This window comes from Equus caballus, chromosome 24 (genome assembly GCF_041296265.1).
Source record: "Equus caballus isolate H_3958 breed thoroughbred chromosome 24, TB-T2T, whole genome shotgun sequence".
NCBI lineage: Eukaryota > Metazoa > Chordata > Mammalia > Perissodactyla > Equidae > Equus > Equus caballus.
The window spans coordinates 47,221,473-47,343,368 of NC_091707.1; the positions used below are offsets into that span (position 1 = coordinate 47,221,473).

At 48.5% G+C, this 121,896-nt stretch overlaps 2 protein-coding genes across 7 annotated transcripts; one reads left to right on the forward strand and one right to left on the reverse strand.

Annotated features, from left to right (window-relative positions):
• Positions 1-5,663: 5,663 nt before the first annotated feature.
• DGLUCY (D-glutamate cyclase) lies at positions 5,664-92,654 on the forward strand. The gene is given in 17 exon segments (XM_070249776.1): positions 5,664-5,873; positions 38,065-38,182; positions 42,039-42,092; positions 42,095-42,165; positions 43,801-44,025; positions 46,458-46,608; positions 47,757-47,879; positions 49,605-49,652; positions 49,655-49,784; positions 50,321-50,337; positions 54,842-55,102; positions 60,245-60,344; positions 62,882-63,030; positions 66,005-66,124; positions 81,116-81,267; positions 87,588-87,858; positions 90,119-92,654. Coding segments are annotated over 15 exon segments (1,770 nt in total). The 5' UTR covers positions 5,664-5,873; positions 38,065-38,163; the 3' UTR covers positions 87,738-87,858; positions 90,119-92,654.
• A 294-nt stretch (positions 92,655-92,948) lies between these two features.
• On the reverse strand, positions 92,949-121,492 carry GPR68 (G protein-coupled receptor 68). Of its 6 annotated transcripts, none has more exons than XM_023628278.2 (2): positions 121,361-121,492; positions 92,949-96,333 (listed from the first exon to the last, which is right to left on the reverse strand). In XM_023628278.2, the coding sequence occupies exon 2, from the start codon at positions 96,201-96,203 to the stop codon at positions 95,118-95,120; it is 1,086 nt and encodes a 361-aa protein (XP_023484046.1). In that variant the 5' UTR covers positions 96,204-96,333; positions 121,361-121,492; the 3' UTR covers positions 92,949-95,117. The 6 variants fall into 6 exon arrangements, with proteins under 6 accessions (XP_023484046.1, XP_070105876.1, XP_023484045.1 ...); XM_070249775.1 differs by lacking the exon at positions 121,361-121,492 and adding an exon at positions 118,694-118,809; XM_023628277.2 differs by lacking the exon at positions 121,361-121,492 and adding an exon at positions 112,181-112,350.
• Positions 121,493-121,896: the final 404 nt, after the last annotated feature.

A 121,896-nucleotide genomic window follows, 5' to 3' on the forward strand; every position in this document is an offset into this window, starting at 1 on the left:
GGATCTGGGCAGGGGAGGGGTGGGAGACAGGGAAGAGCCAGTGAAGAGAGCATGTAGGGTCTCACCCTGTCTTGATGTGAAATTTTGGTATTTTGCTCATGCTGGATTTTTTTTTTTTTTGCCTTAATTTTGATTTTTTTAAGTCAGTGCTTATCTTACTTACTGAGTTACTGAGTTATTTGGTGCCCTCTTAAATGTTGCCCTGTTCCACCCTAGTTTCCGCCCTGCAAGCAGAGTCTGTGTAAATGTGGTTACAATCACCAGAGGAGGACTTTGGATGCCTGGCCAAGTCTTCAGACTTTACTCTGGTCTGTGGAAAGGCCACTGAAGGGTCTTGAGCAAATAGATGATGTCCCCAAAATTCCATCTGGGGCCTATTGGTCTGGAAGCAGGGTGGAGAATGAGGGCAAGAGACCAGGGCACCAGGACCTGTGGGGAAATTTATCGTGATGATCCATGCCTGGGTGTTAGAACAGAAGGCAGTGGAAAGGAAAGCTGATGGCTCCAAACCTTTCATGTGTCTTCGCCAGCCTCCCATTCATCCCCAGAAGTCAGCATCCTCAACAACTGAGCAGATGCAACGAATGCCAACCTCTTGCCTCTTTCTGTTTTTAATATGGTTGATTTGTGCAAAACAGGAAGTGCTACCGTGACAATGGCATTATTTGTGGCTGAGAAATGTACTTACTCTGAAAACCATGGGCGCCTTGTGCTGAAGCTCAGCTGTGCTTATGGAGTCTCCTGGTGGGTGGGCCCAGTTCCAACAGGGGCCATGATTTCCCTCTGCTTTGCCAGCAGAACGGACTCAAGAGCTGCTCTGTTCCTGAGACAGGGGACAAGGTTGCTCAGCCTCTCAGGAACTCCGAGCTGCATGGGGCCCTGGCACTGCAGAGGAGAGCGGCTGGCCGAGTGCCCGCCAGGCCCCGTGAATGCGGACAGATTTACGGGGAGGTCACAGGAAAGTCTTCCCCGCCCAGGCTTTGGTCCTAGATAAACGGTTCAATCTGAGGTAGTGGCTGCAGGCTGGGGGAACTCAGAGGAAATGTAATTTTCTGAGACAGAGGTGGGTGGGAATGCGCAGTGGGCACCGAGCTGGAGGCGGGTGACCGGCCCGGTCAGCAGAAAATTCTAGTCTTCTGTTCAGCTGAATTCGAATTTCTTATCGTGATTCACCTTGGTGGCCTCACTCACTCGGGCTTCTCTAGTCTTTTTCTAAAGTGATGTTTTCACTGAGCCATGAAGACATTCTTTTGGAGCACAGTCTTTTGGAATCAGAGCCTGGTTTGAAGCCTGACTCCATGGCTTCCTAGCTGTGTAACCTACTGCAGACTGCTTAACCTCTCTGAGCCTCCATTCCCTCATGGAGTTTACATGACGATGAAACTCAGGGATATAGATAAAGGACTGAACAATAGTCAAATCCCTGCTCTGCCACTTAATGTTCATGTGGCCCTGGGCAAGACAGCCAAATCCTCTGGGCTTTAGCTTTCCCCCTGCTCCAGAACATGGTTGTCAGGATCAAATGAGACCAACCTCAAAATCAGATAAACCATGAACACGCATATAGTAAGAACTCAGTAAATGGTTACTATAATTGCTAGTATGGTTGGAAATGGTAGCTCTTGTTAATATAACTTTGGGATAAAGTGAAATAAACACAGGAGCAAGTTTAATTTTCAGGACCCCAATGAAATAGTTCAGAATTCCCTTTCCATCTCCCCTGGCTCCTGTTGATTCATTCAGTCAACAAGCATTCACTGAGCACCTACTCTGTGTTGGTCACTTTGCAGGCACAGGGGACACAGCAGCCAGCGAAAGAGGGCTGTGTCCTGCTCTCATGCTGTTTTAATGTCTAGTGGGAAAGTCAGACAGTCAAATAATTCTGTGAATTAGAATCCCATAAGGTGATGAGTGTTTTGAAGGAAGTTTGGGAGCTCTGAGAATTTGTGACAGGAGGTGCTGGCTTGGTCTGGGGGTCAAGGAGACTTCTGGAGGAAGTAAAGCTTGATTTGAGATCTGAAGATGAGGGAAGTGACTAAGCTGGTCCCTATGCCCCTCCTTGGACCTGTGGGGGCTCTGAGGCCTGGCTGTCTTTACGTGCTGCCTCCCCTACACTCTGGGGGCCTCATCCCCCAGATGTAAGCTTCAGATTGTAATACTCAGCAGTCTCCCTCAGCCTCCTTTCTCTTAGAGAGCAGAGAAGATTGGAGATCAGAGTTGCAAATACACTTTCAGGAAGGGAAAGTGGTATGATGCCTCAAAGGCAGAGACCCAGCCTGAGGAGAGAGCCAGAAACCAGAATCCAAGTCCTTCCTGGCTACCTCTGTGGACCCAGCAGAGGGGAACTTGTATTTTTTTTCTGCCGTAACTTACACTTCCTTGGGCTGATGTAAAAATGAGCAAAAAGATGCTGAGGAGTGCCGGCCAATGGCTGATGGTTTCTGCTCCAGGTTTCGGGCAGAGCCTGGATACCCCAGCACAACGGAGCTGAAACAAGAAATGGATTTTGATCTCTTCAACAGTTTGCAGAAACCTCAATTCCAACCAAAGGCCAAATCAGCTTTGGAGGCCTAATCCCTCGGCCCCACCGTTGTCAGCGGTGGCCATTTCTGGAAGCTCCACATCTCAGTCAGGTTGAGGAACATCTCTGGGAAAAGCATCTTGAATTCCTGTTTCTGTCATTCACTGGATCCCTTCAATTGCCTTCCCTTTTCTTAACTTTTAAATAGCTACAGTTACCTGCATCCAGTAGTTACCTGGGTTTAATTATTTTTTTGGTATGGGCCTCATTTTAGCTAAGCAATTGCAAACAATAGCTTGATTATACTTCTAAATTCTTTTGACACAAGCAATTGCTTCTTTTCCAAAGCACGCTCTGACGCTATCTGAAGATTGTAGCATTTTCTCTCCCTTAGCATTTTTGCCTAGATCTCACCCACTGAAGAAACCAACTGGAAATATTTGGCATTCCTTGTACCTCTGGCCATCCACACAGCTTAGCCTTCTGGGGCTCTGCATTTCAGCTTTGAGCCTCAAGGAGAATGGAAAAGAAAGGCCAAGGCATGTTTCAGTCTCTGAAGTCTGCTCCTGCATGAAGTCATCCCCTGAGGGGTGTGGGTTGGGGTGTTGCCATAATAAAGTATTTTTTTTAATTTTGGTAAAATATACAAAACCTATAATGTATCATTTTAGCCTTTTTTTTTTTTGATGAGGAAGATTCACCCTGAGCTAACATCTGTGCCAATCTTCCTCTATTTTCTAGTATGTGGGCCGCCAGCGCAGCACGGCCACTAACAGTGTAGGTCCACACACTGAAGCAGAGCACACTGAACTTAACCTCTAGGCCACCAGCGCTGGCTCCATTCTAGCCATTTTTAAGTGTGCAGTTCAGTGGCGTTAAGTATGTTCCCAGTGTTCTGCAAACATTGTGAACATACTTTAAAAAAAGTGTTTTTTTGTTGTGCAAAAAAAAATTCACCACTATCCATTTCCAGAACTTTCTCACCATCCCAAACAGAAGCTCTGTACCCGTTAAACACTAACTCCCTGTTCTCCTCTCCCCTAGCCCCTGGTAACCTCTATGCTACTTTCCATCTCTCTGGATTTGCCTATTCTAGGTACCTCATATTAGTAGGGTCAGACAATATTTGTCCTTTTGTGTCTGGCTTATTTCACTTAGCATAACATCTTTAAGGTTCATCCATATTGTAGCCTATGTCAGAATTTCATCCCTTTTTATGGCTGAATAATATTCCATTGTATATATATGTTACATGTTGTTTGTCCATTCATCTATTGGTGGACACTGAGTTGTTTGTTTTTTTGGCAAATTGTCTACTAAAGTTTAACATAATAGATGGGATCTGGCTCCTTTGTGACCTAGGACCAATTTAACAACTACCTTTTACTTCATTTTATTCTCTGGAAATAGGACATTAAACAGAGCATCTTCAACACCAGGGCTCTACCGGCAAGCTGGGGCTGGAGAGGGTGAAAGATGGGTGGCTGTGATCTCTATGGGCTTTTGCAGAGCTACACCTAAGGGTCCAGCTGGTCAGAGATAGCACCCTGGTTGGGTGGGACTGCATGCCATAGGGTTTCTGATTCTGTATATAGAAAACTTCATTCATTTATTCATTCATTCCATTAATTAAACCCATTCATTCTTTTATTCACTCACTCATTCGTTCCAATATTATTAAACATGGTGGTAAGCAAAATAGGTCTTGCCCACCCTGAGCTTCCAGCCCCTAGAGGCAGAGAGAGACAAGTAAATGGACATTGACAATCCCTAAGGGTAAGGGCTTTGGGAGGAGAAGCATGGCGCGCTGTGCAAACACAGAGGGGGCGCCTCCCCTGTAATTGGGAGCCAGGAAAGGCTGCCTGGAGGAAGTTACATCTGTGCCAAGTCATAAGGGAAGGGAGGAAGTTAGCCAGATGGAGGCAGAGGGCAGAAAGAGTGAACCAGGGCTAGGTAGGGACATGCAAGGGCCTGCAGCTGAAAGGCAGGGCCCGCCATCAGTGTGCTTAGCTGTGGGACATGTTTTGAAGCAGTGGTGCAGAGATTCATGAGAGGCAGGGAAGGTGAAGGTACAGGCGTGGGCGAGGACCATTTGGTGAAAGACCTCGTATGGTATTTGGGCTTAATCCTGGGGCAAAAGAAGTCTTGATGGCTTTGAAGCAGGAGATGGCTTTGAGCGGGCTTTGAAGGAGGCGTCCAGCTGAAAATCCTAAGAGCCAGCATCTGCTGAGTACTTTCTGAGTGCCAGGTGCCACTGTGGTGCTGTCTGCTGATCTCAGTCAGTCCTCACAAAGCCAACCAAGATCAGTGACAAGGAAACTGAGGCTTAGAGAGAAACTTACCAAGGCCTCCAAGTGGGTGGCAGGGTGCAGATCCCACCATCACCTCTGCTGTTCTGCGTGGTCCATGGACCAGAAGCAACCACATCTCTCAGGAGCTTGTTAGAAATGCAGAACCTCACCCTAGACCTTTTTTTAAAATTTTATTTTTTTTTTTGAGGAAGATTAGCCCTGAGCTAACATCTGCTGCCAATCCTCCTCTTTTTGCTGAGGAAGATGGGCTAACATCCATACCCATCTTCCTCTGCTTTCTATGTGGGATGCCTGCCACAGCATGGCTTGGCAAGCGGTGCGTAGGTCCGCACACCCAGGATCCGAACTGGCGAACCCCGGGCCGCTGAAGCAGAACATGTAAACTTAACTGCTGCACCACTGGGCTCACCCCTCACCCTAGACTTTTTGGATCAGAATCTGCATTTTAACATGATCCCCAAGTGATTTCTGAGCACATTGAAGTTTGAGAAGCACTGATGGTGATTCCCAAGACTGGCTGCACATTAGAATCTCCTGGGCAGTTTTGAAAATCCTTGGCTGCACTCCTGGATGAATTGCATCAGAATTTCCGGGGCTGTGACCCAGGCATCAGAATTTTTCAAAGTTCTCCAGGTGATGTCAGCTAAGCCCTTACATTGTGCATCCCTGTTCCCAGGGGGGTGGCAGGCAAACCCCTGCAGGAAGGACGAGACACAGGCTTTCAGAGTCCACCCAGCCACCAGGGGCTCTGCGCCTTTAAGAACTGGGGCTGGCTGCCTGCCCTGCGGGGTGGGGGACCACCCGCCAGCCAGCCGTGGTACAGGCCGCGTGAGCACAGGCTGCAGAGCAAGGCTGCGACAGTCAGCACTGGGGCTGGCCTGGGCTTGTAGACCCGAGCCCTGCAGAACCGCCTCAGTGGCTCAGGCGAGCTGAAGAAAAGGGACCTTTGTGCCTTTTTGGGGGAAGCGCACATTCTGCAAGGCGGTGGAAACAAAGAGAGGAACTGTTTGTAGCCCTAGTCCAGACGTCCCAAACAAACAGTAAGTCAGGAGGGCATGGGACGCAGCACAGCCCCCTCCTCTGCACCAGGCGACATCTGCACACCCCACCCCACCTGAGGAGCCAAGGGTCTGCAGCCAGCCTGCCCACGGACTGGCAGGGCGAAGCCAATTAGCAGGGTAGAAAATTCCCTGAAATTCTCCCGAGCATGGGGGAGGGATGTCTGTTTCTCTCAGTGAAAAGTCGTGTCTCAGCTCGTGCGTGACAAACAGCACCTGATGAATGACAACCTCTCAGGTGTGGGTACTGTTTCTCTCTCTGTCCTCCCCACTGTGTGGGCCCTTTGGTCCATGTCATTGCCCTGGGACCCCCCAAGGTCCTGTGAAAGCAAAGAAAGTGAAAGTGAAACCTGTCAGAGGTATCTGTCAGCCTTTGGGCCACAGGCTTGCTGCGGATGAGGCGATGAAGCTAATAGCCAAAATTGGGGGTGGCTGTGGGGGTGACGGGACTCCAGGCTGCGGCAGACACAGGGGCAGCTGGCCAGCTGCAGTTTCCTGAGCACCCACAGGACACAGGCAGGGACCTTTGAGGACGGAAATGTGGAGGTGAGGCAGCAGCCATCTCCTCCACCTTGGTGGGAGGCAGAGCTCTGTAAATCCTCTCCAGGCTATCTCCAGGCCGTGAGTCCACTTGTCTCAGTCTCCACTGGGGGGCCAGGATCAACATGGCACAGACGACTGCAGTGGCGTACTTTTGACCTTTATGCCACCAGACGGTAAAGACAAAGCCTTGTGACTTGGGGGCGTCTCCTCTCTAGCATTGTGGGTGCCTTCCCGTCCCCTTCCTTCATGACAGCCAGTTGATAGCCAACAGCTGATAACCCGCTGTAACCCACCCCCCTGCACGAGAAGGCATGCAAAAATCCTCAAGTGCTGGGGGCAGGCAGCAGGCTGAGATGAAGGTGGCAGAAAGAACATTGGCATTGATTGGCAGGCAGAGGAGGGAAGGCGCTTTGTGTCTTCAGGATAACTGGGTACAAGCTGAAAGGAAGAGAAGGGGAGGTCTGAGAGTAGAAAGCAAAGAGAAAGCTGGCTTCATCCAAGGGGTGGAGTTGAGGTGAGGAAGAAGAAAGAGGAAGGCACGGGGTGAGGCTGGGCAGCGCAGGGTGAGGTTAACTGAGAGAAAGCTGCGCCATGGCTTGCACAGAGTTATGCTGAAGCACCTCAAGAGTCAGTTGTGACTGCTGGCTACAGGGCTAGGTCCCAGGAGACCAACTGGTGCCTCCTGGCATGTGTTATTTATAAATGTGAACATCCTTGGAAAATGAGGAAGTTTCATATGTGGCTCTAAAAGGACTGAACACCAGGCTCACATCAAAGCAAGGCAGCTGAAGCTGGAGCTGCCTGTTCACCAAAGTCCCGCTTGCTCACACTATATGCATTTTGCGTTCTCCGCCCCACATCCCTACTTCTGTACCTGCCTGGTTCCCAGAGGCATTGCAGATTGCTGCTACCCCTGCTCTTGATAATAATGATTTCCTTGTATTGCGAGACTCTGTGTGTGTGTGTGTGCACATGCACATGCACACCAGGCACACAGGTATGCTCTCTTTCAATGAATTTCAATTAATCGCTCCCTTTTTCAGTTGAGGATGACAGATGCACAAAACCAAATGTACCTCTCGTCTAGATTTTACAGCCTTTCCAGGGAGTCTGCCAAATTGCTGGATGGTATTTGCATTAAAAAGATTTGAGTGCATTTTGTTATTTTGGTTTTAAGGATTTCCTAGCCTACCTTAAGGCAATATTCATTTATGTCACACTTTATAGGTTTCAAATCATTTCTTAAACAAACACGAATTCATTTTCTCTTTCCAGCCTTTCTGTGAGGTCAGTAGCTTGGGTCTCCCTCCTGCGCTCTCTTGGAGAAAACCAACTGGGAGAGAAGCTAAACGACTTGCCTTGCTCCTGCAGTAATTTTGAAGAAAAGTTAACATTTGGGCACAGCTCTCTGGAAAACTAACCTATGTCTTTTTGACTGCGTGGAATTATAGGAAGTTTTGCTTTGAATAGCATAGTGCTTAAAGGTGTGATCTCCACCCAGGGTACTTGTTTGGCTGCTGGTTAGGTGACTTAACACCTATGAGTCTTTAGGCGCTGGCCCCGTGGCCAAGTGGTTAAGTTTGCGTGCTCTGCTTCAGTGGCCCAGGGTTTCACCAGTTTGAATCCTGGGTGTGGACATGGCACCACTCATCAAGCCATGCTGAGGCGGCGTCCCACATGACACAACCAGAGGCTCTCACAACTAGAATATGCAACTATGTACTGGGGGGCTTTGGGGAGAAGAAGAAGAAAAAAAAGAGGAAGATTGGCAACAGGTGTTAGCTCAGGGCCAATGGGTTTTTTCCCCCAAGTAATTTCATTGAGATCATAATGGTTTATAATATTGTGTAGTTTCAGATGTACGTGATTACTTATCAATTTCTGAATATACTTCATCATGCTCACCCCCAGTAGTCTAATTTTTGACCATCACCATATATATGTGCCCCTTTACCCCTTTCGCACACCCCCCAACCTCCTTCCCCTTCCCCTCTGGTAACCACTAATCTGTTCTCTTTAAGCATGTATTTGTTGTCTTCCACATATGAGTAAAATCATGCAGTATTTGTGTTTCTCTGTCTGGCTTATTTCGCTTAACATCATACCCTCAAGTTCCCTCCATGTTGTTACAAATGGGATGATTTTGTCTTTTTTTATAGCTGAGTAGTATTCTATTGTATATATAGACAACATCTTCTTATCCATTCATCCGTAGAAGGGCACTTGGGTTGCTTCTGCGTCTTGGCTATTGTGAATAATGCTGTGGTGAACATAGAGGTGCATAAATCTCTTGGATCGTTGATTTCAAGTTCTTTAGATAGATACCCAGTAGTGGAATAGCTGTATCATACAGTATTTCTATTTTTAATTTTTTGAGAAATCTCCATACTGTTTTCCATAGTTGGCACCACCAGTTTGCTTTCCCACCAGCAGTGTATGAGGGTTCCCTTTTCTCCACATCCTCTCCAACAATTGTTATTTGTCTTGGTAATTATAGCATTCTGAGCCATGTAAGGTGATATCTCATTGTAGTTTTGATTTGCATTTCCCTAATAATTAGTTATGTTGAACATCGTTTCATGTGTCTGTTGCCCATCTGTATATCTTCTTCGGAAAAATGTCTGTTCATATCCTCTGCCCACTTTTTGATCCGGTTTTTTGTTGTTGTTGAGTTGTATGAGGTCTTTATATATTTTGGAGATCAACCCCTTGTCAGATAAATAATTTGTAAATATTTTCTCCGAGTTGGTGGGTTGTCTTTTCATTTTGTTCATGATTTCCTTCACTTTGCGGAAGCTTTTTTTATTTTTATTTATTTTTATTTTTTTTTTTTAAAGATTTTATTTTTTCCTTTTTCTCCCCAAAGCCCCCCGGTACATAGTTGTATATTCTTCATTGTGGGTCCTTCTAGTTGTGGCATGTGAGACGCTGCCTCAGTGTGGTCTGATAAGCAGTGCCATGTCCGCGCCCAGGATTCAAACCAACGAAACACTGGGCCCCCTGCAGTGGAACGCGCGAACTTAACCACTCAGCCACGGGGCCAGCCCCTTGCGGAAGCTTTTTAGTCTGATATAATCCCAGTTGTTAACTTTTTCTTTTGCTTCCCTTTCCCGAGTAAACATGGTATTTGCAAAGATATTGCTAAGACCTATGTCAAAGAGTGTACTGCCTATATTTTCTTCTAGGAGTTTTATGGTTTCAGGTCTTACATTCAAGTCTTTAATCCATTTTGAGTTAATTTTTGTGTATGGTGCAAGATACTGGTCTACTTTTATTCTTTTGCGTGTGGCTGTCCAGTTTTCCCAACACCATTTATTGAAGAGAGTTTCCTTTCTCCATTGTATGTTCTTGGCTCCTTTGTTGAAGATTAGCTGTCCATAGTTGTGTGGGTTTATTTCTGGGCTTTCAGTTCTGTTCCATTGATCTGTGTCTCTGTTTTCGTGGCAGTACCATGCTGTTTTGATTACTATAGCTTTATAGTATCATTGAAGTCAGGGATTATGATGCCTCCAGCTTTGTTGTTTTTTCTCAGGATTACTTTGGCTATTTGGGGTCGTTTGTTGTTCCATACAAATTTTAGGATTCTTTGTTCTTTTTCTGTGAAGAATGTCATTGGGATTCTGATTGGGATTGCACTGAATCTTTAGATTGCTTTAGGTTGTATGGACATCTTAACTATGTTTATTCTTCTGACCCATGAGCATGGAATATCTTTCCATTTCTTTATGTCTTCTTTAATTTCTTTCAGTAACATCTTATGGTTTTCAGTGTACAGGTATTTCACTTCTTTGGTTAAGTTTCTTCATAGATGCTTTATTCTTTTTGTTGTGATTGTAAATGGGATTGTGTTTTTGATTTCTCTTTCTGCTAGTTCATTGTTAGCCTATAGAAATGCAACTGATTTCTTAAAACTGATTTTGTACCCTGCAACTTTGCTGTAGTTGTTGATTATTTCTAATAATTTTCTGACTAAAAAAACCAAAATAGCTATGAGTCTTTAGACAAATACTGTATTTCCCTGTGCCTCCTTTTCTGTAAAACGGGGATCACAGCCCTCATCTAGGAAGTATTGTGTGGATTAAATGAAATAATACATGTAAAGTATTTAGAACAATGCCTGGCACACAGTAAGATTTCAACAAATATTACTACCAGTACTGAAATTATTATCTGTAGCTTTGGGAAACACTCTGTATTAGTTAGGGTACAGGCTAAGTTGTTAGAAAAAGACCCCAAAATGCATTTGCTCAAAAAGGATAGAAGTGTATTTCTCTTTCACCTAATAGCTGAGAGGTAGAGGCTCAGTCCAGGACCGTAAACATGAGCCATTCTACTCCACAGGGCCATTCAGGAGCCCAGCATCCTCCCATCATTTGCTCCCCATCCCCTAGGGAGACCCCTTCTGCATAGTTAAAGCTGGCTCAGCATCACCCCCATCTTCTTGCCTGCAGGAAGAGGAGGAAAGGAAGTGGAGGGTAAACAGCCCTCTTCTAAATGACGTAATTCAGAAGTTGTCCATGTCCTTTCACTCATACCTCATTGGCCAGACCTTGGGCACACTTAGCTGCAGGTGAGTTTGGGAAATGTAGTCTCTAGCTGGGCCAACTAAACATGCCCAACTAAAACTTAGGAGTTCTCACTGAAAGGAAGAAAAGGAGAGTGGAAATTGGGACCATTTTGTGGTCTCTGTGCCACATTGCCACAGACATGTGCTTTGGACCTGAATTTGAAGTCATTAATGTTCTCTCAGGCTGCCAGTTTCTCAGCCCAACTGTGCTCTGTTTTTTGCTACTGGATGCCTGCTTTGCCCTTGGATTTCTTCTTTAGCAAAAACCAGGGCTGGCTCTTGGCTCCATGTTTCACAAACACTTCTGGTGGCAGTGTGATTATCTCCTGCAGGCGGGTCAGCCTATCCACTGGGTTGAGAGCCTGTTCCCTTCATGCCCAAACCTCCTAGCAAGAGTGGATTTGGGCTCTGTGTTTTGTTTCTTTTCTTCTGGATCTTCTGATATCTTCCTCCACATGCAATTTAAAGTCCAAACTCCCTTGTCTCTAGAGAGTCACAATCCCTTGGGTCCCTGGGATGATCTTGGGTCTCGAGTAGCTGATTAAGGAAGGGTACCTGTGTTCCTTCCGTTCCCCTTGAGTCTGTCCTTGCTTGTGTTAAGGAGGGAGCCTTGTCCCCAACTCCCTAGGGATTAGGTATGTGCCCACAGGGCTGTGGTAAAGAAGCCAAGCCACTCGTCTGGTGGATGGATGGGCAGCCACATGGTCCTGAATCTGTGGTTTTAGAGTTTCAACCTCCACGATGGATACTTTCCTGAAATCGCTAAGTTAAGTAACATCCTGGTCAGTGAAAGGAAGTGTGGATCAATGTTCCATTCTCATTATTGCGAGTTACTGAGGTTGGACGAGTCAGGGAACGGAACACCATTTGTCTCAGAGGAGCTTGTGCCAGGGCCAGAGAAGGTGCTTTGATAAATATTGCCGCACGCATGAAGAAGGAAATCTGAATTCATTGAGGACCTACTGTGTGTCAGGAACCTAGTAGAGGCAGAAGTAAGAGAACTAAATAACAAGAAAGGCCCCTGATGGAGTTTACAACCTAGCAGCAGGACTTTACATTAATCATCTCATTTAATCCTTGCAAGGTCTGAAAAGCAGGTATTTTTCATATTTTATAGACAACAATGTTGAGCTCAGAGAGGGAAATAGTAAGGACAATTTTGAACCCATGTCTGTCTGTCTGATTCTAAAAATCCTCCTGTTTCCATTATTAACTCATCTGCCTCCAGTCACTTTCTTTGTTGAAGTGGGAATCTAGTCTATGCACAGCAGTGACCTTGACCCCTCTGCTAAACACCTGAACTAGTGGCTATTGTTAACTCAGAGGTTGACTTTGTTTGAGTATGGTGGCCGATTTCTCTCTCTAACCTGAGCCTCTCTCTAACCACTCTTGTCCACTTATCCTTCTGTGTGAACCCACCCAGCTGAACCCGACTTCTGGAACATTTCTGCTCTGCTCCTTCTGGGGTTCTGACTGCTGCTGGAGGAATTGGTCCACCAGGTCTGTCTGGGTCTTTACCATCCTAGGTCCCCAAAGCTGCCTGGAAAGCCTTCCAGATACACCTATCTATATACTTCCCTGTCCCTTTGCCATTGTCATCTCCTCCAGACTGTACCTCTTTTCTCAACCCTTTTTTAAACCTCCATTTCATTGTCATTCACAGAGAATCCATCCTGTCCATTGATAAAATGGAACAAAATTGAAGCCTCAAGAAACACTTTCAAGGTCCTTCCTGGCAACCACTCAGCGTATCTCCTAGTCTTCTTCTCCATCCCTCCCTCCCGTGCCAGGGAAGAGATGTGTTCATGGCTGACCTTCCCCTTGTGCTCTAGATGCCTTCCCATCTCCCCTGGACCCCTCCTCCAGTCATTGTCCTCTCTTGCTTGCATCTTTAGTCTCTTCCCTACCACTATTTCCCATCAGTACCTAAACTTGTTCAGTCTCTCCAGTCTGAAAAGTTCCCTGTTCTTAATCCCATATTTCTGTCTAATTTCTCTCCTAAGTTTCCCTTTCTCTCTCCTTTCACAGCCAGGCTTCTTGAAAGAATCATCTACACTGGCTGTCTACACTGCTTCCCTGCCCGTTCAGTCCTCCATCACCCATGGCAGTCTGCTTTATGTTCCCATGATCAAATGCCTAGACTAAAGTCATCAAAGGCAGCCATCCTCCATATTCAGTTGATGCTTTTCTTCCCTGATCAGACTCCATCTTTCTGGAGCGTTGGTACCATTGCACACCTCTGCACCCTGAGCTTCTCTCTCCAGGTGGATCTGCTCTCTAGGTTTTTACCCAACTTAGCTGGACATTCTTTTCCATCTGTTTTGCAGAGACCTCCTGTTCCACTCACTCCCTGAATGTCCCCTGGGTCTCTGTGTCCCACTCACTGCTCTTCTTGGCCTCTGTCCTCTGCCTTGATGTCCTCAACCACGCATAAGCTGCCAGCTCCCAGATCTCCCTCCTCCATGCAGATCTGCCTCCTGACATCTGGTCCTGAATGTTCAGCTGCTCATGGACCTCTGCTCGTGGCTGTTCCACAGGCTCCTCCTGTTTAGCATTCTAAATCCAAACTGCTCATCAGCCCCTTCCAAGACTTGCCCTTCTTCTTGTATCCCTTCTTCTCAGGAATGTCACCATTATTCCAATTGCTCATGCCAGAAAAAGGAAATACAGTAGTTATCTTGGATTCCTCCTTCTCATTGCATCTTTTGCGTTCAATCAGTTATCATGTCCTGGTGAGTCTACCTCTTTCAATTCCTGAATCCCGCCTTCCTCTCATTCCCCTACCATTAGGGAAAGCCTTCATTGCTTCTTACACAGCTACGACAAAGGGCCCTTGGGGGACCTCCTTCTCCACGTCTGTCCTCCGCTGGAGTCCTGCCAGGATCATCCCTTTAATGCTGTCTGCACAGGGCATCTTCCTGCTCGTCAGTGCTCCCAGAGCTCTCCGGTAAAGTTGTCACTCCTTCAGTTAATCACATGAGCCTTCCTGATCCAGTCCTCGTCTACCTGTCTAGCCCCTCTCCGTCTTTACTCCGGATGTGCCCAGCACTCGGGGTGCTGCGGGTTCAGGCCTCAGGACATGCCTTCACTGCAGTGCCTCCTCCCACCTTCCTTCTAGGGCTCATTTCCAGTTGTCTGTCAAAACTCAGCTCAGGCAACACCTCCCAGGCCATAACTGCCTGGTCCTGTTATCACAATTTCACTCGCCTCTTTCCCCCTTAGCAGCTCCTGTGATTAAGCACGTGGCTGGCATACAGAGGTGCTCTATAAATGGGAAAGGAATGGATGATTTTTTCAGAAACTTTGAACTCTCATTCACAAAGCCCGATGCATTAAGTTAAAGTCCATTGTAACAACTCTTGAGGGTGTATCTGATTTTTTAATAGAACCATCATTTGGCTTTAATAACCAGACGTTTAGAAACTGCACACCCAGCCAACTGAGAGTGAAACAGCTATTCCTTCCTAATTCACTCCCGAGGAGCTAAGCAAAAGGAAGCACCACGTGCCCTTCCTTCCTGCTGCTTCCTCTTCTCTCTGGGCTTTCTGCATTCATCGTACTTTTGCATTTGCCCTGGGATCCTCTTTTCCCTGGGGTTTCTGCATTCATTATATTTATTGCATTTGGCCCTGGAGGTTGACAGTTCAGCAAGACTTAAGGCTTGATGTAGGTAACAGGGCCTCTGTGGGGGCAGCTGCTTGTTGATTCTTGGTAGGTTAGACTTTCTATGAACAGCATGGCTTTCCTCAACCGGGAGCTTGAGGAGGCTTGGAGAAAGTGTTGGTGGAAGGCGATGCTGCACGGGCCAGGGAAAGTGTCATAGGGGTTGGTTGTAACTCACTCTGATTCTATGGTTGAACCGAAGAAAATTTTCATGCTTTACAGAAGCCTTTATTGTTTGTTATGATGCAATTTTACTTGCCATACTTGAAATTTACTTGCTCCCAATCTGCTCTCTGGAATGGCTGAGATTCTGTCTCTGGTCTTGGGTAATCAACTCAGCATGTCAACTAAGGTAACTGGCTGCCTGTCCAGCTGTGTGGACCCAGGCTGGTCCAGTGGCACAGAACATGAGAGCCAGGCCAGACCTGTCAGGAGCCTGTCCCTGTCACCAAGTAGGACCTCTACTTCTGCTGCTCCCCTAAGTCTGGACTCTGCATGGATTGGATACCTGATGGAATGTGCAGATCAGGACCTAAGAGATTTGCAAGTGACAAGCTCAATACATGACTTATGCAAAAACGATGAATTTACTGACTGAAAAGTCCAGAGGGAGCTCTATGTTTAGGTATGGTTGTTAGTGGGGTTGTTGATGGCTTCATCAAAACTCATCTCTCCCTTTATACCACTTGGCTCCACTTACTTCTCTCGGCTTCCTTCTCAGGCCAGCTGTCTCTGTGGGGTAACAGAAATGGCTACTGGTGGCCTATGCTTACATTGTCCTTGCATCTAGCAATTTCAGGGCAAGAAATACTTCTCTCCCAACAGCTATACAAATTCAGAGGATAACTCTGATTGCCTTGTTTGGGTCATGTGACTGTCTTAGTCCATTTGGGCTGCTAAAACAAAGATACCACAGACGGGGTGGCTTAAACAACAAACATTTATTTCTTACAATTCTGGAGGCTGGAAAGTTCAAGATCAAGGCACTGGCAGATTTGGTGTCTAGTGAGGACCTTCTTCCTGGTTCATAACTGGCCATCTTCTCACTATATCCTCATGTGGCAGGAGGGGCAAGGAAGCTCCCTGGGGTCTCTTTTATAAGGGGGCTAATCCCATTCATGAAGGCTCTACTCTCATGATCTAATTACCTCCCAGAGGTCCCATCTCCTAATACCGTCACACTGGGGGTTATGATTTCAATAGATAAATTTTGGGGACACATAAACATTCAGCCCATTGCCATCCCCAGATCAAACAGTGTGATCACGAGGTTCGAGTATTTTGATTGATCGCCGAAGTCTGAGATAGTGATTGACGGCCACACCAGGAGAGGTATAGTCTTAAAAACGTCTAGGCATGCATTAGTTTCTTAAGGTTGCCACAACAAATAACACACTTGGTGGCTAAAAACAACAGACATTTATTCTCTCTGGAGGGCAGAAGTTCTAAATCAAGGTGTCAGCAGGGCCACACTCCCTCTGAAGACTCCAGGGAATAATCCTTCCTTACCTCTTCCGGCTTTTCTGGCCCCAGGCAATCCTTGTGTTCCTTGGCTCATAGCTGTATCAGTCCAATCTCTGTCTCTATCTCCAAACGACCACCCCTTCTCTGTTTTGTCTCTGTCTTTTTCTCTTATAAGGACACTTGTCATTGGATTCAGGGCCCACTTGATTCATCCATAATGATCTCATCTCGAGATCCTTTGCTTAATTCATCTGCAAAGACCCTTTTCCAAGTAAGGTCACATTCACAGGTGCCAGAAGTTAGGACTTGGACATATCTTTTTGGGGGCCCATAATTCAGCCCCTTATAAGACAGAAAGAAAAAAATAGCCACTACATTGCACCCCTTGACTCCTTGGCATCCACCCATGCTCTTTTCCCATACAAACAATTTCAGAAATGCACCACCCCAACACGGAACAAGCTTCTCGTGTATAAGCAAAGCTGGTGGATGTGCATTCTTCTTGGTCAAGACTGGATGTTGCTCTGAATAATTTGTCAACCAACAGCTAAATGGTCAATTTAAACACCACCAGCATTTAATGGTGGAGAAAAGAATAAGATACTTGGAACAAAAACCACTTGCATTTAGTAAAAAGGAGAAGGAGTAAACAGCACCTGCCGTCACTCATCCAACATTCTCCATAAGAGGTTTGGCAAGAAGCCAGCACGTCTCTCCTGGAAGACATGAGTTCCTCCATCAGCCAGCAGTGCCTGAGGTTCCACTCTCTAGAAGACTCTCCCTTGTCTCCCCTCCACGAGTGGCATCAGAGAGAATATCCCTTCTGGAAACTGTATACCCTAGCAGGTCACCATGTGAGGACATAGCACAGAGGTCTGGGGCCAGCCCCAGCAGTTGAGAAATCGCGTGCTGTGGTTTGCTAGCCTGCAGTGTCTCTGGCAGTATGACTCTCTGAAACTTTTAGACAGTTGCTGGGCGGTTAGTTTTCTGATAACTCTGTGAGCTGACAACCAGAGCTGGAACCCAGTCAAGTCATGCTCCGGAATCTGGACCCTATCCTCACCATGTCTGTCTCCCAACAGCTGTCTTTGTGCTCTGGCCTCCTCAGCCTTCATTTGGACTTCGGCCATTTGGCCTCTGCCCTGGACACAGTTGGGGGGAGCGGGTGGCAGGAAAGAGGGAAGGCTAATCTGGCCACTGTCCTCAGGCCCTTTTCAGTGTTTGGCTGTCTCCAGTGGGGATAATGGCCACTTCAGTCAGGCAGGAGCTGCTGGAGAGCAGGGGAAGAAGCCCTGTCCGGGGTCCTTCTCCTGGTTTCCACTGTGTTTTCCTTCTCCAGGCCTGTGCTTGCACCAACATTAGCCTGGGGCAGGGATTTGACTTCTGCAATCCTGAAAGATGATTTTCTGGCTCTCTACTCAGTTGAATTACTGGCCACAGGCAGAAAGAGGATCTCTTGGCTTCGTTTTCCCTTCTCCCTGCTTTCAGAAAGGCTGGCCAGCTGAGACACCAGTGTGTCTTTTCTGGTAGAACCTTACTAAAGGCTGAAGAAGTGGCCAGTGAACCCAGTAAACTGGCTTTTTTTTTTTTTTTTAGCGAGTCTCCTAAATTTCCATCTTCATTGAGCACGTGATTTGACTCTGCAGATTCAACAGGAGAGAATTTAGCGACTTTGCTCCACTTAACAGATATTGCTCACTTCCTGGTCAGGGATGGGGCACTCCACACTGCCCTGCTCCCTGCCCCAACACAGCCAGTTCCACATATTAGGGTCTGTCACTTGCAAAACCCTGCTCCTGGTGCAAAATTCTATGCTCCTTAGGACACTTTTGATTGCAACTGGATCTGCAACTGCCTACATAATAGGAATCAGGAATGCCTGGGTCCAGACACTCAAATTACAGGGCAAGGACTTTGTGTGTCTCTTACCCCCCTCTCTCTGCCGCCCTGTGAGTCCCCAACCCTCGTCTGTGCTGGCTTCATTTTCAGGCTAGTTTTCATGGCGCTCTAGGCTTAACATACATTTACATACATCAATCCCCCCTCTTTCTTGATTCCTCCAACGGAAGGAGAAATGGCTCTGCCTGGAGTGGCTTCAGACCTCTGCTCATCCCTGTGTTAACCACTGAGGCCAGACAAGTAGAAATACCCTGATTAGCTGGCCTGAGTCACATGCCCACCCTTGATGTGACAGGTAGTGCCGTACGTATGAACTACAGCCTCTCTGGCTTGGGGAAAGGCAGTTTCTGAAAGGAAAAAAATGCTGGGGAGACAAAAATAAAGGCTGGGCCTCTGAGCATGTTCTTGATTTGCATTTTCCTGTTGGTCAAGAGAAAGACAGCCTGTCTAGCCTTTGCCTGCACCCTCAGGGGCTTCTCCCCATCTCTGAGAGGCTCTGTATCCTTTCTTTTAATTTTCTTTTAATTTTTCCAAAGTTGTGAAATATATCATGCGTACATACAAGTCACATGTTCAGCTTAAAGAATATTAAAACAAACACCTGCATCCCCACCACCCAAGTTAAGAAATAGAACAGTGTCGGCTTGTTAGAAGCCCGTGTGTACTCCTCCCATCACGTACTCTTCTCTCTATCAGAGGAAAACTGTACAGAATTCTGTGTTCATCATCCTGTGCTTTTCTTTATGGTTTTGCTACACACACACACACACACAAACACACAAACACACTTAAATCTCTAAGCAGTATATTGTTTGATTTTGTAGAGCACAGAAGCCTATTTTTAATGCCGTATTTAAGACTACGATATATGTTCTTCTGTGACTTCTTTTATTCAGTATTATGTTGTTGAGATTCGTTTGTGTTAATACAGGTAGCTATAGTTCATTTTCACTGCTGTGTAATATTCCACGATATGATTACCCCACATTGCATTGATCTATTCTACCCTTTAGAGTATATACCTGTGAGTGGAATTGCTAGGTTTAAAGGTGCTCGTGTCTTCAATTCTACTAGATAATGTTGTTTTGTCCCAAAGTGGATATAACAATCTTTACTTCCACTAGCAGTCAGTGATGGTGTTTTGGTTGATCTCTTTCTTGTCAACTTTAATTTTTGTCCATCCAGTCAGTGTGGACTGTTCTCATTGTGGTTATAATTTGCATATATTTGATTGCTATTGAAGTGGGGAATCTTTTTGTGTTTATGGACCATCTACTTTTTCTCTACTGTGAAATGCCTATTTATGTCTTTTCCCCTATTTTCTAATGGGCTATTGGTATTTTTTTGTTGATTCATAAGAGCTCTTTATATATTCTGGATTATAAGCCTATGTCAGCTTTATATGTTCAGATATCTACTTGCAGTTTGAGATTGCCTTTGCATTTTATTTATGGTGGCTTGAACAGAAGCTCTTAATTTTCATGCCAAATTCTTCTTGTCTAAGAAACCTTTCCCAACTTAAGGTCATAAAGATATTCTTTTTCTATTATCTTCTAAAAATTCCTTATTTTGTCTCTCATATTTAAGTATTTAATCTACCTGGGTTTGATTTTTTGTGACTGCTTTAGATGTTCAGCTTCCAATTTTACTTTTTTCCCCACTTATCTGCAACGTCCTCTCTGAGAAATCAAGTTTCCGTGTATGAGCAGTTGGTTTGTCTTCTCTGAGCGCTCAAGCTTTTTGTGTTGAACTCCAGTTTTTCCCATAATCCACTGCAGCTCGATATTTTTGTAAATGTAATAAAAATTCATTACTAGAAAAATGAAATGAAAAAATATACAAAATAAGGGCCCCAATTTTTTGTTATTTGATTCAACAAACAGAAACTTACTCTGTCGGGTTGCTATCAAAGTTTCTGAATGACTACTGTTCATGTCTGTGCTGATCATGGGCCCGTGACAAACAGTTCAAAGATGGCAACCAGTGTACAGATGACACTTCGAGTAGTGCTAATCTGAACTGCTCCACTGGTATGTTTGTTTATCCCTGTTTTAATATCACTCAAGCTTTTTTTAAAATTGTGGTAGAATTGGGGCTGGCCCCGTGGCCGAGTGGTTAAGTTCGCGCGCTCTGCTGCAGGCAGCCCAGTGTTTCGTCAGTTTGAATCCTGGGCGTGGACGTGGCACTGCTCATCAAACCACGCTGAGGCGGCATCCCACATGCCACAACTAGAAGGACCCACAACTAAGAATATACAACTATGTACCAGGGGGCTTTGGGGAGAAAAAGGAAAAAAAAATAAAATCTTAAAATTGTGGTAGAATAGGGGCTGGCCCCGTGGCCGAGTGGTTAAGTTCGCGCGCTCCGCTGCAGGCGGCCCAGTGTTTTGTCGGTTCGAATCCTGGGCGCGGACATGGCACTGCTCGTCAGACCACGCTGGGGCAGCGTCCCACATGCCACAACTAGAGGAACCCACAACGAAGAATACACAACTGTGTACCGGGGGGCTTTGGGGAGAAAAAGGAAAAAATAAAATCTTTAAAAAAAAAAAAAAAATTGTGGTAGAATATACATTACATAAAACTTACCACCTTAGCCATTTTGAAGTGTGCAGTTCAGTGGCAGTAAGTACATTCGCTTAATGTACAACCACCACCACCATCCATCTCTAGAACTTTTGCGGCCCCCCAAACTGAAACTCTGCCCCCATTAAACAATAACTCTACATTCCCCCATCCTCCTAGCCCCTGGAAACCACCATTCTACCTTTGTCTTTATGAATTTGGCTATTCCAAGAACCTCATAAAAGTGGAGTCATACGATATTTGTCCTTTTGTGTCTGACTTATTTCACTTAGCATACTGTCTTCAAGGATCATCCATGTTGCAGCATGTCAGAATTTCATTCCTTTTTAAAGCTAAATAATATTCCTTTATATGTGTATACCACATTTTGTTTATTCATTCATCTATCAATACACATTTGTATTGCTTCCACCTTTTGGCTATTGTGAATAATGCTGCTATGAACATGGGTGTACAAGTATCTCTTTGAGTCCTTGCTTACCCAGAAGTAGAATTGTGATTCAATGTTTAATGATTTTGAGGAACCATTATACTGTTTCACAAAGTCTACACCATTTTACATTCCCACCAGCAATGCGCAACAATGGCGATTTCTTTGCATCCTTGTCAACACTTGTTATTTTCTATTTTGTTTTTTTTAAATAATAGCCATACTAATGGGTGTGAAGTGGTATCTTATTGTGATTTTGATTTGCATTTCTGTAATGATTAGTGATGTTAAGCATCTTTTCATATGCCTATTGGCCATTTGTACATATTCTTTGGAGAAATGTCTATTTAAGTCCTTCGCCCGTTTTTTAATTGGATTGTCTGGTGTTTTTGCTGTTGAGTTATGGGAGTTCTTTCACTCAATCTTAATTACTGTGGTTTTATAATAAGTCGTGATATCTGATAGAGGAAGTGCTCCCCACCACACATGCTTGTCTATTGTTCTTCTTTAAAAATGACTTGGGTGGGGCTGGCCCAGTGGCACAGCGGTTAAGTTCACATGTTCCACTTTTTGGCAGCCTGGGGTTCGCCGGTTCAGATCCCGGGTGCGGACATGGCACCGCTTGGCAAGCCATGCTGTGGTAGGCGTCCCACATATAAAGTAGAGGAAGATGGGCACGGATGTTAGCTCAGGGCCCGTCTTCCTCAGCAAAAAGAGGAGGATTGGCAGCAGCTAGCTCAGGGCTAATCTTCCTCAAAAAAAAAAAAAAAATGACTTGGCATTTATTGACCCTTTGCTCTTCCAAATAAATTTTGGAATCAGCTTGTTGAGTTCCTTTCAAAAAATCTTGTTAGGATTTTGATTGGAATTGCGTGGAATATATACATCAATTTGACGAGAACTGATATATTCACAATATCGAGCCTTCGTGTCATGAACATGCTGTCTCTTCATTCATTTAGGTCTTCTTGAACGTCTCTCGGTATAGTTTTACCATTTTCTCCATAAAGGGCTTTCACGTGTTTCGTTAGATTTACTCCTGGGTATTTGATATTTGCTCGTGCTATTATAGATGATATCTTTTTAAATAACATTTTCTAACACGTGCTGTGAGTAGAACTGCAGTTGACATTTACGTATTGATTTTGTATCCAGAAAGCTTCCTGAACTCTCTCACCAATTTTAATAATTTATTTGTAGATAACGTTGGGTTTTCCATGCAGATAATCATAAGAATGGCAAGCTTTTTTCCTTCCCTTCCAATCCTTACACATTTCTATTTGCTTTCATTTTCTTGTTCTACTGCACCGGCTGGTATATGTGGTGATTATGGGACTTCTTAGACCTTGTTCCAGATCTTAAAGGGAATGCTTTCAACATTTCACCGTTAAGTATGGTGTAGGTTTTTTCTTCTTTTTTCTTTTCTTGCTAGTTATTCTTTATAAGTTCTAGTTCAAATTAATTAAGAGATTTTGTATTATTAATAGATATTAAATGCTGTTTTTTCTGAACTTATTAAGATGGCAATTTTTTGCCTTTAATCTGATAATATGATGAATTATATTAACCTCTTTTCTAATATTAAACCAACCTTAGATTCTTGGCATAATCCCAACTTGGTTATGATAGATTAACCTTTTTTATACATTGCTGGATTTAGTTTGCTAATATTCTATTTAGGATTTTTGCGTCTGTGTTCATGAGTTAGATTGGCCTGTGACTTTCCCGTCTCGTTTTGTCCTTTTCTTCTTTTGGTCCTGAGAGTTTTCTTTGATCCATGTAAACTTTTTTTCCTGCCTAAAGAATAGTGGGTCTGTGGCTTTTGCTGACTTGGCAATACATCAGTGGCATATGACAATTTGTGTTTTGATGGGGCATGAATTTGAATTATCTTGACTTTAGGGACCACGTGCTGAACAGTCAGCTCCAGAGTAGCCTTGATGAGGACTCAATACACTTTTATGTAAAGGACCAGATAGTAAATATTTTAGGCTTTGTGGGACACACACATCTTTGTTTGTGTTAGTCATGGTTCTCCAAAGAAACGGAACCAATAGGAGATATATACATACATACATATACATATGTGTGTGTGTGTGTGTGTGTGTGTGTGTGTATGGAATTGGCTCATGGGATTATGGAGACTGAGAAGTCCCACAATTTGCTATCTACAAGCTGGAGACCCAGGAAAGCCAGTAGTCTAGTTCCAGTCCAAGAGTGAAGGCCTGAGAACCAGAAGCACCAAGGGTGTAAGTCCTGGTCTGAGGGCAGGGGGAGACCAATGTCCCAGCTCAAACAATCGCGTAGAGAACAGACTCCCTCCCTTTGCCTTTTTGCTCTATTCAGGCCTCTAATGGGTTGGATGCTGCCCACCCACTTTGGGGAGAATGATCTGCTTCACGCAATCTACCCATTCAAATGCTAATCTCATCTGGAAACACCCTCACAGACACACCCAGAAATAACGTTTAACAAAATATCTGGGCACCTTGTGGCCCGGTCAAGCTGACACATAAAATTAACTATCACACTGTTAGTATTTCCCCTCTTCCTCCTTCTGCTCTTTCTCTGTAACAACTCTTTAAAAATATGAAACCCATTCATAGCTCATTGCCTATACAAAAAAATTTACCGACCTCTGGCTTAGACTATCTCCTAATATCTACATCTCAATGAAGTTTTATTGTTTCCTACAATATAATGATGCTCATGTGATTTCCCATAATCTTTGATAGTCGAGAGTCAGAGAGAAAGCCACCACCCACTATGCTGATGTACACCCACCTAGCATGTAATCCATGTTGCCCCACCTCTACCCACCAGATTTAGTGTCTTTTAAAATTAGTACCAGTCTGGACCACACCAAATAATTGTCCCTAACACCTAGGCATTGTGATTCAAATAGCTGTAGAATTAGACTCTGGCTCTCTCTTGCTGCCCTCTCCTGGCTGGCCCGTTGTTGAGAATCAGCTGTGAGTCCTGGTGGAGTTCTTGTAGCTCATGATACCTTCAGGTCTGGTTGCTGGTCTGTAGACTTGTCAAAATCTATGCCAGTGGAAAGTACTAGCAGGGATCTTAACACTGGTTGTGATGGCCAAGTTATTATTTCTTGTTGGGTCCTAAGATGTTCTGAGTACAGGTATTATGTAAAAAGAAGAGTCATCATGTAGTGAATGCTTACCAGATGCTAAGCATTGCCAAACATGTATTATTTCATTTCCTCCTTATAACAAACAGATGAGCTCCATATCCCTTGTCTGTGCAGTATTCCCTTTGTACAGGTGATGAATTTGAGACCCAGAGAAGTTAAATAGCGTGCCCAAGGTCCACAGCTTAGTAGGCAGTAGGGCTGGAGCTTGGAGTAAGTTCATATTGATCTGACTCTAAGACCCATGTTCTGAACTGCTACCCAAAGTTCTCAATCTTTTCTAAAAAGTCTAATTCAGTGGGAATAGTATGGAGCCAGAAATTTGCATTTTTAACAAGCACTCCAGGATTCTGATGCAGGTGTCCTGGAGATCTACACTTTGAGAACACTGCCTCCTGTAAATAGAAACTGAGCTGCTTCCAGCAGAAGGATATAACTATTCAGCACCAGAAGCCCCGTCCTGGGGTGGAACAAAATGCTGGGCCTACTCGCCTTCTTTGGGTGCAAGAAGAGATTAGAAGACATGATAAAATGAAAAGGCATCTTATCTCTTCCTGTCCCTCAGGATTTCTAAACCGAACCCCACCTAAGCCCCAGAGAAGAGCCGCTCAAATTTACCTACAGAGGGATAACATTCCCTGTGGCTGACAAAGAACCCTGGGCAAGTGTACACTGGTTATGGGATAACACTCAAAATCCAAGGGGAGGCTGGCTATTCTGAGGAACAATTTCACATCTTAATTGAAAATGCACACTGAGCCACAGGGCAAATCCCCTGTCCTTTCTTTACTAAGTCAGGCCCAGTGCTCAGGCTGTCAGATCTGGAACTGTTCACGGCTTGCTGGGCAGAGACAAAAGGAAAAAGGCTTAGTTATAATCTAAACACAATGAATTTGCAACAAAAACAAAGCAGCCTGTTCCACAACCATGCCCTGGCCCGCTCTGGGTTTCGGAGGCAAATCTATGTTTGGCAAAGAGTGGAATGGAAACTTCTCTCCACCTGGTAGCCAGTGTTTTCTTGAACTTCTATATCTCTCTTTGGCTCCTGGGTGGAGTTGGCCATCATCCACGGAGCAGGGGCGGGGGCAGGGAGGGAACACATGTCTGGGAGGGCCAGCCACTGGTTAGTGCCCAGCAAAGGAGAAGAATAGTGGGGACACAGCTGAACTATGCCAGGCATTGTGCTGGGTGTTTAACTGATAGGATTTAATCTTCCAACAACCCAGAGACGTGTTGGGATTACATCTTCATTTGACAAATAAGAAAACTGAGCCATAAATATGCAAAGTAACCACCCAGATAATAAGTACAGCCAGGCATCAACCCTAGAGTCCTTGCCATTTCCACGCAGCCCTGTGCCACTGGGAGGAACCATTGCCCTCTGAGTTCGTTTCTTGGAATAGATCTTCTACTTCCAGTCCAAACAGGTTCCACTCACAGACCTTGGCGAAAGGCCACTTGCCCTTTGGTCCAAGAATAATGTAAATACAATGAACCATTTTTAAAAAATGAGATTACATATGTCAACCACTTAACCTGGTGCCTGACTGTTTTAAAGTACCCAGCAGACCTCCGGGCATTGTCAGGCCCCTGAGCTGCGGGTTCCTGGCTGCAGGGGGTTCCGTTGACCATATGGTAACAAACACGTCTCCAGTAACTACAGTGGATGGTCAAAACAGGAAGAAAAAATAGCTTTGGACTCAAGAAATTTATAATCCATCTGGGGAATTGAAATAGTCTAATATTTAGAAAAAGATTAAAACATTAATAACCTACATATCACACAGGGTCTTCATTTCTATCCTGAGCTAATCAACCATGAAGTGTGTAGTGTTGGAGAAAATGATTTCACATCTTTTTGGGCCTCAGTGTTGTGATCAGAAAAATGGAGACACTACAGATCTCAAAGGATTTTATTGTTAGGATTGCATATGTGGGCAGTTCTTAATCAACAGTGCAAAGGGGCTGAGGGTAAAGGAGTAAACAGAATTCGGTGGACTTCCTTCAAAACCCAACTTTGGAATTGAGTTCTGAATGTGATGAAGTCTCTGAAAGTATAGAGAGGAATTAATGCTCCAGGGGCATTTATCCTCGTGTTACAGAAAATCCAACTCAAATTGGTTTAAGCATAAATAGAATTTATTGACCCATAGACCCAAGAAAGTCAGAAGCTGAGCAAGTCTGAGAGCAGCTGGAGCTAGATGTTCATAATGCCGTCATGGCTCCAGCTACAGTTCTTGATGGGGCTTTATCTGGTGCCCTTCATGTGACAGCTTTGCCCGCTGGCTTTGCTTATGATGGTCGAACGGCTGGAGCAGTCCAGGCCTCCCCTCTATAGCCCCTGCGATCTTCTGTCCCCCATTCTCAGGAAGATTCATGAGAGTCATTCTGATTGACAAACCTAGGCCACATGAACCAATCCCTGTACACAGGGGATGGGATTATGTGATTGGCTTAGCTTAGGTCACATGTTCGGTCCCCAGTGCCTTGGAGTAGAGTCCAGTTCTGTGGAAGCACATGAATCCCCAAATGGAAACTGGGCGCTCGTGGTAGGGTAGGATTTGGCAGGGCGACAGCCACAACGCTCGCAGCAGGGAAATTGTTTTTTTAAATGAAAAGAACTAGTAAGCTGTGTATGAAACTGAGCCCACAGTCTTGTTTGGCAGAGCATTCTCAAAAGGGTGTTGTGAGAAAAGGCATTTGAGAGGGCAGTGGGGGCACTGGGGTCAGGGGGCGCCTGGGGCCCTGTGTGAGCCTGAGAGTTTTACTCTAGCATTTACCAGCACCACCAGAAAGTTCAGGAAACAAGCCTGTTTCCTTGTATTATAAAGGCTAATCCTTTATTCATTAAATATTTACTCCACCTTAAAATGTTCAGTGTGGAGACTAGAGGAGAAGGGAGTCCAGAATTACTGAGAGCCCGCTATGAGCTGACTCTGGGCTAGAGGCCTTTCCTACATTTTCTCCTTTAATGCTCCCAATCTCCCTCTGAATCAGGGAGGCATCCCCCCATTTCAGAGATGCAGAAGGAAGGGGAAGTTAAGTGGCTTGTCTAGACTTACTCAGCTAAGAGATGGGCAGAGGGGAGAGTTGAGTCGTGGGGCTGCTTGACTCCAAAGCCCACAAGTAGGGAACCACATTGGGATTTTCTCCAGTTCCTAAGAATTCCATTGTCCTGTGTGTCAAAGCAAGTACCAGGGCTGATGACCCTTCTGCATGGTGGCATCTGCTTCAGAGCATTAGTTTGTCCTCAGCTACATTTGTTGTGCCTTGTGCCCAAGAACACTGATGAATGTGGGAGTCTGGAGGCAGGGGGCTACTCATGAATGGGGACCCTGTTTGTAGCTGCCCCACTGGAACCGAGGGCAGGACGTCAGGCCCGGGAGAACCTGGGCAGGCTGAGCATCCTTGCCCTGGCCATCATGGCTGCCCTCTCCTCCTCACACCCTCCTCTCCAGCAGCTATGAGAGCCCTGCACCGAGCTTCGCATATATTATCTCCTCAACTGTCACAAAGCTCCTTTGAAGCAGGTGCGATTATTCTCCCAATTTTATAGACGGGCAAATCAAGGAACGCTGAGGTCACAGCAAGTGGGTTGTCCCTGTGGGGTGTGTCTTCTCATCCCCATTTTACAGATGAGTACATTAACTTTGGAGAGGTTGCCCACTGATCTCACATGGCTGGCCAGTGACTGAGTCGGAATTCGAACTCAAGTTCTGTCTGACTCCAGAGACTGGATTAAGTGCTCTGCTGTGAGGGGTGACCTTTAACTTGGGGAAAACCTTCAGGGAAGCTATTTGGCCTCTGGATCTGTCCCTGAAGAGAATGTCCCATGTGTCTCCAGGACAGTTTGTGGTCCACTTTATTGGAATAAACATAGGTCCTCTCTTGGGTCATCTGCATGCACTGATGTCACCATCCCTCTCCTGTACTCCCCACTTCTTCCCCTTCCCCAAACACCTTGTAGGGGACCCTGAACAGGGACTTCCTGTGTGGACTCCCTCTGCCCTGGGGATTTTATATCTAAAGCAAGTAGACTGCAGACTTCCTGGAGCCCCAGGCCGCATCACCGGCAAGATAATGCTGATGCTGATAGTAAGCCTTTTATTTTTTAAGGCCACCTACAACAAAAATGTGGAAACTGGGAATGGAAAAGGTGCACGTGAGCAGTCATAGGTATAACCACAGCTGCCGGAGAAGGTGACTGCGGGGAAGTGCTTTGCCCCTTTTCTCTTCATGTTCTGTTTTTAGCCTGTGTTTTTCAGAGCAAGTAGGTGCCATGGTGATAGGTGCCATAGAAATAGATGGAGCACACCGCCCAGTGCAGCTGCCGAGCTGTTCCCATGGAAATGCACCGGGCACTAGGGAGAGCCCGGGCTTCTGCTGTGTTCTGGCTGCTGCACGTGGCAGGACCCCCGAAGGGCCTGGCCCCCAGACATGTCAACTGCATGGCCAGGGGACAAGGCGCCACTGTAGGGTGGCCCCTTGAGGCTCCTAACTTTCTCACTGTGATTGTCCAAGGTCCTTGAGGGTCTCCCTCCCAGGGCACCCGTGGCAGCCTTCTTTCTGAGTCCTCCCAGGGAACTCACTTAAGGACCTTTTCCCAGCACAGCGATCATCTCGGCCAACTAAACTAACACCTTAGTGGCCTCTAAACTAATGCTGCCAGTGTTCCTGTCCCCACGGTTGGGAGCACGCTGACCCTATTCTGCCTAGATGTGGAATAGTCGCTGATTTTATGCAATGGGTAATGAAGAGCTTGTGGGGCATAGACTGCGTCCTGTACATTTGGCGGTCAGGAGTATCATAAAATGAAATCTCGGAGGATCTCAACCAGAGAGCAGAGTAGGAAGGCCAGAATCCCCTCTGAGATTGAGGTTTTCAGTCTGTGAAACCTCGGGCAGTACAGACTCAGGCCCAGCCTCAACTTTAATGGAGTGAAAGACCCTTTGAAAGAGCTGCTCAAGCCATCCCATGGCATTGACATCACCATCCCTGCATAGCTGTTGATTGACGTGTGTAAGTGATCCTGCTCCAAGCTTAGCTCATTTTTATTTGGATTTAGATGAATTGTATGTTTTCTGAAACAACACATACACCCTTTAATCCTGTCTTATATTAGGCCTGGCATAAGAGGATTAAAGGGCACGTGTTGTTATATCTGTCCCATAGTATCTGCTTCTGAATAGGGCTCTGTTATATATGTTTCCGTACATTTATGCTGTCGGATGGCGTGCTTCCTTCGTGGCAGGGCAAGCATAGTTCTGGACTAATGTCTGGTTCTGAGACCACTCATTCTAAGCACTGACCATCTGAAGTTAATTTTACTCTCAACTAAAAAAACACACAAATACAACAAAGGAATTTTTTTTAACTTTAATCACTGATACTACCAACAACTCATAAATTATTGCCTAATTAGTTACGGATTATGAAAATCGTAGAACGGGAAAAGGCGCTAAAGAAACGTCTGTCCTGGCATGTCTGGCATTTGATACAAAGAGACCGAGGCCCAAAGAGTCCAGGCCCTTTGCTGTTTAGTTCAGCGTATCTTCTATGTATGCAGGCGGAGCGGCGGGTCATTACCACCAGGCAAGCCCTTTCTAGCGGTGGAAGGGCATGGAGCTCCAGCTCGTGCAACCAGGGAGTGGTGAGCACAGTGACCTTGCGGTAGGCTTGTAGGTCATGCTGGTGGTTGAGCTGTGCAGTGAAAGGGTAGCTAGACATTAAAGCAGCTGCCTGGTTTATCCCAGGACTCACCCATGGAACCAGGTGACTCGGCATTTGCTGTTAGGAGCATCACACCCTTAACCTACATCAGGATTCTGTGTGTCGTGTTTGGTGGTTACAGGCACTTGGTCTGACACAGCATTGCAGACACTCTGTACTAAAGAAGCTAACATGCAGGCGCCAGTTCTCCAGGCCATGCAAACTATGAAACACGAGGATTTGCCTTTCTCACCCATAGCGATGTCATACCCTGGAGTCTTGCCACTTGGTTGGATTGCTTTATTTGGCTAAGTTACTAAAAGCAGATTTGCTTTGAAGAACAAGGCTTTCAAATACTCTGTAATTCTCTAAGAATGGACATCACAGTCAGGTTTGGCAAGAAAGGGTTTTTCCCAAATTTTCAGAGTCATAAAGTTAATGTTTGGCCATGTGCAGCATACGCACAAAAACCCTCCTTTCCCAAGATAAGCTCCTTTCCATGGAGTTGGAACAGGCACCCCGAGTTAGAGAATATTTGATATTTAATTCAAGACACACTCACCCTGGTGTCACTTTTCACACCAACAATTTGAAACTAAACATTTAATGTGAATGTACCTTAACAATCACAGTTTACTTTTTTTTTAATTTTTATTTTAATTTTTTTGTTGTGGTAAAATATATATAACATAAGATTTACCATCTTAAAATTAAAAATTAAAACTCAAAAGCTTGAATTTTAGGCGTACAGTTCAATGGCATTGAGTATACCCACATTGTTGGGCAACCATCCCTACCATCCATCTCTAGAACTTTTTCATCGTCCCAAACTTAAGATCTGTCCACATTAAACACGAACTCCCCATTCCCCTCTGTCCCCAGCCCTTGGCAACCACCATTCTACTTTCCGTCTCTATGAACTTGAGTATTTCAGGTACGTCATGTAAGTGGAATCATATAGTATTTGTCCTTTTGTGTCTGGCTTATTTCACTTTGCTTAATGTCCTCAAGGTTCCTCCATGTTGTAGCATGTGACAGAATTTCCTTCCTTTTAAAGGCTGAATAATATTCCATTGTATGTATATACCACATTTTATCTACAATTTAATTTTTCTATAGTTTATTTCTTATCATTTTTAAATTTTGAAGCAATCACAAAGTGACAGAAAAATTGCAAGGGCAGTACCCAAAAAACGCTCTTTTTTTCTTGAATTCTGAGAATGAGTTGTCCTGATACTCCATCACCTTCGAGTACTCTCCTGCGTTTCTCCTACATCGAAAGAGACTTTCCTAACCCCAACACGACCAGCAAAACCAGGAAACTAATGCAGATTCCTTACTACCATCGAATCCTCAGACTCCATTCCACTTTTGCCAGTTATTGCAATAGTGTTTGTTTTTTATCACAAAAGGACCCAATTCACAACCACTCTTGTGTTTAGTTACGTCCGTCCAGTCTCCTCCAATCTCGAAGAAGAGGTCCTCAGTCTTTCCTTGACTTTCACGACCTTGACGCTTTTGAAGATCACAGACGTAGAATGTCCCTCGATGAAGGTTTGTCTTGTGTGTCTTCGTGATCAGATCCAGGTTATGCATCCTCAGCGGAAAGATCACAGCAGTGACGCTGTATTCTTCTCCTTGCACCCTATCAAAGGGTTTTGATTTTGTCTATGCTAATAATGTTCACTTTGATCACATGATTAACGTGATATCTACCAGGTTTCTCCACTATAAAGTTAGTCTTTTCCTCTTTGTAATTAATAGATATTTTATGGGGAGTGACTTTGAAACTATGTGAATATGCCATTTCTCATCAACTTTAATTTTTTATATCTGTATGGACTTGTGGATCCCTACATTAGCTTAGTGAGTTGTACTCCATTCCCATCATTTGTTTTAAAACTCACATTGTCCCCAATTTGACCAGCGAGAGCCCCTTCAGTCTGCGTCCTTTCTATATGCCCCTTTGAACACATCCTCACATTTCTGGCATGACAAGATGTTCCAGGCTCACCTTCTGTCTTCCTTGCCCCAGTTGTGGAATTAATCACTTTTCCAAGGGGTCTTGATTCATTTTAATGGAAAATGGTATTTAGAATCCAAGATCTGGGCCCTAGATATGTTCATTCCTATTGAAATGTTTTTGCTCCCAGGCAGAGCTAAGGAATGTATGATTCCCTGAGTATGCACGCACACACACACGCACCGTACCACACACACATACACAGATACGCTCCATACTCTCTGATGCCACATGCCAGGCTGCCATTCCCTGACCCTCTGAAGAATCCCTCCTCACCCTGATCAACCTGTGGCACCACAGGCTGGGCCACCCTCCCTGGGAATGTCCTCCTCGTCACTTGTGCTCTGACTCCCTGCTTGGGCCGCCATCGCCTCCCTCCCTCCGTCTGCCATCATGAACTCCTACCTCGCTCTGCTCCAACTCATGGATTTAGGACCAAATTGTTTAGGAAAGAGAAGTAGAAGGGACTGCCATTGGCTTTGGTTGAAAATACTTGCTTTGTTAACAACCCTTTGTGTATCCGGAGCACCTGTATCTGACCTGTTAAATAAACAATACTGATCATGACTGTCAGCATTCCCCTGATCTTTTGTCTCTATTATTGTACTGAAAATGTTTTTATGAAATATTTATACAGTTAGGGTGCCTTCTTCCTTACGGCAACATCTATTTTGCAAATTTGTGGTTGTATTTAGGTTGCCACCAGCAACTCTCTTGGCAAATGTTGAGCAACTCCCACCACAAAAATTAATGAGTGAAGACAAAGTCTGTACACCTACTTATTCTGTTCTTCTATTGTCAAGTTGTAGGAAGTGATCCAGGGGACAGCTATAGAAACCGGAAATGGAGTTTTGTAATGCTGTGAATTGCTTATGCTTGTGAATAATGTGATCTTCCTGGCCAGGCTATAAATGTCAAGGAAATGAACTGTATCTTCTCTTATTTTTTGTACCCCTCAAGGTCAAGTCCTAAATACGATCCTGTGTATGTACAGGGTGCTTCTCGCGCTTGTTGGCTGATAGAGCCATCTTACCAAGATGAAGAGAGAAAGAGCGAGCATGAGTTACAAAATGTGATAGATGCTCTTTAGGCTTTATCCTCCTTGACCTCCATGACCACAAATTCCTCCTGGAAACACTTGCTGCCCTCGGCTTCTGAGCCACATGGCTTCCTTCTCTCCTGGCTCCCTAGCTGCCTCATCTCAGGTACCTTTGTGCATGCCATTTGCTCTGCCCACCCCACCGACAGTAGACATTTATTAGGTGCTTTCTATGAGTCAGGCACTATTGCACGGTTGCACTCCCAGTGCTGGAGATACAGCAAGGAATAAAACAGAGCAAAAGTCCTGCCTTAGCAGAACTGAAGGGAAATAAAACTTTCTCTCTCTTGTGTGTATGTGTGTGCGTGTGTATGTGTGTTATCCCTTGTCTCCACTTCATGGGAGCAACCTTGGCTGCTCCCCCAAAGTATGCTAAGCACTGGCTGGTCCAGCAGGCACATGAAGGGTTAAGGTAGCCTCTCCTGCAAGGTTCTTTTCTCAGAGGAAGACTTTCTGGATGCTCCTTTCTCTGGCCTGGCGTCCCCGCTCATCTGCCAACCTCCCCCTTTGCCTGCCCCCACCTGCAGCCAGAGCCATCTTTATAAAAGGCAAGTCTTACCGCTTGCCTTTTGGTAGAGTGGTACAAGTCTTACCACCATTGTACCACTGAAAACCTTCATGATTTCCCATCGCTCTCTGGATAAACCCAAATTCCTTCATGAGCTAGCCTCTGCTTACCCTCCCAGCTCTGGTCCCACTGCCTCCTCCCTTGCATTCTATATCCTAGCAGCACACGAAGCTGATTTGATCCACGGGCCTCCTTGCCTTTGCTCACACTGTCCCTGGCCCTGAGCACCCCGCTCCCCACCTATCTGCTAATCTGGCCCCTAGGCTTCCTTGTAGACTCAGCCCCTTATCCTCCCCCACCCGCAGTCCATGTGGTCTAGGAACGCTCAGCACGTGGTGTTATCTTTGTTACCTATTTTCTCTCCCGGGTAGATGGACACAATGGTAATTATATGTTTAACGTCTGTCTCTGGGGATGGTAAAGCCCCTGTGAGCGTGGGCGGCGGCTGTCTGATTCCCCACAGTATATGCAGCACGCTGGGCTAGGCGAAGAGTAGTAACCACAGGCAACGCTTCCATCGCGCTAACTGTGGACTCGGCCAGGAACTGTGCTAAGAACCTCACGTGTGTTAGCTACTCTAATCCTTACTACAACTTGGGAAGCACAGACGGTTATAGTCCTGTTTACAGATGAGAAAATGGGCAACAAGAGGTTAATGATCCCCTCCTAAGGGTAGAGGCAGGGTGAGAATCCAGACGGTCCTCCCCTGAATCTGTGCTTTGTACCACGATGCCTGTTGAATGAATGGATGGATGATGGATTGTGCCTGGACACCAGGCACCTAGCAGGCAGTCCCTAAGCGAGCTGTGATTGCTATCACCATGGTGTTCACACTCCCAGGTGCACACGCTTTTTAAATGGGGATAAGTTCTGTTTTACTCCCCTCTGTATACTCAGGGTGTCCCACGTGGTTGGTATTGAATAAACATTTCACAAATGAATGAAAAAACTTGTGAATGACCCAAATCCTCAGAAGTATAAAGAATGACTTATTTTATTTGTAATGTCTTATATCTTTAAAAAGGACCTGATTCTACCTTCCTTATACATATTTAAATTAAATTCCATTTTTTAAATTTGACACTAGTTGCATGTTGTACTATTCAAAGTTGCAGAAAGGATAAACAGCAGAAAGTCCCTCTTCCATCAGGGCCACCCTGTGGTACAACTCCACAGGGTGCCTTTCATATAAAATATAGTGTGGCTGCCGCTGCTCCTGCTCAGATCCCCATCTACCCAATTTCCTTCTCTGCAGGCACCACTGATACCAAACTCTTCTCCATCCTTCCAGAGATGGTCTACATGAGTTTAAACCGATCTATTCTGTGCGTGTGTTATTCACCATAGAATTCTCCACCTTGCCTTGTTATTTTGGGAGATTTTTTCATATGAGGCGTATAGAGTAGCCTCATTCTTTTTAATGGTTACTTGGTATCTCATTGTGTGGTATGGATGTACCATCGTTTAGTTACTCCTTTGTTTTACCAGTCCTCCATGTATTTAATCAACCTCTATTAGGTTGTTTCTATTAAAACAGTGCTGCCATGTGCCTGCATTATTCTGCCCACTGTTTGAGCACATCTGGAAGATACATTCCTACCACTGGAAAAGCAGAGGAATGACTTTCTAATGGTGGAATCTCAGTCATCTGTGCCAGGCATAGATGAGATATTTTTACACTGGAGTTTTGGGTGTGTCTGATCCTGCTAAGGAATTGATTATCTATGGGTGTCTCTGGTATATTCGATACTAAGGAATGATATTTGTGAGTTTGATAGTTTGTGATTCTCTAAAAAGAAAAGAGGCCTCGCAGCAAAAAGGTGGCTTCTTGGAGTCCGACCAAGGCTCTCTGATTGGATCCCATCTTGCCTCACTTCTAGAGTAAGACCTTGCTGGGCAACTGGACACCTGGACCACTCAGCAGTGAGTTCACCAGAGGCCCTGAGAAGCCTGAGAAGTTCAGTGTTCACTCCCCAAAGAAACATGTACTCAAGAGACTCTGGCCCCAGAAGCACTTTGTGGGAGAAAGGGAGAAGGTCCCTGCTGTTCCTAAGGCATACTGAGGATGTGAATCCTATTAACACTACAAGATGAATGATGGATGGATGGATGGATGGTTGGATAGATACATAGATATAGATAGGTAGATATTGATCAAGCAAGTATGAACTTAGACTTGCTTTGGATTTGGGCTCTGCCACATACTAGGTATGGGACTTTAGGTAACTTCTTTGACCTCCCTGAGCCCCAGTTTCCTTGTCTCTAATGGGATTAACAACATCTTCTTTGTGGGGCAGTGGTGAGGCCAATGGTTGCAAATCAATGAGGGTAAAGGGCTTAACACAGTGCCTGGCACATGTGCCATGTGGTTGTAGTTACTAACATTTGTCATATGACTGGACCTTCTCTGGTTGGTGTATTGAGGGCATTTCTTTGCAGGAGCCAATGAGCATGTACTTCCTGCTCTGTTTGGCCCCTGTCTTCAAGGGGATGACTCTAAGGTAGGGGATCTCAGCTTTCTTTCCCTCCCAGCAGACATGGCGGGTGATAGTCAGGTGCCTGGCATACTCCCAGCATGCATTTCCCAGGATTTTTGCTACACTTATTTGTCTCCAGGCTAGGAAAACAACATAGGAATGACCTAGATCCACTTACATTTATACTAAAACAATAAATAAATAAAGGAAAGGAAGAGTAATCACCCTCAGATTTTGGTCTTCTGGCTGCAGCTTATTTGCAAAACAGCACCCAGCTTGCATCTGCTGCCTTATGGAGTCATAACAGGGGGCGAGGACTAGCAGGTGCCTGTGGGGTCTCTCTTTTTAGTGGGTTTGGGGTAAACTCCTCTCTCTCCTCCAGATATGAAATTAAGATGATTATGAGAGGGGTCTAGCTACTGAACCCACATGGTTATGGAATAGTTCTCTCAGATTCAACCTCTGCTGACTGCCTGCCTGAGGTGCTAAGCCCTCCTCAGTGACTCTGGGGAACCACAGACATCCAGGAGCTTAGCTGGTGCCTTGGCAGCTCGGCTAAGAGGTCAGACCTGCCAGTCCCAGGTGGGCTTTCTCAGTCCAGCAGGCAAGCACAGGCTTGACCTGCCAAAGCAGCTGCGCTAAGCCTCAGCATCTTCAAATGGGGTACAGAATCCAACCTTCCCTGACCCTCCCAGCACCCTGGCCCAGCCCAGTGGGATATACTGTGCTCTCCTCTGTGTCCCTGGGGCACTCTGTTCCTGCAGCTACTAAAGAACTCACTGTCGGTTTAAAATACATCTCTAACCCTTCCAGGGCAATATATTTTACATTTTGGTTTTTAGAAATTTTATACAATCTCAAATGCTTCGTTAAAATGGCCTTGAGGTTTACATGGGTTTCTATCTAGATTAGAGTTGAAAACATACATTGGTGGCTTGGAATCCCATTGGGTTCTTCTCCTTAGACAGAAAGAGTTGTGGAAAATCAGGCTTGTCTGGAACTTTCATTATGGACACTGCCCTTGAATCCTGCTTTCATCCATTCTGCAGTCAGCCAGTCATTCAACAAACACTTACTGAACTCCCACTTTTGTGCCAGGCATTAGGCAAGGCACGTGGTATATTTAGATGAAGGAGAGGGGGGCTGCTCCTTGGAGGCCAACACAACGTGGCCATCTAGCCCTAGATTTTGCTGCCACATTGAAACCTCTTTTTCTAGAGTAAAGAAGTCCACTTATAGGATTCCTTTCTGAGCATAATTTCCTGGAGCTTTGAGACCATCTCTCTATTTTAAAATCTACAGTATTTGTTCATTCACCAAAAATCTGTATGAGGCACGGTGCCTAGAGTCATGGCAGTGGGAGGGGGGATATGGAGAAGAAAACATAAAACCTCCACCTTGCAGGGACCTGCACATAAATAACAGAGGTCACATGTGGCCAGGAAGTCTGGCCTGTTATTTCACTGGTGGTTGCACATGGCGTTCATTCATTTGCTCATTCGGTGTTGGTATTTTTGGTGTGTCCTCTGTGCTTAGGCCGTGGTAAGCGCTCTGGGGCCTGTGGAAGAGCCCTAAGATGTGGCCTTGCCCTCTAGGCACCTGGGGGTCTCCTTGGATGCAGGGGAGACAGCAAGGTTCAGAGTCAAGTAGAACGTCAGGCCAACTGTGACTCCAGCCAAAATCAGCGGCTCAAAGAGTGCCCTGGGGGCAGGGAGGCCCTGTTGACGGCTCCACAGAGGCGGGAGATTCTGAACCAGTACTGAGGACATTCCAGGTCAGGGGAAGGGCATAAGCAGAGATCTGCAAGTGTTAGTAATTTCTCATTAGGAACTGAGACCTGAAGAGGGTGGGGGTAGGGGGAGAACTTGCTCCAAACAACGTCCACCCCAGGGCAGGGCCGGGAGCAGCCCTGAAGATGGGAGCTGGTATCTGATGCTGAATCTGCGCCTGCAGGGGACCTGTGCGTTCTCATTCGTTCTGCTTCATCCCCTCACTCAGATTCTCTGTGGCATTCAAGGATAGCATGAGGACCTTCCGCCTGAAGTCCTGCCTGCCCTCCACTGTGAGGAGTCTGATGCTACAAGAGAAACCACAAGCATGTCCAGTATGGCTGGAGGTGAGTGGCGCTAGATGCTAAAAAAAAAAAAACCCTGGAAATACCAGCTATGTAGGACCCAGGAATCCCTGAGACTTCTAGCTTCTGCATGGGAGACAGAACGTAAGAGCAGAATGATATTAGCTCTGGTCACTGCTTAACTTCCCAGAAGGCACTGGCACTTTGGAGCAGACTCAGGTGTGAGAACTCATCAGACCCATGCCGCACCACCCAGTTTTGCTTGGTCGCTACAGCTCCATAGGGAGAAGCGCCAATGGCCTCAGATGATGGAAAGGTTTTCCCTCAAGTGTCCCCAGATTACGCTGCATGTTAATCCAGTTTTGTTTCAGACCAAGTGTCCCTACCTTGGACTGATCTTCTGCTCTGGGTGGCACCCATCTCCCCACTGTCTCCCAGGAGTGACACCCAAGGCTCTAAAAGGTCCTGAAAGAGAAAACAGATATCAAAGTTGTTCCTGACCCAAATCCCAGCAAAATTTCACAATAAGGAAGCCTTTTTTTGGTTATGGTGGAATCACCAAAGGGACAACGAGCAGCATGGTTTAAAGTGGCGGAGTGGGTCAATTTTCATTGTTTATTGACATGTCTGGCCTTTGTTGCTATTTCTGCCCAAGAGAGTTATCTGCTGTTGCATGACCAAGCACCCCTACACTTAGTGGCTTAAATTGCAATTCTCATAATTCTGCAGTGAGGCTGGGCTTAGCAGGGTGGTTCTTCTGCTGCACATGGTGTCTGCTGGGGCCAGACCATCCAAGGTAACTTCTTCCTCACATCTGGAACATCCACTGGGATGGCTGGAACAGCCGAGATTCCAAGAGAGAGTATTCCGAGAGGACAAGCCCTATTGCCTAAGCACATGCTGAGCCTCTGCTTGCATCACTCCTCCTAATGTCCCATTGGCCAAAGCAAGTCACACGGCCCAGGCCAGAGTCAATGGGGAAGGGGAAGCTCAGGGGCGTGGATACTGGGAGGCATTCTTTATAGAGAGCCCACCAAGGTAATAGTCTTCCAGAACCCTTCGGACACATGATGTACCAGCAAACATCAGCTTAACCCCAGGTTGACCACCGCTTGCTCGAACCTTAGGGAGTCGAGAGAGCAGAGTGGCGTCAGACAGCCTGGGTGTGAGTCCCAGCCTGGCTCCTTACTGGCTGGAGCTGTGGGTAAACTGTGTGACCTCTCTAAGCCTCATGTGTAAACAGAAACTAGGACCAGAATCTTCCCTGCGGAGCTGTCTGTCGGGAGGAGTAACTGAGCTAACGTGGATACCGTGTCAGGCCGTGTTAGCCGCTGTCATGGACCGCTCCCCGAGGAAAGCAGCTTATTCCGCAGAACTCCAGCTTGGACTATGGCTTCCAGGCCTTTAAATCAGATTAAGATCTTTAAATGGCTTTTTTCCCTCTTGTCATTAAGTTAAAAAAAAAAAAAAAAGAAACGTTGCTTTTTGGGTGAAAGTACTCAGAGGACTCCCTTCATTTTTCTGCATGAAGAGAAAGTGTGATGACTTTAGATAGAGCCCAAGAGACCCAGAGCGCACACAGATTGTTCAGACCGTAAAGTGCCCTCCCCCTCGTGCGCCCACCGTCCCCTCCGCAAAGACACCAGGGAGCCCTCTGCTCCCTGTCCTGTCACTAATGGGGACAATGTGGGGGCTTTCTATGACCAGCAGTGGAGATGCACAAAACCAAAACACAGTGCCCTCTGAAGTACATTTAATTAAAAAGGAAACAAAGCAGCTTTGTGCGTATAATACCTCCCTGATTTACAGTATTAAAAATCCAACCTGCTCTCGCAACAGGCCTTGGAGGTAAGAAAGGGGCGGCGAGGGAACACGAGGCCTCTGGGCGAGCTGAGTCCCCTTCCTCTTCGCTCGGGATTATTTTGGGAGTGTGCTGGGCTTGCTTGAGACGCGCAGGCGGCTTCCTCGGGCTTTCGGCAGCTGGACTGTCCAGTTTGTCCTCATTTTGAAAGCCTGTTTGCAGCATTGGCAGGCGCTGTGGGGTTTGAGATAATGAGTTCCAGGCAGTTAGAGCAGGAGCCAGTCCTACCCTTTTCCCTGCAGATGTTTGCACGTGCTTCACTCACCATCCCCGAGGAGGAAGGTGCCCGAGGTGGTGGTAGCCCCAGCCTAGGGAGGCCTGGTGCCTGCAGCCCAGTGGTGACCTGAGAGGGACGCAGGGGCCACCTGTCTCAGGTTTGAATCCTGGCTCTGCCACGCACCAGCTGTGTAACTCTGAGAAAGTCACTTCATCTCTCTGAGCCTTCTTCCCCTCATGGGTGAAATACAGATGATTACATACATGAATTATAATACGCACGCAGAAAATATTAGCTGACAATATTACTGCAGAAGTGTCCACATGTTGATAGAGTAAATCTGGCTTTTAGGAGAATTGTCCCCAAGGTTATTTCTCCAAAAGAGCATCATTATGTGTTTCTTTGGGATGGTCTTTTTAAAGGAAATAACCCTTTTTTTTTTTTTTTTGAAACATAACTTTTCTTGTTGGTTTTTTCTCCAGTTGAAGAATGATAGGTATTTATTGCATAAATTTTAGAATATTGAGAAAAGCACAAAGAAGAAAATTAAAATCACTCACAGTCTTGTCACTGGAGATAACCAAGCTTAACATGTAGATGTATTTCCTTCTAGTTCTTTCTCTCATAGATTTTATAAAAAGGAGAATACGCCAAACATACCATTTTGTTACCTCGTATCATTCCTTTAACCAGATGTCACAAACATCTTTTAATATCATTAACTATTTCTTCTGTACCATAATTTTAAGTGTCTATACAAGATTCCACCGAACGGATGTAACTCCAGCCCCTACTTCTTGAACACCTATGTGCTAGGTAACTTACACCCAGGAATGAACTCACGGAGTTCCATTTGAGGTCAGGGTGGTTGATGCCATCTCATCCATGGGAAAACCACTGCCCAGGGTCACATAGCTGGTCAGGTTTGTTTGCCTCCAAAGCTAAAGGACATTCCATTCCAGAGGAGGGCTGCTTGTCCCCAGAGGAGGTCATGGCATGCAAATGAAGTTCTTCCTCTACAGCTCCGTTAAGACTGTCTCTTTGGAGGGAGAGTCAAGGATTCCGTGAGCCTACTCAGTCAAGAATCTGCCCAGACGAAAGGCAGGAACAGTCTCTTTCCCCAAAAGGATACCCAAATGGCCAATAAAACAAATGAAAAGGCACTTGACCACATTCGTCATCGGGGCAATGCAAACTACAGCCACAGTGCGATGCCACTGCACACCTGCCCAATGGCTAGAATGCAAAAGGCAGGCAATACCAAGTATCGGAGAGGGTATGGAGCAGCGAGACACACATGCACATGCTGTATGATTCCGTCTGGTGAAGTCCAGGAACAGCCAATAGCAATCTGTGGTGTTAGAAGTTGGGGTATGGTACCCCTGGGAGGTAGTGATGACTGGAAGGGGCATAGCAGAGTTTTCTGGGATGCTAATAATGTCCTGTTTCTTGACCTGGATGGCAGTTACATGGGTGTATTCATTTCGTGAAAATTCATCAAACTGCACACTCACATGCATTTTCTGTGTGTATGTTTGGCTGCAATAAAAATTAAATAAATTAAGGGGCTGGCCTGGTGGCATAGTGGTTAAGTTCATACACTCTGCTTCAGTGGCCTGGGGTTTGCCGGTTCGGATTCTGGGTGTGGACCTACACACTGCTCATCAAGCCATGCTGTGGCAGCATCCCACATACGAAAGAGGGGAAGGTTGGCACAGATGTTAGCCCAGGGCCAATTTTCCTCACACACAAAAAAAAGTTAAAAAGTCTCTATCAAGAAGCAACTCACCGTGCTTCTGTCCCCCTCTTGTCAAATCCAGGGCTCCGAGCAGCCAGCGTGGTGGTCCTGCACCAGTCCCTCCCTCCAGCCTTTGAAAATTCTGCCAGGCCAACAGTGGCCCGCTGCACCTGCTGGGCTGAAGTGAGCCAGGCAGATGGACATTGCCTGTCCTGGCTACTGTCCCAGACACCAGGTAAAATGCTCAGATTACTGGCATTAAAGCTTGGGAGTGGCCAGGTGCTGCAGCCAGGTGCATCTGTCACCAGGGACCTCTGTGTGCGGCCTCAGGGATGTGGAATGTCCTGGCACAGAGCCTCATGACTGTTGCTCAGAAACAAGCTGTCCTCCCCACCATTCCTACTCCTGTCCCTGTCCCTTTGTCCCTGTGCCAGATAGAATCATCGGGATCACCAAGAAAATCCAGCCCTGGAGAAATGCCACTGGCACCCAAGCCAGAAACCTGTCTGCACAGGATGAAGAAGAAATAGAAACACTGCATCGAGAGCACTCAGAGACAGACCTCATTAGCACCGTGGCGTGTGTTTTCCCAGACTTTTACAATATAACGTATCACATAAACGGCCCTACTGATTCTGCGTCCCAAATAGCTCCCCAGCGAGCCACATTTCTCCCCGATCCCAGCTCAGGCTCGCAGGCTCTCTCGTCTAGACTCTTAGGACATCTTAACCGCTCTCCTTGCCCCACTCTCTCCCACCGCAATGACTTTTACTAAGGCTACATCTGATCACGTGACTCTCCTGTTTACAATTCTTCCGTACCTTCCCGTGGCTTGCATCTTAGCAACTGTACCTTAAGACTTGTAGTGACCTGGCCCCAGCTCGGAGTCTCCCCTCAAACCCTGACACTCCAGTCATCCACCGCTCCCCAGAGAGAAAGCTCCCCAGGAACGTTCTGCTGTTATGGTGTGTGGACTCCAGGGGTGGGAAGTTCCTTCAGAGACCCTACCTGGGCCCAGGTCAGCTCTTTGATGTTTCTTCCTCGCACCTCCTGCTGCCAACTCAGGGACTCCTAGAGGAGATCACCCAATGGGCCACAGTGCTTGATGCCTCCATGCTGTTCACATACTGCTCCCTCTGCCTAGGATGTACTTTCCTCCTTGTCCAACTGGTGAACTCCTATTCATCCCTCAGAACCCAGCTCCAGCACCTCCCCCTTTGTGGGAAAGAATGGATTTCTCCCTTCCCTTTGTCCCTCCTCTATCTGGACCGTTAACCCTCACTGCTCTATACTGCAACTATCTATTTTCAATGCAGTCTCACCTGCCAAAGTAGGATTTTGAGCTTCATAAGGGCTGGTCTGGTGTCTTCTCCATCACTCTGGCCCCATCACCTGGCCTGTGCTGGCACGGAGGAGTGGCTCAGCAAGACGATTTTGGAGTGAATGAAGAATAGGCTTGTAACCAAAGTTTTTCAGCCCCACAGAAGAGTTTCTCTAAGGAAAGAGAAAGGCCTTGCCCACTGCCAGCACTGAGAGCGTCCTTGAGACACGTGTCCTCTGTCCGCTTGGTCTGCAGGCCCCGCTTTGATGGCAGACAGGGCATCAGTGTTTTATTCTTGCTGGTTGGACTGGTTTTGGGTTCAGGTTACAAGAAATATAATGGGGTTGGGGCGGGGGCCACCTTATGGACATGCTGGTTTAATAGTTTCCAGTCAGGTAAGACTTTAAGGATGCCAGCAAGGCCCCCTGCTCACAACTGTGTCCCCTACCTTGGCACCACAGCCTCCGATTTCAGCCCTAGAGATCCACTTCTCTCTCCCCAGCCCCTTTTAAAAAATGCACAGTCAGGGGCCACATTGAATCTGGGGGCCTGTGGCTGTCCCCAGTTCCGGAAGTACGAGTTTGGTGTCTGCCTGGCCAGCCTGACCTCACTGGAGGAGTCCTCGGAGCAGCTGGAGGACATGGTGGCCTTCCTCCTGGGCTGCAGCTTCTCCCTGGAAGGGGCCTTGGAGAAGGTGGGGGTCTGTGGAAGAGAACGAGCAGGCCACGGCCACGCAGGTGCATCCAAGGTAGGCACAAAATCCACAAGGGCAGAATGACTTGAAAATGTGGATCGCCTCGTGTTTTCCTGTGATGGGGAGAAAAGTGGCATAGGAGGCAGGAGACCTAAGCTCTGGCCCCAGCTCAGCCACTTTCTAGCTGTTCAACCCAGGACAAGTGGATAACCTCTCTGAGCTTGTTTCTTCATCTGGAAAATGGGACTGCCGGCCTCTCTCTTGCCCACCTCTGGGACTGCTGTGAGGACCCAGTGTGGCCTTGAGAGTGGAGTCAAGCCCTTTTAGACAGATCACTGCAGTTGTGTAAACCAAGCCTGTTTGAAATTCGTCTGGCTCCTTTAACTTAGGGCATCTCAGTGAGATTTTTAAAAATCCTCTCTGGCTTGAACTTCCTGGCATCAAGGAGAATATGCCTGGCTGGACAAACGCCCAGGGATTTGTGGCAGAGGCTTGGCCAGGCCATTAGCTGCTGGGTCCTGTCTCTGTCAGGAAAGCTAGGTCGTTTTCTTGGCCGGAGGTGGCCGCTGGTGGTCACGACCTAGCATGGTCACCTCTGCTGGGACATGCCCACTGTCAGGGGCTGCCTCCTGCTGTATCTCTGAGGTTTTATTCCAGCCACTGCTTGTCACGGGGAGAGAACCAGATTCCCTCATCCCACTGACCCCTCCTGGCACATTTGTGTGAAGTCTGAGAAGTTCATCTGCGGGTGGATGGCAGCCAGCACCAACGGCCCCCTCCAGGTTCCTGTATGGAGGACTCAGATTGGAGATTTCATCTTGGGCTCCGGGACATTTATTAATACTTGCCTGGTTTGGGCTCCTGCCAGAGAGGTCTGAGCTGCCTCTGATGAGAAACAAGGCTGCCTACGGTGTGTGCTGCTTTTCATGTGTAGAATATGGCCCTGAGCGGTCTTCCTGCAGGTCGGGAAGGGTGGAGGCAGGACCACAGCCGCTGTCTGGGGCCCAGGGCAGGGTCTGGCCCCAGAACACACCACCATCTGGAGCAGGAGGGCCTCACAGCTCAACATGTGCAGCCTTCATTTTTAGATGAGGAAACAGGCCTAGAGAGAGAAACGGACTCGCGCAAATCCCAAAGCCAGACGGGAACCCAGGACTCCTGGCTCCCTGCTACAAAATGTCAATAGTAGAGGCATGACAATTAAAGGATGCGTTGCACAGAGGCGCTCATCACTGCCCTGCTCAGCAGAGCTATGGTTTTCCCACCACACCTTGCTGCCCTCAGTGGTTCCCAGAGAGCTTTCAGTTCAATATTGACGCCTCCACCCGTTGGCTCCTGGGACAAAGGGCCAGACAGCCATCTTGGATTCAGTTGGTGGTCTTGAGAGGATGAAGTGCCCCCAGAAGGAGGCATCTCAGCATCAGGGAGCGCTGCCTGCCTCCTGTGAGCATCCCTGGCAGGTGCCACCTCCCAACACGGAACTGGCAGGCACACCCAGGTTTCATCCTGCTGCTGTCAGGGTGCTAACAGCAAGCCCTTCAGGCGCCCGCCAAGACTATCCCAGTGGATTATGGTCCTGGCCATGGCCTAAATCTTTCATAAGCCCCACTGCAGAGACCCAGAAACCACTCAGGGGACAAAAACAACATCACCAGTGAAAGTCACGCAGGTCATCCTGGCAACTTCTATTGAGGTGGGAGGGCAGAGGCTGGCTCAGTGGGGTCCAGGCACAGGCCTCCAGCCCCTGTGTGGACTCCTGAGGCAGAGGAGGCCCCAGGGCCTCCTGCAAGGTTCCCACTCTCTTGGATTCCTCTGCCTCTGGTTCTCTCAGAGATTCTTTACCTGTGGTCCGGGGGTCCCTTGAGGTCCATGGAGAAAATTCAGAAGGTCCATAAAATTGGGTGGGGAAAAATTACATTTTCATTTTCACAGCCTCAAACTAAAATTGAGCGTTTCCTTCAATTATGAGTGTAGGCAACGAACTATAATCATATCTGCAGATCCTGTGACTTTGTGGCTGCCCAAAGAAATCACAGACGCTTTTGCGTCACATTGCACTTCTTCCTTAAATCTCAAAAATGTCTCATTTGTTGATCAGTGCTTCAAAATGACCACGGTAGATGTGCCATATTGTTCCTTAAGCTGTTAATGAAGCACACATATGGCTGTGTCATATATTTTCATAATTTGATCACTGCATGGGCAATATAATTGGTTTCTTTTGTAATCCTATGCATTTGCTTTTATGCAATTAAAAACGTTACTTTGACAGGGCGGGGGTCCAGGGCACATATAAAGTTAAGTTTTAGATCAATAATTACAAGCAAACTTCCTCATCTCTGTGTTGCATAAAAGTAGAGGCTATATTTCTCTAATAGCTCCTTGGACCTCCTGCCTGCTTCGTTCACTGCCTTGAACTCCTGGTACTCAGGGCTTCTATTTTGTTTTTTTTTTCTTTTAGCATTTTTTACTTGATTTCTTGGCAGACAACAGTCGCTTGTGCTGCCATTGCTGGCTTTTGCTGCCCTCTGGTGGTCACGATGAGGCCCATTCCCAAGGACAAGCTGGAAAGGCTGGTGCAGGCCAGTTGCTCCATCGGGAGCAAGCAGGGACAACCCATTCATATCGGCGACCTGGGTCAGCGTCCACTCTCATTCATGATTCTGACAGCTGTGCTTGGACTTCTGCTCGAGGAGACAGGAAGTGGCCATGTTCCTGAGCTCCCACAGCTTGTCCTCATCTTACCTGGAGGTCCCGGGGGTCCTGCACAAGGCTCAGACTCCCGCAGTAGGATTAGGGCTGGGTTTACAGATGCCCCTCAGGTTTAAAGGTGCTGTCTTGGCAGAATAGCCAGCCTCACGCATTTGCTCCTGCAAACTTCAGGTGAACCTAGGATGGGGGAAGCGGGCGGTAGAAGATGGCAACAGAGCTATTTGTCCCAAGATCTGAGCTCAGAGCAACTTCTAATCTAGGCTACTGTTCAGTGGCGTATTTGGGCAGGGGATGGCTTCTTTCCAAATGTTAATTTGAACTGAAATCCATTGATCCCCAGGGCATTAACTCAGTCTGAGAGTGAGTGTGCAGATCCAAGGGTGGAAGCTGCCCAGGCCTCTTAGAGGCTGTCAGAGGGCTGATGAGAGCTTGAGATCGGGCCTTGGGTGAGAGTCAGAGTTCAGTGTAACTGAACTTGCTCAGCTGTGTAACAAACAAAATCAGACAAAGCCTAGCATTCTGTAAAAATGCAACCAGCTCTTACCACCTTCCTCATAGAAAGATGATCCCAAGACCAGTGAAAGCAAAGTGTCTGCTGGATTGTTCTATCGTTAGTGGACATGGGTTGGACCCACCACATTCATCTTTGCTACCCTTGTGGACACTTTGATGGCTGCCCAAGAGTAGGGACACTGTTGGTGGTCAAGCAACAGAGTTTAAGGTTTATGCGTGTGTGTTATGTGACTCAGTCTCTACCAAGATACTCTCACAAATTCTCGCTTTGTTAGCAATGAAGGTGATGGGCTAAATGCAGACAAAACTGCTCCAGCGATCACACCGGGGGGTTGAGATTCTGTGTTCTGAAACTGTACCGCTCAAAATGGACTGGAAATTATCGCATCCTGAGCTGTTACAGTCCCGATTCCTTTTCTCCTTCTCCAGTACCACTTACAGCAATCCTATGACTGCACGTCCTCTTGGAGAAAGAATGATAATCTATTCCACATGTTCTATTTTGATGGTAACTGCCAGAGCAGGATTCGACGGAATTCATTTTCTTTTTCCATTTGCAGAACTGTTGGGCATCAAAGATCTTTTCAAACCTGACTATGGGGATCCTGTGGTGTGTCGGCCAAGCGATGTCCCAGTGTTCTGGCCTTCTCAGCTGTCCAGTCTCGAAGCTGTCGGCAGCTACAGTATGTGGGGACTTAAGGGGGCAATTAATCTGACTAGGACGGACCCTGATGGGGCTCTAGCTCTTGAAAGCATAGGCTTACAAGGCAGTGATTTAAGGAATAAAGTCATAGAACGTAGGCCTACGGCCCACAGCGAAGATCTCTCTGCCTTCCTTCTTTTCATCCCTGGGCTAGGTCGCCCTACCGAGACAGCTTGTCTCTCAACTCAAATACATTTTGATTAAATATATTTCTGCCTTCAGAAGCCTCACAGCCCATTCTAACAGAAAGACTAATATTTAGCTTGACCCTTTGAGACATTTTGGAGGTTAGCAGGCTTTGAAAGCAAAGATGAAAACAAGCAACACAATTAAACCGTTTCACACGGTTTTTGCAAGCAATACGGTCAGTTCATTTTTTGAGAGGCCCAGGGTGATATTACAATGAAGAGACACACGAGGGCATCTTAGTTAGCTCACAGGAAAGAAGGGATGTGACAGAAACATTAAAAATAATTATTGCGGCCCATTGCGGTAGACACTGGAAAATTCTAGCCAGGTCAGCTACCCTTGTACTACAAATCATAGAACTTAGTGTTACTTTTAATTTGCTTTTAAAGCATTTATGGAAGTTTAGCTATCAGAATGGCCTGATGATACAGAGATTATCTCAAGGCATCAACACCAAGATCCATGGGATTCTGTTCATTCATTTATTTAACATAAATGTATTGGGCACCTACTATGTGCCAGGCATGGGCCCAGATCTTGGGAATAAAATGCTGCATGAGACAAGATGCAGTTCTCAGGGAGCTTGTCATTTCTGAATGTGTGTGCACACATGTGTATACACACATCCACACACGTGTGGTGAATACTCTTCCGCACGGTGGTCTCAACCCTTTCCTGCCACCGGCCACAGGGAATGCCCTGCTGAAGAGGTGTCCCTGCCATAAGCGTCCCAGCAGACTCCAGTGCCTTAGTTCTGGCTTGTGATGGCAATTTTGATTGTAAATGAGAACTAATGACATCATTGGTCAGAGATGACCTCGAATCTTTCTAATTTGCAGAAATTGTGCTCAAACTTCAACACTTAAACTTCTATTAGCAATAGATTAATTGCTGCACACCTCACAACTGATGGTGCAATACGCTGCGTCACATTCTGAGCCGACTGTTCTGATGTGTACCCGGCTTTAGAGTGACCGATTTTAGGTTCTGTCCAAAACCCAGAAAAACAATGATTGCATTCCTCAAAATCCTTACGTCTTGCCCTTACACATCACATTTAAAAGTTAGTTTAGAATGCTTTATGCCTCTATCAGTAGGCTTTCCTTCTGAAGTATTGGCTGGCTTTGGCTTTCCATTAGATCTGAGAAATATTACTGTTTTCTGTGAATTCCAAGACGTTGTTATTTACTCAATTCACGTCTACATTTATCGAGCGTCTTTTATGTGCAAGGCGCTCTGTGGGATTCTGAGATGAAGAGGCATTGGTCCCTCTTTGCTGGGAGCATACAGCTGAGTGGGATTAGAGTACAGTCACGTTCCATGGCCCCTGTTTAAATGGAACTTGACTTAGCCATAAGCCAGCTTGTTCTGACCCGGTGCCAACAAGTGGTGTACAGAGTGCTATTAGCAGAGTTGACGCACGGCGCCATCTTGCCCATTGACAGTTGACTAGATGAGAGTGGACTGGGTTTGATGAAGAGGCTGGGCTCAGCCCCTCCTGGTGTGTGTTTTAGAGACCCCCCTGCTTTCACCAGTGCACCAGGTTGCACAGTTATGACTGACATGAAGATACGGAGACTCCAGCCAGTTGTCCTACCCCCGAGGGAATTCCAGACGTCCATCATATTTCCCAAGATCCTCTGCACTACAGCATTGCATCAGCTTCAGCCGTTCAGAAGATCAAAGAAACTAGAGAGTAAAATTGCCACAGACTCAGGTAAGAAACAAAGCATTCACACCTTAATGACCTGGAGAAATTCATCACTGAGATAATGTTTAGTAAAAAAGCAGCATACAAATGGTATCTACAGTATGATTTTTAAAATAGTTTATGCTGTATATGAGTCCCAAAAAGACGAGAAGTAAATGCACCAAAATACCGATGGTGATGGTCTCTGGGTGGCGGCATTATGGATGACTTTTTTTTTCTTATGTTTTTATTTTTTCCTCAAAATTTTCAACACTAAACATTTTAGAGAGTTTGAGAGGTGAGCTTACTAGCTGAGCACATTGACACCAGAACTGAATTGGGGATGGGTCGGTAAGAAAAAAAAGGAGAGTGTTTCCTAGGGAGTCAACTGCCACCATTAAGACAAAATCATCCGTGTATTTAATAGTGCCCCTAATCTTCCTCTGTCGTGCCATTGCCCTGGGGTTGGGTGTAGAATAGATTTTTTTGTACCAGGCAGCAGGGGTAGGGATGAGGGGGCTATTTTGCTACTCCTTGGGGAGGTCCTTGGGGGATCCTGGTGGGGCAGGACCCTGCAGTGACAGCCTCACAACAGTTTGCAGCCAGCATGTATATTGCACCTCAGAGGACAGCCCTCCTGTGGTTCGCACGCTGCTAGCTTCCTAGATGTGGCGCAGGGCTGGTGGGACCCACTAGGGGTCTGCTGGTTCCCACTGGGAGGAGGTTTGCTGAAAGCTGCTCGAGGGGCTTGGAACTGCCAGCTGCATCTTCATTGAAGAGCCGAATTTCTAACCCCTGGTGGCCAGCAGAGGGCCCCATTGTGCACGGAAAATTCAAATCTATTTGCTGACAAACGCTCAGGAGAGAATTAAGGGGTAAACTTCACAGCCACTCCCTGCCTCAGTTTCTTTATCAGTGTGACAGGGAGTAATGACAATTGTACCTCCCTCTCAGAGCTGTGATAAGTAATGAGAAGAATAGCTGTCATCTACTGATTTTTACTCTAGGCCAGGCATGTGCTAAAACCGTTTACATGTTTCATCTTATTAAATTCTCCCAATGACCCTACGAAGCAACTATTATTAACAATATTAATAGTAATATTAATTATTACTTTAACAGATGAGGAAACTGAGGCATGTAAGGTTAAGAAACTTGCCCAAGTCCACATCCCTAGGAGGTGGTCAGGGCAGAACTTGGTCCCACACCCACTGACCCCAAGGCCCACAATGAGTAAGTGTTGGCTAAGTTGGAATCTGTCTGAAGGGTACGTCACGGTCTCCCCCGGGCAGAGTGCTTCAGCCTCTCCACGCTCACTGTACCCCATCCCCTCTCCTGCACGTTCTCATGGGCTGTGATTCTAGACCTGCATGTTCTTTGCACGTTGAATGTCTGGAGAAGGCGTGTATGGCCTTCCTGCTGGCCCACCTGACACCTATTTGGCCAAGCAGGTACCTGGATCGATGGTGGTGGGGCTCCTGTGGAGAGCAGAGGGGTGAGGCCAGCCTGGGGAGGTTGAGCCCCTGAGCCAGACTCCCAGGACCCAGACAGAGCCGATCATGGCGACGCTGGTGTAGAAAACAGCACCTGGAGGGCCATCGAGCAGACAACCTGGGGGCCCTTCTGTGTTGGCTAACCCAGTGGCCCAGAATGTGACAGCACAGACCAGCCTTAAAAATATCTGGTCCCTTCCCTGGGCCTGGGAGCCAAGGTTGCCCCCTAGTTACAGGGGGGTCTGCAGTAACAAAATTTCCTGGAAGTCACAGGGCATAGCTTTTTGCTTGTTTGTCTGTGAGGTTTTTCATTCATTCGGCAGCTAATATGGTTTCCTTTACATACAGACACACAGTAAATTTGGGATATTTGCCCACCACACGTATACCCTTTAGCACATGCGTATAGAAAGGCGAAGGCTCATGGCTGCGTATACACGGAGTCTCTTATATAGCCGATCTCCTTGGTGGATATTTTTTAAAATTTCTGCAATACTTTCTCTCTCACAAACATTCTTGCCCAGGCCGACGGCTCTCCCAGTCAGCACAAGGGTCATGAGGGAAGGTGAATTATTAACTCTGCCTTTAGCTCAGACAAAAAAGTAACTGGGACATAAATTTACTGCAGACATGGTGCACCCATTGCTTAATTAAAATGACCTGGGAGGTCGTCCACAGCACCCTTCTTCAGTGCTGTGCAAACCACGTGTCAAGGCTTGAAGCAAGAGGCTCAGGCGAAAGGGAGATTTATGACTGTCTAGATATGCCAGTATGGTCTATTAAGGAACATCTTAATCCGCAAGAACAACAAAGGCTTTTGATTCCTATATTAAATAAGCAGATATAAGATTAATGGCAATGTGCTGAGCATTGCTCACTGGGCTTAATAGAGCCACTCAGTCTTTTTTTTTTTTTTTTTTTGCTGAGGAAGATTTGCTCTGAGCTAACATCCACTGCCAATCCTCCTCTTTTTTTTTTGCTTGAAGAAGATTAGCATTGAGCTAACATCTGTGCCAATCTTCCTCTATTTTTTTTGTATGTATGATACCTCCACAGCATGGCTGGTGAGTGGAGTAGGTCTGTGCCCAGTATCCAAACCCATGAATCTGGGCTGCTAAAGCAGCACTTTAACCACTTTGCCGCAGGGCCAGGCCCATATTCAGTCATTTTTAACAGAACGTTGGCCTGCATTTGAGGTGCCTGGAGAATATGAAGGAATACAAGGTTTATAATAATGATGTTTGCACTAATAATAAAATCATCATAAATGTATAGACTGCTTTAAAGTTGACAAAGTTCTCTCTCCCCTCCTCTCTCTTTTAGTGCCGACCACATCCTGTGACATAGGTTACATTACAAATTTTTTTTCTTTGAAAATGTTATTTTTCTCCCCCTTTTTTTTTTGAGGAAGATTAGCCCTGAGCTAACATCTGCCGCCAATCCTCCACTTTTTGCTGAGGAAGACTGGCACTGAGCTAACATCTGTGCCCATCTTCCTCTGCTTTATACATGGGACGTCTGCCACAGCATGGCTTGCCAAGCGGTGCCATGTCTGCACCTGGGATCTGAACCGGTGAACCCCAGGCAGCCGAAGCGGAACGTGCGAACTTAACCGCTGTGCCACCGGGCCAGCCCGCTATTTTTCTCCCCTTTTATCAACAGTAACTCATGTTCATTGTAGAAGCATCAGAAAATATATGAAAGTAAAGAGGCAATAAAAATCACCAGAATGCTATCACAATTAACCAGTATTAACAATTAATGTTTGCCCTTAATGTCTTTTTCTTCAGTCTTGACCCCATAAGACCTGTATACCTATAGGAATGTATGTATATATATATATGGGAATCATGCTGTGAGACTATTTTAGGACTTTCTTCTTTCACTTTTTAATACATTGTGAACATCTTTTTATGTCATTAAAGTCTTCTGCAACATCCTTTTTAATGTTTGCATGGAATTCCATTTTACAAATGATCCACTATTTTATTAACATGTTATTATTTGATGCTATAAACAATGCTGCAATGAACATCCTTGTGACTCCATTTGTGTACATACCCAGGATGACTTTATTACGATAAATTCCTAGAAGTGAAATATTGGTTCCAGTGGAATGTTCAACTCTAAGGGACAAATCACCCTCCAGATAAATATTCCAGTTTCCACGCCCACTGGCAGTTATGTAAGGGGCCATTTCCCCACAGTCTGCCTCCACCTGGACCACCCCTACTCTCCATCACTCTCCATGTGGGAAAACTGAGGTTCAGAGCAATCAAGGGATGAGGCCAAGGTCACACAGCTACAGCGTGCCAGCACCTGGGCTTGGATGTAAGTTTCCAGATTCCAAATGTGGAACTGTTCCCCCATAACAGGGATCCAAACCCTTTGTTCATTCACATTCCCCAGGCACCTCAAATGGAAGCCGACATCCCCTCATGTCCCTTAGGCCCACCTTCCATTTCAGCCACAGCTGGGGTGGAACTTCTGAGTCACTTCCTGCCTTCATGTGGCACAGATATGGTCTGAGGCGACCTGAATATGGACGAAGACACAATGTGACGAGCACAATAGCTTCCCACTGAGGCTCGGGTCTCTCTGCTTCTCACCAGAGCAGGCGCAGCCCAGGAGTGCCGAGGAGTCAGCTCCCTGATGGGCAATGGTCCCCCAGGAGGTGGTGGGAGCCGGTGCATAAATGCCCAGGCTCCCTGTCCTGTGGCAGGACAGTCCTGAGGTGTGCACCACACCTCTTCTTAGAGGATCTCCAGCCCGCTCGAGCCCCAGTGCCTTAGGAATTAACTGGCTCACTCACATACCCATCAGTGGCTTCCTTCCCTTTGCTATCCCACTCCTTCCGTCTTCTGACTTGTTTCCTGGGCTCACCTTCCACTGAAATACCTGCACACAAGCCCTTGTCTTAGAGTCTTCTTTGGCAGAAGCCCCAACCAACACAGTAGTGTTTCCCTCCCTCCTTCTGTGTCCCTTGTATTTGGGTTTGCTAAACTGCTATAACAAATAAGCCCCAAGACACTTTGCTCAAATACAATAGAATGTATGCCTCCCTCACCCAATGGTCCAGGGTGGGTCTTCCAGGGTAAATGTTCTAGTTCAGCAGGACTGGGAATCTGCTCCATCCAGTCACTCAGGGACCCAGCAGCTCTGCCATCAATCATGAGACCTCCAGGGGGCGCTAGCTGTCAGCATCCCAGCCCACAGGAAGGCAAGAGCTTGGAGGAGTGAGCAGGAGGTGTGCAGCCAGTGCCAGGGTGGCACACATCACTTCCACTCCCATTCCCTTTCACCCGCTCTACGAATGCTGCCTAGAGAGAGCTGAGTCTTGTGGCCACAGATAACTGAAAGAGAGGCTGCTCAGCCATAACTCAGCTACCCTTCATTCCTGGGCATGGGGAAAGAGGATATTCTGGTGAACAGTTAGCAGTCTCTGGCATATCCTTCAAATCTACTTCTGAAGCAAACAAACAAAAAAACCAAGCTACTGTTTGCCTAAGTTTCTACCAGAAACACAATTCCATTATTTGGTGATTTGATTTTATTTTTATGTAATTTCAGGCAACTGGGGGATCGGGCACCTGCTTTGCAAAGATGAGCTGCTGAGGGCCTCTCTGTCACTGTCCCATGCCTGCTTGGTGCTCATCACCACTGGGTTCCCCACGCATTTCAACCATGAGCCTCCGGAAGAGACAGACGGCCTGCCCGGAGCCATCGCTCTGGCCGCCTTCCTGCAAGCCTTGGAGAAGGTGGTCTCCACGATAGCTGACCAGAGAGCCTTGAGTTTGTACGGGGAGCTTGTGGAAGAGGCTGTTGAGCAAGGTGAGCAGTGACATGAGGGCGGCCCACTTCCCCAAATGGGCCTTTGTGGGCAGAGGATGGAGGGAATCAGCGTTTGTGGAACTTACGCTGGGCACCCAGGCATTGACATGCGGCTTTTTCCTCAGAGCTCAGAACAACTCTGGTGTAAGCAGCATTATCCCCATTTTATAGATGAAGAGACTGAGGCTCCGAGGGGTCCAGGTATTTACCCAGGTGGGGATGGTGAGCTGGAATTTGAACCCAGGTTCACTAGGCTCCAGAGCCCATGATCCCACATGAGCACCTGCTGCCCTCCCTATGAGAGGCAAGAGTGACCTGAGGAGGACTCCCCACAACCCAAGGCAGCCCTGGACCCCTAGAGTTGGGGGTGGGATAGTTGAGTATAGAGTGGTCGAAAGGCTCAGACAGCAGTGTCCCACCTGGCCAGGCAGGCAGGGATGCCCCAGGCTACCTGGGTTCCTGGAGTGTAAACAACTGCTCCTTACCTCTCCTCCTTTCTGCAGGTGTTGTTCAGGCATGAGCTGGAACCCTGGTCAATCTAACCTGCTTCCCACGACCTATCTCTGTGTCCCTCAGAGCAGTATCTTTTCCTTTCAGCATCTGAAAAGTACTTGAACCCAGTAAGGCATATCCTAAAGCACCCCTTACGTTGAAAGTTTCAAAAAGGCTGTGCTGTGCAGACTGAATCAATTCCATGCAACAAATGTGTGTTGAGCACCTAGTGTGTGCTGGGCACTGTTTTAGGCTCTTGAAATCCATCAGTGAACAACAGCAGAACTGTCCACTGTCCTGCCCTCATGGAACGAGTGTCCTAATGGAGTGTAACAGACAATAGACAATATAGGAAAAGAGTAAGGTATATAGGATGTTAGGAGGCGTAATGCTATGGGAAAAAATGGACAAGGGTAAGGGATTGGGGAGTGATGGGCTAGGTGGCAGGCTGCTGTTTTAAACAAGATGGTCAGGGAAGGCCTCCTGGAGAAGGTGACATTTGAGCCAAGACTTAAAGTTGATGAAGGATTGAGGTCAGAGCTGGCTGAAGGAACTGAGTCCCAGGCTGGGTCAATGGCCAGGGCAGAGGCCACTGGGTGGAGTGGGGGCCCTGCAGGTTTAAGAAAGGGCAACCGGCCAGCTGACTGGCCTGGAGAAGACAAGGAGAAGAGAAGCTGGACAGGAGGACAGAGAGGTCACAGGGGCCAGACCAGGAAGGGCCTTGAGGGACACTGTGAGCAGCTGGGCTTTTGTACTTGGTGAGATGGGAGCCCTGGGAGGGCCGTGCTCTGGCTTAGGTTCTGGAGGATCACCCAGATAGCTACAGGGACAAGGGGGGAAACAGGAAACTGGCCAACTTATTGCAGGCAGAAGATGAGGGTGGCGGGGAGTGGGTGGTGCCCTGTGACATGTCCCTTTGGCCCCCTTGTGATTTCAGCTGAAGTGGGGGTGGAAGTTCTGAGTCACTCTGACCTGACTGGGCTCCACCACAAGCCGATGGTCTGTGGGGTTTCTCCAAAGCTGTATAAAACCACTCAGCCCAGAAGTCTGGGGGCTCATGCCTCTGGGACCCTCTCAACCAGTCGGGGAGGGGAGCTAATGCCCTGCCTCTTGTCTTTTGGAGACTTACAGGTCCTGGTGGAACTGAGACCCTGTTGCCTAGAGCAGAGACCTTAAAAAGCACATACCCTCCTATTGGCTTTTCCTCCTTTTCCTCCTCACTTTCCCTGTTCCCTCCCACCTGACTCCTGGGATCATCTCCAAATAAACCGCCTGCACCCAAGGCTTTGTCTCAGACTGTGGTTTCAGGGGACCCCAAATGGTTGAATGGTACAGGTGGAGGTTGTGAGAAGTAGCCAGATCTATATACATTTTGAAGGTAAAGGCATGATTTCCAGGTGGACTGGATGCAGGTGTGAGGCAGAAGAATCCGGCATCGCTCTAAGGTTTTGGCGGGGTAACTGAAAGGATGGAGTTGCTGGAATGGGGAAGACCATGGGTGGAGCGGGTTTGAGACTTGAGCCCTGTCGGTGGGAATGTAAAATGGCGCAGCTGCAGTGGAGAGCAGTATGGCAGTTCCTCGGGAAATGAAAACTAGAAAATACCGTATGACTCAGCAATTCTACTTCGGGGTGTACACCCAAAAGGACTGAAAGCAGTGACGCAAACAGATATGTGCACACCTGTGTTCATAGCAGCCATATGCACAATAGGCAGAAGGTGGAAGGAATCCAAGTGTCCATGAACAAATGAACAGATGAATAAAATGTGGTCTATACATACACGGAATATTACTCAGCCTTAAAAAGGAAGGAGATTCTGACACATGCTACAACATGGATGAACTTTGAGGACATTATGCTAAGTAAGATAAGCCAGCCTCAAAGGAACAAATACTGTATGACTCCACTTATATGAGATACCTAAAGTAAGTAAAGTCATAGGGACGAAAAGTAGAATCGTGGTTGCCAGGGACTGGGGTGGGAGGGTGGAATTGGGGAGTTAGTGTTTAATGGGTATGGAGTTTCCATTTGGGAAGAAGGAAAAGTTCTGGAGGTAGATGGCAGTGACAGTCAAACAAGAATATGAAAGTACTTAATGCCAGAGAACTGGACACTTAAACGTGGTTAAGTGGCAAATTTTATGTTATGTGTATTTACTGCAATTACAATTTAAAAAATGTTTAACGAGTGCAGGTTTGAACCTATTAAGTGTGAGATACTTCTTGGACACAAGCAGAGAAGTCATGCATGCACTTAGATCTATGAGTCAAGTTCAGGAGAGCAGTCTGGGCTAGAAAGATAAATGGGAGAGCTGCTGGCATATTGAAGGTCAAGACACTGGATGAGATCACCGAGGAAATAAAGGGAGAGAGAAAAGGACCCTGGGTGTGCCCTGGGATGCTCCATACTGAGAGGTCGAGGAGAAGGAGGAGGCAGCAAGGGAGGAGGAGAACCAAGGGACTGTTTTGTCATCAAGGAGAAGGGACAGCCAACTGTGCCAACAGGCTGGCAGTCATTTCCATCTGACAACCGGTGTGGTGGATATTGTTAGGCACCCACTTTCCCAGGAGAAGTTCTGCCCTCCTGCTCACCCGATGGCCTGGCTCAGAGGCTTCTGCTGGACTTGAACACAGAACTCAGGCTGGCCCACACGGTGGCTGAGGTGGGGGGTGTTGCTACACTGGATTTTGCAGAGCTTTCATTACATTTGGACGAAGAAAGGAAAAGCCATTTGGCCTTTTAGTGAAAATTATTTCAGTTATTTTTATAATGGAAGCCTAGGAAATGTTTAAAGAAGAAAAAACTCAGTCATCTCTTCTTTGTCTTGAGCATAAATTGACCAAATTGATAAACTGGTTTTTGGTAGCTCAGGTTCGGGTCCCATTTTCCCCCGCCCCTCCTTTCTGGAGGCTCTTTCTCTCTGTGTGCCCCACTCGAGGACACATTATGGTCTCTGTCCTGTTTGGTTCCCTGGTGCCCCTTCTTACTAGTAACCTATATCCTTGATGCAATTTGAGGAAGATGAGAAAGCACCAGCCCTCGTTTAGCACTTGCTGTGTGCAGGCCGCAGCTTGGTGCTTGACACGCATCGCATCCCTGAGCCACCGCTATCTTGGGGCGGGAGGGCACGATTAACCCCATTTTCAGAAGAGGAAACTGAAGCTCAGATCGTCCCCGTGGCTTTCCCAAGGTCACGCAGTTAGAACTGTCGATTCCCACTCAGGGTTGTTTGGCTCCATCCAGTCCTCTTGCTGGGTCACCAGGCTGCCCCTCAGAGCAGCGAGAGGGACTGGGTCTTTCAGCTTATCATGACCACCCTCCATTCCCCAGCTTGTCACGTCACATGTAGAATGTGCCCGGTGAGTATCCCTTGATGGGCCGACTGCCCTCTACTGTTGTTCCCTCTTAGACAGGGGGTGGGGCTGGGGAGGGAGGTCAGGGGAGCCACAGTGGGGCACCTTAACATCTCTGAGAATGATTCTGGCTCCTCACTCTCAGCTTGCTGCAACAGCTCCTGAAGGGCTGGGAACAGTGAAGCAGAGTGGGACGCAGCCGTCTTGAAGCCACGTTTATAATACAAGCACATGGATTTAACATAGATAGGATGCTTCCTTGGGTGACTTTATGCGACGGGTGTGAGGGCTGATGATGGAGATTAGTGGGGTGGCCAAAGCTCCCCCAGGCTTCCCACTGGCACCCCTCCTGGGCCACAGAGAAGTCCGGGAGCTCCTGCAGAACCAACGGGACCATAAGTGTTGGGTCCATGATCTCGCTCCTGGGACCTCTGTCAGCTGTCTCAAGCTCTGCATGGAAAAGACTTCACCCTGGGCCAGTGAATATGCAAGGATTCCACCCTAAACTGCCACGAGGTGGATTCATTAATGGAAAACCAAATCAATTTTATTTTATTTTGGGATTTGTGTGTTTTCCACGTATTCTACAATGATGTGTGCTAATATTGCATTTTTAAGAGTCAGATTCACTTTGGAAATCACTCCGATACCAGTAGCTACTCAGAGCCCAGACTCTGGGACCTTTTCTCCGCTGTTCTTGAATTTCCCTGAAGGCAGGCAGGGAGGTGGGGGTGGGGAGCAGACAAGAACCTGAGGTGGGAACTGGAGACATGACACTGACCTACATACTTGGCTTTGCCCAAGTTATTTAGCGTCTCTGAGCCTCAGTTTTCTTCCTCTGTAAAATGGAACTAATAATGGTTCTTATCACGCAGAATTGTTGTGAAAATTAAATGACAGCATGCATGTCACGTGCTTAACAGAGGGCTGGCTCACTGTCACCGTGGGCATCTAAACGTGTCCCCAGCACTCACAATGGCAGTGGGCCAGAATAGGTCTCTGTTCACATGGTATTGTGTGCATCTGTGTGCAGCATATCTTCCAGCCCACAATATTGGTGACACCAGCCCAATTCCACCGCCACGCCCCCACCAACCCTAGGGTTTACTCAGGACTAAAATAAACTTAAGTATCCTCTGTGTTGAGGTCTTGGCCCACCTAACAAAGTATTCTACAGGCAGATGTCATTCACTGATGGTAATGAGACTTTCCAAAGAAGCTTTTGAAAAGCCAGCGTGAATTCCCAAAATGCAGCACGAGAGCTGATGTGTCCACCCTTTGCCTTTATTTTCAAGGTGTTCTGAAGACACAGATCCCAATATTAACTTAGCAAGGTGGATCAGCAGGAGCTGCTTAGGCGTTTCTATGCAAAGATGGGGACCCCAGGTCACCTAGGTATGTGTGTCCTATCCCAGTTTAATTGGGTGAAGATGGAAAAGTCCACGTGCTATTAGCTTTGACAGCAAAGTTTCCGCACCCCTCAGCCCTCCAGAGAGAACGAAACCATGAGCCCAGGGGTTCTGATGGGCCAGACTAACCAACCAGGCCGGGGGGTTTCAAGGTGTACTGCGGGCTTTGCAGAGGGTCTCTCTAAGTAACAGTTCTCTGAGGGATGGCATGTCTTCCTGCTAGAGGGAGAAAATAGGAAAATGATAAAAAAACAAAAACTAGCAGTTTGTCAAACCCACTAACAAGTGTCCACTTAGAATTTAAAAACACTGCTTTGATAGGCCTGGAGGGCGAAGCTGTCTTGCAGCTCACAGCAGAATCCGGTGTTCCTAAGGAGGACCCTGCGTCACCAAGGGAAAGTTCGACTGTGGATCTGATATGCTATTTAAAGCTGCAAGAATGTGTGTGGCACGTATTAGAAATGTCTGTATTCCCTGAATGGTTGGCATACAAACAAAACCCTGGCCCCTCAGGGAGAAACTGGAACATTCTCTTAGGTGGGACCCCTGATGCCAGATAACACAGTGTTGCTCTGCTGAGTGGAGGGAGGTGAGCCAGATCTGACTGTGGGGAGAGAGGATTCTGCTGTCTTTGGAGAAGATGCATTCACTCTTCCCAGGGAGCAGGCTTCCCGGGAGGGAATTCCTAGCCATAGCTAAATGGACCCTTCTGGCCTACAAAAAAAAGTCAATTCACTTTCACAAAGTATGTAACTGAGTTCTCCCCGGGAAAGGTGCAGAAACAGTGCTCTCCTTCCAGAACACAGAATGTATTGATCTCAACTGGAGCTCTTCTACCAAATTGCCTTTCATCACCATTGATGTAGGATGGAGGAAGTTCAGGGTCAAAGCTCTTGCTTCTGTTGATTCTGCTTCTCAGTGGGTGCCTTTTCCTGTACGGGGCTTGTACCTCAGGATTACATTCCAACTCCTGCTCATCCAAGCAGACGTCACGCCACCACATTCTAGCACAACCAAAGGACACGGACAGGCACGAAGATTTTCTTTTTAAAAAACATGTACAGAGAAAGCACGCAGAGTTAAGATATTTTTTATTGTGGTAAAATATACATAATATAGAATTTACCATTTTAACCATTTTTAAGTGTACTGTTCGGTGTCATTGAGTACATACACGTTGTTGTTCAGCTATCATCACCATCTGTCTCCAGAAGGTTTTCATCTTCCCAAACGGAAACTCTGTACCCATTAAACACTAACTCCCCACTTCCCCAAGGCCCAGCCCCTGGCAACCACCATTCTACTTTCTATCTCTATGAATTCATCAATTCTAGTACCTCATATAAGTGAAATCATACAGTATTTGCCCTTTTGTGACTGGCTTATTTCACTTAGCAAAGTATCCTCAAGCTGCATCCATGTTGTAACACATGTCAGAATGTGCTTGCTTTTTAAGGCTGAATAATATTCCGTTGTACGTATATACCATCTTTTGCTTATTTGTTCATCTGTTGATAGACACTTGAGTGGCTCCACCTCTTGCCCCTGGTGAATAATGCTGCTAGGAATATGGGTGTATAAACATCTCTTCAACACCCCACATTCAATTTCTTTGGGAATACACCCAGAAGCGGAGTTACTGGATCATATGGTAATTCTATTAAATTTTTTGAGTAACCACTACACGGTTTTCCATAGCAGAGTTAAGATTTTAAAGAACTCCATCATGGGGGGATTTAGAGAGATATAAAAGTACAATTTTCCTGTTCTTAAATCGGATTATGAAAATAATATTCCTCCTAATAATAACAGAAACCTCAACCACCAACGCTTACTGAGCACTGAGGAGGTGTGGGGCTCTATGCTAAGCTCCTCTTGTGCATTTTCTCATTTGACCCTTTCGACACTGTATGAAATGGGTACTGTTGTTAGGTCATCTGACAGATGCAGAAAATGAGGGTTAGAGAGGGTAAGCAACTTGCCCAAGGCCAGTGGCATTGGAACCTGCACGATCTGATTGCACAGCCACATTCTTACCGCCAGGCCATCTGTGCCCCTTCTTTCTCTCTTTCTGTCTAAAGAAGTTTATCTTGTGTTAGACTCATTCATCTTCTATTTCAATTCCTTTTTGGTCTGTTTTGTGTCTGTAAACTGAACAAGATCTTGGAAAAGGGCAGCAGTGGGTCAGTAGCAGCCAACACTCAAACCACCGGATGCTGGCTACCCCACTGGCTCTGGGCAGGGCACCAGCAGCATCCACTATGCAACCTTGACCTTCAGTGGTCCTGCTCTCACAGCCTCTGACTCTAATTAACTGCTAAAGATTCTGATACTATTTCTTAAGATGATCTGACGGACTAGCCGCCAGCACAGGCCCTGGCACGTGGCAGATGTTCAGCCAAGTTCTGTAGGAATGAAGGAATCAAAGAAAGAATGAAGGGTCCTTCACACAGACACACAAAGGCGTGACCACCAGTGCAGCCACGCTCTCCATGAGGACCCTCTGCCCTTGCTTCCTGGCAGATTCGACCATCTGGTGGTGATAGAGCGCACAGGGAGGGCCGCCGACGGCAGTCACTACAATGCGAGGAAGATGAACTTCAAGCACTTGGTTAATCCCATTGACGATCTTTTCCTGGCAGCTCGGAAGATTCCTGGAATCTCATCAACTGGTAAGCAAGGGGCATTGAGAGTTCGCCAAGAAGATATCAGCGCTAAATCCCTTTTTATTGACTGTTGAACACAAGGACAGGAAAGAGTTATATGGGGACCATCATTTTCCACTCCAGAGATGGCCATTGTTTATTACAGTTGGCATGGCCGCTAATGACACGGTCACTTAGAAATCTGATGTCCCCACAAGCAAGGAAGGGAATGACATTTAACCGAGCATATTCTATTAGCCCAAGTCTAAAATATTGAAACTAATAATAAAATAGTAACAATCATAAAATCGAGGCATGGCATATTATTTTGGTCATCTAGGACAAATGTGCCATGTGTACTATGTTTCATCTTATGAAGCATATTAACTTTAAAAAATATCTTCAAGGGGCTGGCCCCGTGGCCGAGTGGTTAAGTCCGCGCGCTCCGCTGCAGGCGGCCCAGTGTTTCGTTGGTTCGAATCCTGGGCGCGGACATGGCACTGCTCATCAAACCACGCTGAGGCAGCGTCCCACATGGCACAACTAGAAGGACCCACAATGAAGAATGTACAACTATGTACTGGGGGGCTTTGGGGAGAAAAAGGGGAAAAAAAATAAAATCTTTAAAAAAAAAAAAAAAAAAAAAAATATCTTCAATATAGGATCAGTGCAATCTTTTGATTGCTAATAATATAATAATGTGACTATTTGTGTTTGTACAGAACTTTATAGTTTTCAAAGAGGTTTCACATCCATTGTATTGTTTAAGCCTCAATAAAACCCTGTGAGTAGGTAAGGCAGGTATAGTGTCCACGAATGAGGCCTAGGGAGGTTTCTTGAGGTTGCCCAGCTAATTAGTGTTGCTGGGAGAATTAGGAGTAGAGTCCAGACTCCCAGGACCCCACCTGATATGCTGCTCACGGAATCCTGTTGCCTTTATGAATTTCTGAAAGGCTTGATGTAAGTCCCAAGGAGAACCAACATTCCTCCCTAGGGGTAAGTATCCGACCCTGGAGTATTTAAGGCGTGTGTCCTTCTGTGTTTATTTGTTTTCTCCATTCAAACACTGCCGGAGTGTTTCCCAGACTCATTAGTCTCCTTTGGCTTTTGAGGTTTGGATGAGACAATGAAAGTCTTCCGGCCGAGGAGAAAATTTCTGCAAATCGCCCTGGTCTTTCCCAGAAAGAAGGCTTGGGTGTGGTGCCCACAGCCAGCTGGCTTGTGCTTCCTGTCTCTCTGGGTCTGCGCAGGCGGAGGACTTGAGCCTGAGGGAGGCATTCCCAGGGTGGAAAAGGGAGGAGTTCTGAGTCCAAGGGGCAATCAAGGTCCGAGGGAGCTGGCGGAGCATGCACTCTTCCCTGCCATGTGGACCCTCGATTTGTGCAGATCCCCTCAAATGATGCCCCCAAGATCCCAGAGGAAGTTAGTAGAGCTGGCTATTTGCACCTTCAGACTGCCTCCTTTGTGGACCCCTGGATCATTCTCTTGCCCTCAGGAGCCCAAGCCCCTCCTGTGACTTCCCACAGCCTCCTACCCAACAGGACTACCCCCGAAATGTTCCTTCTCTCCTCTCCTCTCCTCCATCAACACCCCTCTTCCTCAGTTCCACAGGCAGCTGCTTTGTCACGGACACAGCCCTCAATTGAGAATCACACACCCACCTTCCACTCACTACCCGGGGATGGCCCCTCTCAGAGACTCTCTGAGCTCTGAAAGGTGAGGAAAACAAGGCCACGGACAGGACTGACCCGAGGAGTGAACAAGGTGAAATTCCTAAAATGCTAAAGAGCAGAGACCGAAATAGATGAAATACCAGTGCTAGGTGGGGGTATTATTTTCCTTTATTCAATGGGCTGTAACGGACCTAGAAAACTGTTCTGTGAAAAATCCTCAGGGTGTGGTGGACCTAAGGCATTTGGTTATTCACAATTGTCCGCTTCCTTTGGCCGAGTCCAGGTCTCTGGTGCTGGAGGTGAGTCAGCTCTAGTTCCCCTCTCTGCCATCTCACAATGAATGCTCCCTCGGGTGGAATTCTTCCACATCTTCCAAGCCTTTGTAGAAACAGACACAAAAACAGTCCTGGACAACCATTCTCTAGGCTCGGGAGGCCTGGCCGTCTGTCCTCGAGGCACTTGGACAAGCACCTTGGGTGAAGTTATCTTGAGGCAGCTGCAACCGTCTTCTGGAGGCAGATTCAGCTGACCTCTAGTCTACAGGATCCTCCAGAAATACCTGGACTCAGGGCCAATGGGGTTCTAGAGCATCACCTCAAAGTGTACAGGCTCACCAATGAATTAAGTAATTTCCAACATTTATTTATACTAATATATTTATTCTAGCATTTATTATGCTAATTAATAAAGCCTCTAGTGCTGATTATCAGATTGGCCTTTAGACTGTGGTCTCTTTCAGATGCTAACCAACCACCCCTGGGGTGTATATTCCTGATTAGGCTACTTCAGATGTTAACCAAGCACCCCTCTGGTGTAGATTAAAATTAACTGACACTTACACATTTCACATTCTTTAAACAGCAGCCTTTAAAGTCAATTACAGAATTGACTTCAACAATCTGTAACAGTTCCCTTCTGCCAGTAGAATGCTGTCTGGCCACATGAATGGGGCTCAGGGCCTTGTGACTGCTCTCTGAGCAGGAGCCACTCAAGAGGAGAAGAAGTCCTGAGTGTCGCCATACCCATATCTCCTGTGGGCCTGGCACACCAGCATAGAGGGTGCTCCATCTGTGACTGGAGAATGTGACCCAATAGAGGACGTGCCACACACTGTTGAGTTCCGAACTTTGACTCATTTTTAATTAGAAGAGTTTCTAGGACACTGGAAGGAGAAGTACAGTGTGTTCTGGTTGTCTGAAAGTACATGCAGAGCCAACCCCTTTCCCCTCCCTGAGGCAATGAGGCACATGTGAAGGGGCTGCCCAGCCCCACAACTACCCCCCATTTTGCCTGATCTTCTTTACTGACTCTGTCCCCAATCCCTCCAGGGGTTGGTGACGGAGGCAATGAACTTGGGATGGGCAAGGTCAAGGAGGCCGTGAAGAGGCACATACAAAATGGGGACGTCATTGCCTGTGACGTGGAGGCTGATTTTGCTGTCATCACTGGTGAGTGCTTGGATGGCTGGCCAGTGAGGCCTGGCTGTCCAGGGGGAGTGAACTGGCTTGGAGCCTGTCCAGCCAGAAACTCGTCTCCTCTGTAAGTGGAGTCTAGAGGGCACCAGGACAAGAAGGGGACCTAGTTCTCAGCTTTTGGTCTCTCATTCAGTCATTCAACAAACATTTACTGTGTGCCAGGCATTGTTCTGGGTACTGGGGTTAGAATAGCAAGGGCCCTGCTCCACAGAGCTCCCATTCCAGTGTCAGGGGACAGACAATGAGCCCTAACAAATAAGTACACGAGATCCTGCTAAATAGTGACAAGAGCTACAGGTAGACCAGACACAATGACTGGCAGGCCACTTTAGATCAGTGGTCAGGGAAGGCCTCTCTGAAGAGGGATCACCTGTGCTTTCATCTGTGCCTGCTACATGGTGGAAAGGAAGAGAACAATCTATCAAATGTTTGGAGGATGCAGGATGCTTCCCACCTCTCCCTTCACTTACCTCTGCCCCCGGCTACCCCTCCCCCCCCACAGCTTCCCTTCCCCATCAAGACAGACCTTTCAGCATCCAGGCCCTTCCAGGCCCCACCCTTCCTCCCTTGACACTGCTACAACTTTCAGGAATTTTGACAGTTACCTCAGAAAGACTGGCTTCCACTTCACCATCAGAACCAGCCTGATGATGAGCAGAAACCTCTCCAGGAACCTGAACCCAGGCAGGAAAACCTGAACTGTAATTGATGAATTGCTGGACAAGTCTGAGAGAGAAAAACTCCAGGGGACCCAGTCATAGGGCCCCCCACCCCTCCCTGCCCCAGCTTTTCTGAGTTTTGCCTCCAGGAGCTCTACCAGGTCCACATGGTGAATTTCAGAGAAAAATCCCCTCATGCTTTAGGCAGGGGGAGGGGAAGAAGAACCATTCTGTTCTTAACAACACCTGCTCTCAGAGGAAACTGTTAGACCAGAGCCTAACCTACCTGGGAGAAGGGAAATGCCCAAAAGTAGACAACATGCATCTGGAGGGAAGATCCAAGATGGCGGCGTGAGTAGTCTTCTTCATCTCTCACCCTTCGAATCTACAACTAATTGGACATTCATTGCTTAACAAAGGATATCCATATAGCATCTCAGGACACCTGAGAGACCCACGCTGCTATACATCGGAAGGTGGACGGACTTCCCTCCAGGAGGAGGTGGAGATAGGTGAAAACTCTCCGACCCCGACCCCGAACAGCCTAGTACCTGCAAGCGGCTTTCTTCCAGCGGATGCCCCCAGAACATCGACACACACCTAGGGCAGGAGGGAGCGCACACCAGAGGAGCGACGGTGGAAACAGGTGACCAGAGCCCTACCTAAGCCCCCCGCAATTACACCTAAGCCCAGAGGGAAGCTCCAGAGTTACACACCTGAGTCCGCGGGGAAAACCTCTACCTGCCATTAGTGGGGAGGCCCCGCCTGGCATACACAACATCGGGAGGGTCCTGGAGAGAATCCCAAACAGCGCGGCGGCCCGTCAGCTGCTGCTGCCGGCCCCACTGACTGCCGGGCGGGGCTCAGGACTACCGGAGTGGAGCTCCAGCAGCCGGCTCCGCGGCCCGGGGGGGAAGCTCCAGACTTCCACCTGGGCAGCAGACAAAGTCTCTGCCTGCCATTAGCGGAGAGGCCCTTCCCAGCATCTACAATGCCGGGAGGGTCCCAGAGAGAATCCCAAACGGCGCGGTGGCCTGCCAGCTGCCGCCGCCAGACCCACTGACTGCGGCTATTGTAGCTTGGGGCTCAGGGCTAACGGAGATCTCCTGGGAGAGGACTGGGGCTGGGTGGAGCTCCAGTGGCCGGCTCCGTGGCCTGGGGGGGATACTCCAGAGTTCTGGCCCAGCAGCAGGCAAAGTCTCTACCTGCCATTAGCAGAGAGGGCCCTTCCCAGCATCCACAAAACCAGGAGGGTCCTGGAAAGGAGAATACCAGGCAGGGCAGCAGCCGGCCAGCTGCCACTGAACTCAAGGTCTCTGGCTATCCCCCAGACAGGGCAAGGGGCTCCCCGAGATCCTGGGGGAGAGGACTGGGGCTGGGTGGAGCTCCAGCGGCCTGGCTCTGTAGCCCAGGGGGGAACCCTACAATCTCACAGCAGCCTCAGTGAAAGCCTCTGCACAGCACTAGTAGAGAGCATCCATCCGGCAGCCACAAGGCTGGAAGACCCTGGGACAAAAGTAGCATAGCTAGGTGAGCTAACCACAGACTGCAGAAGATGCCAATAGCTCTGCTGTGACCCATAGTGGACAAGTGAGATTTTGTGGGCGCCGACAGTGACAGAGCTGCAAATATAAGTGATCCTGCCCCTGGCCGCTGGAAAAGCCCATAACACCACTGCAGACCCCAAGGAGGGAGCATGTCTAGGTGGTCTGCAACAGTAGGCACCAGCAGCCTGAAGACCCCCTGTGATGGCCCCCACAGCTGAAGAGGGAACCCACAGGACCACTGTGACTATGAGGAGGGGCCCAGGCCCAGTTAGCAACAGCTGATAGGGTTCCTGGTTGAAGAAGTATAAACAGCTGTCCCCCCACCACACCAGTAGAAACAAGTGGAAGCAGTAACTAAACTCTATCTCTATGCGGAGGCACAAATCTACAACATCAAGCAATATGAAAAAATATATTAAATCTCCAGAACAGAAGGAAAATAACAAATACACAGAAAACAATCCCAAAGAAAATGAAATATATAACCTAAATGACAATGACTTCAAAACAGCCATCATTAAAAAACTCAATGAGTTAAAAGAGAATTCAGATAGACAACTCAACGAGTTCAGGAGCTATGTCACAAAAGAGTTTGATACTATAAAGAAGAACCAAACAGAAATACTGGAAATGAAGAACACAATAGAGGAGATTAAGAAAAATCTAGATGCACTGAACAGTAGGGCTGATAATATGGAGGAAAGAATTAGCAATTTGGAAGATAGGAATATAGAAATGCTGCAGGCAGAGGAGGAGAGAGAAGTAAGACTAAAAAGAAATGAAGAAACTCTCCAAGAATTATCAGACGCAATTAGGAGATGCAATGTAAGGATTATAGGTATACCAGAAGGAGAAGAGAGGGAGAAGGGGGCAGAAAGCCTATTCAAAGAAATAATGGCTGAGAACTTCCCAAACCTGGGGAGAGAGATGGAACTTCATGTGACAGAAGCCAATAGATCTCCAAACTTTATCAATGCACGAAGACCAACCCCACGGCATATAGTAGTGAAGCTAGCAAAAGTCAACGACAAAGAGAAAATACTAAGGGCAGCCAGGCAGAAGAAATTAACCTACAAAGGAACCCCCATCAGGCTATCGGCAGATTTCTCAGCAGAAACTTTACAGGCTAGAAGAGAGTGAAATGATATATTCAAAAATCTGAAGGACAAACACCTACAGCTGAGAATTCTCTACCCAGCGAAAATATCCTTCAAATATGATGGAGAAATAAAAACTTTCCCAGATAAACAAAAATTAAGGGAGTTCATTGCCACAAAACCTCCTCTTCAGGAAATGCTCAGGAAAACCCTCATTCCTGAAAAATCAAAAAAAGGAAAGGTGCTACAAAACCAAGAGCAGAGGAGATAAGTAGAAGGACAACAACAGAGAGTAGCAGCTCTACATCAGAACAGATTAAACCATGGGACGAGAAACAAAGGAAATTGAAGAAAACCGGAAAACAAGACACAAAATGGCAGCAGTAGGCCCCCACATTTCAATAATCACTCTAAATGTAAATGGATTGAACTCTCCAATCAAAAGACACAGAGTGGCAGGATGGATCAAAGAACAAGACCCAACAATATGCTGCCTCCAGGAAACACACCTCAGCCCCAAAGACAAACACAGACTCAGAGTGAAGGGATGGAGGACAATACTCCAAGCTAATAATGAACAAAAGAAAGCAGGTGTCACTATACTAATATCAGACAAAGTAGACTTCAAAGCAAAACAGATAAAGAAAGACAAAGAGGGACAGTATATAATGATAAAAGGGACTCTCCACCAAGAAGACATAGCACTTATGAATATATACGCACCCAACACAGGAGCACCAAAATTTGTAAAGCAACTCTTAACAGAACTAAAAGAAGACATCAACAACAATACAATAATAGTAGGGGACCTCAACACACCATTAACACCAATGGACAGAACATCCAGACAGAAAATCAACAAGGAAATTATAGAATTAAATGAAAAATTAGACCAGATGGACTTAATAGATATATATAGAACACTTCATCCAAAAACAGCAGGTTACACATTCTTCTCAAGTGCACAGGGAACATTCTCAAGGATAGACCATATTTTGGGAAACAAAGCAAGCATCAATAAATACAAGAGAGTTGAAATAATATCAAGCATTTTTTCTGATCATAATGCTATGAAACTAGAAATCAACTACAAGAATAAAGCAGAGAAAGGTGCAAAAATGTGGAGACTAAACAACACGCCTCTGAACAAACAATGGATTATTGAAGAAATTAAAGAAGAAATCAAATATTATTTGGAGACAAATGAAAATGAGAACACGACATACCAAATCATTTGGGATGCAGCAAAAGCAGTCCTAAGAGGGAAATTCATTGCAATACAGGGTCACCTCACTAAACAAGAAAAAGCTCACATAAGCAACCTCAAACAACACCTAACAGAATTAGAAATAGAAGAACAAACAAAGCCCAGTGTCAGTAGAAGGAGGGAAATAATAAAAATAAGAGCAGAAATAAACGATATTGAAACAAAAAAAGACAGTAGAAAGGATCAACGAAACAAAGAGTTGGTTCTTCGAAAAAATTAACAAAATCGACAAACCCTTAGCCAGACTCACCAAGAAAAGAAGAGAGAAATATCAAATAAATAAAATTAGGAACGAGAGAGGAGAAATCAACAGAAATCAACAGATACCAATGAAATACAAGGGATCATGAGAGAATACTATGAAAAACTATATGCCAACAAATTGAACAACCTAGAAGAAATGGACAAATTCCTGGACTCCTACAACCTCCCCAAACTGAATCAGGAATAAATGGAGAATCTGAATAGGCCAATCACAAGTAAAGAAATAGAAACAGTAATCAAAAACCACCCCAAAAATAAGAGTCCAGGACCAGATGGCTTCTCTGGAGAATTCTACCAAACATTCAAAGAAGATTTAATACCTATCCTTCTCAAACTATTCCAGAAAATTGAGGAAGATGGAGTACTCCCTAACACATTCTATGCAGCCAACATCACTCTGATCCCCAAACCTGACAAGGACAACACAAAGAAGGAGAACTACAGGCCGATATCACTGATGAACATAGATGCAAAAATCCTCAACAAAATTCTGGCAAACCGAATACAGCAATACATCAAAAAGATTATACTCCATGATCAAGTGGGATTTATACCAGGGACACAGGGATGGTTCAACATCTGCAAGTCAATCAACGTGATACACTACATTAACAAAATGAGAAACAAAAACCACATGATCATCTCAATAGATGCAGAGAAAGCATTCAACAAGATCCAACATCCATTTATGATAAAAAAAAAAACCCTCAATAAAATGGGTATAGAAGGAAAGTACCTCAACATAATAAAGGCCATATATGACAAACCCACAGCCAACATCATACTCAATGGAGAAAAACTGAAAGCCATCCCTCTGAGAACAGGAACAAGACAAGGGTGCCCACTTTCACCACTCCTATTCAACATAGTATTGGAGGTGTTGGCCAGAGCAATTCGGCAGGAAAAAGAAATAAAAGGAATCCAAATAGGTAATGAAGAAGTAAAACTCTCGCTGTTTGCAGACGACATGATCTTATATATAGAAAACCCCAAAGAATCCATAGAAAGACTATTAGAAACAATCAACAACTACAGCAAAGTAGCAGGGTATAAAATCAACATACATAAATCAGTAGCATTTCTATACACTAACAGTGAACTAACAGAAAAAGAACTCAAGAACTCAATCCCATTCACAATCGCAACGAAAAGAATAAAATATCTTGGGATAAATCTAACCAAGGAAGTGAAAGATCTATACAATGAAAACTACAAGACATTCTTGAAAGAAATTGACGATGACATAAAGAGATGGAAAGACATTCCATGCACATGGATTGGAAGAATAAACATAGTTAAAATGTCCATACTACCTAAAGCAATCTACAGATTCAACGCTATCCCAATCAGAATCCCATGATCATTCTTTACAGAAATTGAACAAAGAATCCTAAAATTCATATGATGCAACAAAAGACCACGAATTGCTAAAGCAATCCTGAGTAAGAAAAACAAAGCCGGAGGCATCACAATCCCCGACTTCAAAACATACTACAAAGCTACAGTAATCAAAACAGCATGGTACTGGTACAAAAACAGGTCCACAGATCAATGGAACAGAATTGAAAGCCCAGAAATAAAACCACACATCTATGGACAGCTAATCTTCGACAAAGGAGCGGAGGGCCTATATTGGAGAAAAGAAAGTCTCTTTAACAAATGGTGCTGGGAAAACTGGACAGCCACGTGCAAAAGATTGAAAATTGACCATTCTTTTTCACCACACACCAAAATAAACTCAAAATGGATCAAAGACCTAAAGATTAGGCCTGAAACAATAAGTCTTCTAGAAGAGAACATAGGCAGCACACTCCTTGACATCAGTTTCAAAAGAATCTTTTCTGACACTATAACTCCTCAGTTGAGGGAAACAATAGAAAGAATAAACAAATGGGACTTCATCAGACTAAAGAGCTTCTTCAAGGCAAGGGAAAACAGGATTGAAACAAAAAAACAGCCCAGTAATTGGGAAAAAATATTTACAAGCTACTTATCTGACAAAGGGTTAATCTCCATAATATATAAAGAACTCACACAGCTTAACAACAAAAAAACAAACAACCCGATCAAAAAATGGGCAGAGGACATGAACAGACATTTCTCCAAAGAAGATATAAGTATGGCCAATAGACACATGAAAAGATGTTCATCATCGCTAATCATCAGGGAAACGCAAATCAAAACTACACTAAGATATCACCTTACACCCGTTAGATTGGCAAAAATATCCAAAACCAAGTGTGACAAATATTGGAGAGGTTGTGGAGAAAAAGGAACCCTCATACACTGTTGGTGGGAATGCAAACTAGTGCAGCTACTATGGAAAACAGTATGGAGATTTCTCAAAAAGTTAAAAATAGAAATACCTTATGACCCAGCCATCCCACTACTGGGTATCTATCCTAAGAACCTGAAATCAGCAATCCCAAAAGTCCCCTGCACCCCTATGTTCATTGCAGCATTATTTACAATAGCCAAGACGTGGAACCAACCTAAATGCCCAGCAACTGATGATTGGATAAAGAAGATATGGTATATATACACAATGGAATACTACTCAGCCATAAAAAAGGACAAAATTGTTCCATTCGCATCAACATGTATGGACCTAGAGGGTATTATGTTAAGCGAAATAAGCCAGACAGAGAAAGACGAACTCTATATGACTCCACTCATAGGTGGAAGTTAACATATAGACAAGGAGAACTGATCGGCGGTTACCAGGGAAAAGGGGGGGTGGGGGGTGGGCACAAAGTGGGAAGTGGTGTACCCACAACATGACTAACAATAATGTACAACTGAAATCTCACAAGGTTGTAATCTATCATAATCTTAATAAAAAAAAAGTAGACAACATGCAACAGTAGATGGATAATGTAAGCAGAGAGATGGAAATTCTAGGAGAGAATCAAAAAGAAATGTTAGAGATAAAAAATACATAAGAGAAATAAAGAATGCCTTTGATGGGCTCCTTAGGAGACTGGACACAGCTGAGGAAACCATCTCTGAGCTTGAGGATATGACAATAGAAACTTGCAAAACTGAAAAACAGAGAAAAAAGACTGAAAAGAACAGAATATCCAAGAACTGTGGACAATTACAAAGGTATGACATACATGTAATGGGAATACCAGAAGGAGAAGAAAGAGAGAAAGGAATGCAAGCAATAATTAAGCAATAATCACAGAGAATTTTCCCCCCAGATTACGGTCAGACACCAAACCACAGATCCAGGAAGCTCAGGGAACACCAAGCAGGATAAATACCAAAAAGCTACAGCTCAACATATATTCAAGCTTCAGAAAATCAACAATAAAGAAAAACCCTGAAAGAAGACAGAGGGAAAAAAACACTTACCAATAAAAGAGCAAAGACAAGAATTACATCCAACTTCTCAGAAACCATGCAAGCAAGAAGAGAGTGGAGTGAAATATTTAAAGTATTGGTGGAGAAAAACCACCAGCCTAGAATTCTGTACCCTGTGAAATTATCCTTCAAAAGTAAAAGATAAATAAAGACTTCCTCAGACAAACAAAAATTGAGAGAATTTATTGTCAGTAGCTCTGTCTTGCAAGAAATGTTAAAAGAAATTCTTCAGAGAAAAGGAAAATAATATAGGTCAGAAACTCAGATCTACACAAAGAAAGGAAGAGCATCAGAGAATAAATAAGTAAAAGTAAAATAAAAACTTTTATATATTAATTAATATAACAGTTTATTCAAAATAATAATAGCAACAATGTATTCAATTGTGTATGCTTATGTATATATACATGCTTATATATGATTATAAATGAAATTAATGCCAGCAATAATACAAGGGATAAGCAGGAGGAATTAGGAGGAATATTTTTTTATTATAAGGTGCTTGCACTATCTGTGAAGTGGTAGCGTTATTTGAAAATGGACTTGGAATCAGTGTAAATGTATATTGCAAACTCTAGGGCAACTGCCAAAAAAAAAGTTAAGAGAACAAGTATTACTGATATGCTAAGAAAGGAGAGAAAATAGAACCATAAAAAATGTACAGTTGGGGCTGGCCTGGTGGTGTAATGGTTAAATTCACATGCTCCACTTCAGCTGCCCGGGGTGCATAGGTTCGAATCCCAGGTGCAGACCTACACACTGCTCATCAAGCCAGGCTGTGGTGGTGTCCCACATACAAACTAGAGGAAGATTGGCACAGATGTTAGCTCCATGACAATCTTCCTCAAGCAAAAAGAGGAAGATTGGCAACAGATGTTAGCTCAGGGCCAATCTTCCTCACCCCCGGCCCCCAAAAAAGTACAGTTAAAACCACAAAAGGCAGAAGAAAAGTGGAAGACAAAAATAGTAAAAAGGAACAAGGACAAACAACAAATAGAAAACAGTAACAAATATGGTAGATATTAATCCAACCATATCAATTATCACCTTAAATGTCAATGGTCTAAATACCCCAATTAAAAGACAGAGATTATGAGAGTGGATCAAAAAACAAGACCCAACAATGTGTTGTCTACAAGAAATCTACTTTAAATATAAAGATACATATAGATTAACAGTAAAAGGATGAGAAATATATACCATACTAATACTAATCAAAGGAAAGCAGGAATGGCTATATTAATTTCAGACAGAGCAGACTTCAGAACAAGGAATGTTATCAGGGTTTAAGGGGGCATTACATGATGATAAAGGGGTCCAAGAAAACACAACAATTCTTTTTTTTTCCAGATTGGCACCTGAGCTAACATCTATTGCCAATCTCTCTCTCTTTTTTTTTCTTCTTCTCCCCAAAGCTCCCCAGTACATAGTTGCGTATTCTCATTGTAGGTCCTTCTAGTTCTCCTATGTGGGACGCTGCCCCAGCATGGCTTGATGAGAGGTGCTAGGTCTGTGCCCAGGATCCAAACCAGTGAAACCCTGGGCTGCTGAACCAGAGCATGTAACCTTAACCACTCAGCCATGGGGCTGGCCCCTAGACACAACAATTCTTAATGTATATGTGCCTAACATGAAAAAGTCAAAACCACATGAGGCAAAAATTCAGAGAATGTGAAAATAGATGAATCCACTATCATAGTTGGAGACTTTAACAACCCTCTATCAGAAATGGACAGATCCAGCAGGCAGAAAATCAGTAAGGACATAGTTAACTCAACAACACCATCAATCAACTGGACATAATGGACATCTATGGACTACTTCATCCAACGACAGTAGATTACACCTTCTTCTCAAGGAAACAGTCAACAAAATAGACCACATTCTGGACCATAACAAACACCTTAACAAATTTAAAAGAATAGAAATCATACCATGTCTGCTTGCAGACCACAAGGGAATTAAAGCAGAAATCAACAACAGAAAAATAGGTGGCAAAATTCCCAAATACTTGGAGATTAAACCCCACACCTCTAAATAACACATGGGTCAAAGAAGAAATCTGAAGAGAAATCTAAAAATATTTTAAACTAGACAAAAATAGAACATCAAATTTGTGGGATGTAGCAAAATCAGGGCCTAGAGGGAAATTTATAGCATTGAAGGCACATATTAGAAAAGAGGAAAGATCTAAAATCAATAATCTAAGCTTCTTCCTTAGGAAACTAGGAAAAGAAGAGCAAATTAAATCCAAACTAAGCAGATTAAAGTAAATGATAACAATTAGAGCAGAAATCGATGAAATTGAAAAAGGAAAACAGAGAAAATCAACAAAACCAAAAGCTAGTTTGTTTGAAAAGATCAATAAAATCAATAAGCCTCTAGCTAGGCTAAGAAAAAAGAGAGAAGACACAAATTATTTTATCAGACATGAAAGAGGGCACTTCACTATAGATCCCATGGAAATTAAAAGGATAATAAAAGAATACTATGAACAACTCTATGCCATAAATTTGATAAATGAAATGCTTAAGTTTCAATTAACAAGATATCTACAAGATTTATGCGATGGAAACTACTAAACTCTGATGAAAGATATCAAAGTAAATAAATAAAGAGATATTCCATGTTCATGGATAGGAAGATTCAATATCGTTAAGATGTCAGTTCTTCCCAATGATGTATAGATTCAAGACAATACCAATCAAAATCCCAGCAAGTTATTTTGTAGATATCAACAAACTGGTTCTAAAGTTTATATGGAGAGGCCAAAACACAATATTGAAGGAGAAGAACCAATTTCGAGGATTGACACCACCCGACTTGAAGGCTTATTATAAAGCTCCAGGATTCAAGACAGTGTGGTATTGGCAAAAGAATAGACAAATAGATCAGTTGAACAGAATAGACAGTCCAGAAATAGACCCACATAAATATAATCGAATGATCTTTGACAAAGGAGCAAAGATAGTCTCTTCAATAAATGGTGCTAGAACGACTGGCCATCCACGTGCAAAAAATGAATCTAGACACAGACCTTACACCCTCCACGAAAATTAACTCAAAATGGATCATAGACCTAAATGGAAAATGCAAAACTATAAAACTCCTAGAGGATAACATAGGAGAAAATCTAGACTTTGGGATGGTGATGCCTCTTCAGATACAACACCAAAGGCACAATCCATGAACAAAAGAATTGATAAGCTGGACTTCATTAAAATTAAAAACTTCTGCTCTGCAAAAGACATTGTCAAGAGAATGAGAAGACAAGCCGTAGACTGGAAGAAAACCTCTACAAAAGACATATTTGATAAAGGACTGTTATCCAAAATATACAAAGAATACTCTTAAAATTTAACAATAAGAAAACCAACAGTGCAATTAAAAAACGGGCAAAGGACCTGAACCGACATCTCATCAAAGAAGAAATGCAGATGGCAAATGAGCATATGAAAAGATGTTCAACATCCTATGTCTCTGTTCTCCGCCCTGGATTAGCTTTCCAGCTGGCACACCCAGAAGAGGAAGAACAAACCCTGCTCCTCAGGCCTCCCGTGTTTGCTTGCTGTGGGCGGACCCATTATCTGCAGGTCTCCTTTATCCTGGGATCTTGGATCTGAGTGGGAAGGGAGCCTCTGGGAATCTCTTTGGAAGACCTCAGATTTCCTCAAGTTTATCTGCCACCCAGAATGTAGGTTCTCCGTATAATTAATCAAATCCCAAGGGCTTGGCCAACTGCATCACTGAGGTGGTGGTTTTAGCAGCAGGTTTTAGCAGCCCCCAAGGAGAGGAGGTGAGCCCAGTTGGCAGTGGGGAGTGTGGGTGACTTGTAATGAGAGCTTCAGATGAAAATCTGTGGGTTTGAGGCTGAGAAAGATGAAAAGGGACCCCTCCAGACAGGATTGGGAGCTAACAGGACCTGAACACAGAGAACTTTGTCTGTTCCTTCAGCTCAGTGTAGACAAGAAAGATCTAGGGCTCTGGAATCAGTCAGGCTGATGGCAGCTCCATTTCCAAGCCTCGCTGTCCTCACCCATGAAGTGGGTCTCTGTAAGGATTAGAGAAACCCTTTGTAAAGTAGTCCTGGCTGGCCCTGGGCTGGACGGTCACAGCAGATTGCTACTCTTATTCCAGGCTGGGAGGTCAAGAGGGGGCAATTGACAGGCAGGGGGATGTCCCAGGAGAGTAAATTAGGAGGCACAGCAGCCCGGCCCGTCTCCATCCTTGGCTCTTGACACCAGGGATGGCGGCAGCCCTGGGCTGCTCAGCAACTTGTGGGGCCCAGCTACAATCAGGCAGGTATGACTGGAGTGAGAAGAGCAAAGAGCCCACCACAAGGTCCACAAGCAATGGCGCCCTGGCCCTAACAGTGTGCTGTCCTGTCCTGTTTGGTGCCTGCAACCCAAGTCAGCATAGAGATCAAAGTTTGCAGTGGGACTCACATCTCACAGGGCTTCCCAGAACAGGGCCCCCACATGTGGGCTCAAGTCTCTGGTCTTGGGGCCCCTCCAGGCCTCATCTCCCTGATCCCCACTAGGTACCCCATGATCCAGCCATGCACGGCCACTGTCATTGCTCAAATACAGCATGGGTTTAACGGGTTTTTTTGGTTTTTTTGTTTTTGGTGAGGAAGATTGTCCCTGAGCTAACATCTGTGCCAGTCTCCCTTTATTTTGTATGTGGGATGCCACCACAGCATGGCTTGATGAGCCGTGTGTAGGTCTGCGCCCGGGATCCAAACCCATGAACCCTGGGCTGCTGAAGCAGAGTGTGCGAACTTAACCATTACACCACCAGGCCAGCCCTGGGTTTAATTTTTTTAATTGAAAGGATGATGTGACAACAATACTGTAGACATTCTGAAAAGGTGGGTAGCGAAGGGAGATGGAAGGAGGCAAAAACGCCGTCATCGCTCCATAACACAATTGGCATTTTTAGTTTTGCGTGTCAGCTTTTAATTCTTATACTTAACACATACCCATTTTATCTAATTTCGCCCTGGTCAACCTGCATTTTAAATTCTTCTCTTTCCCTTTAATATTAACTCCCATATGTTTTTATTTTCTATATTTGCATGGAGGCTGAGTATGGGTGCTGGAGTTCCACAACCATGTGGATATACTTAACACTGCTGAACTCCACACTTAAAAATGGTTAAGATGGTAAATTCTATGTTATGTGTTTTTTTTTACCACAATTAAAAAAAAAAAAAGAGTATGGCCTCTGGAGGTAGCCGCCTGAGTTCACATCTTCCTATCCATGAACACTTACCAGCTGTGTGACCTTAGGCAGGTTACTTAACCCCTGTGTGTCTGTTGCCCAGTGCTGCAAATGAAGATAATAATAATACCTATACCTCACAAACTTGTTGTAAGTATTCCAGGAGCTAATCCATGTAAGGCATTAGAACAGTGCCACGCTTTGTACCTATTCACTCAAAGCAAGTTATTCTATTCCATTGATGACAAGCATTGCCATTATTTTATGTACCATTAAGAAAGGAAAAGATTGCCAATTATAACTGTAAGATACTATTGATTGTAAGAGGCATCTCAATTTCAGAAATGTAAATATAAAAACTGCATCTTAGAATCAGTGAAATACAATACTATTGTTATCGCATGGTCCTCATCCACCATATTTTGATATACACCTTGTATTTTCACGCCACATGCCTGTGTCCTCATGGAGTGCTTGGGTTTTTTTCTACCTGAAGCGCCCCCCACTCCTCTACCCTTCCTCTGGCGAATTCCATCCAGTCTACAAGGCCCGTATGAAATGACCCCTTTCCTGTGACTCTTTCCTAAACCAGTCAGAATGGATGCCCCCTCTCAGGGCTCCCACGGTGCTCTGCGGACATCTCACGGATTGCCCCGCGCTCTGGTTGGCTGTGTGCACAGTCCCTCTCTCTCGTGGTTGGGAGCTCCCCTTGCTTTTTAGCTCTGGCACCTAGAGCTTAGCAGGTCCTTAATCAATCCTTCCTCAGCTGCATGGAGAACTCAAGCCGGTTTCCGAGAAAAGCCAGTGAGGTAGTCCCCAAAGTGGGGAACAAGCCTTTGGGGCTGGCTGATAGAAAAGGAAGGGGAGGGGCTGGCCCCGGGGCAGAGTGGTTAAGTTTGCACGCTTTGGCGGCCCAGGGTTTCTCCAGTGCAGATGCTGGGCGGAGACTTGGCACCGCTCATCAGGCCACGCTGAGGCGGCGTCCCACACAGCACAGCCAGAGGCACTCACCACTAGAATCTACAACTACGTACTGGGGGGCCTTGGGGAAGTCCCAGGCTGACTTAGGAGTGGTCTTCGAGCCCATGAAGAGGGGATGCAACACAGCATGAAGCAGCTGTCACCTAGCCCCTCTGAGGACAGGTTTCCACGCAGCACGAAGGATTCAGGTCGGCCATGAGGGACAGTTTCTTAATGTCGAGAGTTCTGGAATGGCTTCCTAGGGTTACGCTAGCCTGAATCTTTTTCTCTAGTGGTCATTAACATAACATAACCCAGATGGTTTAGAGCGATGTTCTCAAACTTTACCTTGAATCGCAGTCACCTGGAGGGTTTATCAAAACTCAGTTTGCTGCCCCATTCCCCTGCTGATTAAGTAGGCCTGGGCTGGGGCCCAAGATTTTGTGTTTCTAACAAGTTCCCAGGTACCACTGGTGCCACTGGGCTTGGGACCATTCTCTGAGATGAGTTCCGCTGCTTAGAGGCAGGGTGATGGACCCCGTGACCCTTGCAATTCTATATGATGGAATCTTTTGTTCTAGGTGTTTCTAATTGGGGAGGCTGTGCCTTGGCCTGCACACTGTACATCCTGAACTCATGTGAAGTCCACGGATGTTACCTGAGGAAGGCAGTTGGGCCCTCCAGAACACCTGGGGAGCAGAATTGGACTTAGGCCCTCCCACCTGTCACTAAGGTAAGGTACTCCCGCAGGCCATTCCCACGGAAGCAACTCTTTCCTTGGCTGAGGGGTGGGGATGGTGTTCGCAGCCATAAGCCAAGGGCCAGCACCACTGCCCATCAACACAGAGGCAGAGCCTGCCTGGGGGCAAAGGTCATCCAGTGGCAACTGCTGGACTGGATCGAGTGATCCTAAATCATTATGGAAGACCTGATATAAATGACCATTTTCCTTCTAGTTTGACTTTAGGCAAGTTGCTTAGCCCCTCTGAGCTTCATTTTCCTTGTAAAATGGGAGCCATCAGCATTGTTGTTGGAAGAACTGAATACCTGACCCAGGGTAGGCACCTCATACATGTAGCTGTGGGTGTCCTCATCTCCCTCTAAGGAGTGTGCAACCCAGCCAGGGCACTAAGACCCTGCGTGGGGCAATTAGCCAGTGTGAAGGTGTGGAGGACTAACGTAGGAGGAAGATCCTGGCGGCTGGAGGCTGGAAGGAATAAACCCAGTAGAAGGGGAGGCATTCTGGGCAGGAGGGAGGGCAAGCTTAGTGCCGGTTTGGGGAGACTGCTGTGGAGGTGCAAGGCAGTAGGCAGGGGTGCTATAGGAGGGCAGGAGGGCTTCTGACCCCAGGATCAACAAGGAGGGCGTCCATGAGCCCAGGAAGCAGTTTACAAAATTGTTTCATGCGTGGATTTTTCTGGGCAAGGTCTGTGCTTTCGTCGGATTCTCCATGTAGTCTGGGGCCATTAAGAACCCCTGGGCAGAGGGAGATGGTGTTAGCTGGAGCCAATAAAACCCTGACTCCCTCCTGGAGGGTTCTACCTGAGAAGTAGTAGGGAGCCACCGAGGGTGTTCGTTGAGCAGGGTAATTGGAGCTCCTCTGACTGCTCAGCCATCTCGCCGAAGGGCTGTGCGCAGTTCCGGGGGCGACACGATAGACCGGTGGAGAGGAGGGCATCGCAGCACACAGCCACGTCTGACTTATGTGAACTCACGTATACGTGCGGGGAAAACGCAGGAGAAGGCCAGCCCTGTGCACGGTGCCAGCGATCCTGCCCCTAGGCCTGCCGCCTGAGCAGCGAGATGCGCGGCGGGACCGGCCGCTCCTTCCTCCGCCTCGGTGCCCGCGGCTCTCCTGCCTGGAGCGGGCCCCGCCCACGGGCTCCGATTCCAGATTCGAACCCTCCTCCGGCTCTGATGCTCCTCGCGGAGCTGGGCGCCGCCCACCGCGGGGAGAAGCCGGTGGCGCGTCAGCCTCGAATGAGGCACCTTCTGGGGGAATTTTCCAGAGTAATTTGGATCATGGGAAATTGGGGCCAAAGCCTTGACTTGACGTCTAAATCCTGGGTCAGAAGTGACTTCACCTGTGAGCTGATGGCTTCACCTGGGCTTCACCTTCACCTGAGGGCAGACAGGAGGTGGGAGGGCTGGAAAAGCCAGGAGAAACAGTGGAGGGAGCTGGGGTGTTTGGCCCGGAGGAGAGAAGACTCTGGGGCTTGAGGCCTCACACACTCGAACTGGGGGAGGGGGACACAAGGCAGAGGGAGAGGAGCAGATTCTGGTTAAAGGTGAGGAACAGCTTGCTCTCTTCAGAGCTGCCCCGCCCTGCAATGGGAGCTCTCTGACACAGGCCCCTCAGGGTGTGGGGAGGGGTTCCCCAGGCTAGGTCAGGCTGCACTGCGGACCCCAAGGCCACTCCCAGCCAACCCAAACCAGTCTCATGCAACTTAAGGCTTCACTCTCCCAGGCTTGTCTCCCAAAGGCATAGATTGCTAAATGTTAAAAAAAAAAAAAGCTCCTGGAAATGAGGAACCAGGTCTTTTCTATGTGCTTTCCCAGCAACCAGCAAAGGAGACACAGTGCTCGGTAAATCCTTGTTGAATGAAGGAATGAAAGCAGTGCTTTATCAGAGCAGCAGTTCTCCAAGTTTAGAGGCATCAGAATCGCCTCATGGGCATCTTAAACCACAGAGTGCGGGCCCACCCCCAGGGCTCCTGATTCAGTAGGGCTGAGCTGGGCCTGAGAATTTGCATCACTAGCAAGTTCCCAGGTAACCTTGCTGCAGCTGCAGGGACCATGTTTTGAGACCCTGGATGAGAGGGCTGCTTTCCAGAAGCATGGAAGAGGATTGGGCTGGGGAGATGGGAAGGCAACTGGAGAGGCAGGAAGGTTCCTGAGCACTGAGCCTGGAGACAGCAGCTGAGATGGGGTGGTGGTCATTACAAGTCCCCCAGCCAGTCAGCACCTCAGGCCCCGGAGCCCTCACTTCTCAGCAGCATCTGCATCCAGAGCCCCTTGCTGCCTCTCTGCCTCTGCCGTCTTGCTTTCACATTGTTGTGCACCTTGTCCGGTCCCTTTTTCTTCTGCCCGTCTCCTCGTTTCTCGCTCCCTCCTGCCGCGTACCCCGTTGCTCTCCGACACCTCCCTGGATTGATGGTGTTATCCCCATTTTACAGATGAGAGAGCTGAGGCTCCAAAAGGGCGGACCACCCAGCTGAGAGGCAGAGCTGAGATCTGGGTCTGGGCTCTTCCCAACAAGGCTCTGAAGTTTCCCGGTAATGCCAGGGTGCCGTGTGAAGGGGATGGGGGGCTCCGGCAGCTGCAGTGACATTTTCAGGGGAAGTGGCTGCCCAGAGGGCCTTCTGTGCTTTCTTTGTGCTTCCTGGTTCTGAACTGGAAAAAAACACTCAGGGGGCAGCCTCGCACATGATTCCTGATTCACACAGACACAAAAGAATAAACCCAGTCAAACAAGTCAACAGCCCAGCGCTTACCCTCCCTGCACGGAAAATTCTCCTTTCGCATTTCCACCCAGTCCTTCATAAATGTATTAATAATGCTCCACCCTTATAAAGAAAATACAAGGAAACATGTTTAAAGCAAAGTACAAAGCCCTGTTTGTGGAGCCCCTGCCTTGCTCTGGGAGACAGTGAGGGTCTACCCTGGCCCTAGGTAGGGAACTCGGGACCCAGAGGAGAGACAACACATGAAGGGTGATTTCAGGAGCTAGGATGGAAGTGTGCACAGCAAGCCACTGTGGGGACACGGAGAACGGGCACTTGGCTCATTCAGAAAGTTCAAGGAAGGCTGCCTGGAGGAGGTGGCACTGAGCCAGGTCTTGTGGGGTGAGTAGGATATAAGTAGCCAGGTAAGGAAGGGTGGGAAGGGCCTTCCAGGCAGCAGGACCCACATAAGCAAAAGTGCAGGGACGTGAAGCAGTGTGGCGTGCAGGGGAGTGACCAGAATCGTCATATTACAGTTCTGCAGGTCACTCTGTGAGGGTCCCTGAGTCATTAAGAGATATTAGGCAGAGCTGTGGCCTGAGCTGGTGGTGACGTTTGATTGGTTAGGGGTGGAGGAATGCCCTCATCTCTGCTCTGTGAGCTGCTTGTATGTAGGGCCTCCCATATTCAGGGACAGTTCTTAGGGGTCTGAGCGTGACTGTAGCAGGAGTGGGCACCATGCTGAGGAGCCCAGGGAAAGTGGCCATCACCATCCAGGGCACACCCTGCCCACCCTGGCCCTTGGCTCTGCCCTCGGGTTTAACTTGAGGGTAGAGCAAGTGGCTGGAGAACATTCCCCAGACCCTGTCAGGGGCCAAGAGTCAATTGACAACTCCTTACAGGAGGGACCAAGGATGGATGGATGAAGAGACTGATGGATGAATGGATCATGGATGGTAGATGGTCCAGAGAGGCAGGAACATGGCCTCTGGCAGCGTCATGGGCTCCCATTCTCTTTCAGCTCTTTCATCCCACTCCACTTTTCTTTATAACTTTTTAAAAATTCAAGTATAACTGGGGCTGGCCCCGTGGCCAAGTGGTTAAGTTTGCGCGCTCCGCTGCAGGCGGCCCAGTGTTTCGTTGGTTCGAGTCCTGGGCGCGGACATGGCACTGCTCATCAAACCACGCTGAGGCAGCATCCCACATGCCACAACTAGAAGGACCCACAACGAAGAATATACAACTATGTACCAGGGGGCTTTGGGGAGAAAAAGGAAAAAATAAAATCTTTAAAAAAAAAAAAAAAAAAATTCAAGTATAACTGACAGAAAGTACATAAACCTTAAGCGTACAGTGCATGAATTTTTACAGATGTGTACACCCATGCAGCTACCACCAAGACCACAATTCAGAACAGTTCCAACTTCCCAGGAGGCCCCTTTCTGCACTACTTAGAACAGCATCACCTAAACAGGAGCAGCAGCCCACTGTGTCCCCAGGGTGAATCCCCAGTGCCCCCTCATACACTCACTCTCTATGCCCAGAAGTCACCCTGGGGCCTCTTTCCCCATCCACAAGGAACTAGGCCCCAAGCCCTGTCTACTCTGCCTCACCTGGGTCCTCTGTCCTTCCTTACCTGCCCCGCTGTCTCAGCCTGGACTGCTGTAACAGCCTCCAGGTGCTCTGCTCCAGCCACTCCCGGGTCAATTCTCCTCCCACACTGCCACCGCGACCGCCTCCACTTAGTGGGGCCTCCTTGAGGATGGTGTGGCCATTCAGTGATTCCTGAAAATTTGCAGGCAGTCACTGTTGACCTGGGTGGTCCCTGTGGCTCTTCGAGGCCGGCTGCCGTCCCTGGGACCCAGAAGGATGCGAATGGTGGGGGCAGGCAATGTGGTAGGAGGAAGTGGCCTCATGGTCCCAGAAGCATTCCCCCATAAAGAGAGGATATGACCCAATGGAGAAGAGAAATGGGAGAACGAAGCCTGAACAAAGGGCGGGAAATGCCGTTCTGGGCTGGGCAGCCCCTGGGAGGGGGCTGTGGGACAAAGAGCTCCCCTGGAAACGCTCTCGGGCCTCCCTCCACCTTGGCCCCCAGGGCAGAACCGAAATGCAGGATCAGGCCAGCTGAGAGTAGACACAGCTCCCGGATGACATTTGCCAACACTTTCTCCCTTGTGTTGAAAAGTTTTTGGTGAATGCTCCTCACGGCCCTCACTTGACCCATTCCTGCTCTTTTGTCACCTGTGGTCCTAGTTGCCTCTCCTCCAGAAAGTCCTCCTTGATCCACTCCAGTAAACAGGGTGGGTGCCCCTGCCCTGTGCTGTGATCCCCATGGTCTCTGCCTTCCTGATCACTCATCTAGACTGAGACCGCCCCGGGGGCAGAGATGGTGTCCCATTCACCGCTGTGTCCCTGGTTCAGGGCCTGGTACACAGCAGGTGCTCAATAAAACCCCGACGCATGATCAAATGAATGAGCAAATTCCCGAGCAGGATGTGAGAGCCCTTCTCATATGTGTCCTCATCTTCCTGTTCTAGATTCCTCTGTCCCCTCCCTTCGGCCCCCTCCTTTGTGCAGGAGGAGGAGGAGGGGGCGGATGTGCTTGACTGCTGTCCTCAGAAGAACAGGGACAGACACATTGCTGGCTTAGACAGCGGTTCTTTGGGACCTTAATTTTGGAGAGAGAGAAGAGGACAGGAATCAAATCACTTTCTTTTTGTAAATCAGCAAATAAGACAAAGGGAGAAATCTCTGAGCTAAAGGCCACAAGCCCCAGCCCTGCCAATAATGATCCACCTCATTTCATGAGTACCTACTGTGTGCCAAGGACCATGCTAGGTGCTTTATTTGCATTATCTCATTTAATCCTCACAACTTCCCTCTAAGAAGGCGTTATTATTACTATTATTGTCATCAACCTCCCCATTATACAGATGAGGACACTGAGGCATAGAGAGGTTAAAACACCTTCCAGGAAAGACCCAGGTCAGATCTGTCTGATCCCAAACCACTCTGCTTGCTGGGCCCCTGGCTGCACCTTCAGGAAGGGGCTGCATTTTCTCCATGGCTCTGCCCCTTCCAGATGCTGCCACATCCACATTTTCTAGAAGGCAACTGCAGCAGGACTTGGCTCATGGCCCCCCAGGAGGCTAACAGTGGGGTCTCAGGAGGAACGGGGGCCCTCCTCCCCAAGTGTGGCCTTCCACACTCAAAGGCCACTGGCAGATAACCCAGGGATGGGCAGGGGCTATGTTGGCAGGAAGTAGCTCACGCTGCACCCGCAGGGGAGCGACTCTTCAGTATTTGTTAAAAAAAATATATAGGTTTCCATAAAAAGCGTATTATTTAGTTACTAGAAGAAACAGCTTACACTGTTCAAAGTGGCTGCTTCTGGGGAGCGGGTGTGGGGGCCAATGAGGCATGACGTAGGACAGTGTTGTTTTTCATTATGAGTCTTCCAGTGGCATTAGTATTTTTAACCAAAATTTTATTTTTTTAAAAAGAGAGCATGTCAAGTCAAACACTCTTTCTCAACTTATAAATACATATATTTCTTTCTTTTTCCTTCCCCTCTACCACTTCTATCTCTGCTCCATTTTTTTTCCAGGAAGAAAGAGTCTTGGGCATCCTGGTGTGGCACAAAGTCCAGAGCGGAGTCTCAGGGATGGTGGGCATGGAGGTGGATGGGCTGCCCTTCCATGGCACCCGCGCCCAGATGATCCAGAAGCTGGTGGACGTCACCATGGTCCACGTGTGACCATGTGTGTTACAGGCGTGTGGAGTGCATACCAGATGGCCATGCCTGGATCTAGGGAGGAGTTCCCTGGGGGCCCCCAGCTTCTTTCCACAATAGCCTTGCAAATAAACACTGGCCCTGGGTGAGCAAGCTACTGTACCCTCGCCTGGGATGCTGTGGGCCCACTTCCTGGGGGCGGGGATGGGGAGTCTGCAGGCAACGTGGACCAAGGAAAACATTTCTCCGGGGTTCCCCGTTTTTGCTTTTAAAGAGCTAGAGGCATGGATTTCAACCCTCCTTCACCCTGACTTCTTCAGGCCACCCACGTGGTCTGCTCTGAGAGTCTCTGACCAGTCATTTAGGGGGACACCAGTGAAAAAGAACTGCAGGGCAGACGCAAGAGTGGGATTTACCAGGGCCGTGAATAATCCCCTAGGCTAATTAAGAAATAGTGAAATGTACAAACGTATAGTGTACATTTACGAAGGCTGGGGCTTGACTAAAGGTTTACTCACCACCGCCACCACCAAAATGTTTATACCTTTGAAATGCTCTCTTTTTCAAACAGCATTTTGTTTACTTAGGCAGAAGATCCCTCGAGCCTTACATTTGTGGCCATCACCTCCCTTCTCTCCCTCATCTCCCTTTTCCCCCACACTTCCTGAGCCCCCATCTCAGAGCCTGACACTTCTCCCACCTCCTCCGCATCTGCTCCCCTGGGGCCCAGAGCCAGCCTCTTTGCTCTCCCTGCATTGGAGGGTGGACACACTCCTGTAGCCTGGGGGTAGGTCAGGACTTTCCAGGGCTGAGATCACTCAGAGTCCTCCTGGACAACTCTCGTCATTTGTCCTTATCTCCTTCGCAACCTCCCACTGCACATTTCCCGACAAAATCAGAAGCGGGGTCACCAGCCACATCCCGTTACACTCCCGTGTTGAACCAGTGCAACATCTTGTGCTAGTTCACGGCTGAGTGAGCGCTGGCTCATCCGGGGGTCGGGGGGGGGGGGGGGGACAGTCCTGCTTCTCAGCTAGGGCCCCAAATGTTTTATTGGGCCTGCTTAGTTTTATTTCCTTAAACATGTCTAGTCTGATTCTTTATAGGGCATTAGTTGTGGAGCGTAGAAAACATACTGTAGAAATTACCCCTAAATCATACGCTCACCAGTGAAGCCAAGGTATACAGTAAAGTGACGTGGGGTTAACTTCCAATTTTCCCTGCACAGGGGCGTGGTGAATCCTCTGGCCAGAAGGAGCTGGGGTGGGGGCTGTCCGGACCTCCCTTTGTCATTCTGGCTCGGAGTCCCCACCTGTAGGTCTGTGCTGCTGCTCCTGTGGCGTCAGGCCTGACGTGCCCATTGTCATGGGCTCACAGCTCACTGAAGTGCCTCAGTTCACAGCCTCACTGGCCCGGTCTCCTCCAATTACAGTGTTTGCCCCGATTGGAGACTGCAGAGCTCCATGTAATGGGAGCCTCTGGCGTCTTTGAAATCTTGATGGCTAAAAGAAAGAAAACATCACTCCGGTAAAGCTGCCAGCACTCTTCTGACTCATATTTTGGGGGAAGACACTAATGGGCCTTTGGTTTTGCAATAGTAACAGCAGAATTCTGTCCCGGCGTGGGGAAGTTTGAGGCATGACCACGTAGAGGTTATTGTCGCTGTGGGCAGAAGTTTATGGGGAGATGATTAAGTTGTTGGAGAAAGAGGCTGAGACTCAGATGGGGCCCAGAGAAGGCTGAGAGTAGGGGTCCTGCTCAGGGGTGAGACATCCAAAGGCCCCCCTGCAGGGAGAGCAGACCCGTGGCCTTGCAGCAGAAGCCAAGGGGCAAGGCCGGGCGGGGAGAAGACCCCTTAGCAGAGTCCAGCCTGAGTTCCAGGATCCGGTTTTAATGCTTTTCTGTTCCACAATATGAGTCCTGCTGAGGCCTTTAGTAAAGTTTTGCTCAAGTTCATCCTAGTCTTGGCTGTGCTTTGGGGAAGGGCCTGTGTCCACGTCTAGGGTGGACATATTGCAACCTGGAGAAGTGGGTTACAAGGGACAAGAGGTGACCTACAGGGAATGGTGGGGTGGCCCAGGGTGGGAGATGGGCTGGGATGTCCACCATGATGGATTCATGGGGCATGTGAGCATCCCTGGGCATTTCCAGGAATGTTGGGTTGGCGGGGATCCTGGTGAACAGTACCTAGGATGCTCTGTGGGTATTCTGGGTCAGGCTGGAGACCTTGGGCACATGGAGGTCCATATGCCCCACAGACCCTGCAGGTGGGACTTGAAGGTAAGCGAGACAGCTAAGGGGGTCAGGGCTCCTTAACTCCCTGGCTGTCCTCTGGCCAAGTGCCACTCATGGCTCAGCTGAGCAAGGCATTCCTCTGAGATCATTTCCTGCCTCTCATTGCACAGGCCCTGCTGACCACCAGCCTCACCTTCATCCAACCCACTGCATTCTGCCCATTCCACGTGGGTTCCACTGGCTCCACAATGAAGTCTAACTCTCAGGTTCAAAAGACTTCTGCTCCAGACAGGATGGAGAAGATGCAGCTTAATAGCAATTCACATAAACTCAATATATGTTTGCAATGTGATATGCTTGCCAGAAAAGCTAATGCATCAGTAGGAGTACAGTGAAGTAAACGGTTCCTTTCTCCTTGCTGCAAGTCAGAAGACTTAGTCTCGCTTCAGATCCAAGCATCACATTTGAAAAAGTGGGTTTTGTTCATAAGAGGTACAGGAAGATGAGTGCTTAAAACCCAAGTGGAGGTGGCTTGAAGAGCTGTCTCTCAGAGACTGGCCAGATGTTCACCAATTCTGCTTCCTCTTCCTGCATACATAGGAAAACTACATTCCCCAGCCTTCTTTGCAGTTAGGTTGGGGCCGTGTGACCAGAACCTAGCCAATGGAGTGTGAGTAGCAGGGATATCAACCACTTCCAGACTTGGCCATAAACCTCCCGTGAGATTCTCTTTGTGCTGCTTCCCCTACCTGTGTGAATGGAAGGGGAAGACTCCAAGATATGGAACCTCTTGATGGGAGGATCCTGAATCACTGCTATCACCTGGGAAAAGACTTGCCAGAAAGCAGCCACTCATTGGATGTTGCATGAACAGGAGATAAACTTTTACTGTTTTAAGGCACTGTGATTTGGGGGTATATTTGTTCCTGCAGAATAATCCAGCCTTGTCTAGTACAAGCTTGGGAGGTTTAACACTGAGAAGTAGGATATGAGAGTTGTCTTCAAATATCAGTACCTGAAGAGCCATGTGGCTCCAGAGGCCAGAAGTAAGGCCAGTGGGAAAAGTGGTTCCACTTTGGCTCATTAAGAGTGAAGATTTTCTGCCCGACCTTGGAATGACTTGTCTTGGGTAGTAGAAAATTTGTGTTATTAGTGGTATTTGTAGAGAAACTGGACCATCATTTTGAAGGGACATACACGGGATTAGTCATGGAGAGGGAATTGGATATCATGACCTCGACCGTACATTCCAGCACTGATAGCAAATGTCTAATCCAGCAGTGTCCTTTTGAGAGTTGAATTAAAGCAAATGGAATTGAAATCCCACCATTTCCTCAGAGCACTGGGCACCACTGTGACCCCAGGGTGATTGCCATCAAAGACCATCATCTTGCCAGATGAATTCCTGGAGGCTGCAGGATCACCAGTTGTGAGGAGCAAGTTTTTCAGAAAAGCATTGAACCAAGAGCGCCAGATTCTGGCTCTCTCTTGGTTGTACCAGCCAGAGGAAAGCAGCAGATGGGGAAGTATTCTGTGCTGAAAATTTCTCCCACTCTTGTCTAGCTAACCCACAGACCAGTGTGTGTAAACAGGAAGATGAGCCGTCATCTTGCTAAGCAACAGTGGTGAATAAGAAAGGAATCTAATGGCTTCTGCCACCTTTAGTCCAAACCAGATGGACCTTTCTCAGGAGAGAAAGGAGTCTTAAGTCTCAATAATATCCTCACTTAGTCTGTTTAGAAGAAGGATTGACTCTTCCGGAACACTCCAGAACTCCAGGAATCTGACCCAGAAAGGGATTAAGTGACCAAAGCCAAATTTACATTTTAATATGACGCAGTTAATCCTTGGTGATAAACAGGGACTCTACCACTATTGAGAAGATGCTGCAGCCTAAAAAGTCTGGTCAACAAATGTGGGCCTCCCCAAACAAAACCCAAGCAATGCGGACAGCCCCGGAGAGATGAGTGCAACGGGCCTTTCTGCTTTGGCAATCTCTAGTGAGAAGGGGATGGTATGGTCTGATCAAGCCCTCCCTTGCTGTGGGAAGCAGCTACTCGGCAGGTAGAAGGGGTCATGTGTCCAAGGACAGAGGGAGTGATATTCTCCAAACCACAGGCCTGGGCTCTGTCCTCAAAAGGGAGGTGGGCAAGTTAAGTCCCAGAGTAGATTTGCAACAACATGCTGAAGAGCTGAAGACACTGTATGAATCTCAAGAGGAGGGAGAGAAGACCCCCGCTTCACTTGAGGGAGTCGGGGAGCAGAATTCACCACCTCAAGATGTCTCTTTGGCATGAGGATTATTTTGGGCTGGTTATTTTTTTAAAAGCTACAGACATGGGAGAAACTCTGAATACCAAGTAGAAGTTACCCTTTGTAAGAGACATTTACATTTGTAAGGGAAATCTCCATTTGTAACGACATCTCCCTCTCTGTACCAGGAAGAGGGGGGTGACTTTATCTCTAGAAACTCTTATCAATGCAGAAGACAAGGACTTAAATCTGCATAATAGACTTATTCTTGTTTACTGTCCTTTTCTAGTAATCTCCCAGAACTGATGCCCCCCACCCCCAACATCCTCCTTTACCTTTGTCTGAAGATGGTATTTAAGATGGCAACCTTGGCCATTCTGGCCAGTTACTCAGTTTCCCTGGGTCTCTCCCATGTATACATGTTATAAAGCTTTGTTTGATTTTCTCCTGTTAGTCTGTCTCATGTCAGTTTAACTCTTAGACCAGCCAGAAGGACCTAGAGGATAGAGGAAGTGTCTTCCTCCCCTATAGTTTGGCGATGAGGAGGGGATTCCTCTACAAGGGCTTGATCCTTCTTGGCCATTGTTGGGTGATCAAGGGCAAATCCCCTAATTGCTCTGTTTGAGTTTTCTCTGAGAAGGTCAATCCCTGGACTTTCCTGATTCTTTTGGGTGTTTCAAGGGCCCTCTAGATCACCCTGGTGTTCGAAGACCCCTCACCCCCATAAGGATGGCAGCACACTCCAGCTGTGGCTGGTTACTTTGCTTTATTTGCAGACTCAAGTTTGCTACACAATTCCATTGCACAGTCCAAAATTCGCATACTTGGCATAAAAGAGAGGACAATACAAAAATACAACTCTTGATAGTAAATGGAAATGCCTTCAGCTCATCCTAGTCCATCCCAGTGGGAATGGCCATGTTGAAGGTCAAAAGAGGGGAAAGTGCTGTGGAATGACGAAGCCTGGAGGGCTCAACCAGTGCCGTTGCCCCAGTAAGATCAGGGGCTGGCACTGGGGGTGGGGGTGGGGGGGGGACTCTTCTTGGCTGTGTAGCCATTTCTGCCACCTTCAGACCTGGTCACGTCCTCCTCCAGGAATGGGAAGAGAACTTCCCCAAGTTATGGGAGGCCCACCGTAAGGGCCAAGTGTGGCCCTGGGGCCCCAGTAACCACACTTCCCTGTGGTACATCCAGCCTGGGCTATCTGCTTCTGGGCACCCCTGATGGGAGGGTTAAGAGACTCAGGGTATATCTACTTCTTGGAGATGGGGGAAGGGAAGGGAAGAGAGATTGAGGAGGAGATTCTCCCTGGCTCTCCCTTTAGCAGATTCCTGAAATATTCTACTGATGTCAGCTTCTACCTTCCCAGGCTTGAGTCCACCTTGCTCCTTGGCTGTAAGGAGCTTGAATCCCAGGCTTTTGAGGCAAGTCAGGAAATCTGAAGGGCTAGCATTTCTATAAAGGTGGGAAGGTCCCTAGAGCAGCAAGAAGCTCTTCTGGTCCTTGGTATATTCACTAGGCTGGGGCTCAACATCGTCAGGCACAAAGCTACAGGAGAGATGAGCCCTGTACCCAGCGTTCCAGGACAGAAAAAAAGATGGCAGTCAGTACCCTGGCCGGCACATGGCCCACAGGCCCACTATCACTCTCCAGGTGGGACAGGTGGGACATCTGGCAAAGGAGCAGTGCTGGGAGGACAGAGGAGGCAAGGTGAGCCAAGGGCCACCTCCTCTCCTTGGCACAGGGCCTATGTAAACCATAGTGGAGCTAAACCCCAGGCCTTTGTGCTGAGAGATGGCAGAGAGCACGTCTCTGTTTTGTTTGTTTTGTTGTATCTAAGAACTTGGGGAGAATGTCATGCTCTTCTCTGAGGCTGCTAAACACTCCACAGTGTGTGAGGCTGGGGACAGAGGCAGGGGCTGGGGGGTAACACTGCCAGCAGTCACATGACCCTAGCCTCCATGTCTTGGCACACAGCTTTCATGGAGACCCTAGCATTTTAACCGTGAACACATACATATACACACACTTACACACTCCCAGGCTTCTGGATCTGGTGCTTCTGGGCAGATGGAAACAGAAAATGAATTAGGAGGAATTGTGTGTAGAGAACTCGGTAGACAGCCTGGCTTTAGGCCTCTGTCCCGACACCTGAGCGTCAGTACTGACTTTTTAAAGAAACACAGACATCACCCCAGGGAGGCCCAGGGAGCCTTGGGATTTGTTCTCCATCAGCCTTGGGGCTTGGGGAATCTGCTCAACTCTCTCTGTGAAATTGTGACGGGGCTGGAGTTGGGGTCTCTCTGCCTGTCACTCCTCCCACTGTCCCCATTCCCTGCACTCCCAGTGCCCCAAATGCCTCTCCACCTTCCTTCTCCCCATCCAACCTCCTGGCCCCACTCATCTTCCTTCCCACCCTTTTGTGGGGTGGGACTCAAGTGTTATCCATGACATACAGTTTCATGTGTCACCTCCTCAGATAACACCAGTGCGTTTGGACGGGGGTCATCTGTGACAACAACGGCACTGGAAAGCCCTGGCAGGTGCACACTCAGGCACCCACCCTCATCTCCCAAGCCCCCTTTCTCCATGTTCTCGCACTCTTCACCCCCCACCCCAGCTTCCCTCTGAAAACCTCCTGGAGATGACAGTTCACTGTGTTCCTCCCACCAGCAGCCCAGCTGGCAGGAGATGATACCCATGAGCTGGGGGCTTACCCCCACACTCAAAAGCCCCATCGAGCTCAGCAACTAGAGCAGGCTGCCTGGAACCGGAGAGGTCTTGCTGCAGCACAGGTCCAGGCCCAGTGACCCAGGCCCATCGTCCCCTCCAGCAGAAAGAGGTGCTGCACTTGGCAAAGTGGGCAGCGGCCGACAAGCAAGCTCAGGCCTCACTTCGCCCCACACCTGACCCGAGCTAGGCCAGCCCACCTGTGGGGGACCCTCCCACTCCAGATGAGTTAGGGGTCTGGAAGGCCGAGTGGAGCTTCATCAACAGCTCCGGCTCCTCACTTTTCCCAGAGGCCTCGGGGGCGCCCAGCGGGTAGGCCTCCCTGGCCCGGCTGGTCCTGGAGCAGGTGAGGAAGGCCAGGCAGGCTCCTCGGAGGCGGGCCAGGTCCCGGTGGGTGGTCTCGCTGACGAAGCAGTACAGCACGGGGTCGGCAACGCAGTTGAAGCTCGTGAGGAGCAGCGAGAAGTGATAGGCATTGAAGATGCCCGTGGCAAACTCGCAGCTGGACTCCCAGAGGCTTCGCACGAGCAGCAGCACATGGTAAGGCAGGAAGCAGGCCAGGAAGATGACCACGGTGCTGAGCACCAGCCGCTGGATCTGGTCCTTGCGGCTCTTCTGGGTGCCGTGGCTCCGGCGCACGGCCCGCAGGATGCCCTGATAGGAGGCCAGCAGCAGGCAGATGGGGAAGAGGAAGCCCACCAGGAAGCGGTAGTAGTTGATGCTGCGTTGCCATGCCTCCAGGGGGTAGTGCTCAAAGCAGACGCGGTGCTGGTTCTCGTCCTCCACGACCTCCTTGTGCATGAGGAAGTAGACGCTGGTTAGCAGCTCCTTGACCCAGATGACCACGCTGACGCTCACGGCCGCCTTCAGGGTGCGGAATTGGTGGAAGCGGAAGGGATGGGCCACGGCCAGGTAGCGGTCGATAGAGATGCAGCAGAGGAAGCCCACGCTGATGTAGATGTTCTCGTAGAGGAGGATGCCACACACCTGGCAGGACAGGTCTCCGTGCGACCAGTGGTCGTGCTGCAACACGTACTGCAGCCAGAAGGGGAGTGAGCAGATGTAGAAGAGGTCGGCCACTGTCAGGTTGCACAGGTACACGCCCAGCTCGTTCCGGGCCTTGATCTGCAGGTAGCCGAAGTAGAGGGACAAGCAGTTGGCCGGGAAGCCCACTACCAGCACTGTGACATAGACCACTGGGGCCAGCGTCTGGTGGATGGTGTGGTCGATGGTACAGCTCAGCGAGGAGTTGTCTGCGGTGATGTTCCCCATCTTTGGGCCTGAAGGGGGCCTCACCACTCATGGGCTCAGAGAACAGGCCAATCTCTCTACCGCCATCTTGTTTATGGGATGTGGTTCAAGCTGGATCAAACATTGGGCCTCACTGGCGGTGGGTAAGCCCCTGAAAGCCAAAGGCAGGAAAGGCTTAGAATAATAGGAGCCAACATTGATACACCACCTACCATGTGTCAGGCACTGCTCTAAGTGCCTCATTTAATTTAGAGGAGGATCCAGCCAACCAACTCCAACTCAACTGGTATATCCGAATGGGTCACACACCAAGACACAGAAATGTAGCTTATGTCTCCCCATCCACCTTCCTAGGCTTCCTGTTGCTTGTTACTCTCCTGGTCCCTCAGTGCAGCAAGCAAGCCCAGGAGCTTTTGTGAGCATGTGCCCATCCCGAGCCCAGCTCTCCAAGGGAAGCTCGAGGTAAAGATGAATTCCAACCCACATGCAACAATGAGGGCCCCAGAATTTTCTTCTGCAGCAATAAGCATCATTCACATTTTTCCTACTTGCTCATGGGAAAATATGAGGTCGGTAACACTGAGGCCACAGCCTCTCCTGGAGGCCTCTCCAGACAGCATGGAAGAGGCCCAACCTTGTCCATGTCCCACTGTGCTCTGGCAAGAAACAAAGGCGGGGCTTCCCGCAGGGCACTGCCTGGAGTCTGGGTGCTCATCAGCAGGTACCACCTCCCTTCTCCTCCGTGGAGCTTGGGGACCCAGCGTGGGGACAGCACAGGACCAGGGACTGACACGTGAGCACCAGGTCAAGGTCAGCCACTTACGAGCTGAGCAAGTCATTTACCCTTCCTGAGCCTCAGTTTCCTCATCCGTAAAATGGGGATAAAAACGCCTGCCCCTGGGGTCAGTATCAGGGCCACGTAAAATGATGGATGTCAAAGTGCACAGCGTTGTTTTTCCAGAGGCACAAAGGTAGAGTAAAGCCTGGTAATCTTACTCGAATTAGTGAAAAGTCCACACTGTTAAGAATTTATCAAAGGAAATGCTATGTATACAAATATGTTTGAGTAAGAGAATAAAAGTTTTTGTCGTAAGCCTACTTCACAAATTAATATATAAAGGCCTGAGCTACTCTATTGATTTCACATTTCTGGCTCAGATGGAAAATCTCTCTCTCTGTGTCTAAATCAGGATCTTTTTAACCTTTTTTTTTTTTTATAATCATCCTTCCAAGTAGCCCTTTTAGACATTTTTTTCCTAACCACACCACCCTCCATGAAACTTTAATACCCCAGGTCTACTGCATATCTGTTTATGTACTGTGGCCCCCTGAGATGACAGATCACTGTAATAGCTGTGATTTTTCCCACCCCACCCAAGGACCAGTTTTCACCCCTCCTTGAGGATGTGTGGTCTGTACGGTTGCAAATTTTGAATGAGTGGGGTCTGGATTAAGCTGGTTTGCAGTAGCAGCAGATAACCCTGGCTCTGCTCTCTCTTCACCATCGTCAAGCTGGGACTCACAGGCCAGAAGGGAAACCCCTCAGAGTCCAGCATCCACCGACGTCTCATCACCTGCTGACCAGGGCCCTCCCTCCACAGCCTCCCTCCTGTCGGCTCTGTTGTGGCTCCTGCCTGGCCTGTGGCCATGGGAGCCAGGTCTCAGCCTGGAAGCTGGCACAGCTTGCTGGTAAGGGGCTCAGAGATACCCAGCCCAGCAGTTCCAATCCTGGGGTTCATGGAGGATAACCCTGAGGGGCTCCCCTGAATTCACATGCTCAATCTTGTAAATATACAGGTATGTGCATTTCTTCTGGGGAAGGGGCCTATAGCTTTCATAAATGCCACTAAAATGGGCAAGCAGTGGGCCTGGTCCAAAGCCACCCCCCCCCAACTCCCCGCCACCTAGACTCTCTGTGGCTCTCTCCGTAGCCAAGCCTCCCCACCTCAGCTCTCCCACTCCTGCCCCTGGCCATTACCCACATGGCAGCCACAGCAATCTTTCTACAATGCAAGCCAGATCCTCCTCTTCCTTGCTTAAAACCCACTGAGACAGTTCTTATCACACCTACGGTGAAACCCAAACTCCTTTCGAGACCTACAAGGCCCAACAGGATCTGGCCCCAGCTCCCCACACCTTGCTGGCCACCACTGCACTCCAGCCACACTGGCCAGTTTCTGTGCCCCAGTCACCCAGCCTTGCTCCTGCCTCAGGCCTTTGCATCAGGGCCTGCATCTCCTAGAGTGCTGCCGTCTGCACCCCTCCTCCATCAGCCTGCCACCGCCCCCCCCCCCAACTCCCATCACAGGGCCCGCTCCTTTGCTGCCAGATCTCAGCTTAAACATCACCTCCTTGCAAGGCCTTCCCTGACCACTCCACTTAAAGCAGTCCCCACCCCAGTTGTCATCACATCATCTTCTCTGATTGCTCTGCAGAGCTCCCATCAGCATCGGAGAGGTTTTTCTTGCTTATTTACTTGTCTGCTTGTTGATGATCTGTCTCCTCCATGAGAATGTAAATTTGAAGAGGGCAGAGGCCTTGAACAGTGTGTGCCCATCACAGGCATTCATGAATACTCCTAGAATGAAGGAGCGAGTGCCCCCTCCCCATCCTACAGGTGAGGAAGCAGAGGTTCCAAAGGGAAAGTGACTTGCCCAAAGCCAGCCTGAGGAAGGAAACACTGGCATGAGAAGCCAAGTCTCCTTGCTCCATGCTCCACCTCGCTGCCACATCCAGTCCCCACCTGGGACTCACCCCCAATCTCTCAGTCCCGGAAGATGAGGACTCCCCAGTTGGGCTCACCTCCCTGTCCTCTCCAGCACACAGGCCTGGAACTTCAGTGATGGTGGTGGGGGAGGGGTGCTTCTTCTAGTTGTTTATAATTGTGGTTAAATATATATAAGGTAAAATTCACCATTTTCATCATGTTCAAGTGTACAGTTCAGTGGCACAAACTACATTCACATGGTTGTGCAGCCATTACCAGCATCCATCTCCAGAACTTTTCATCTCCCCAAACTGAAAAACTCTGTCCCCATTAAACACTAACTCCCCATTCTGCCCCCTCCCCAGCCCCTGGCAACCACCACTCTACTTTCCGTCGCTATGAATTTGACTGTTGTAGGCACCTGATGTAGGTGGAATCCTATAGTAGTTGTCCTTTTGTGACTGGCTTTTTCACTTAGCGAAATGTCCTCAAGGGTCATCCATGTTACAGCATGTGACGGGATTTTCTTCCTTTTAAGGCTGGATAATATCCCATCGTATGCAGAGACCACATTTTGTTAATCCATTTATTTGTTGATGGACATTTGGGTTTTTCTGCCTTTCAGCTATTGTGAATAATGCTGCTATGAACATGGGTATACAGATATCTGTTTGACTCCCTGCTTTCAATTCTCTGAGTGTATACCCAGAAGTGGAATTGCTGGATCATATGGTAGTTCTATTTTTAATTTTTTGAGGAACCACCATTGTTTTCCACAGCGGCTGTACCATTTTGCATTCCCACCAGCATAACACAAGTTTTCTAGTATTTTTTGAGGAACCACCATTGTTTTCCACAGCGGCTGTACCATTTTGCATTCCCACCAGCATAACACAAGTTTTCTAGTTTTTTGCTTTTTGTGTTTTCGGTTTTTTGTTTTCGCTTATGTTTTGACAGTGAGAGGAAGGGAGAAGGAGAAGTTGAGGCCTGAGACCCCAAAGCTTTGCCCACAGCCCAGTAAGTCAGAGTTTGACCCCACTCTCCCTCCTCTCCCCAGCTGCCCTGTCCTTGAATCCCAAGGCCACACCTGTGGGGCCAAAGGGTCCACCTGGCTTACACGTGAAGTCCACAGCAACGGAGGTCCCTGAACGGTGCCTAGGGGCACCCACCCAGACCCTCTGTGTCTCTGAATTTACCTCTCCGAAGTTCAGATAAAATCCACCCGCAGGAAGATAAAATTCATTCATAAGCACAGGCCCCCAGGAGCCAAGAAAACAGGGCAAATGAAGACATAATGAGAACACGTCCTGTCAGGTCTTAGGAATTCAATGAGAGTCACCTGGCCTGAAGCCCGTTGTTTACTAGTGGTGAGTGTATGCATGTGTGGGGTGGGCTGGGGCTACGGCTTGTAGCTTCCTCTTTCCTAGGCCAACAATAAGCAAATTCTGGCAACCAAAGCTGGAAATATTCAAGCCTGCAGAGCAAAGAAGAAACATTGACAATGTTTAGATTTAAGCATCTCCTACGTTCACTTTGGAACAAAAAGAGGGTTTTGGTATTCTAGCGCAGTGGTTCTCAAACTTAAGTGCATCTGAGTCACCTGAAGGATCTGTGAAAACATTACTGAGCCCCACCTCCAGAATTTCTGACTCAGTGAGTCTAAGGTGGGGCTCAAGAATTTGCAACAAGCTCCCTGGTGATTCTGGTGCTGCCACAGACCTCGCTTTGAGTAGCAAGGCAATCAAAGGTTAGAAGGTCTGTCAAGTATCCTACATGAGTTCCCGGGCTGGAGAACAGAGGTGGCTGGAAGGGGAACTTGAGACCCAGATGAACCTGTGGGCAGAACCAGGATCCCTTGGGAGATCAACAGCCTGATTCAGCCTCTCAAGAAATAGTGACTGAATCTGGGAGAGTACTTACACTTTGTATTTACAAAATCTTTTATAGTTTACAGAGCACTTCACATCTGCCCTTTCGTCCGACCGTCACAACAGCCCTGTTATTTTACCTATTTTAGGGACGAGGAAACTGAGGCCCAGAGAGATGGACTGGCTTGCCCAACAGTCCAGGACCTCTGGATTTCATTTGACAAGTATTTGTGGAGCGTCTACTCTGTTCACAGCACAAGGCTGGACATGGGGGCCTTAGCGATGAAGAAGAAATGGCTCCCAACCTCAGGGAGCCTCCCATCTTGCAAGACAGGAACGTCACATGCACAAATCACGACTCGAGGCAGTGTACAGTGGGTGCTGTGGGCATCCCTCACACTCACATTTAGTGTTGGTTCATTCTTTTTACTCCGCACAAACTGTGACACGGCATCTCCTCTGTAGTCTGGCGATTCCCAGACCTCCCACCAGGTGGAAGGTTGACATAACCAGCTTCCTGCCACCTCACAGGACATGCTCAGTGAGGCTCACCCTGCTTCCATCATTTTCTCCACCAGTCTGTTCTTGGAAGGGGCATCTCGACCTGCCCAGTCACTCACGTTGAATGGCTAGCCTTCAGCTCCCTTCCTCATCTTCATTCAGAGCACCCAGTTAATTACCCAGTTCTACTATTTTTAACTCCTAAATATTTCCCACATCCATCACCTCCTCTTCAGCTCTCTCACCAGTGCCCTAGATTGGCTTGGTCAAGATTTCCTCCCCAGAATGCAATGGCCTCCAATCAGATGTCCTGCCTCCATCTTACCACTCTCAAACTCCTGCTTCAAACCCTTCAATGGTTCTCCATTCATCCGTCTGTCCATCCAACCAGCCATCCATCCACTCATTCACTTATTCATTCACACAACAAATACTTATTGAGTATCTATTAAATGGAAGGCACTGCACTAGACACTGGCCCCTAGAGTAACTCAAGTTGCTTTTAGTCTCATGGGAGAGGGGAGAAGATAAGTGAAACCAGCTCCTAAGGAGAGCATAAAATTTTAAGGGAGTTCATAGAAGTTGACCTAACCCAGCCAGAAAAGTCTTCCCCAGCAGCAAGTTATGCAAAGACCAGGAGAAGGGGGAAGGGCTGCCTGAGCAGATGGGAGTTTTTTCCTGTGGAAACAACGTGTAAATCAGGTCAAATGTGAGAGAGAGAAAATGAGCACCTTTGCGGAACTGAAAGTAGCTTGGCATGACTGGGTCTGGGTGTGAGCAGGCATGGCCAACATGAAGCTGTAGAAACTGACAACTATTTAGAAGGGAGTGGGGAACAGTCAGGGACAAATCTGAGATGTTCCTCCATGCTTGGTCCTTATAAGCTCTCAAAAATTATTTGTTATATGGATGGATGGGTGGAGAGGCGGGTGGGTGCGTGGATGGGTAAATGGGTGGACAGATGGAGGTGTAGATGGATGAGTCAATGGATGGATGAGGGGGTAGATGGATAGATGGAGGAGTGAATGGGTGGCTAGATGGATGAATGGGTGGGTGGGTAGATGGGTGGGTGGGTGGATGTGTGAATAGCTTGATGGGTGCAGGATAGATGGATAGATGGATGCTTTAATGGGTAGATAGATGGATGAATGGGTTGACGGATAGGTAGGTGGTGGGGGGGGTTTGAGGTTGGATGCTAGGACAGTGGAGATATCATTAATAGAAACAGAAAAGTGAGGAGGAGAAATCACTCCAGGAGCCTGGCATCTGCTCAAGCTGCCTGAGCTGGTCAGAGAGTCCTGCTTTTTTCACCCGGGCCTTATTACAGCCAGCCCTCCCTTCTACCAGTCCCTGAGGACAGGCACCCTCAGCTGGAAACTGTACCTCGTCAAGGGTGTCCCTTCTCCCCCTGGTCTCCACGGACAGCTTGCTTCTCAAAAACCAAAGGACATAGTGGAGACAAAAGTGTTTTGTAAGTGGAAAAACATAAATGGGATGGAAGAACCAAGTCACACCCGTTGAGAGCCCTCTCAGTGCAGGCCAGGCACATTCCAGTACATTCATTCTCTCTTCGAACCCCACCCTCATCAGTGCCCATTTTAAGGATGAAAAAACTGAGGTTTAAAGAGACGAACCAACCTGCTTAAGACTCCACAGTTACAGTGTGATAGGTCAGGTTGTGAACTCAGACTGGCCCACGCTTTCCTTTATACCTTGTTCTCCTGTTTGTCACGACTGTCACTGAGCCACCACCCTCCACCTCCATGCTTCTCCAGGCTCCAGTCCTCACAGATGCCACCACAAGGGCCACCAGGCTTAGTCTCAGGCCAGCCCCTGCACCTGGAAGACGCTCTGCCAGGTCAACCATCTCCTCAACACCCACTGAGGAAAACCCACTATGCGCCCAGCCCATGGTTCCCCAAGGCGGAGAGGCTTGGGGTGAAGAATCCACACAAGGAGCTGCTGCATGTACCTCCAACACTTGATCACCCAGCTAAGAAACAGAGAGAGTACCCACGAAGCAACCCAATACCTAAAAGCAAATCTTTAGACAGATGATCATGAGCGTAGAGGTCTCTGAGGACTTTAATGACCAAGAGAAATTCTGCCCTGAAGGGAAGGAAGCGTCCCTTTGACGCCCATGGAGAGCCTCCTGCATGTTCCCAGGCAGGAGGTGGAGGTGCCTGATGCCGGAACTTGGCCGGCCGGCTGGCGTATAAACAGTGATCTAATCAGTCCCCGTCTCCCGTGTGGTGCACTCGGCACGCACACAGACAGTTACTCACGGTGCCTGCCCACGGCCCTGCTCGCAGAGCCCGAGCCCACAGAGTGGGAGGCTCCAGCCAGCCTAGCTCCCCTTCCCTTTAGCGGGTCAAACCTCCACACGCTTGAAACCGGGCTGTTTCATTTCCTGAAAGTTTCACAAGCTGTTTGATATCTCCCTCTGGGGCGGGAGGAGAATCAGGCTGTGCTTTTCCTTAGTCCCCATCTTCCCCCAGATAGCCTCCCTCCAGCAACAACAACGGGACAGAATCTCATTTCTGAAGCCCCCATAACTGCTGCGAAGTTCAGTCTCATCAGGGCTCACGAAGTCGCTGTGAGTCAGGGGGGGCTGGCACTGCTAACCCTTTTCACAGCCTGAACCCAGAGAGGCGAACCCAGTTGCTCAAGTTCACACACTAAGCTGGGTGGATCTGAATCCAGAACCCAGGTGTCAAGGTACCAACTCACTGCCTTTATATTCTTTTGATCTCAAACCACAGCACGAAATACACGATGTATTTCACACAGACATTATACACACATGTGCATGCACACACAGAAACTGACTTCCCCAGAGCGATACTCACCCTAACGCTTGCGATGCATTCTGACCATTTCCATTCTATTTTGTTTTTCTAAATGCAGGTCATGAGCTATTAAATTGATCTCCTGACCCACTAATGGGTACAATCCTCAGTTTGGAAACAGCTGGACTGACCCCCTCCTGCTCAGCCTCCGGACCCTAAGAAGGCGACAGTCTCTGCAGCCAGGTGAGGAGCCGTAAGGGAGCGGCACGAAGGGGAATCCCGGTCCTCTCTGACTCTGCCTGGCTGAGCTCTACCCTCAAACCTCAAACTGCCCACTTCCTCCAGCAGCTCCGCAGAGGCCTGGGGGAGGAGACTGGACCACCTTGCCTGGCCTGGCAGACACCCCATGCAGACAACCCTGCAGCCAGGACCCGTGCTCCCCCTCTGGTGATTTCCCACAGACCACGCCTCCCAGCTCAGTCTAGAAAATCCCAGCTGGAGGCTGCCCATTCCTGAGCTGAGGCAGAATCATGTGAACTCCGATCTGGTGTCAGGCTGCCGGTTGCTGAGAAACACTGGCCAGCCAAAGGATGAGGGACTGCTCCCTCCACGCATCCTCGGTCTGCTTTCTACACACGCCAGACGCAGGAAGCAACCTTGATGGGAATGTTAAAGCCTGAACTAGGGGTGGGGGGCCTCAGGGATTCAGGGGGATGCAGGAGGAACAGGGTGTGCTAATTCCACCCATCAAACCACCTTTGAACACCTACAGGACACCAGGAGAGGAGACATAGGAACCCTGGCCCGGGGGTCCTCGCTTGAGCCACTCAGACAGGCCGACGCTCAGGTAACTAGAATATACCGTGGACACAGGCAAGAACAATGAGACAACAGGCAAGGACAGGGGGAAGCTGACTGTTACGCTCCTTCCCCGAGGCTGTCACCTGTCAGCCGCTAGAAACCACTATCTGGGTTGGTGTTTTGCAACATACCTTAGAAAATATCTGGGGAGCTTATGAAACATAATACCAATGTCCAGACCCCACTCTAGACAAATTAAATCATACTTTCTGGGAGTGAGATGCCAGCACCAATGTTTTTAAAAGCTCTCTGGACAGGTGCAACGGGCAGCCGGGTGGAGAAGCCCTGATGGGGTGGAGGCAGGTTGGATCCTGTTCTGCAGATGAACAGAGAGAGGGCAACACAGTAAGGTTCTGGGCCATGGATAAGGCAAGCAGCAGTGTTTCTACACAGCGTGGAGCAGGCACAGGGCTTTGGCCTCACGGGGTCTTCTGGCTCTCAGGAGCGTGTGCTGACCTCCCTCAGCACAGCAGGGCTGAAGGGAACCCCGAGGTCACCAGCCCAGCCTCTTCATTTTACAGATGGGGAAGCTCAGGCCCAGAGACACAAAGGCCCTAGACCCGGGCCTTGCAGCTGAGCAAGAGCTGTGATTCTTGACCCTGCTGCCGACTTCCGGCGCCATGCTATTTTGGCATGACCTCCTCCTTCCAGGGGAGTCTCCTTGGAAGCTGCTCGTGGGTTATGTTGCTGGAGCCAGGGAGCCAACATCCACCATGAGTGGCAGTCACTGAGGATGTGCATTCTCCCTGCTCTGTTAGGTGATCTGTGGGACTCGTCTTCTCCAGACAGCAAACTACTATAGTCTTGTCCAAGGACTGTATGGGTAGGGGTCCCAGGAAAAATCCCCCTCTGTGGGGCCTGGGCCCTCCAAGCAAATGCTACCACACACAGGCCCTCTTCAGTGGTCCCCTATATCAGTTGCTGCAAAAGCCTGCGCCTTGTCATAGCACAGTGGTGAGCGTGTAGACACAGATGCTGTTTCTGAGTCACAGAAGTGTGGTTGTCTTTCCCTGATGTCATATGAAAGGACAGGTGGGTTAGGAGAGCAGGACTGACTTACTCACCACCTTAGTGGTGAAGACCTGGCTACCCCCATGACACACCGGCCAAAGACAGCACCTCTGGCTCTCTCCATAGGGCAGCCCAGCCCAACAGGACACACACAGACAGCCCATCTATACCGTCACTGTCTATACCTGCAGGAACCACTCATGGCACTGTGCCCCCTCCTCCCCCCAGCACCCCCGAGCTGCCCAGCTCCCCCTGCCAGCAGTATGCACCATACCTCACCTGGCATGGGGAGCCTTCCTCTCGCCGGGACCGCCATCCCCTCCCCACTGGGCCTTTAGCACTGTAGACAGAGGATGAAGCTTGCTTCAGTTTTATTCAAATCAGCTGAGCCCATGCCCTCTGTGAGATGCCCACTCAGTAGGAGAAAAAAGCGCCCATGGTGTCTTCCACGTTCGTGCTAGGGTTTTTGTCTTTAACCTAAAACAGGAAGGAAGGACTAGAAACCGTGGAGACACCAAGCATCAAGCAGTAGCCTGAGGGTCCTAGACAACCCATAACCTCGACTCCCCCAAATCTCACCAAGTAAACTCACAACTCAGTAAAAGTAGTGAGTTGGTAGTAATAACAGCCTCAAGAGAAGCCCTGGCCTGACTCCCCCCATTCAGACTTCTGTCCCTAAGCCCAAAGTGGCAGCATCTTGGGGCTGCTGCTGAGCAGAGCGGGGCATTTAGTGAAGGGTGAGAACGCCTGGGCCCGTGGGGTGAGGTGACCCGACAGGGGCTGCTCAGACCCGCCTCCACGGCTAACTTCCATCCTGGAAAGACAAAAGGACCTCAACCGGGCCAGGCCTGCCACCTGAATTAATTTTCGCATTCTCTCTTTAAGCCCCCAGTGACAGCGGTCATGAAGCACTGTAGACCCCCTGGGATGGCAGTCCCAGAAGGTTGGAGTGAGCCCCGGACATCCCTCTTGTGCCCCTGGTATAAACATCTGCTCCAGGAACATGGGCTCTGAAGGGCTGGTGGACTTTTGTGAGCTGCTCTAGAGGCCATTTTGAGGGCAACAGGGCCCCAGGCCCTAAGGCCCTCGGGCACCCACTTGCCTCCCAGAGATCCAGGAAGCCTGAGAGTCATCATAGGGAGGGCTTTGGAGTCTGCCCTGAACTGGTGGCACCGTGCAAGGCCTCCAGCACACGGCAGCAACCCTGTGGCTACAGGATGGAGGTTAAGAGCGGAGGCTCTGGGCTAGACCACTGAGGGTAAGTCCCCGTGCTGCCACTGTCTGGCTATGTGACCCTGAGAAATCACAAACCTGGATGACCAGTGGCCTCTGTGAGAGTCAAAGGAGATGAGGTCCAGCAAGTGCTAGCACTTAGTAGGTTCTTGGTAAGTGTTGGCAAGGGTGCAGTGTTGAGGATGGTGGTGGTGGTGGCACAGTGCCTCACGCTCAAAGGTCCTGCCCCATCATCTGACGCACCCTAGAGAGGGTGAAGGACGGGCAGGCCAACTTGCTAAGATGTTCGCTATGGTGCACCACCTTATTCCCCATGGCTACTCTACTGATTTGGGGCCCGTCGGGGTAAAGGCCTTGGAGGCTCCCCAAGGGCTCTGACAAGCACAAGAAGCACCTGTTATGAGCCACTGCTGTTTGACTGTAGGGACCTTCACTGACTTGTGTCTTGAAGGCTGGCCTTGGCCTTCCCCAGGCAGTAGCCTTCCATTTCAGCACACGCTTACATCAGAGGAGCCCATGCAAGGTGCAGCATTGTTGCAGGTTCAAAAGAGGCCAGGTGTGAACTAAGGATGGCTCCAAGGACAAGAGGATGAGCAGCGGAGAACCTCTCACGTGCCCGGCATCACAGCGCTGGTGGGGTCAGAGAAGAGGTGGGAGCAGCTGAGGATCAGGAAGAACAGTCAGCGCCATTCTGGAGCACAGGCTTTGTCCCAGGTACCCTGCTGAGCACCTTCTAAATGTTTTCTGTTTCAACCCTCACATCAGCCCTGGGAGGCAGCGTTATCCCTGTCTTACAGGCAAGGCAACTGCGACTTAGTGCCAGCAACCTGCCCAGGGTCACAGAGCTGGGAAACAGTAGAGGCACTGGAATCCAAAGACAGGGCTCTTGACCACTGTATGAGTCTCCTGTGGCTTCTGGAACGAAGTACCACGAACTTAGTGGCTTAAGACAATACAAATTTCTTATCTTACAGCCTGGTAGTCAAAAGTCTGACGTGGGTCTCGCTGGGCTAAAATCAAAGTGCTGGCAGGGCTGCATTCCCTCGAGAGGGTCTTGGGGAAAATCTGTTTCCTTGCCTTTTCCAGTTTCTAGAGGCTTCTGGCATTCCTTGGCCATGTGGCCATGGCCCCTTCCTCATCTTCAAAACCAGCAGTGGCGGATTGAGTCCGGCTCACATTGCATCTCTCTGACCTCTGCTCCCATCGTCACATCTCCTTCTCTAACCCTCTTGCCTCCCTCTTCCACTCTCAAGGAGCCTTGATCCCACTGGGCCCACCCAGATAATCCAGGACAATCTCCCTATTTTAAGGTCAGCTGATTGACATCTTAAATCCACCTGCTACCTTAATTTCCCTTTGTCATGTAAGGTAACGTATTCACAGGTTTCAGGGACTAGGAACTGGACATCTTTTGGGGGGCCATTATGCTGCCTACCATGCCACCATGTTGTACTATTTAAAACCCTGTGGAGCAGGACCTCTCAAATGTCAGCATGCACACGAATTGCCCAGGAATCTTGTTTAAGAGCAGGTTCTGGTTCACTAGGTCTGGGGTGGGGCCCGAGTTTCTGCACTTCTAACAAGCTCCCAGGCCTGTGAGCCCAGGCCCACTTTCTCTCTTTTGCAGCCCCACAGTGATTAGTACAATGCTGCCCAAGGGCTTGGCACTTGGTAAATATTTGAGAACTGAAAGAAAGAGAGGGAGAAAAGAGAGAGGGAGGGAGGGAGGGAAGCAAGGAGGGAGAGAGAGAAGTTGATATGGGAGGGGAGGGAGAAAGGAAGGAGATAAATATCTGGACGTTGCCCCCCACCCTGAACCTGGGACAAAATGTGACAAGGAGAGAGAAGAGAGAGCAATGAAACCAGAGCCTTATGGACCCATCAAGAGAGCCATGGGCGATGTGTGGTGAGGGTGAGTTGTGATAGCGGTCCGGGTGGACTTTGAGCGACACCTTGAGAACGGAGGGTGGACAGGGTGGGCTGAAGACAGCTGAGATGTGAAGGGAGGGAGGAGTATTATTACTTAGTAATGCCCCTCTCCCCCTCTAAACAGTAAGGAGCTGAGTCTGTTCTGTTCTCTGCCAGGGAAAACGGTGGTTTGGTCCAAAATAATTCCACAACAAAAATGTGTTGAATGTTTCAAGGAATAAATGAATCTAAACTCCATTTCTTTCTGCAGCCCGCCTAGAAGGCCAAGTGTGGCTGAAATTGAAGTTAGGAGCTAATGAACTGGGGGAGACAGTCAGGATACAGGATGAGGCAACAGGAAGTGGGTTGGTTTTGGCTCCGAAGGCACAGTTGGGTGGCCATGTGTGAAGATGCATTACAGCAGCAGCCTGCTGCTGAGAGAGAGGCTTTAGTTTCTCTTTGGAAAGTCTGTTGTCTGTCTGAGAAGGTCTGACCTGCCCGGGGCATCCTTCCTGCTCGGAGCACCAACCACATGCCTTAGGTTGCCATGGTGACCCCCAGGCCTGCCTCCCCCACGAGCCGCCTGCTTCTCCCTCCCCCCCAGAGTGCTCCAACCCATCAATTAATAACTTAATAATGTATGACAACAGTCACTCCAAACACCCAGGCAGCAGCCGTCTTGAAAAACAGACTTCTCCAGAGAATTGAGAGCCACAACAATGCTCATTACACCCAGCCCAGGCCACCTGCTAAAATCTAGCTTTCTGGATCCAAATTACTCTCTCCCTGGCTTCTCCCTCTTGTTTTAAAGACACGGGGTTGGCAGAGCTGGAGACTGAAGCCTCAGAGGTCCCAGGGAAACAGATGCTAGAGAAGCCACCATGTAGGATGATGCCTGCTCCCTCAGCCCCGAATCAGGCCCAGAGAAAATGATCCTGACCCAAAACAGGCTCTGTGAGAGACCCCCGTCTTGAGTATTCGTATCTCTGCTGGTGTTCTCCTGGGAGAAACCCTACATCCTTTGCAAAGATGAATTAATTCGTCACCATGGCACCCAGAGGGGGAAAAAAAAGCAAAAGAGAAGACTTTCAAGTTGTGGTAGGTTCAAGATGGCTGGCAGTTGAGACCCTCTCACTGAGAGATGGGGTCTAAGGCCCCTCCGCTGGAGTCTAGGTGGGCTCTCTGACTACTTCACCAAAAAATAAAGCGGAAGCCACACTGTGCCAGTTTCAGAGCCCAGGCCCAAAGAGATCAGCAGCTCCCACTCCCTGTCCCTTGGGATAGGTGCCCTTGAAACCTAGGTGCCATGCTGTGAGGAAGCCCAAGGAGCCTCAAAGAGAGGCTCACGTTGGGAGGAACCAAGATCCCGGTTGACAGCCCCAGCTGAGCTCCCAGCTGACAGCCAGGATCCACTGGCACGCCCCACAAGGGTGTGACCTTGGAAGAAGATCCTCCAGCCCCAGCTGGGCCATCTCAGCTGATGCTGCAAGGAGCAGAGAGAAGCCATCCCCACCAAGCCCTGCCCAAACCACAGACTCACGAGCAAAACAGACGAGCACCGTTATGTTAAGGCACTATCTTTTGAAGCAGTTTGTTATGCAGCAATCGATAACTAGAACATAAGAATTGTTTTTCTCCAAAATCATTTAAGGGCTTAACATGTACTGGATTCACGCATCTGGTTATTTGACTTTAATTTTTATAACAACTTTGTGAGGTGGATATAATAACCTCCATTTGTCCTATAAGATACTAAGGCTCCGAGAGGTAAGGCATCTTGTTTGAGACCAGCCAGCTAAAGCACGAAATCTCTTTTCCACTCTTTGTTTCCTGTTGGATGAGTCTTCTCCCCCTACAGTGTGCACTGGACCCAGAAGGGTGTAACATAATAGTAACAGCAAGAATACTCAGAGCTAACGTTTAGGGGGCGCTACAACATTTTCAAGACAAGATGTCTCCCTGCCTGATCTCATAACCACCCTAGGAAGTAGGTTTTACTATCATGCCCATTTCACAGAAAGTGACACTGAGGCTTAAAAAGAGGACAGGTGATCTGCCCTAGGTAATAGCGCTAATAGGTGGAAAGGCTGAGAGGTGGACCCAGGCCACCTGGTCCAGGAACCTGGCTCTCAGGGGCAGATACTCTAGTCTATATAGTCTAAAGCATCCACATTGCTCCAGCCCTGCTTCCTCTGCTAAGCTCAGGAATTCTTTTCCTGCCTTCCTTCCTTTGGAAGCCTACCTGGGGGGAGGAAGGGGTTGAAGGAAAACATAACCATATCATCTCAGATGTGTATAGTTTCAAACCATTCTCACATCTGTTTTGTCTTCGCAATCCCTCTGTGTGGTGGCCGTGGCTAGTACTTATCTCCGCCTTACAAAGGCCCAGCCACAGCAAGTGACCTGCCCAAAGCCACACAGCCTCTGGCTCCAAGTCAGCGCCTTCTCCTCTGCCCACCGCTAAATCCCCAAGAGCCTTACCCTGCCCTTCGGCGCCGCATCACTGATCCCCAGCCGGGCGATTACCTGGGCCCACTTGATTGCCAGGCAGGGGGCCCTGCCGACCAGCGACCCCACCTGGAGCTTCTTCGGCCAATCCCAGGCCAGTTTTGCCCTCCCTCGGTGGCAGAGGGGCATGGTCGGGTCTCGGTGATCCGCCCGGTGCCCGACGACGAGCCGCCCTTCGCCGATGTGGGGCCGGTCAAGGAAAGCCTGGCCCACGCGGCATCTTTGGGGCACCTGTGCCGCCGAGCTCTGGGACAGGAAGGGTTAGCTGCCTTCCTTTGGTTTGGAAGTAATTACGAGGTGGCCGCGGAGCCAGCCGAGGGGGCTGCTAAGGCGGGCGGCGGCCGCGGGGGGACGGGCGGAGACACCTCCCCCGGGGGAGGGCCCGGGACGCGCCGGCGCTGGGGGCAGACAGCGGGCGGGCCTCGTCGCCGTCCGCACCCGCACCAGCACCCGCACCCGCGTGGCCGCGCCGGGGAAGGCGCCGGGCTAGACTCCGGTGCCCCGGACCCCGCTGCTGAGCGCACGCCGTTTCCCGGACCTGGCGCGAGCGGGACCCCACGACTGTGGCGGGGAGCAGGGCTGGCCCCGGGCAGGGGAGAGAGGGACACGTACCTGCGCGGCCAGGGGCGGGACCGCCGTCACCCCGCGCCTTGCCTGCGCCCCATCCTACGGCCGGTGCACAGCAAGCGGGTGGGCACTGCGTCCTTGGGCTGCTGGCGGAGGTGGCCTGGGCACGCCGGCGAGTCCGTGTCCCGGCCAGGCCTTCCTCTTTCTGGGACCACGGGGCCACGTTATGCTCCGATTCCCCTCATCACCCCCGCTCCCCCGTCGGGCACACCCAGCCCTGCCCGTCCACACCCTGCCTTCACTCTGACCACAGGCCACCGGCTAGGCGCCTGCCAGGAAGAGCCGCGGTCGCGCAGACCTGTCCTGGAGGTACAGCGCTCCCGGCCCCCACTACCAGCCTGTCCCCGGACGGGCTCTGGAGCTGCCTGCGTGGGCTCAGACCAGGGTCCTTCTCCAGCCACATCCAGAACCCCTAGGTGAGAAGCTATGAGGAGGGTCCATGAAGTGACCTCTCTGTTCTGTTCCCCTCGGTGTCCCCAGCGCCAGCCCATCAGTCTACTCAGTAAATGCAGTGTCCTGTTGTTGCTCAGGGCCTCGCTCCACCTCCCCTAACCCCGGCGCAAGCAGCTCAGCCCAGGGGTCCCCACTTGGGTTCGCTTCCTCCTGGATCCCTGCTCTGTCCTTCCCAGGGCCTGAGTGTGCCTGCGGCAGTGGTGGCCAGGGACACCACAGAGGACCTGCCGCTGCTTTTGTTGAGAATTCAAGGAGGCCTTAGGGCCCTCTGCCCCACAGAGAACAGCAGTAACAGTAGTCACAGCTCAGTTTTTGAGCACTTCCTGCGTGCCAGACACCGTTCTAAGCACTGTAAATGCACGAACTCGTTTAAGCTGTACCGCTCTGTGAGGTGGATACTATTATTATCCCCATTTTACACATGGTGGAATGAGGCACAGAGAGCTCAGGTAGCTTGCCCAAGGTCACACAGGTAATAAGCAGAGACACTGAGATTCAAACCCAGGCAGGTGAGTCCAGAGCCCTCATCGCCACCTGCATCCTCTCCCAAGCTGCCCTTAGCTGTACTCTCAGCACCTTCTGCTCTCTCACATCTGCATACCTTAACTCCTATGTCCCTCTCCACTCAAAAGACCTCCTGTGCACCCATCTCTTGAACTCCTGTCCAAGTTTTAAGACCTGAAAGGCACCTCCCCTGTGGAGCCTTCTTGGTTGCCCAGGCAATTTGTGCTGAGCCCCTTCCACCTGCCCTTGGAGCCCTTCCCAGCATTCTTTGCACTGCCCACTGGGGTCCTTGGCCCACAGCTGTCTCTCCGCAGGGTCCTCCTTCCCAGCCCAGTGCCTGGCTCAGAGCGGGGTGCCCCATCCCTGTTCGTGAGGGAGAGTCTGGGACTGTCGCCGCAGGGGTCTGCAGAAGCTTGTGCGGTGGGCCGTCAGGACACACAGTTGCGGGTTAAGGGCAGCGGAGTGCAGGCGGGGGAGGGGAGGAGAGACATCAGCAGCTCACCTTCTGCTGGCTCCTCTGGGCGGCTCAAAGCTCCACGCTTAGTGCCTTGGCCCCAAGGTGAGAAATGGACGTGGGCAAGGGGCGGAAGATACCCTGGCAGGGGAGGCAGGGAGGCGGAGGGGGCAGGGAATTTCACTGTTCCCGCTGGGCACATGCCCAGCAACCTCCCAGCAGGCTCTTCTTGAGGCTGGATCAGCCCCTTCTGCTGGTCCTCACTTTGAAATCCCCCCTTCTTGCAAACTCTTCACAAATGGAGTTTTCTGGATGAACTATTCATGCCATCAAAATGCACATATGCTGTTTAAAAATTGCCAAACTGGAAGTGGTTGTTAAGAGTTTTGCTTCGAAAGCCAGAATGCCTGAGTCTGAATCCCAGCTCTGCTACCTACTAGTGGGGTGACCTTGGCCAAGTCCCTTAATGTCTCTGTGCCGGGTTCCTCGTGTGTGAAGTGGCGACGTGGCTTCTAAAGGGGCTGAGATGATTACATGGGTTCCGTAGATGTTGGCTGTTATTACTTTTATTGCCCACTCCAGGTACCCTCATATAGGGTTCTTATCTTTTGAATGTTTACTGTGTCCTGAGTGTTTAGGAATGATCTCTTTTCACCCCAAGAAGTAGTTTTATTCTCTCCCTTTCACAGATCAGGGAACTGAGGTTCAGTGACTTGCCTATGGCCACTCAGTGCTGAGGGTCTGAGCCAGGACTTGACCGGAGTCCTGACTGCGAAGCTGCTTCTTGCAGCGATTATGTTCTGCCTCATCCTGTGCCCCCAGGAAAAAAGTGGGGTGTATCAAAGCCCACCGTCAGTTGCTAGATCTGGGATTCTGACTCTCAGGGGTACATGCCATGCAGAAAGTTTATTACAAAGTGAATCCTGCCAGGGCCACCTCATTGCACAACTGGGGGTAGGGGGTGGGGGTGGGTGGCGGGTGTACAGATTGTAACCTATCAGATGGTGGCCTCTGGAGTTGGGGCAGTGTGGCAGTACAGGGTGGCCCTGTCTCCCTGCCTCTCCTTTTCTGGCTCACGGTCTCTGTTTACAGATGTCCAAACAGATCTAGAACCATTCACAGTCTAAACACCCTTCAAGTAAAACAAGCTGCGTTTTGATTCACACCTACTTTTCAGAGACAGACAGCATGGCACCTGTACTTAGAGATCTAGAATTGGCCGGTGGAATGCAGGGTTGGCCAGGCTCTCCCTAAGAAAAATGCCATATTTGGAGAAGCAAACAGATTCGTCACTCTCCCTGCAAAGTCGCCTTTTGGCTAGACTTGGCTGTGTTTCTCGGTGTCAAGATGTCCAGTCCTCGGCAGGGGCCGCAGAACTTGTTTGTAAACAAAACCTGGCATTGGCATTAGAAACAACAAACAGCTCACTCAGTTAAAATGAAGCATGCATTGTTTTCCAGAATCTTCCTGGACCTCAAGAATGGTAAATTAGGGCCCATCCTCCTAGAATGCTCATTTGAGACACTGCACTAATAACCATCTTTCTTGCCCACAGAAATCATCTCCCACAGTGGGCAGGGCTCCAGAGCTGTGGTCAGAAACAGAAATTCTCCATACTCAGTGCAAGTGACGTTTACGTCCATTTCTTCTTTTCCAGTCTCCCGTGGGTGGCTGTTCTTGGTATTTGCATTGTCCTGGTGTCAGGCCCATGGGGGCCCCCTGCAGGGGCTCAGAAATGACAACCAATGGAATGGATGAAAGAGGAGGCACCAGGCCAGAATCTTCTCCATCCTACTCTATGGATTGTATTGCCGGGCTCCCTTGCACTCTGGCTTCTGTTTGGTTTGGCCACTGGGAAGCACTAACTGGGATCAGAGGATGGCAGGAGAGTGGGGTCGGGGGCGGGGAGCGGTGCAGTATTTATCCCCCTGCCAGGCTCGCTCCAGGTTGGCTGCCTCCCTTTACTGAAGTCGTCAGCTCCCATCGGAGTCTCTCTCCTGCAGGCATTGCTGTCTCTCCTTCTTCCTCCAGGCCTGGGGATGGTAACAGCTCCCCAGAGATGCTTGTCCCAGGGTGCCGCACCGCCTGCGTTGGTTCCCTGAACCCTTTCCACATCTTTAAAAACTGTGCCTGTGTTAAAGTCCCCTCAGCGACCCTGCGTGAGTGCACCTCTGTGTCCTGCCAAGACCCTGATGACACAGAAGCAGTTTACCAGATGTGTCTTCACTGCAAACTCACTCTCCAGGGAGAACGTGCACATATTTTAGAATGCACACAGATTATCTACTTTAAAAAATTACCCTTTTTCCAGTTCATTTTTCCAATTAGCACAGCTGGTCAGCCTCAGAGGAAATCTCTTTTTATCCCCCAAACAGCAGAATGAGTCCCTACTTCCTCACTCGACTCCAGCGCCAGCTCATCTTGTGTCCCTGCTCGGCCCCAGGCCTCCCCTTGCAGAGTCCCCTGCCCTGTGCTTCCCATCACCGTGAGCTTCCTAGCCACTCATTCAGGTGGACAACTTTCCTTTGGAGAAATACTCGCCATTGCGGAGTCCAGGACCTCCCAAGGCAGCTTCAAGTAGCAAGAAGCTGGTTTTTCTGAGCATTATCTTTTCTGGCATCAACCACACTCCAGCAGGCTTGGGCTTGAGCTGATTAATCAGACGACTGACCTGATTAACACCAGTGTTGTTTCCGCTCCCACTCAGATAATCCGTGGGCTCTCAGACAGAGTGTGACTAATGAGGATGCCAGAAGGCAGGAAATTCTGAGTCTGGTGGAGAGTGAGCTGAAGTCCAGGTGAAGCATGAGCACACACATCTGGAGAGCTGGGGAACCCATGTCACATCCCTGGCTGGACTGTAGACTCCTAGAGGAGGCCTTCAGGCTGGGCTTGCTCAGGATGAGGCAGATGGGAGTAGGGGTAGCATCTGAACATCTGGGTTCAAATCCCAATTCTATTGCTTTCTGGTTGTGAGAGCTCTGGCAAGTTATGCAGCCTCCCTGAGCCTCAGTTTCTGCTTCTTTAAAATGGGGTTAATAATGAAGATTCATGTAAGAATCAAATACAAAGGCGCTCTCAAGAAATCTGGTTGACATAGAAACCAGGAGTCCAGCCTAGCAGGTACAAAGAGAGCATGTTATACTGGGAAGGCACAAAAGGGGGCTTTGCTGAGTGAAGTAGAGTGGCCTAGGCTGGGGCTGTTCAGCCAGCCTTGACCAGCCTCTACCTTGTTTATGGAGAATGGATCGAATCTCAGCTGTTCACACTGGCTGTGTGACCTTGGGAAGTTACACGACCTCTCTGTGCCTCAGTTTCCTCATCTGTGAAATAGGGATAATAACAGTACCTCATAGCGTTGGTGTGCATATTGAATGAATTAATAAGTAGAAAACTCTTAGAGCCACACCTGCCCCTGGAGAGTGCTCAGTGACTGCTGGGGCATCCAGCACATATGGAAGGCATGTGTGTCCCCTCTGGCTCAGGCGTGCAGGCTTCTTTGTGGTGGTGAGCTGGGGAAACGTGGTTTACCTTCTTTGATTTGTTGTATAAGATTTGCCTTCTCCGGGTCTCATCTAACTTTGGTGTCTGGATGCTGGCGGAGGACAGAGGTGAATGTGAGTGGTACTCAGCACCCAGGACCTCTTCCAGACTTACCTGCAGGGAACCCCTAAAGAGAATCATTGGATGCTCCCTGCAGCGCCCCTGGAGAAGCGTAGGTGCCGCTAATGGGGTGTGGGTCGTGGGATGATGAGAACGGGCTGAACTGGGAGAGGCCTGGCAAAGAATTTATAACCCCCACCAGGCCCTCACCAAGAAAATCCTGGTGAAAAGTCCCCCTCTGTGTTGGGCTTCACAACTTGCCTGGCTCGCTCCCGGGCTGTCAGCTGGTGTCTTGGGGGTGCTAATGGTGCTAGAGAGGCAGTGTAGCCTGAGGTTAGGGGGGTGCGCCCTGGAGCCAGACTGCCTGGGTTCAAATCCTTGCTCTGCCACCCACCGAGCTATTTAACCTCTCTGTGCCCCATCTGTGAAGCGAGGATGAGAACAATGGCACCCGCCTCAGAGAGTTGTGTAATGTGCTCGGAATGGCTCCTGGCCCAGAGTAAGTGCTCAGTAAATGTCAGCTATTGTTAATTATTACCCACCAGCCCCAGTGCCCTCTGACTACCAGGGGCAGCAATGTGGTAACCAGAATAATGCCCCCTCCCAAAGATGCCCACATCCTAATCCCCAGAACGTGTCGCCTTGTGTGCAAGACGTGCATGTGCAGCTGTGACTTAGTTAAGGATCTTGAGATGGGAGAATACCCTGGATTATCCACGACGGCCCAGCGTAATCACAGGGAGAAGAGGAAGAGTATCAGAGTGATGCGGAGTGGCAAACACTGGACGTGCCATTGTTGGCTTTGAAGATGGGAGTTGGCCATGAGCCGAGACATGCAGGCAGCCTCTGGAAGCTGAAAAAAGCAATGAACTTGGCTCTGTCCTAGCACCTCCATAAGGGAACTCGGTCATGCCGACACCTTGAGACCCATTTCTGACTCCAGGGTTGTAAGAGAATAAATCTGTGTTGTTTTAAGCCTCCAGGTTTGTGGCAATTTGTTACAGCAGCCCTGGGGAACTCATACAGCTGCCGAGACCCAACGAGCTGCATCCTTGAAGGAGGACCCTCGGCGAGGGACTCCGCAGAGGTTCCTGAGCGCCTGTGCTGCGGCCCATACTGCTTACCCTGTGGGGGTGTGGGAGACACACCAGATCGGGGAATGGCGTGTCCCTGGGTACGGGCCCTGCCAGGGATGGAATATTCAGGGCAGCAGAGCTCGGGCTGGGCTCAGTCGGTTGAAAAAGGCCTCCTGGGGAAGCTGGACCCTCAGCAGGGCCTTGAAGGCTGGAGGGTGTGGGGTCTGGACAGGGAGGAGGAGGGGGAGGAAAGGCATTGCTGGAAGGGGCCCAGCGGGATCAAAGTCAAAGAGGTCAGCCGAGTTATTCCTTCATTATTCATTCACCACTGGCGCTCTAGGCCCTGTGGGGGGCACCTGGATAGGGAAGTGTGGGAGGTAAGCTGCTGCTTGTTCTTATGGGACTTACCCTCTGGAGTGAAGCCACTATGCCTCCACCATAAAACAGGACAAGTGTTACAGCAGGAGAAGTACAGCTTGCTCAGGGGGCACATCAGGATGGGCTTCCTGGAGGAAGTGACCCCTCTGTTGAGGATGAGAGGAAGGTTGTTCTGTATCACTTGGGGCTCTGTGTGGTACCCTGCACTCAGCAGGTGCGGACTGGTAGGAATCTAGCCACCTATTTTGTTATTCCCTGTCCATTTCTTTCGTAATCCATCTTCTTACACTAAGGAGAAAGTCTCCGTTGGGTGCCAGTATGTCTCGAGCACCACTTTAATTCTCACTAATCTCCCTTTGTGACCTAGAGAGCCAGCTGCAGGCGTGTTCTGCAGGCAACAGGTACTAATGAAAATTTAATAACACTGCTTGGTTATCTTTGTTTTTATTTGTTTAATCCCCTGCCTCTTGTGGCAGGATACTGATTTTCCACTTCTGGGAGTGGAACACAATTTCCATTTAAAAATAAGTGTATTGAAGTGTAATAGAGTCACAAGTGAGGAGGGGGCTCTTCCTCTCGTTGGGGAGCTGACCGCTGGGGTCCAGCTAAGGACAGAGAGGCCTTAAGTGCCCTCAGTGATGGGCCTGACCACTCCTTCGGGACTTCACTTTCTACTCCCCAGCCCCATCACGCATGCTCAGTCCTGGGGAGGGCGGAGCGGGATTTGGGCAAGCTGCTGAGAGGCTATAGGATGCTCCACGAGAATTCTCACCGAGCTGGGGGTGGGGCCGCTGCAAGGAGAGGAGCCCAGGGGCCCATCACTGGGTGGACGTCTGCTTAGGCAGGGGACACGCTAATCTGTGCCTTTTTGGGACAGGAAGCAAAGAAACCTGGAGAGAGGAAGGAGACAGCGAGGGGACAGTGAGTGGCCCGCACGCCCTCCATTTGTCATGCAGGTTCGTGTGGCTAATGGATAAGGGGGAAATGAGCTGAGCTCCCAGGAGGGCTGACCGGTGGGCACAGGAGCCGAGGGGGTGAGGAGGAGACAGTGCTGGGGCCAAGGCTCCCAGGTCAGGGATCTGGACAGCAGGGAGGCTCCGGGGACCTCTGGGGAAGTCTTTGCATTGTGGCCCTGAGGAGCCAAACAGGGAGCATCAGGGCCAGTGCAGCCTGGCCAGAGAGAAAAGATGATCAACAGAGAGAGGACCCCAATAGTGGTGGCTGCATAATGAGACATGGCTCCTTGTCTCTTTCCTTCCTGCCCCCAGTGCACTGAGGGAGCCAGGCCCTGGAGGAGTGGAGAGGAAGGAGGGGCCCTGGGCCCTGGTCCTCTCTTTAGAATGTGGGTTCTTAGATCCTCTTTATCCTCAATCAAGGGCCCTAGGGGTGATTCTCAGGTATTGTGGTTTGTACCCAAGTGACAAAAAAAGTGATGGACTTTGCCCAGGAAGATGCTGAGGAGCACAGGGGAGATCTGAAAATAGTGACAGCAAGAGACGTTTCTATTCCCTGAATAGAGGTTCTGCAATAATCCATTTTCCAAAGTAAAATATTTTTAAAAATTCCCACAACAAACCACAATGCATAAAACCATAATGCATCTAATAAAGTGGAATTTGAATGGCTGAGTTTTTGAAACTCTGCTTTAGAAGCGACACTAGGATTAACACAGCATTGACAATACTCTGACAGCTATGATTGGAGGATGGTGGGCAGGGAGGGGCCACACCATGGGAGCGCAAAGCACAAAAGCACCTGAGCAAGAGGAGGGCAGTCCAGGTAGCCTTCCTGGAAGAGGTGACTTCTAAAGCAAAACCCACAAGGGGTCTAGGAGGTATTGTGGGAATCAACCCTCCCAGGGACCCATGTGTATGGTGCTGTGGATACAGAAGGGGCCCTTTGAGTATTAATGATGGGGGCATAGGGAGTTCTCCTTAGTCCAGGGGTTATTGGTATGGGCAGGTGCCCCCTTAGTTAGATTCTGATCTTTTGGAGCAGGAAGGAGGAGCAAGGAGGCCCTCCCACCAGTTACTCCTCAAATTGGAGTCTGTCTCCCAACTAGAGTTACACCGGCAGGGACCTGCTCCCTCCACCTCCCGCTACAGCCCAGCAGAGGGCCCATTTGCTGAACGAATGACCGGGAATGGATGCAGGGATCAGCTGAGACAGTTGAAGGAATGGCGCCTGCGAAGCACCAGGCACCAGCGGGCATCCAGTAGCTACTGGTTTGCCCCGCCCCTCCCAGGAAAGCGTGCAGCCGGGGACTGGTCCTTGGACGCCTCCCCCGTGTTCTTCCCTGGGCCGCAGCTGCGGTTATGCAGGGTCAGGGCAGGTCCTCAGGGCACCGGGACGGTGTTGGACTTTTGACATCTGCCCCACCCCAGGGACCCTGGGCAGGGCAGTTCCCTCTGGCCTTCTGTGCTTTCAAACGCCACCCTGCTGACACACCCTCTGGGTAGTAGGTCCCTGGGCCCCCAAAGCACGATCAATCTGGACCACGGTATGCCAGGGAGCTACTTCCCAGACCTCCTCCTCCTCCGCTCCCCTCAAAGGCCTTTATCGGGAGACTGGATTTTGAATTTTCCGCCCCAGGAGATGCCGGGGAGCCGGCCTTGCCGAAGGTCGGTGGTCCCCTCGGGCCGGTCCCCGGCCGCTGTCATCCCAGCGCCGCCTGCCCGCTGTCCCGGGCGCACTCACCTCTCTCAGGTCCGGGCGCAGGAAGCCGGGCCGCGGCTCGGCGCCCCCTCCGGCTGAGCCCGGCCGCCCGCGGGGGGAGGGAGGCGCGCGGCGGCGGCGGGGCCCGGGCGGGCGCGGTGCGGGCCCTGCGCCGCGGGGAGGGGGGAGGGGGCGGAGGCTCCCGGGCGCGGGCCGCAGAGCCGCCCCAGGGCCCTGGGGAGGTGCGGCTTCCAGACGGCCCGGTCGGGCCATGGCTCTGCCGTGGGGACACGGAGGGGCCCAGAGGTTTCCTCCCCACCGTTTTTGGGGGAAGGGAGATGAGGAGCAGGTGGCTGGTTTTGCGTCTGCTAGTTCTCAGACTGCGTGCGCGTGTGATTCGGTGAATTCACCTCAGTGGGCTGGGCCCAAAAGCCAGAGCTTGGGAAGAGGCGGAGATTTCTGATCCCTGCCAGGACCCCCACCCCTCCCCAGGCACTTGCCAGGCCTGCCAGGAGCCGGCCGCCTCCCCACCCCCACCCCCACCCCCGCCTGACTTCACGTTGTCCACTCTGCCCATA

What these genes read in the sequence shown, in the direction of transcription:
- GPR68 (XM_023628278.2), bottom strand. Translation starts at nt 96,203, where the DNA reads ATGGGGAACATCACCGCAGACAACTCCTCGCTGAGCTGTACCATCGAC.